Consider the following 113,806-nt stretch of genomic DNA (forward strand, 5'->3'; position numbering starts at 1 on the left):
AGCTGGACTCTGGCTGCTTGAAAGAGGTAAGAAAAGACTGGAGATTAATTTCTCCTCTGCTGCCTCCAAGACATGGGTTCTTGATCGACTCTCTCCCTACTTATAAGACCCTCTGTGTACCATCATGGGGGACAGGCAACATCCTGAGCAGTGAGAAGTCACTACAATCATTGAAGATGGGAGGCTGAATCTCTTGCAGCATCTGAAAAAAATCTCTCAACGCAATGGTTTATAAGACAGCATTTCTTTATTATCTGTACTGTTTGCACACTAAGAAAACATGCTTAAGGTTGTACATCAAAAGAACCTGGTAGTTCTTGCCATTGCAATATGACAGCACTGATCAAGGTACTACACAGACTGCTTGTATTTGTGTGTCAGCTGTAATTTCATGCCTTTGTCTTTGATGTGCTCTGTACAGAGTGTAGGAGGCGCAGGTTCAGAACATTAGCTACTGCTCTCTTCCTTCTGCAGCAGCTTCCCAAATCCTGCTGCTGCAGGTAAGTAACTGTTAGCATTATGGATGTGCCACGACCGAAGACACCAATTCTTGGCCAGCCACTCCATGTTAACTGGCACCTGGAGCTCCCCTAAGGCAGATGGTGGGTTCGACCTGTTCAACAGGTGATAATGCCTGTGCTCCTTCACGCCCACACTGGTTAGAAAGTCACATCTGTGTCCAGATTAGAGCTGTTTTCTGAAAACAGAGATGATTTCCCTTCCCACACATTGCTTCTTGCAAACACAAGGAGTCCCACTGGCAGCACTGCTGGTGTTACTCTAGGCTCCACACTAGCTACCCTGGTTCTGGACCTTTTCTAGCTTTCTGCTTCCTAGTTTCTGGAAGGCATTACTGCAGTTAAACACAATGTGAGCCACAGCCAGCCAACAGTAAGGACTGAGCAGGAGTTTATTACTTTTGGGTATTCGTTTTACTCAGATATCGTACTCTTGCACAGAAAAACTTCCTTTCCTATCTGGAGTAAAGGGCACCAGGAGGAACCATGGAAATTCTTTGTAACACTGGAGGCCTGTAAGTGACTCAGAGCACTTTTCCTGCATGGGATATTCCCAAAGAAATTTGTGTAATAAATAGACATTCAGAGTAACCACCTTATCCCAAGGGAAGAAAGACAGTGGACAAATACAGGCCTTCCCATGCTGCAAGGTGGGGGGACTGCTTCAAGGCTGCAGGAACACATCTTGTGCCTAAAATGTCAGTTGCATAAACAGGCTCAAAGATGAAAGGGAACAGGGCATTACCAAAAAGCTTACTTAGTCCTATAAGGCTTTAAGAGCAACTGAGCTACAAAGCAGAAAGCATCACACCCCAGAGCACACCAGGTGCTCTGTGCCCAGGCACAGCTGCAGCTCTGCCAACAGGCACATGGCTGGGGCCAGTTTCTACCTCAGCCCTCCCCTCCCCTCGCTCTGCTTTGCCCCACTCCTGAGCAACAAGAAGGCCCCTTCCCAATGGAAACAGGTTCAGTCCAGCTCTTTCTCAGGCCCTTCACCAGGAAAGTGAGGTTCTTGCACAAGGTCACTGCAAGAGAAAAAGGTGCATTTGACACAAGCAGCTGCCTCGTGCTTCCAGCCCAGGTACATTTGAAAGCACTGCGGGAAAGGCAGTTCCAAGTTGCCGGATATTCTTCAGGAAAAGATAGGAGAATGGGAGGAAACAGGCAGCGTTCAACCTTAAAACAGGCTATATATGGCTCCCCTAGTTTGTACAGCACAGCTCTGGCAATGGGTTATGAATCAGCAACACATGTCAGCGCCTGTGAGTGCCAGGGCAACTGCTCTGTGTTCAGTAAACAGTAGGAGAGGGACAGTGACAAGGTCCATTAGGGTACCAATGAGATGGAAGCCACTGGGGTGACTCATTCTATCAGTTCATACCATATTCACACATGGAATCAGTTGACTACAATATTGACAAGTCCACTTAATTTTGGAGTAAATACAGGGCCTTATCCAGATCTTACAGGAAGTGGTGGAAGCGTTCTCACCACAGCAGGATCTCGGCTGGGCCCTACTGTCACAGAGCCAAGAGGAGATGCTGTTCTCTGAGATGGACGGATCACTACTTAAAGAAACTTAAATTTGGGCTAGCTCTATCTCTTACACTAAAATTCTACTTAAGACAGCAACCATTGTGTCCTCCACTCTCTGCTGCTAGGCCAGTTCTTTACCAGAGAGAAAAGGAATAAGACCATCCCTTTACAGGGAAGCAAACTCTCCAGACAGAAGGCCCACTTTGTCCTATTAGCCAAGACCAGCCAAATTTCCCCAAAGAAGCAGAGGCCTCCAGAGACCAGGGCTGCATGTAGAGTTGGGAAATGGAACAGTGCAGATAATATGCACATTTTGGCCTGATTTAGTGCCTCAAAATTCACAGACGGGGAAAAGCTTCAGCTTCCCCAAATCTCTGCAGAGCTGATACCATCAGATTCAGCTTGCTTGAAAGGAACCCCCAGCTTCATGATACAGTGCTGGCACATGCCTCTTGCTGACACATTGATGTGCCTTATGTGCAGCACCCTTTCCTCCTGCCGATATCTTCCAGCTGCAGGGCATTCTCCCTCTGCCTGTCTTCTTGTGCTGTCAGCAACCTGGAAAGAGCAGCACAGACCAAAAACACAACCTGGTTACTGAGCTCTTCCTGCCAAGGCATTTGCCTCTGCCCTTTGCTCCCCACCAGCCATTTAGGATTGTAAGAAATGACTGGCCAAGAGACCGGACTTCTCTGGAAGTTGGGCTAGATAAACCACCACACACGGAAAATAAGCATGAATTTCCAGGGAACAGGGAAAGAAACTGGTCACATACAAGAGGGGACCGCATGGCTTAGTAGCCAGAGCACCAGGTGTGAGTGGTCTGTGCCTTATTCCCAAGCTCCCACACTGATGTCACTCTTGGGCTGTTTGTTTCACCTGTCTGGGCCATCTTGGGCAGCAGCATGGTAATAAAGCACGCTGAAGGCATGTGCTATGGGAGACACAATTTACCTAGCTGATAAGTAAATCATCCCAGTTAATGAACAATTAGATCCTGCTGTGGATTTAACAGAGATGATGTGCAGGAGGAAGTGAAGGGATAAAAGAAGACAAAAGGATAATTTCCTTGCAAGATTTCAAATACTTTTTTTCCAAAACTACCTTTTTTTAAAAAAAACTAAAAATCTTAGAGCAAACTTCTTTCAGCCTGACAAAGTGTCTTATCTCCCTTTAAAACTATTGCCACCAAAATAGCACCATCAGTACAATGCTTAATAAGATAGGGAAGAAAAAACCCTTAGAGCTGCATGCAGACTTCCAAAACACCGACTTAAAATCTATGATAGTATACAAGGTTTTTGTGGTGAAATATTCAAATTAAATTCCCAATCTTGCAACAGCCGGCTCTGCCAGATGAAATTTTGTGTGTGAAAGTGTCCAATCTACAACTGGTGCTCTCCAGGCACAGAAGACAATGACTTGGAGTCAGGAAGTCAGGTGGTTTTTGTGATATGGCAGAAAGTCAGTCTCTGACACGCCCCTCTTCTTGCCCATTCCCCAGGAGAGCCCACACCAGTCACCTATAGTGGGGAAAATATCCCAGGGTGACTTTCTGTTCACTGACCTGGCCATGTGCAGCATGGGCTCCATGATGTTATAGCCAGTCATCGCACTGCACTCATAGAAGACAGCCTTGTATTCCTGCCAGAGAGCACAGTAAGCACCCATGTTGGCTGCCACCTTTCCATCACCATTCATTCACATCCTTAGGAGCTAGTCCACCCCCACCACCAGGAACTCTTCCAAGATCATTTGGGGCCAGGAGAGTGGCTGTTATCACCCCCTCAGCAGCCCAGAAAAAGGAGATGCTTTTCCAGCATTGGGGGCCCAGACAGAGCATCCAAAAGGGAGCATTGGAGAAGTTGTTCGGGAAGAGAATATATCTGCTCAGGGTACTTTAATTCCCTTACCTTTGTGTTGCAGAGTTCAGAAGATAGGGAACACCTTTGAAACCACTTTCAGCCTCCCCCCACCCAGGGGCCAAAGTCCCGGCAAGCATGCAGACAAGGGATTGAGGGAAAAGGCAGGATGATGTTACAGTAAGGAGTCCTCAGATGGGAAAACAGCCATGCAAGTTTCCCTCAGAAAGACTATAAGGAGGCATTAAGCCTCAAGAGAAATAAATGAGCCTGCCTCAAGGGCCATTGTGTGCCACATAAGAGCCACCATCTCATCCTGCCTGGTACCAGAGGGACCTTGGTACGTGTTTACATTGGAGAAACATGGGGTGGGGGAGAGAGGCAAGGTACCATACTGGAAAATGGCTCCAAGAAGGGCTTTCTGCCAGCCAGGCTGCCCTGCTGACAGCTGGAGGGAGGCTGCAGAGCAGGTCAAGCAGCAGAGCAGAGAGTCACACCTTTGCCAGCCTTTCCCCCTCCACCTTGGGCACATTCCGTGTCTCTCTCTGCACAGCATCCATTTTATTTCCAAGCAGAAAGACCACAGCTCCATCCTCGATACCTTCCTGCAAAGGAAACAGAGTAAAGCACCCTGGAAATTCAGCTGAAGGAGGGGAGTAACTCAGAGCAAATCCTTCCAGCTCATGCAAACAAGACCTTCAGCAGCACGATTGGGCCCTTTAGCTCAATAAAGGGCCATTCCTTCAGTAGCCCCAGGGATTTATGGAAGAAAGCTTAAGCTACTGGAATGTATTCCAAATCTTTCTCATGTTCAGCTGGGATGCTGAGATAGGGGAGACAGGACATAAGTTCCTCTCAGGGAAATAACAAGCCTAAGGAAAAGCAGCTTGCCCCATAGGCTGCTGGGAATTTGAGATCAGGCAGAGCTTCTTAATAAGTTCAATAATTTTTGTGTGTATGTGTGGTACTATTCCTCTGATGTGCTGTCCTAAACTCTGATCCCTTACTAAAAATTCACTGGCCAAGCAAGCTAAGCAACTTTCAACTCTTGTACAGTCTCTGTAGGGACTGTTTATTCTTGGAACCCCTTACCTCTGGTAAAACTCCCTCAGGTTCCACTGGCTCACTAGAACATTGCCAGAGTAAGAATAGGGCTCAAAGTTATTTCCAAACTTGAGTGCCCTGGATGACATAATACAGTACCTGAACAGCTTCAAAACAAGATAAATACACAGATGGGCAAAGGAAAAGAAGAGAGAGATTAAAAGTTACATATTTTGCCTGCTTTGATTTTCTCTGTGCTCAGTTTAACCTTCCTGAAAGAAGCCTGATTTTCAGAGGCTGGTTTAGTTTTGAAAATCTTAACCTTTGATCTTTTAGAGTCCAAAGAAATAGCTGAGTGTTGTTTGTTTGTTTTTCCCAGCAGGCCTGTGGAAGTTAATAATATAAGAAACCTCCATCCTATGCTTATTCATTTCACAAGGATCTTGTTTTATTTTGAGACTTGGCATAATCACAACAAAACCACCCTTCACAATTCCCATTCAACATCTTGATCATCTACACCCAACTTATTTAAATCATATAGATGGGTATTTTTGTCTCCCCAAGGAGATACAAGCCACAGATGAACGCTTTTTTTGAGAGTTTGGAAATAAAAGGCAGGAGGGCAAGTTACAATATTAATACACAGTTACCAAATAAAGAAAAAAAAATAGAAAAGGAAAAAAATTAGCAATTGTTAAAGTTGGAGCAAATGAGGGAAACAAAAAAAAAGCTATTACTAATAATGCAGTCCCATTTAGAAATCTCCAAGCAGAGTCAGGATGTGACCATACAAAGTGTTGTGCTGCAGGTCTGAGCCTAAATGCATCAGGGCTGTCTCCCTTTCCTGCACATAGGCTGGACACCAGGAGATCTCCTTACCTGAGCACAGGTGTGATGTGACCATGTTTAGGAGATGTTGCCAATGCACATAGGCTGCTTACAAACACAGACTATTGTTTTGGCAGGTCCCACCACATTCTGCCACAGAAACAGCCCTCCTTCACTCAATGGCCTACACTGGCTTTGGTATCTTCAGCACAAAGCCCCTGGTCCCAGACTGACTCCCACAGGCAGTACCCACAGCATCTGCTTTGATAATTCAGCTCCACAAGGTCAGTAGGACCTCCTGGGGTGCTGGGGAATGTCGCTCCCAGACAGACTGTTGGAACTGGTCTGGAGCAAGGCAGTGGCAGCACCACGAGCACTGGATAGCCGCGGTCCCGCTCTCACCTGGATGCTGCTCATCCAGTTCCGCACGGCCATGAAGGAGCACTCGGCCGTCATGTCGTACATCACCAGAATCCCATCTGCCTTCCGGAAATACTGCTTGGTAATGCTCCGAAACCTGAGCCCAAACAAAACCAAAGGCACTCTCAGAACCACGGCCATGTAATGACAAGAAACAGAGTGGGATTATCTGTCTTTTAGTGCAGGTCCTTTGCAAGGCCTGGCGACAGGTTAGATCCTTGCACTCCTGAGGCAGGCCAGGCAGCCAAGGGCAAGCAGGAGTCTTTCCAAATGCATGGTGCTGAGAAAACAGGAAGGAAGACCTTTGTAGGCGAGGAAGAAAGAAACAAGAATCTGCTTAGGAGGGATAGGAAAAGGAAATTGCCTATGAAAAGGGAAATTGCTGGAAAAAACATGATCTTTCTCTGGAGTCTGTAAGAATCTGCAGACTAAGCTGTACCACAGTACAAACTAGGCATGCATAATGTCTGCCCCAGTGCTGCCAAAACAGCAATTAAGATCTCAGCATCAATAGAGTCTGTTTACAGTCTTGAATCTATAAATCAATGCCATCATAAATAAAAAATCAGGAGTTAGACATAATTTCCAGGAAAAACTCCCATCAGACATCTACTGTGTCCTCTCCATACCAATTAAAACCACAGGCTTGTATTTTTTGAATAAATAAAAAAAAAAAAAAACCAAACAAAAAAACCCCAAAAAACCCAACCTAAACCCCCCAAAACTAAAAGAAACAAACAAACCCAAAACAAAAAAGCCCACAAAACCAAAACCAAACCAAACAAACTGAAAAAAAAAAACCAACACAAAAAAACCACCAAAACCAACAACCAAACCAACCAACCAAAAAAAAAGCAAAAACCAAACTCAAACCTTAAAAATCTGTAAGCAGTTTGTGACATAGCCATGATATAACCACACTGATTGCAAACTGATGGAATGAAATGTAACACAAGTACTGAGATCCCACTGGAAAGCTGTGTATTTCAGCCCTGCACAGGATAGCAAACTCTACTATTATATTACGAGCCAAAAAAACCTACAGCAAGATGTGACCCTCCTGAACTCTTCAGATGATTGCCTGGAGCCTGTTCTTTCTCAGTGCAATAAGGGCATGACATTCTGGCAACTACCCAACTGAGAAAGCACAGACTGTGTCTTTGGTAGTCAAGGTACATCTTTGGAACTGCCAGACAGGCCAGATGCTCCAGAAAAAAACATCAAAAGGTAGCATGCACCTTTCTCCAGAAGCAGTAAAAGCTTTTGCTTTTTCCCATGTCTTCTAATCGGTATCAGCACTGAGCCAAGTTCTCTCTTTCAAGCACACATCTAAGATCTGCTAATGCTAAAGATCCTTCTGCAGACAATCTCTTGAATTTGATGCAATCTGCCCCCAGTAAAATGTCACATTTTATGTCATAACTCTCCTTACTGTTGAGTTTCAGCACTGAAATATCCACAGGAGTCCTTTCAGAAATCATTATTTCTTTAGCATGAAGCTTGATTTTGGAAGAGATAGTTGCTTTTCGATAAGATACTCCTACTTAGTACATTCCCACCAGGTCTGCATGGTCTAGCTGACTGAGCAGACAGCGTCATTGGCATAGTTTAGGATTATAATATTCCCATGATCTCAGCTGCCTCCTGAAGGCCTGCCTCCATAACATATTTAGCCCTAAATATCCAGTACTTATTTTTGTCTGGCCCTTGAGGTTCATGGTCCCCTTGAAATAGCTTAAAAGTGCATCCCAAGTAAATGTGATTTACGTGAAGGTAGTGATAGGCTTTCATCTCTAGTAGCAGATGAGGGTCAAGTGTGTCCTCTACTACTCTGATCCTCACCAACAGTGCTGATAACATCTAGAGATGGCCCATGCTTTTGAAATTAGAGGCCTTCAAATGGGAACCTGTGTTCACTGTCACAAAAAGCTGCACAGTCCCTCTACCAAGGATTATCGCTTCCACAAGTCTATCAGCAAAAAGGGACAGTGGGAGGGGCCAATAAACTCACTGACAGAGACCAGCAGGGTAGTTCAAATCACCTTCCCCACAGGTCAAACTAATGCAGCTGGCTTTGACAACTGAATCCGACCTGGAAAGGTTCACACAGTCCTTCCCACCCCCTGAATAGCTGGTGGTGGTGAGCAGCTGGGGACAGGAGTAGCACAGCCGAATCTGAGAACAGAATGTCTATCCAGAGCCTTAGTTTCTATCCTAATGCACAGCCCTGTCCTGCAGCTTTTCCCAGAAGTAGGCTGATGCAGGAGAGCTTTGAGGGTTGGAGGAGCTTTGAACCTCACACCATACAGTGATCTATGGACGGACTACCTGGAGCCACAAGCATGCACGTCAGACATATGGAAAACTACTTTTCTGTCAATCCTGAGAGAGATCTCCCCAGGCTCTGCTTCTAGAAATCTCTTGAAAGAGGCCTTTGCTGCAGGTTCAGCACTGGAATAGCTGCTGTGACCTCTCTGGTTCTTCTGAAGCTAACAGGTTTCCCAGGGGTAGAAACCAGCTGCATGCACTTTCCCTTTCGTACAATGAATCTGGCAGTAGGACACCCTCACAGAAATTACTTACCTTTCTTGTCCAGCTGTATCCCACAGCTGCAAGGCAACCTGGGTGTTGTCCACCATTAGACTCTTCACCTGGTAATCAATACCTGTCAGGAAGGTAACAATGATCATAAGGTAGGAGAGGGAGAAAGCAGCTTGCCATTACAATGGCCAGGGTTCAACTCTGTTTAGTTCAGGGAAATTGCAAGATTGATTCAATACTGAGAGAGGGACCATCTTGACCTTTAGTTGGGCTATAATACAGGCAAAAAAACATTTGTCCAGGCTGACTTTCCCACCCTTCTTATCCAGATGAGTCAGGGACCCTATTACTTACCGATGGTTGCATTGAGCTCAGCCAAGAACCTGTCATAGCAGAAGCGGTGGATGAAGGAACTCTTCCCAACACCAGAGTTCCCTACAAACACCACTTTAAAGATGCGATCTGGGGAACAGCTGGCTGGTTCCAGTGCCTGGAGCTACAATGGAAGAAAGGGACTCAGTTTTGAAAAGCCTAGCTGCAGGCTGTGCTTTGGTTTGTGCAGGCATTGGACCCCTGCACTATAAACCTATGGAGCTGGAGTTAGATGGGAAGAGAGTCAGAAACCCTCAAGTCCCTGGTAGCAGGTGTTTGAGGAAGAACCCCAAGTGACTACACTCACCCTGGTTTCAGTGCCAACAGGCTGTGCTCTAGGAGGCAGCGGAGCAGCATCTAAGCCATCTGCTTTTTTTCTGCAGTCAGTGTCACCCTTCAAAGTCATCTTAAACCACTCAGTATCTGCTGCCAAGGGCCATCTCTCCTTGTCTCTAGGACTGTCTCCAAAGTTTTTGCTTTCTCCTTCTCCTGTCTTCATCCATGTCTCGTTGCCTGGGAAGTATTTACAGTTCTTTCTGTTGGGTTCTTCCACTGCCACATCCGCTGGGAAGGTGAAGGGAAGGTCCGCAGAGGCCAGTTGTCTGTATTAAAGCTCACAAGCATCACAGGCAGGGTGGGAGGGTAGGGAGTGAGGAGACAGGGAAGAGGAGGAGGTTGCAAATTCCCAAAACAACCAGTACAATCCAATTAGTGCATATGCAGTGCTTGCAGGAACTCCATACATACACTCCCCACATTCCCCGTGACTAAGTCATCAGCGGCACCCCTAAGGAAAAAGAGACAGCTCACCTGAGCTATGCTGCACTCATATGTGCCAACAAATTTTTCATTGGTTTTAATAAAAATTGCTGGCTTCTGGATTTTTTTGAAGAATTCTTTGCCTCCCATTTCCCCCAGTACTGAAAAATGAGGCAAAACATACAAAGGTGGCAAAAAGAGAACCTTAAAAAAAAAAAAAGGTGGCAAAAAATACCTCACTGTTTCTTACGAAACACAATACAAAGAAGTAACAAAGGTTTTGAGGTTAGTGAAGGGGGTTTTGCCTGCAGGCAGCGGTGCAAGGACTGTCTGATATCCCAGGGAGGCTGCATGCAGTGTGCCCTCTGCTGCAGGCACACAGTCCTGCTCCAGGGAACCTGCCCAGCACTCCCGAACACTGCTGTCCCAGAATCTTACTGAGTTCAGGCAGCAGAAACCTGCCACAGGTGTGCAAATTGCAGTGAACATTCTCACACAGGTGAGAGTCACTTTGTATGGTGTTGGCTCTGCTCTGGCCTGTATCTATATCTGGCCAAGGTAAGGGAGCCAGGACCTGAAAGATGTTTATTTTTAAAGCTTCCAACCAGCCACACTGGCTCTAAATGGCAACAAATGTCCAGGAACCCTGTCCAAGCTGTGGTAGTTGGGAATAGGTGTTGCACAGACTGTGCCCACACAAGAGCAGGCTGATGCACTTTGCTCTGCAGGGGGTGGAACTGACATGGTAAGTGGAGGAACAAAAAGCCAAAGGGAGTGAGAACACTTAAAACTCAACCGAAGGGCTTTATCCACCACAGACGTCTCCATTGCCTTCACTGGCCAGTAGATTGCATTTGGAAGCAAATTAGAGCTTACTACAGTCAGTCTCTTCAGAGGCAGTACATTCCACCTCTTTTTGCAACATTTTTCTCTTACTACTAGTGCAGGAATCAAGACAACTCTCCTTTCTCACTCCTACAAGTACACCTTATCCGGGTTGAAAAATTCCCCTGCTGCCATGCCTACACTTCCATGAAAAGGAGCTCACATTCCTGGTTGTCCTCCCTACATCTGCCCTGAATGCCAGCCTAGAGCCAGGCCAGCTGGAACCTCTCCCCCTGAAAATCAACACATACTCCCAGACTCAGGCTCTGAGGAACAGCCCCCATCTCCCAAGGCTGGCACAAGTCACAGAATGAGGGGCTGAGATTCAAGAGCGTCTTTGTGTGGGGGGAGGTGGATAAGGAGAAGGGAGTAAGAGACAAACACAAAACTTTCTGAATAGTGACTCCAGATCTCACTGGTTTTATTCATGTTTCTCAAGCGACGTGGTGTGACACAGCACTGGGACAGACACAGGGCCAGCAACTACTTCTCAACTTCTCACATCACCCTTACTGCCAGACTTCTCCACCTGTTAAGCCTTTTCAGTGGGTTTATGCCAGCAGCAGCTAGAAGGATCTCTGCAAGAAATACTCAGGGAGGAAGACAGGGGAACTTGGTAGTCTGATTTGATGGATAGCATGTGTGCCAGTCACGCAGCCACAAAAGAGCTCTGCCTCAAACCTCTCCAAGCAATCTCCCTTCCTGGGCTCAAGAATCAGCCCTGCTCCACAATCCACCTGGTTTTCCACCAGTCCATGACCTAAGGAGCCTGGAGCTCAATTCTTAAATGCCACTACCAGAATTGCAGACTTTAAGTGTGGGTTGAAGCTGGAAGAAACTCTGAGCCCAAACCCATGTCTCTGGTTAGCACTAGGAGGAACTAGGGAGCAATGGAACCCTCTGCAGAGACCTGGTAAGAGACAGGGAAGTGTGCCGCCTTTAAAACTTGTTTGGGGCCAGCAGTTGCAGGTGAGATCCAGCTCCAAGCCAAGTCAGGGCTGGGCTGGCCTCCCCCGCCTCCCAGAGGAACCAGGCTTTTGGCCAATACCAGTGTGCTGGTCACACAACTAGTTCACAAAGGCTGATGCTAAACACCAGCATGGTTCAGGCAAACATACGTGGGCATTGAAGGAACTGCATAGTCTGCTTTGTATGGGGGGGGAAGAAAAGGCCTTGGCCACACAGACACGTTGCCTGCCCTGCCTGAAGGGAGGACTGGTGTGCCAGCTGAGCTTCTGCATAGGTGTACAGGGAGATGGGCAAGATGAACACACCTGGAACTGGGCCCTCACCTTGGGGCTTTCACCTGCCAGGAAGAATCCAAGCCTAGTGAAAGTCCTGCCCTCTCCCATGCCCCAGGGATATGGGCTCTGGCATGAGGCACCAGTGGACAGGATTTCTGCCTGAGGAGGAACTGGCACACTTGGAAATTGATCCAGTCATTTCAACAGAGCTGCCTGACTCGGTTAAAGGCAGCCTTTGTGACTCCCTTCCCATGAACAGTCCCAAACCTTCTGATGGCACTTAGGTTTGCTCCCCCATTGCTGCAGTTAAAAGCAGCAGGGTGGCTACCTCCCCGTGGAAATTAGCTAATGGTATCTCAGCTTCATGCTGAGCCAACACTATCTGATGCCAAGAGGCAGCTTGAGCCACAGAAAAGCTGCATCCCTCTGTGCTCCCAAAACCAGCCAGCACCAAGGTGGGAGAACTAGACACAGGGCACAGCTTGACTGACAGGCTACTCCAGCGGGCACAGACTGACACCATGAACACAACACAGACACCCATCTAACCGTTTGACTGGCTTGTCGTCCAGCAGGTAACTGCCTAGCACTGAGCCTTTCTTCAACAGAGGCTTTTTGTTCTGAGGCACCTGGAAGTTGAAAAGAGAAGGAATGAAGAATGTGGTTACAAGCCAGGAACCTAATCAGCCCCAGTTCAACCACTCACCACCTCTGCAGAGCACTTTGGGGAGGCAAGGCTGGAGCCCTTGCAGCCCCACACCGTGCAATGGTAGTGCCCCACTGGAAGGTTCAAACAGAGATGAGCACTGAGTGTGCTTTCTTTAGTTCAGATAATTTAATTTGTGCAAGAAGCCATCATTGTTGCTGCTTTCTCCTTCACAACATAATTCATCAAAAGTAGTAATGTTCCAAACTGAATTCTTTCTCTAGCCAGAGTTTTTATTTCTGCGGTTGTTCTCCACTTGGTCTCACAGTTGAATCTCTCTTCCCCCACCTCCCTCTTTATTATGGTGATGTTTTGTGGGACAGGCCAATTGCCCCCTCCTGAGAAGACACTTAATACCCCTCCTCCACCAGTGCTCACCCAAAGCTGCATATGAACCACAGGAAAGGAAGGGGACCACGCTGCAAAGGGCAATGCACATGCTTTGCCTTACATGAATATCCCTCTCCATGCTTTCCTCCAACTTACCTCAGACTGTACACTTCCTACAGCCAGTATTCACTAGCTCCCCAGAGAAGGAGAAAGCAGGACCACTTCTCTCACAACCCTCTTCCCCCCATACAGCAGCTTTGCATTCCCAGTAGAGTCAAAGATGAGGAGCTTGCTTGCAATCACACAGCAAAGCCTGTGGCAGAGAGGACTGACCCGCAAATCTTCCAAATGCCATGATAAAGCCTAGTCCCCCCCTCACCCCAAACAGACTAGCTCACTGCTCTGGCCACACACATAAAACACTGAAACAGCACAGCAAAGTGCCCATTGCATCGGCATTGGGAGAAAGGGAGATGTATCCAGTCTGCAAGTCTGGAGATTTCTAATGCGTCCTCACAAGTTATTTCTGGGAGTAAAGGTGTGGAAAGAAGGGTTTGCAGCCTGCCAGATCTGCCTCTCACAGCAGTTTTGAACTGACCAAACACCTGCAGGCAGCTCTGGACAGGCCTTCCTTTGTGCTGCCCACAGCCCGGGGGGAGGACTATGAAGATTATTTCTTCAGTAACCCTTACTGAAGGCTTATTTTAAAAGGCAAAAAAATTAAGAAGCTGTTCTATTGGCCAGAACTCACAGAACACCTTTACTGCAACGCAGTTGAACAAAAGCACTCTGGACTCCACAGAGGGCCTCACCCAAATAGGAACTTTAGGGGGAACGGAGGGGAACAAAACAATTTTTTCATGTAAAACTGGTGTTCAAGAAAAGCTCCAGCCACAGAAACGATCCAGCTATGAGAGGCTCACAACTGTGGAGCACAAATCTTCCAAGGCAAAGGACCCCCAAAAGCATAGCATCACTTCAGTCATCACAGCCAGACTGTGTTTCAGACAAACAGTTGTTCTCCAGCAGGGATGGAGGAGGAAGTTTGAGCAGGTTCCCTCAAGGGCACCCTCTAGCTACACAGAAAGGACGACACCGTGTTGCAGGCCGGTGGAGCAGCCGCAACCTTCAAGTCACCTATGGGGCAAAAGGACTCTCACACAATGTGCTATGACACAACCCTACCTGGAGAGGAAACAGCTTGCAAAGCACATACTTGGATAAGAAAGGAGAAACAATGGGGCATATTCTGCCATTGGTTCTGCCATGCTTTATTGGCCTACCAGGTTTGTGCAACATTTGGCTTTTCACCAGGATGGTAAAGGGACAAGACAACATCACAGCTGTATAACACACGATGGCAAGGATTTCACAACAGCACATGTACAAACATTTTGGATGGGAAAGATTCTGGTTTATCAGTGAAATACAAACACATGTCCAATGTAGTTTAAGTACCAAAACACTCATCATGATGAGCAGACATGAAATTTGCTCTGTCAACATGCAGCATGCAAGCATAACTCCACAGCCAGATGGGTCATGGGTGTGAAACTAAACCTGCAATCTCTGGGTCTTAAAAATATCCATCAGTGGTTTGCACATAGGCAGAAACAGCTAGACACTGGGTCACTGTTTGTGACCCAGACACTGGGACAAGAGAGCGCCCCACAGTGATGTGGGGCCAGGGCCTGCCCACCCTGGCAAGGCCAGAAACTCTTATGAAGAGCAAGGTATTAAGCTGGGCACTGAAAAGAGCAAAGGAGCAGTGACTGGGTTGCTATTACCCACAAATGGCCCGATCCCTCCTTCCAACCACTTCAAAATTTTTGCTATGAAAGAAACTCTGTTCATCACACCTTCACTTCATGGAGATAACACAACTCTTCCCAGCACTAACAGAAGGTATTAAGGCCTTGGGTTTCTTTTCAGCCTGTAAAAGCAATGATAGTCTCTGGCAGAGAGCGTGTTGCACAGAAGGGATCCCCATCAGAACTCTCCTTTTTGCTGCTGTAGGGCAGTATTGATATTTTCTCTCTCCCTTACAGTGTGACAGGCTGGACAGGAGATCTTCTACAGGTGTGTGATGACAGCAGCACCTCTGCAATTCCTTGGAGCCCTGCTTTCCTGCGGACTGAAACGAGAGTGGCCAGAGGAAGAAAACCTTACTCCAGTACAGGCTTCAACTGCCCAGCATGACATAGACTTGACAGATTAGCAATGGTGGTAGGAGGAGTTCACCCTGCTGCCTCATTCCCTACTGCCAGTGGCAGGAGAAGGGAGAGAGCAGCTCCTCTGTGCTATGACTCTCTCTGCTAGGCTCTCTCTTGGCTCTGCCTGCAACTGCCATGTTTCAGAGCAGCCCCCAGCAGGACCTAGCAGGGGAACGGGAGAAGAGAATAGAGGAGAAGCAGACAAGCTTTGTACACACAGAGGTACATACCTGAGCCGTGGTCTCCACAGGCCACCCATCCCACCCACAGGAACCCAGAAGCTGATGAGGCACAACACATGGAAAGAGGAGATGAAACCATTTTCTTTGCCTGCTTGCCCTGGACTCTGCTACAGAGTGACGGTGTTTATTGCTTCTCCAAGAGGGAGCAGGAAGCTCTGGTGCACATACACAAAGCTAGCAGCTTTAAAAATGGAGATTAAAAAAAAATCTTTCAGCTTTCAGAAACACACACACACACACAAAGGCATGTGCACACACATCTCGTCTCCATCCAAAAGAGTTACTGACGTTATTTTATACAGCTCTCCACCTGGAGAATTCGAGCCTCTCTCCCAGCAGGGCTTTCCACCCCCTATCTGAGCACAATCCCTATGCTTCTTTCCACATTCCCTTACACATCAGACAGAAAGGCTCTCGCAGCCTACCACTGCCTGTCCTCACTTCAAGGCATCTACGTCCAGATCTTCAAGTGGGGCATGGTGGCAGAGCAGGCAAAGACACATGGTGGCAGGGATGGGTTTAAGAGGACATAGCAGCCTTGCCAGGGACATTAGGGAACGCAAAGATGGTTTCATGAAAAAACAGTAAGAATTAAAAATAGACCCCATATTTGTGCTTATCGGGGAAAGGCCAGAGATTGACTGTTCCAGATGTCAGAGGCCCTACTTTATCCTAGCCTTCTGACACAAGGCTCACTGCTGCACCTCCACCCTGCAGAGTTCACAGGAATGGGGAGCTGCCCCAGAGGAACGTCTGAAAACATCTGCTACAAACTCAAGGGGTCAGGAAAACTCCAAAACCTTCCTGTGTGCCCCTCCACACCCAGTCAGCCAGCAGCACATCTGGGAATCCATCTTCCTCACCACCCAGCTCCAGGGACGCATCCAGCTTTTCTCCCCTCCTTGCCTGTCACAACACACAGACCCCATGTGTGCAGCAGGCAGCACCCACTGCAGCCCTGCACGGGGCTGTGTGACAGTCACAAACCAACATGCCTTGGGTTAAACCCGGGCACTTGGCAACAGCAACCAGCAGTGCTTGTCTCCAGCATGGACACAGAGGTGCTGTGAAGTCTGTATTAGGCAGCACACCAGGCCCTGTGAGCTCAGGTCATTGTCCCCCGTGGAAGTGACGGGCCCCCGAGTGATGACAGCAACAGCAGCAGATGAAAGGAGGGTGGTTGGGAATTGGGATTTTCTTTCTTAGACTAACCAGCTTCTTGGCTTCAAAAGCATCTCGCTCATCTCGAAGTTTCTTGTTCATCTCTCTGCTCCAAAGGAAGATACAGGAAAGACATAATGAGGCACTTGTCCAAAATAGGGTAAAGAGAACATTTGAAAGTGAGAACAGAAAGACAGCTTGAGACAAAGATGCTATTTAAGGCCAGACATGTTGGGATTTCTGTGTATCCCAGCTCAGGTAATGGGCTCCACATGTTTTTTTTAACCAGCGGGAAAGACTAAATTCCTCCAGAGGAGGGATTACCTCGTGAAATAACACAGTCTGTAATCTGCCAGAGCTGGCCAGATTGCACAACTCTGTCTGGACCTAGAAAAACAAGCAGAGTCTGAGCACTGCTTAAATACAATCCCGTAGCTTTCCATGGGAGAAATGAGCACAGTGCTGAAATCTCAGCCCCTTACATATTTAAGAGCTCAGCATTTCCCTCCAGCCTTGCTCTTACCTGAGGAGCTCCAGCTGGCGAAGGAGGCTTTGTTTCTCTTTCTGCATATTCTTGGAGACTCTAAACACATCCCTGGGTGAAAGGGATTTTAAAAGGGGAAATAAATTAATGAGAGAGAAAATACAAAGATCCCTTTCTCAGGGGCACTCATGGTATTCTTAAAGATAAAGGCCTGCCTTATGCTAGGAGGATTCAGAGGAAGCAGCACTGCTGTGGGAGCTGGGATGGCTGGGCTGAACCACAGCTCTCCTGCTCTCCTCTAGCCTGAGGGTAGGCAACCCATCTTCTCCATTTCCTCAGCTGCTAGAGATGGGGAGCATGGTCACTGCCATCTGGATTTGAAACATGCCAATGTTTTATCTACGTATTATTAGATTTAACCCAGAAATGGGAACAGAAGTGATTAGAAGAGGATCTTTAAAGAGAGCACTATAGAGGTGATGGTGAACTGGAAAATACATGGAGAAGAAGACTTCTTTAGGCTGAGGCTGTACTTTTGCACTGATTTTCTAGCCAAATATCAATGAATATATTCATTTCCTGCTAAAGGTAGGCATGAGATAGCAGTATCACTCCCCATTTAGGCCCATAAGACCATTGGGATGTTTCTTCTTTTCCTCAAGAAGAGACAGGCAATCCTCTAATAAGACCAAGGCTCCTAATTAGAGATCGTTATTCTTTAACTGCTTGCCCACCCTTCCTTCTCTGCCTGTGTCCTTGCCCTGACACCCCCTTTCCTGTCCTTTCCCACCTGTCCTTCTGCTCTTGCTCAAGCTGAGCCTCTTTCTGAAGCTTCTCTAATTGCCCCTTCACTGCCTCCAGCTCCCATTTGCTTTTCTCCAGCTCTTCCAGCAGGTTTTCATTCAGGTGCCGGAGTTTTTCATTCTGCACCCGGGTCTCCAGCTGCTCCGAGTTCAGTGACTGCAGCTGATGTTCCAGCTGCAATGTGAGAGGAGGAGGAGGGATTAAACACAGAGAAGGGTCTTGTGCTACAGTGATGCCTGTAAAAACAACCTGAAAAAGCAGATATAAACAAAGCAGAAGGGGGTAAACACAACTTAGGTCTGCAGGACCACTAGTGGCATCGAGAAGGTGAACAGGAAGGAATTCTTTTCTCATTATGCCAGCACAGGGGAGCAAGCAATACAATTAGGCACAGCTGAGGAAGTGCTTCAGACAGCGTGAGGAGCCTGCTGCTGTCAGGCACTGTAGAAATCAGAGTACAAATGAGGGTCAAAGGAGGACTGGAAAAATTTGGGCGGAAGCAGGAATGTGTCTGTCGGGACCTATTAAGCACAGTTGTTGAAATGCATCTTCTACTTTAGGGGCTTGCTGAGCCCATGGCAGCTGAAAGGGGGACATATTGAGGTGCAGGGGGCATCTCACACTACACCTGGAAAGTCAAGTGATCAGGTGGCCTTTACTACTGCTGGAGACAGACATACTGTTTAAATGCCACTGGGACATAGCTGCACTCGAGACAGCACAAGCCCCCAGCACAACTAACAAGCCTGATTTGGGAAGCTGAAAGCCTGCTGTCACATACTCAAGCATACTCAGTGACTCAATTCCTCACACATGGCTGGCATAGTCTGGGAAGGAGTCACAGACAGATGCAGCAGTCAAACCTGCCCATCTCAGATGACAAGTAGGGCACTGCAAGAAGGATCATATGGACACTTCAGTATCTGGCCAGCCAGACCAGATAACCAGGGCCCTCTGCTGAAGCTGATGCTACACAGAAACTGCAGCACCATCTGAGAGCTTACAGCCCAAAATAAAAGCATACAGTCCATGCTGACAGAGAGAAGCACCAGGAATCAGGTCTGATCAGGGTAGCAGGTGGCAGAATCAGCCTCCACATTTACACCTTCAGCTTGCCTTTTCTCTCAGCCTACTTTCTCCCCCTCTCAAAGGAAAAATAAAGCAGCACAGTGTGGCACAAGGTAAAGTGCTTTTTTCCTTGCTACCCTGCTCTCTGCCAGCACATGTGAACAACAGTCATGAGCGGGAATGAACAGAGCTGACCTTTCCTAGATTCCCTGAAACACAAACCCTACATCTCTTCCCACTGAAGCTACAAGGGCAAGTCACACCCAGCTTTGCCTGGAGACCTCTAGTCTTTTGGACACTGGGGAAAATTTCAGCATGACCATATATGCTGAGCAGTGGAGTTTAGACTAAGAAACCCCTGCTTACAGCCTTTGGAACTTTCAATAAGCCAGGGGACAAGCTTAAGTAAAGCACGACTGCCCCTCCCTAAGAAATTTCCATCACATAAAGCTCTCCTGTTTATGTTGCCTGTACCTGGAGGTGATATCGTAGAATAGCACAATCACACTACTGGTCTTACACCACAAGAGGGACCCGATTATCCACACAGCTCAGAGTTAAGGGCATCAGAAACGACAATTTGAGTAACAATGTCTATGCAGCCTAAGTATTATGCCTTGACCCATAGCAAAATGAGATGCTCCCTAGGAAGAGCATGCCCGGGCTCCTAACTATGGTCCATTCCCCTCATATGCCCCCAGCATCCACGGTCCCTGGACTAGGGATGTTAGAGGCCACATCTCTGACTATTCCTTCTTTTACCAAACATTTACAAGCCTATTGTACAATTGTTTGTCCAATTAATTTTTGAACTGCCAATACTCCCTGCCTCCTGTGGCCAAAAGTCCAGCACTAATCTCTGTGTAAGGAAGTATGGTCTTCTAAATCAAATTCATACTGGTCTCACTGAGTGTCCCTCCTCTCTTCTGTTGTAGGACTTGGGGAATAACAGTTTTATGTGGACCTTATCTGTCACTTTCCCGAGTTCATAAAGCTCACTTGTATCTTCCCTCAGTCCCCTTCTCTCCAAAATCAAGTCTAAGCTTTCCCAGTTTCCCTTCCTAAGGCAGATGCTCCATTTCCGTAGTAATGTTAGTTCTCTGTATCTTCATACCCAAGAAGGACACAGTGGAATTAGAGAAGACCAGAACTGCACTCACCAAATGAGGCGCTCAAAGATGTGGGCAGCAAGAAAAATACATGCACATTATCTTATTCTTGATATCCTTCCTGATGGCACCTCAGTTTTGCTGGCTTTTCCAGCTGCTGTACAGTGAGCTGATGTTTTCAGAGAAGTGCTGTTTCATCCACATCACAGATAGGTATCCAACTTGGATACCCCCAGTCACCAGCACCTTACAGGTGCCTGCCATGACTTGTTTCTGTGGGAGCCATGTAGCAGTTCTTCAGACACCAAGGAAGAAGGCATTCAGAATGGGCCATCACATACAAATGTCCATGCCACGGATGGCAGGCTAAAGGAAAGTCTGTGCTTAGGTCTTTTATGTGACTGATTAATCAGTAGATCAAGTGCCCAAATGCAAATCCACAATGTGTACCTCTTTAAAGTGTCACAGAACTGCCCACTACAGGTCATTTTGGAGCAGTCAGAAAACAAAAACTAGAGAAATCTGGCTCTTTTATGTCCATACCCATCTTCCTTATACACCACAAAAGACTCCAAACTCACAACTTTCAAAAATTTTTACCCTTTCTTGCCAGTATTGTACAACTGATAGGTAGATTGTGGCAAGAGAATACAAAGCAGATAAGAAAATGCATGAACAGTACATTCACAGAAAGGCATTACAGTTGAAGACAAACCAATTATTTGCAAACCATTTCAACACCTTTAGAAGCAGGAGAGAACTACACCAGCTAGTGCCAAATTGGCTAGTACTAACCCTGAGTAGATGAACACCATTTTTGGTCAGAAAAAGCCTTAGCAGAAACAGCAGAAGGTGACGTGCTTGTTTAAGAAGGGTTTGGGTCATGTTACCTTCTTCTGGCGGTAGAGGATTTTCTCCAGCTCCTGTTCTTTGTTGTGCAGTTCCCTTTGGAGCAGGTTACTCCTGTCATGTCTCAGTGCTTCCTGCAAAGATAAAGATACAAAGCTGTGCATACACCACCCAGCACAGTAAGAGCTGTTTGGTGGCCAGATGAGCCAGCACCTCTGCTTCAGACCAAAGGAGGTTTGCCTTTAGCCAAGAGATAGATGAGGTACCTGGCAGACCAGCCTCTCCCTTTCTGCTTTGATCTGTTGTTCCATTTCTTCATAAAGGCACCTGACTTCTCGGTCATGGTCTGACTCCTTCCTACAAAAGGCAGGTGCACACAGGTCAGGAGAGAAAAAGAACACAGAAAGGAAAGAGGAGGGTGGAAATGGATTCCTACTAACAGCTGTGTGGCCTTGAGTGGGATTTTAACCAGACCATGTGTTACGGGTGGGCACTGATGCCAAACAAACTCATGGGGATCAGATGAAGATAAAAAGTCATTTTATTATAACAAGAAAAATCTCTACATCCTGTAACCCAGTCTCTCCTTGCGTTTGAGGCAGGACCCAAGCATCAGCTGGTTCTTGACAGCAAATAGCCGTGATGTTCTCCTTACCGCTTCAGTGCCTGTTCCATGGACTCCTTCTCGTGATTCACCTCCCTTATGTACGATGAAACTCGCAGTAGAAATTCTTCAAAATTGGATAAGAGCTCCGGACGCTCCTTTCGTAGCCGAGCCCAGAGCTCCCGAATCTCATGTGGACTGGACCAACCATACAAGAGAGAAGGAAAGCAAATGAGTTTCTGTGTCATCTTATGGACTGTTATCCCAACTCCAACATGCACTCAGGACAAACTGCTGTTCTCCTATGATGACCTCCATTACACCATCAGAGCAAAGAGGGAAGTTGGACAGTGACAGAGCAGGCATGTGGAGTGGGATCTGCTGCGAGATTAAAATAAAGGGAGTCATCTAGAAAGTTCATCCTGGAGTTATTTTTCCCAAGTATTCAGCAATAAGACATTTCGTGTCTAAATCAAGAGATGAATATTCAGCAAATTTCCTGTGAGTTACAGTCAAGCAGCAAACTGTTATAGCTCAGGGATTTTAGCACACATCACAGGTGTTTTTCTTACACCAGGACTGTACTGGTCCTGCTACTGTCCTTATTTTTTTTAATGGGTTTGAAAACTGAGGCACAAAAAAGATGCAAATTTGCTCCGGTGCCCAATAAGAATAATAATGGAGAAAAACCCTAGAAGAAGTCTCCTTTTTCTAAACCTGCAGTAATGATTACACTGTTTTGACATTTAATTCATTGCAACTTCAACACAGCACTTATAAACTTACTCTTTCCCCAAGTCTTATAAGCCTGCAGACATCATTTCATGCTCCTTTTTAGGGAAGAGATGTTTTGTTTTTTTAAAATCTATGAAGTACTTTGGGGGAACTGCTTTGAAATATACAGAATAATTATACCTATAGACATTATCCAAATAGATATTTTTTTTAATATGTATTTGCCTCCCTTAATATCCTTTGTGAAAAAAGCAAACAAAATGAACAACCAAAAAGCTCTTGATTTCCTCTGCCACCATTGCATGTCAGCCTCCTTTTTCTTTTCCAAGCTGAAAAAGCTGTAGCACTTCATCGAGACTTCGTGTTTTAGATAAAAAAACCATACTGAGTCCTGTTAGTAAATAAAACCATTTCTTTCCTGAGAAAACAATGAAAATAATTCAGATTTCTGCTCTGACCCCCATTAGCTTCTGTTTTATATTACTTCTTTACAACAGCTGGCTTGCTACAAAGGCGTGACATGAAGTAGCTACTGAACTCATTGCATAAAATTGCAAGTAAGTAGTCAAAATAAAACACAGGATAATTCCACTTTAAGACCTGATGCTTCTCAAAGCAGAGTTATAAACAGTAGACTGTTTTTCCAGAACAGTTTTCCTTTCACAGTGTCATCCAATTATTTGAGGCATAACAGCTTTCCAGAACAGGAAAAGTTGTTTAGCATTAAAAACGTGCAGGTGCTTTGCATCACAATACAAATGAGACAAAAAAAGTGTTTTGTGACAGATGCAACTCTGAAAGCAGCAAATTCCTTCACTCTCAGCTTCAGTCTCCAAGCCTGTCCACCTCCTTCCCTAACCTGGGCTGCTCCCTGCAAACTGGCAACACTGTTGGACTACAATGCCTGAAAAAAATGACTGCCACAGATGCAATTGGCACCCCAGCCCCTGCAGCTGTGCATCAGTAAGAAACAGTTATGCACAGTACTTCTCTTTGGAAAGCCTAAACACAGGCTGGATGACACTGGGGCCAGGACACTCTACTGGGGCCACATGACCACAGCATTAATATCAAGTTTCAAGGCTCAGGTAAGCATCCCTTGCCCAGCTTAGCCTTTCACACTCTTCAAGATCAGCCCAGTCCCAAGCAACAACTTGAGCACAGATTTTTCATGGAGACTCTTAGAACTGATTGTCTGAAAATATATAAACAGTCACACATCATTTTGGAACAGACAGCACACTCATCCTCCTTATCTTGTCTAACCCTCGCATGCTTCTTTTCATTTGCTGAACTTCCATGCCACCAAGTGTTATATTTTACAGCTGTGGTATGAACTGGAGTTTGGGAAATGCTTTGTGAAAAGCACTGAGTTAAAAGTAATTGGTAACTGATGAGAAAACCCAGACCTCACTGCATTTGCTACCAAGCATATAAAAACCCAAGCAGTGCTTCAGAGAGCAAGCAGCTTGCTTCACCTCTTTGGTCTGTTCTGGTACTTTGAAGATTTGGTACTGCAAGATCAAAACAGGGCAACAGTAATGGCACGTGACTCCCCTACTTACTCTTCAAACAACTGGGCTGCTCCGAGCTGCTCCATCATGGAACAGAATCGTTTCTCTTCATCGTCATCTGCTGGGTCCAAGTCATCTGACCAGCCTGACTCAAAGGTCTCCTCGTGTCTGGAGTGATCCATTCTCCCAGCCCCTTGACACAATTCAATCCCTATTAACTTCCCTGGTGGAAGGAGAAGGAGAGAAGGAGAATTAAAGAAGTCAAAATTGGGTGTCATTTAATAAGCTGCTACTTACATGGCAGCCTGACAGAGCTCCAGGAGCAGCTGCCCGCACTCTGCTGGGGCAGAATACAGCGCCTGGTCAGTAAAGAGCCTCCGTTCTGACGTCCTGAGTGATGTCAGCATCCAGTCTGCAATGATGGGACTGAAGCTGGCTCCCAGCCCAACAACGGGCTGTCAGGGCTCTGCTCACATCTGTGCGAAGATGATCTATCGCCCACGGCCTTGGATTCTCAGCACGGAAAGCACGCGGCACGAGGTCACTTCACTCCCATGGAGCGGCGCTGTGAGTTCCAGTTGCCAGTGATCCCACATGTTCCCTCTGGACTGCACACCCGGCCCTGAGTAGTACCATGCCTCAGTTCCTCAGCTTAAAAATGAGAAGGAGCTCATTATCCCTCCCTTCTCATGTGCTACATCCTATTCTGATTCAAGTGCTACAGGACAAGGAGAGCCTCTGGCTAGGATTGTGTAGACTGTCTGAACAGAATGAACTTATCCCTCTGAGCACCTCCTCCCGCCCCATCCCACATATGGAGTGCTTCCAGCTCTCTGGATTCTGTTTCATGCTGTGACACTAATGCCACGAGAACCTCATGCTATGCAAGGCATGTGACAAACACTGGTGCTGGGAACAACTTCTTCTCAAGAAACAAATCAAGCAGTCCTATCCAAAACACAGGCCCCCATCTTGTATACAGAGGTCAGATCTCCATCAGCAGTTACTCTTCCTTTCCAAAATATATCTGCTTGGCTCAAAAGGCAGAAATGACATCCCAACTACAAGACCAGGAGTCCAGGATGTTCAGAGCACAGATGAGAACATGAAGCTGCTCTAAGGGGAAAAATATCCATCAGTATTGTACCTCAAGGGACTTAACTCTACCACTTCTTAGCTCCATGCATCCAGAATCGAGCTGCTTCTCTCCCACTCTTAAAATGTGATGTAAAAAAACTTGCAGTGTGGAGATACAGGCCCTACTCAGCTTAAAGCCTGATGCTGAGACAGTTAATTAAGCAGAAGGGGTTAGAGTAGGCACTTTTGATGTCTGCTTTAAAGAAAGAGTCATTATGTCGTTATCTCTCTTTTACAGATGGGGAAATTGAGGTAGAGAATGATCTGAAGATTGATTTGTCATCCTAGAAGGAGCAAGGAGCCCTCTCAAGAAGCAGACTTGACTGCAGCTTGAACAGCTTTCTTTGATTCCCCTCTGTACACTCTATAAGGAATACAGCAATATGCCAGGCCAAACTCTTGATTTAGGGGCAAAGTCTGAAAAGGATTTCAATTATTCCAGACACAAAGAATGATTGTAAAGAAAAGAAATGCAGAAATTAAGTGTTTTGCCTAGACTGCAGTAATTGCCATGGAGTCAGGCTGCCAACACAGGGTGGTACCTTACACAAAGGGAAAACTTGCCTACTTCTACTAGCAATGGCACTGAGGCAGGTGCCCTCATGATGCCAATCTGTGGCTGTGGCTGGGACAAATGCCTCAAACAACAAGATTTGGGAATACCCAAGTCATAACACAGAGGGCACTGTGGATGCCAAGGTGCCCAAATGTTGCCTGTTCACCTTCTACATAGTGCTAGACAACAAAGCCCACACTCTTGTGATTACACACACTTTTTTTGTGATTACAAACAAGATTACTCTTGTTTCTAGCAAAGGCAGTAGAACCAGCCAATAGGGGCACAGGCAGAAACAGGCACAGTCAGCAGCCACTCAGTGGTTTAAAACAGTCCCTGAACAGACTGTCCCAAAATATAGCTTTCTGGGTTTATTCAAAGGAAATGTTTGCAACTTCTCCGTTCACAGTGGCTGTTTCTGACCATTCAAATTCAAGCACCAAAAGCCCTCCCTCCCAAGTTGTGAGAAAGCCAGGAGCAGCCACAATCTGAGCAATCAGGACAGCAAAACCACTTCTGAAAACCCTAGACCATCTGTGTTGACTTGCTTTGACCTGGTACACTTAACACCTCTACATGTCCAAGGAAGGTGCTAACAGTACAGATTTTCTGAGGGCTTAAAACCAACTAAGGCAACTAAGCACCTGTGCTGCTGGGTGAGGAATCTGGTATAGGAGCAGCATTCTCCTAGTGTTTGGAAAAGACAATAGTAAGGAAAATATAAAAGCTCATTTGGCAGTGTTCTAGCCGACTAACAGGACTCCTACTCATGCTCTTGAACATCACTGCTACCAGCTGGAGACAGTTGCCAAGGGGCATATTTCTGTTCCTTTATTCAATGAGAGTCCTTATCCAGATGAATAACTGTGGATCAGATAGCCAGATACAGGCTGCAATATGTACCATTTCCAGCAGATATTCAGAAGGTGGCTCTACCAGGTAGGCATTAACAGTTGTGGAAGAAGGCAACACAAAGCCTCGGGAAGGGAGATAGCTGTATAGCACACTCACCTTCTCCAGTGATACTCACCTGAGAACGGGGCATTGTCCTGCACAGCTGGTGCAGCTTCAGCAGAACCACTGCACTTTGTTACCAACATAAAACATCATGTCACAGGTGGGCTTTTTCCTTCCTCTACCTCTGTGCAGTCCTTACCTAGTCCCATGCTGAACTCCACAGGTGTCAGGTATCCCTTATTGTTCTGTTCCAAGCTGTCAAAAACAGTCTCCAGCTGCTGAAGGGTTAGGGGCAGTTCACTCTGGAGCCGCTGCAAAGACATAAGAATGAACAAACTGTAGGCATGACTCAAGTCTTCCCTGTGACTGTCCCTGCCATCCTCAGCTTTGGCTCACAGCAATGTGCCCTTTCAGCACTGCATCCTGTCCAGGATGTGACAGTCTGCCAGTACAGCTGAGTGATAACACAAACACCTGTCTGGAGCCATTGATATGGCGACACTTTCCACTGCTGGATGATTCAACCAGAACCGCAGAGAGGGAATTTCAGGTTATTTTGTTTGGAGGGAGCTCAACCCTCCTCCTCCCCCACTTTAGAACCACTGCCTCTAGTTTGCTGTCTGCCTCCCTACACCCCTGCCCAGAGGTGGCTGCCTCCAGGGCACTGCCAGCCTCCCACAACCACTGCTGCTCCCAAGAGAGCTCTCTGTGGGCACATCAGGTACCAGCTCCTTTGGCCAGAGAGAGACGTCAGACTTATGGGTATCTGGATTCAGTTCCCAGGCCTTGCAGGAAATCTTGCAGATCATAAATTAAATGTTCAGTCCACAACAGCAAGTTAGTTTTCTTCTGTCATATTCTGTCTGCTGGGGCTGTAGTATGACTCTCACAACATGGGCAAGGAGCAGAGTAATTTCCCTTCATAATACATGTGCACCTAGTGTGGAGGAAGGGCACCCAAAGAAACTTCCAAATAACAGAGAGGTGTAGGCTAAAACCTCATAACTGTCTGTTAAATGTGCAGCTTTAGATAAAAGCTTAATAAAAATGTATTAATATAACTACAAAAAAGTAAGCTTCACACAACCCCAAACAAAGTGAGTCAATATTTCAAGCAGCATGAACCTGTCAGTGTTAATTACAGATGTAAGGAGAGATGGGACAAGAGAAAAACAATCCACATGTAACTTTCCTTATAAACTTTTACAAAAAACCTCACTAAGAACTACAGAGATTGTGTTAACAAATACTGCTTTTAACAAAAAGGAGCAAAACACATTATTCTAGAGCAAAATTATAGTTCAGGCCTAAAGTGAGTTTTTGAGATGAGGCTTTAGCCATGATTGAGACAAAAAAGTTATACAACTTTTTTTGTTAATAGGTTGGTGCATTGTTCATTGTGTGTTCTTCTGGGGAGTTGTTGTTTGGGTTTTTTTTAATTAAACCAAGATTCTTTTCCCCCATATTTTCCATCCACTGCATGCTTGATATTTGTAAGAACTGTCACAATTTTTTTTTATTTTTTGCATTCCTTAAAAATTTGGAACTGCAGTCCAACTTGTCTCAGGAAGTCCCTGGAGGTGCAAGGCCCTCTTGAGATTTTTGGTTCCTAGCAGCTGGCTGTGGCACAGTTTGGCTCCCGGATATCTGAATGAGACAGAGTCTCTGGGCACACCCACACTCACCAAAAGTAAAGACATGCCACATTCTCCCCACTTCTGCCACCCATGACTTTACAGATCCTCCCAGAACAGGGGAAGGATTTTTTTCCTCTCACCTGCATGTCCACCTTAGTGATAAAACCCTTCTCATCCTTGTCACACAGCTGGAAGAGCTCCCTTGCCTTCTCAAGCATCTCCACCTCCACATCTTGCAGTCTACTCGTTTGGCTGGAAGGAGAAACACAAGGAGCCACCTGATCCTCCTCATCCCCTTCCTCTTCTCCTTCCCAGCGGACATATCCCAAGAGCACTCCCCTCTGGTTCTCCATCTTCTCAAAGTCTTTTCCCCCAGGGCATGGGCAAACAGAAGAGCTGTGGGACACAAAACAGAGAAAACCCTGTCAAACATGACCCTCCAATTCCAACCCACACATGATCTAGTTACATCCTTTGTCAGTTAAAAGAGCAATATTGAGCATCCATATCTGGATTAGATAACCTTTAGAAGACCCTTCCAACCCAAAATATTTCATGCTCATATGAACTGAGCGGAGGGGGTGAAAGGGAGTTTGTGTCAGAGATACACACCACACGTAGGTACACACTGCACACAACATGGGTGTAACTAAGCCTTCCACACGCAGTAACCCTCCACCTGTGATGGGCTCCAGACCCTGCACCGAGCAGGGATACTCTTTTGCTATCTCTCCTCCTCTGGGTCAGACCTTCAGGGCAGTGTGAGCTCTTTGCTGATGAAAGCCAGCTGCCAAAGGAAGGTTTCAGCAGAGATGAAAGACTGGGAAGGTAAATCTGTGTGGGAACACAGTGATAGTCCCACATCAGCTGAGACAGGAGCTCTGCAAGCTGCTTTTGTCTGGTCTTAGTTCCTTTGCTAACAACATGTACTTTTGCTCCTCTTGTTACTTTTCTGCACCACCTTTGAACATCAAACCTGCACATCAAAACTGCAAGAACCCAGAGCAGGATAAGAGCAGACAGGAAGGAGTAAGATCTGTGCAAGTAACAGAGGAAAGAGAAGAAGGAATGTTTCTCCCAGCCCTCTCTCCCACCCAGGTCCTCTTTCTGGCCTTCCACCTCTGACATCTTGTTAACGCTTTCCAAATAATAACTCCAACTTTTTTTATGCTATTACAGCACAAAGAAAGGTCAGACAATTCCTACACTGGGAACTCCTGACCCATTGCCTTCAAGCCTCTGCTTTGGGAGCTCATAAGCTGCCAAACAGAATTTTAATCTGAAATGTTCACCTTTATAGGAAGGAAACCACACAACTATAGAGATATTTCAGAGGCCAAAGAAAATAATTCCCATTAGTTACAAGTACCCAAAGCAAAAAGGGGAGGAATGAGAGCACCCATTTAAGCACAGCACTGTGATTGTAAAGATTTATACAATGCATCCCTACCCCAACCCACCTTCCAGCTTACTGATGCCACCCTCCAGACAGCTTTTCTTCAGCAACACCACCACATTTTTAAAGCCTTTTTGCATGAATTGCTCTAGATTTCTCCTTCTGCAGATCTGTATTCTGCATTGCTGGGCAGAAGTGAGCTGTGCAAACAGGCTGAGAGCAGATTTAAACAGTGCTGGACAAAGAGGGCTTGCGGGTTGGCTTCGTTGTTTTTTTTTTTTTTTAATCTCGAAGAAATTAAAAGCCACATACAGATGCCATGATAACAAACAAATTCTGTTTGCACTTCTGGTACAATGGGAGGATAAAGAGCACGATGGCCAGGAAGAATGTCACATGGGAGAACGATATGAAGCTGACACAAAAGGAGAAGGCAATTATGTACCACGTTATTTGACTCTGTTTATTACTGCTGGTTCGTGAGCCAGCGGGTGGTTCTGCTTCAAAGAACAAGCAGAACGCTTCGCTCCCTCTTTCAAATCAGTGTTTTTCCAGGACACCTCTGTTTAGTGTCACTTGAGAAGATATTTATGAAACTCTGCAGAAGACTACCTATAAATGGGTACTATTGTATGTTTCTAATCAAGTAGACATTCCTGGCAAGCAATGGACACAGAGCTGGACTCACCCTTTGGGGAATACAGCAGAAGAAAGGAGGGAAGAAAGCAGGAGGAAAAGTAAGGAGGCAGATGGTGTCTTTCTCCCTTGCTCTTTTCCAAACCAACCCTCATACCAGGCATTTTTTGTGTTATGGAGCCAAAACAGCAAAATCTAGAGGTTAAAGTTTGATTCTGTCTATTAGCTGGACAGTTAGCTTGCTTCTGATGGCAAGTCTGTATGTGTAAGTAGTAAAGAAGTCAGAAAGAACACCAGCTTACTTTTCACATTCAAGTGAAAGATGCAAGGCTGGCTTTGAAAGAAAAAGGGGGGGAAAAAAGACCTAAGTATCTTATACTGCCTAGATTTTACAGGTAATTATGGTGAAGAATAACAGCCACATTGATAATTAATGGCTGCTACAGGCCACCTTCCTGAAGTTTATTGCCAGACCCATTCCTTTTGCAAAGATACAGCCTCAGCACAAGCAGCACCCTGTACCAGACGGGGAGCACAGGCGGCAGCAGACGAGGAAAGAAAAAGGGAGTTCAAAGCAAGAGCCATGGCAAGATTGCCGAAAACAGGCAGAATAAGAAAAGGCATGAGTAAAAAATATGTTTTCTGAAATATCCCTCTAGCTGCCTAAGAGACAGAGGCCCCAAGAAGTCAAGATGATCTTACTTTCCTATTATCAGCTTCATCATTTCTATTTCAAAAGCCAGAACAGCCCACACAGTTGATGTCTCCCCAGCTTTGCTACAGCAAACAAAAGGTGGTACAAGGAGGATGTTCTGTTCTCTCTCCAAGACATTTTTTTGAAGCTGAAATCCAACCCATTACATCCCTACCTCTAGCATTTCCTCACTTTATCAAAAGCCCAGCTGTACTGTAGCTCCCAAACACTGGCTGAGCTAAAAGCCCCTTAATTAGAAGAGCTGGGAGCCTGACATGGACAAAAGTCTGAAAGGACTTTACTCATGTAAAAGACCAAGCCCATTAATTCGTTGTTCAGAGCAGGCAGTCTCTTGTCCAAGCTGCTTCAAGTGGCTTCAAGCCAGATGTGGCTTTTTCAATTGTGAGACAGCACTTGTAGAGGAACAAAGCAACGACTAAGAGAGAGCCCCAGTAAGCAAAATACATCACAACTCTGATGGACTTCTTTCCCAGAAGCTTGTGACTGAGAAGCTCTTCCTCTCTATCCCTGTCTGTAAGGCACTGCATGATGTAAGTGCAGATGAGGCACAAAGCAGATCTCAGTCTAATAAGTGCTGTCATACCTTCTCCAGTTACAATCATCACTGCAAAGTACTGTGGAAGCAGCTTCATCAGCAAGATGCAGAGCATCACTGAAAGACCTCTTTGAAAGAGGCTGAGGTCACTAGAGTACCAAAACTGTGGACTGGTATCCAAAAGTGAGGCAAGCAGAGCTGGCTTGGGTGCAGAAGGATCAGCTTGGGAAGAGCCACGCTTGCCTGACACAAGTGGTGAAGGCAGAGAAGACAGGTACAGGCAGATAATGCTTTTGGTCAGGCAAACCTGCCAGGCTCTGCCAGCAAGATGATGTCAAACCACCTCCAGTGACAAAGCCAGCGGTTGTTACACAAACTTCCTGACAATTAATTTTCCCAGGTCCCTTCCAGCAGAAAAATGCAGTTATATTGAGTCGCCACCAGTTAAGAATTAATTTCCACACTAGCCTGGAGTCAGGACAACCTCTGCATCTTGGGCTGTTGATTTCCATCACAAAATGTCCACACTGGGTCATGGCAGAGTTTGTCTAGCCCAGCATCTTGCCCTCGACAGTGGCCATGAATGACTGGTGAGGGAAGAATAACAGCAGGGCAAGCAAAGAGAAGACTTTCCTGAAGACACCTGTCAGCTACTAGCCACTGTCAGCCTGGGGCAATTCCTCAGCCACATTGTTCCTTCCTTATCTTCCAAGACACTTGCCCAGCCTCCCTTAGAAACTGTATGGAAACATTCACTGTTCCCGTGAACATGCTGATAGAAACGCTGTGCCTGCCGCAGTCAGCGGGTGCTGACAAAGCTTCATGGGACTATTACAGTTTTCTGGGTACATGGTTTGACCAGCATCAACTCCACGAGATGGAGTCTCAGCGTCAGCTCAAACAAGACTTCTTTGCCACCTTCACATCTGGGAACTGTGTTAGAGACCAAAAAGTCCTCTCCCAGGGCCTGGAAGATGGAAGCCCCAGGGACACTGGGGGCACCAATGGGCTCCCATCACCCTGGTCAGCCCCACTGTGTAATGTTCTTCTGCAGCCCCATCTTCTCCCACCCCACAGGTTTGGCTGCCTGTGCTCAAGGTCAGCTCTGATATTGCACACTCCAGATTTGGGCAGTGTCCAACACCGGAACAACCTGATACACAGCTTGAGAGAAAGCCAGGCTTCAGGTCCCATGGATTACACTGGGTGTCTCCTACCATGGTGTGTGCTGGGGCTCAGCAAGCAAAAATTCACCTGCTCCTGCAACACAACTTTCCCACGGCCTAGAAAGCAAATATTGGTCCTCTCAGACACAGCACAGAATGGGAAATGGACTGCCATAAAGACAGCTAACACCAGATTTTCTATTTCTGCACTGAAGTAACCCAGACCAATCTTACATGAATATTCTTAACCACCTGAGGCATAAACAGAGGTTTGTCCTGTGCAAAACTGTTGCAGAAAGTCAACTGAATCCCATAGGCTTGGCATTCTTTGGGGAAATCATGAGACCTGAATTTTAATCCTGACTCAGCTGGCCATATGGCCCAGGGTAAGTCATGTCACCTGCCTATGTGTATAGACTGTTAGCCCCTCCAATTTGGTTCCTGATGCTTGTGACAGCTGGCACTTTATTTTAAGACTGAGTTCCTGGAGACTGATAATTACATGTGAAACTCAAGCACCAAAATAGTTTCAAAGACTTGAAACTGAAGAATGAAAAATCTGAACACAGAAACTGCAAATTTCAGCAAACAGAAGAACAGACCCAAGGTACTTTTCCTGGAACGGGGAAATACTTTTTTGAAGGCAGCACTACAGGGTCACAGTTTCCAATTTATTGTCTCAGAAAGCTTCTCATTGTAGCCATAAGTAGTTTTAAACAGGTAGAGGAAAGTCATGGCTAAAATACTATTGACAGCCAAGCCCTTATCTATGTGACCGTGACCACCATGAGCACATGACAACTTTGGGGTAGTTTTTTTTTTTCCACAGCCCAACGACAAGGAGAAAAGGAAAGTGGGGAGTGCAGCCAAATTTTCTACAGCTGGTCCTTAGATGACCCTATTCACCACAGGGCACTGTACATGCACTGAATTCCTAGCAGTCCTCCCCAGTGCAAGACAATGAATCAACAGTTAATAAGGAGGAAAAACCTAAGCATGACTGGCTTAAGTGGCTTACCCAGGATTACAGAACAAGTCCAGTGTTTGGGCCCTGGAGAACTATAAGGGAAAGCAGGTTTTTGCTTTCCTCTACCACTGAATTTTTGGTGACATAGTTGTAGAGGGGAATATTAAATAATAATCGTTACAGGTGTCCAAGGTGTCCCACAAACAAAAGTGCTCAGATACTTGCTGGGAAGTTTCCCAAAAGACATTCTCCTGTATCTCCGCCTAAGACAATATTATTAGAAACAACAAAACCACCCCCATACTAAAGCTAAATATTTAAGATTTTTATTTAAACAAATCAGGGGAACACACACCCTTTCCTTTCAGCTCCTGATGCAGAAAAATAGTCTTACAGCTTCGAAGGAAGGAATCCACCAAGTGTTTAAGTACACATTGATCACACTCCTGGCACGTACACTGGATGAGACAGGTTTGATCCCTTGTATGAGAAGATATTACACAAAGAAGAGAAGGGTTTGGTAGCAGATCCCTGCAGCAGGAGCCTGTTGCTTCAGCAAATTACAAATGCACAGCAAACACATGCCAATATGCAGTAGTACAAAGCATTTGTTACTTGTTCATGGAATTGGAGCATCACTCAAGAGCAGATGAGTAACAGGTAAGTTTTAAAAGAAAAGGGCAATAAAAGTTTCACAGGTTCTTATACCATTTGATATCAAACATGCCACTTGTTCTCTTTGTTCTACCTTCTTTTTGGTCCCAATGTTTTGAAAGCTTATAATAACTACAAAACCTGCATGCTGTAGGTCACAGTCACATCTACACATCCCATATTTTATAGTACTGTGAAATTCAGTGATCAAATATACATATTTACAATTATTATCCTAGTTGCATGCAAAAAGCACATATTCTAAATGCATTGACAAAATCACAGGTATGCAAAACTGAACAGATGAAGGCATAGCAGAGCTCTTGCCGGGGAAAGACACTGACCTGTGTGTCAAACTGACTGCCACACAGGCTTAATTTCCAAAAGATGCTTGAAGGAGTTGGGTACCCACTTGGTGGAAATTGTTTTAAAAGGCTCTGCCATGGTGCCTGAAAAGGCTGGGAGGAGAGCAAAAAGAAAATAGTTATATCTCCAGTGTACTTTGTTCAAAATTAATTTTGCTCTTTCCTTTCTCTAGGAAATTTGTTTCCATTGTTTGGAATTTGTTTGGGTGGTTGTTGGGTTCTCCCTTCCCAAAGGGAAAGGCAGGAAAAGAAATACACTAAAAAATGAGAAAAACATCAATTGTTTTGTGAGGGTTTTTTCTTTAGAAAAACCTAAGAAACCCATACACGCCCTGGGCAGAGAGCCTGAAATCAGGTGTTCACATCTAGAGCTACACTTTACTCTCTGTTTTAATTGCCTGCACTTGACTGTATCTCTTTAAGAAAACAGGAACAAATCCAGGAACCTTTGTGTTGTTTATTCAGCAGGGGATTAGCCCAGCTTGATAGCCCTGAGCTAACCCCTGCTGCAGGATCGATGGATGACTTCATCATGGGATATGCCAGTAGGATACAGAGGTATATCCCAGGAACAGGGACAGCTGCAAGGGGCTTCATCTTTCTGAAGAGCAACTTAAAGAGGAGCTCTGCTGCGATTCACCAAAGCTCCTCAAAGGGGAATTTACCATATCAACTTCTTGATTTAAAAATTTCCATGGGGAAACTGTTTGATGCAGACTCTCTCCTCCTATCTCCAAGCAACTTGAGAGTGGTAACACCTCTCTTTTTCCATTTTGAGAGGTGAACAAATAAACTTCTTAAAACTGCACTCAGTTATGCTTCCTGATTCAACACCACAACAGAAAAGTACCAATGTGTGCCCAGAACTACCAATGTGAGAAGTCTGCAACACAGATAGGTAATTACAACATACTAAAACAATGCTCTTCACCCAGAAATTGCCACAATTCCTCCATCACAGCCTCATGCCACTCCCCAGCTATGCCCATCTCAGTGGCACTTTGCAGCTCTCTCACACTGGCACAGAATGGGCACTGCAAACACTGAGGGCACGTGCTTGCACTGGAACCTCTCCTACTAAATGGGGTTTTGGCTTTGCTGGGTTGTTTTTCTTGGGGAATGTAGAGAGAAAGCATCAGTTTTTCCTCTAATAATATTTGGGCCAAGAGTTAATTCTCAGCAATTAAAAACAAAACCCAAACCACATTTTTTCCATAAACAGCTAAAGGTCTTGGATCTGTCAATATAACTAGCACATAGCTGATTTTTCAGAAAATAAAAACCATGCCTGCAATAAGGCATGACAAATTGCAACAGCTAGTTTAGAAACAACTTATTTTCACAAATTCCTTCACTTTATAAAGGCTTACAGGTTTCCTGAAACTTTTTTTTTAAAGAGACGGAACATTACATAATGTACAGTGCAACATAAGGATTTGTCTTCTATACCACAGCAGCAGAGTAATGGAAAGAACAGCAAGATTGGACCCTTTGGGTCCAAGAAGAATTAATTGTATTTTATAGGCTAGAGATCACGCTGCACATCACAGAGGACACGCTTAGCCAGCAGGAAGCGAACATCTTTCACTTAGTGAAGGAGAAAAGGCTCTGACCAGTATCATTTCCCACTGATGCCACCACTGTTCATGTTGTACCACAAATGTGCAGTTGTTAGAGGACAGGAACAACCAGTTCAAGAACATAATTGAGAAAGACAGGATACTTTAGCTTAGATTGTGAAGAGATAATACAGCTTTTATTAGCTAAACACCACTAACAGTGTAGTGAAGTTGGAGATAGATGCTGCTCTGAGTTCAGCAATCAGAAGGTAGATTATGCCTGTGTAACACCAAGTATGCTGATCACAGAATATGTGCTCTGCTCTGCTGGTGATAACTACCAGCCAGGCAGATAGGCAGGATGCAAAGAAACTTTCTTTGCCAGCCCAGATCCGGGAAAAGGAGGATAAAAGACTCAGGATTTGGTGTTTGACATCAAATATGCTGGATCATTTTTGATTGAAAGCAAAAACTGAGAACTCCCAGGCAAAGGAGATCCCTGCTGTCTTCTACTCCTCTTTTCCAAGAGCTGGTGAGGCAGTCAGGAACACCCCAGAAGGAAGACAACTCCAAACCTAAGCTGGCATTTAAAGCTCTTCAGGAAATTACATAAATCCAGGGCAGCTCCTCAGCTTGTTTAATTGACCATCACTGGTAATTCCCTCCTGCCTTACCTGCCTCTTTAGAGAAGGGAGCACTTGCATACAGAGCAGGTTGTACTAGAGGCAACAACCAGAAGTCAGCACACTTCTGCTGCTCATGCCACTAGTTACTGACCAGCTAAGACGTCATCAAGGAAAACAGGGCCTCAGCTTCTGCAGCTCAGCAAGGACACATCAGGAGAAATGCTGCTGGGGAGACTCCTTTCACACCCTGCAAGCAGCAAAGGCACCAGGTACACAAGGTTCTTCCCCAGCCCTCAGGAATGCAACCACACTTGGTATCCTACAGACAATTAAGTGTGGGACTTGCTGACAGAGGATGCTGAGGATGTCACGGGCTGCAAAGTGGCTGTTTCATTCTGCCCTGAGTTTGTCCATGAAGGACAATTACATAAAGTATCGATTTTGGTGAAAATTTTCTGATTCACAAACAGCCAAAAGAGTGTACTAGAAAAGTATCATTACACATTTATGCTGGGAAGATGAGGGATCTGCCATTAGCTGTTGTAGGAGATGCAGAGCTGGTTCAGCCTGGCTGCTTCTCAGCATGAATAGGGGCTGCTTTGTCATCTGCAGAAACCACCTTCAAAGTACACAGAGTCTTTGACCAAAAGGACCACAGCATTTGCTGCATTTTCACCACCAACAGTCCTATGAACTGGACTTGGTACTCCAACAGCTTCTGAATACATGAGACAGACACTGATTTCTTTTCCAGCTGAGCCAGTAAGTTCTCTGCAGTACCTGAAACCTCCTTATCCAGAGGGCTACAACTGCAGGGGGCATGCATGAAGTTCAAGCACCTTTTCCTCATTCCAGGAAATTCACCTCCAAGATCTTAAAAACAGCACACCGCTACCTTACCCCCACAATATCTTCTAGGCTACATGTTAGCAACGGGACCTGTGGGAAAAGCTTTTCCTCACTATTCGGAATTTGCAAGATGCACTTAAAGGGCAAGAACAGTCTGCAAATATTAACAAGTAGGAATGAGTATGGGGAGGATTTCTAGGCACTACAACTCACTGTAGAAGCCTCTCCATGGCTGGTGCTGTATTGGTTTTGCCCAGGAGGGATGTATGAGACCCATGGACAGTTTGACCTTTCTGCAAATGTTGTTAAAACAACAAACAGAGCCGAGGCAGATGGTGAAGCCAATTTCCAAGAAGACATTTAACCCATTCTCTGCCTCACAGAAATGAAACTTGCCATGTGCACAGGTGTGTGACACTTGGTTACCTCTCAGCTCATAATCTACCCTGCTAACAACGGGTATAAAAGTAAAAATTCACTCCTTCCTGTGAGCTAAGGAGGTGTTGCCCGTGCTATGCAAAACACTTTTCCTGAAATGTCAGTGTAACCTATGCACTAGAAAAGGATGAAATCTGTGCTCTCAGTAGAGAAACCTCCTGGCTGTCAGACCACTGAGGGGGACACAGGTAAAATCTTGAATCCAGGTACTCCCCCTCCCAAAAGAAGAAAGGATCAGTCTGAATGTACAAGATATCAGAAATACCCTCTCCCTTTCTCATTCGGGGGGACAATCGCTACAAAATATTAAAAGCTTCAGATTTCTACAAGACAGAAAACCAGAGAAAGTTTTGAGCATCCACAAGCCTTGAACTGCTCCTCCACAAAGTGGGATAAGTGTGCAACTGTTCCCTGCCTCCCAGGCACAGTTTAGTGCAAGAGGCAAACTTGGAAGCAGATGCTGTTTGAAAGGTGCTTTTGTTCAACACGTACCGTTGTTCTGAGAAAGGTAAAATTACTGTTAGGGAAGTTGTGCGGTGGAATATTCCACTCTTTGACAAAAGCTGTCACTGAATCAGAAGCCCACAACAGAAAGATTACAGAAAGGGGCAAAGGGGAATAGGGATGTTTATGAGAGATAGAGGAAAATTTCCTGCCAAATGTTTTTACAGAAAAATTTCTAGTGGTCTTCAAAACCATGCAGCAGGAAATCCTTAGTTTTTAATCTGACCAGCTCAAAGCATCCACTTCATAAGAAAACATCACAATCTCAAATATTCCAATATTCAGCTATTACTCTAAATCAGCAGTTTCCAAAATCAATGAGTCACTAGAATTAGTTAAGCATCTTGCACAAACACATCAGAACTGAGAGCAAGTTTCTTAAGTTCAACATTTCCAAAGACCTCAAGTGATCCAAACTGATGCATTAACGGTCTGTTAATTAAGCATTCCCAGCTCTTGAAAAACCAATCAATAAATTTTCCTTCCTCTGTCACAGGAATAACAACTAGTTTTTGCAGTGGTATACAATGCCACTGCACTCAGTGAGCTCTACTCTGCTGCTTTAAAGCAAAAGCAGGAAGTCAGAACAGAAAATTCCTAGGAAGAAACTCTGCTGAGACACAGCAACTCGCAAACTCCTTCAGACTTTCCTCTCCAATAACTCCTTGCCCAAACGAGAGAGACTTTCTTCCCTCCCCTCCACCCCATTTTCTCTCTCTGCGGGTGTCCCCAAATACCTTGAGTGGCAGGACAGTATTGCTCCCCTTCCCTGGAACCAGCAGTGTATTCCACAGCAAAAAGCTAGTGGGGAACAAACTCTGCCACCATAAATAGAGTATCAGAGCCGGTCCAAGCTGGGAGGTGTGGTTTGCAATGCTCCCTACGAATCTCATCCCCTTTCCAGCACAAGCTGGTAGCCAACAGTTCAGAAAGCAGCACAGGAAAACCTGCCCTTAAGCTTCCAAGGTAAATTCGTTGTAATCCTGCCTTGCACACAGCTGTGAAAGAGAAGGGCTTGTTTCTGATCTGCCTTAGGTGAGACGGGAAGAAGTGATAAGAAAGCAGATTAGCCTGGTCTCATGCTGAACTTACCTTCCCTGAGAAACTCTAGCTGTGCTTGTAGGTAGCTCTCTACCTACCTCTCATCCAATTTCAACAAGGGAAGAGCTGCAAACTACCCCTGTGAATCCTGCCTCAAGTTTAATTCCACTTCTACAAGGCTGGAAACCTCTTTCACAAAGAGAAGGACAGAGAGTGTAAGAAAAAAGAAAAGCAAAGCATAAGATGACAGGGCAAGGAGCATGTTTCCAAAGCACTGTAAAACACACCCCAGGGGTGGAGTACCCATCCCAAGACTATCTCACTAAAGCAGCCAGAGATGCCACCCTCTATCCTGCCACTGACCAAAGTGTCACTATCCCACAGCAACCCAGAAAGGAAGCAGAGCCACCCCTGCCTGCTGACAGCTGGAGATGCTGATGGGGATTTGTCACTCAGAAGCAGCTCCAAAACCCCCTGGCAGCATGAAGATGTCCTCAGCTGTGTCAGCTCCTACTAGTTAAGCCTGATGTCTTCTCAGGAAAGGTGACAAAAGAAAGAGAAAAAAGAGCATGTTGAGACCCTGGCAGGCTGGCTCTTCATCACCTGACATGATTTTGTCCTCTTTTTTCACTCTTACCCAAAATGTCTCTTTTGTCAGCCCTCAAGGATAATATTTGCTCAGAAAACAAGTTTTGCCATAATCATGAGCAAGCAACCCTAGCCTCTACAGAGAGTAAAAAACCCCTCTTCCACCAATTTCCACTGAGAAGACTCCAGCTGATAGCTGAACAGCAGAGACCTCATCAGCCTGCAAAGACAGGAGCTCCAAATAGCCCCATCCTACCTGCAACAAGCAGTAACAGGACCTGCAGAAAGCAAAGGTAAAGACCGGTGCTTCCCTATTAGTTTAAGATGGTTATTTCAAAACCCAGATTAAAAAATAGGCATGAAGACAACTACAAGCCATCACAGTTGTCTTTAATACAGGTTTAACAGGGCCAGAGAGCTCCCCTGAGCCATCTGAGAGGGTTCTGTGATGCCAGAGCGCAGCTCTGCTCCACTCTGACCTCCTCAGAGGCTCAGCTTTGCCTAAGACCCAGGACCCCACATGCTTTAGGGAAGGCTCTTGCCTTAGCAGTGTAGCTGTGGGAAAAAAACCCAAACCAAACAAATCCATACCAAGTGAGGTATCTGCCTCTGAGCAGGAGAGTTTACTCACCATTTTGTTCACAGTGGGTGCAGAAGCCATGCTTAACACTGACCCATGGGCTTGGCTGGGATTCTGCTAGAACAGTACAAAAAAGCAAGCAAACTGCTTTCCTGCACCTTGCAGCCTGTCCTGTATCTAATCTTCTCTTGGGGTTCTTTATAAAGGTTCTCTTAGTACTGACTAGAACAAAAAGGCTTATAAGACACAAAAAAATAAATACACACATTGGAGCCACATTAAAGAATCCTTAGCGTCTCATGGATAAAGGTCAGGAAACACAAAAAGTTATGGTTCCCATAGTAATGCTAATCCAACCATACTGCACATCATTGTGTATTTAGTGGTACACATTGAAAAGAAAAACCCTTCATCTATCAATGCTTAAAAGGTTTCTGATTTAGTAAAGGCACTTGAACACCACCCCCCACACGCAACATTTATTGTTCTGAGCAGTGGATTTTCAGATCAAATTGGATTAAGCCAATCTAAGCATCACCGTAGCTCCCCATATCTAGGGCAATAGCAAGAGCTCTCAAGCATGATTATGAACTGAACATTATTTGTCCAACCTGAATAGAGGAAAGGGATCCAGGCGTCAGAATGGGTTGAGTCACCAAATCACAGTCGGCGCAGATTCTGCACTTGGATGCAGCAGGGAGGTGGTAAGGAGAGAGGGGAGAGAATGACCGACCAAGCCCCAGACACCCATAACCAGTAAATGTTAATCCATTTCTATAAACACTCAATTACTTGATACTGACAGCCTGAAATATCCTCCTGCCTAGTATCCCACCTCAAAAGTCTGGAAACAGACTGTGAGTGAACTACAGCCATGCTGACCTTCCTCTGGCACAAATCTGTGTATTCTCTGTCTCCAGGCTATTGAAGTCTTACCTTCATGCTTTACATAAAGCCTGCACCACTCTTCCAAGAGGGAACAGCTACAAGTGGTCCATTTGCATTGAGCAGCTCTGACTGCAGATTTGCATCGGAAGCGAAGGACTCTTTGTGCCATAGCAAACACATTAAATCAAAAGGGTTTGAGCACCTGTACTGGAGCAGAGGATTACTTCTCTGGTTACATGTCTGGGAGAAAGGAAGGCAGAGCAAACATCCTGTACTCCTTTAAGAGGCAAAGAGGGTGAAGAAGAAGGAAGGTAGCTCTCAAGCACAGGAGCAAAGCATACAATGGAGGAAATGTCTATTTGTAGGGGCATTCACATGTGTCCTTTTCCACCTCCAATAAATCTGAATTATCTTCCTAGTTCCCATGATCTCAGACAGAAGGGCACAGTTCAGGACAACAGGCATCTTTGAACTTCAAAAACCAGAGAGGTGAAGAGGTTCTCAGTCCTGCTCACGGAGCAGCGTCAACACCAGAGTCCACAGCAGGGCACAGGAACACACAGCAGAAGTCCTTCTGCCCACAGGGTTACTGGATGCCGGTTCCTTTATTCACACCCATCAGCCCCTTGCTCTCACTATCCCCTGGGGTACACTCACCTTCCTTTTTGTGCTCCAGCATCAAGTCTCCATGTTTTAAGGCAGCTTTGCAACCCTCCCCACAGCTGCAAAGCCTGGCTACTCCTTTGAGCCGCACAAATTCCAATTGGCATCTAGCCACACCTGCCAAGGGTAACAAGGATTTGGTCATGCTTTATCTTATCTAAGTAATGATGACGCTTTCCTTGCCTCTTGGGCAAAGCTCAGTAGCTCTGCACCTGCCAAAGAGGGGAGCTGGGCAGAGCCCAGGAGCTTCAGCCTGCAGCAGTGCACCCCAGAGCAGGATGGCTCTGCTGGCCTGCCTGTCCCACCCACAAAAAACAGGCACTTAGTCCACAAACAAGAACTGTGGAGAAAATAAGGCTAAACAAAATTTACACTTCTCATCTCACCAGTACCTCAGGTGCTAGCACAGGCATACAGCTCACCTTCCCTAAAAACAGTACAGCCACACTAGTCCTTGCCAATAGACAAAGCAATATTTTACAGGGAGTCAGACCACTTGTCCAGAGAGAAGACTTCAATATCTGTCCTGCTGTCAACCTACAGGTTACCTACAGCTTCAATTCACAGCTGGAGATGAGCTTGGTTTCCTCCTTGTCATTTTATAGAGGGAGAAGAAAGGAAACTGAGGCAGATAAAAGCATTACTCTTACTCTTTGAATTCGATGGAGAGGGATTCAGCTACTCTAACAGTGAGGGCCACCAAGTTCCAGTATTATTCCATGTCCACCTCCCTGCACTTGCACCTCTCCCCAGCTCCCAGCATGCTCAACCAAGGCTTTACAGCTAGCCTGCAATCTCCTTCTAACCCTACTTTTCCAGAGGCTGGACTCACCTAGCTATATCCAAACATAGCTGGATTTTTCCCAGGTTTGCTTTCCATAGTCTAAATTACCTATTTATGCATTCCACAATGTCATTTTAAACAACACACAGCTACCGGTTCTATTCCTCCAAAGGTCTGCAGATATCTTGCTTGTTATTGATTGGAAGAACTTGAGATAGGAAGCAATAAACAGCTGGATGTTGTTACCTTGATTGCACAGCTACAACAACTAGACATGTCTTTTCAAGCCTTCGCTGCATTGCTTTAGCCTACATCCAGCACATGTGCTAAAGGTTAATTCTTTCAAAAAAGCTGTAGGATAGGTCTTAAGAGCCTTGTTCATAGTCCCATGTCCTCTTCAGAAATGCAGGTTGCCTCAGCCCATGACACATCACCTGCTGTGAGCAGTGACAACTTCACATCTGCCAGGATCTTACCAAGAGCACAAGTTCAAGCCAGCCTCAAGCCTACACTGTGCTGGACCACTAAAGCAGATCTCCAGAGGTTCACGGCTCCCAAACACATTTTCAGAGGTCTCCTACCATCCTCCGAACAACACGAGCCTTTCCCGCAGGACTTTCAGGTATGTGTAATCCTCAAACTTCCTTCTGAACCAGGCACACCCTTCCACATAGACAGGGCCAGTAACTAGGGCAGAAAAGTGATACGAAGTCTCCTACCAGCACAGAGATTAAAACTACAGAAGCAGAGGCAACAACTCCTCCTTCAGATGACATCTCTGCTAAATTAACCGCACTCACACACTTCACTAAATAGAAAGCAGGGATGTTACAAGCCTCCTTGCTCTCAGTCTTATTATGTGACATTTTCTTCCAGTTATGCCAGGCAGACGAGAACACTGTACCCTTCCAAAGCATTGTACCATACCCCATTTCCTCCCAAACAAACCTATGATTAAAGCCACAGTCTCTAAGAGCACGAGACAGTATTTGTTCCTGCTTTAGTGCTCTGTAACACATGGTTAAGAGAAAAACACTTGGTTAAAAAGTCCACAGGGCTTCCCAATCATGTTACCCCAACCTGAATGAAGCACACCATGGCTCCAGACTTCATTTGAAAGTCCACAGCCTACACAGAACCCAAAACAGGTATTTTTGGCATTGTTTTCTCTCAAAGCTCACAGTATTTGTTATTGTGCTTGAGGTACCCAGGTCCTGCAGTCCAGTGAAATACTGAGATTCAAGCATTTCTTGGAAGCTTATACAGACATGCAGAAATCTCTAAGACAATCAGAAATGAGCATGAGAAAGCAAATTAAGAATTAAAAAAAAAAAGTTACATCATTCCATGGCGGTTTTTTTATGCCTAGCTGATGGTTTTTAAAAGCTTAGGGCTGGCAAACCTTTTGAACATACGGCCTAAGGAGAGCACATGGTGCTCCTTGCCACAGCAGAAGCACATGGGAATACTTAGTAGATCCACCCTAGTGATCCTTGCCCAGCTGCAGAGGTCAGGTTTGCTTAGCAAAATGAGCAATTTGGGCAAAGCACAGGAAAATCCTTCTTGGCATCAGACTAGAAATTAAAGGTTCAGGATGGGGAAAAGAGAACACTGATAGAAAATATTAAGAGGGGTAATCAGAACATCCACAGCACCTCTCTTTGAAGCTGCTGGGCTATGGATACCTTGAAGGATGCATAGTGACAAAGGACAGAAAGCCTTACTAACTGTTACTATTCTGCTCTTCTGGTAGGACAACAAAATGAATCATTCCAGATTCAGACAAACAAAGTAAATCAATTATTTCCACCTCAGATTTTATATGGACAGCAAGTCAAGGCATCTGGCAGGAACAAGATGGCTGCTCCAACCAGTGGATGAGGACACATTTGCTGCAGCTGAAGTTTCTTGTCACCATCTTTAAATCAAAGATGAGCTTCTACAAACAGGGAAGGAGAAGAGGGAGAATTAAGTCACCAGAGCAGCCTTATGAAATCAAACAGATTTAGACAGTGAGTAGCTATATTATGGAAACCAAGCCTAGTTTATTGTACATAAGGATCGATATCCTCAAAGCTCTCTGACCATGAAGAACATTGTGCATGGAACTGTGTCCATGTGATTGCTGTTACTATCAATTGTCCTCATCCCATTAGTTTATTCTCTGAGGCTGCCTGGCAAAGTCACAAGGAACAGCTATTTCCATCGCCTTCAGGAGATGTATAAATATTTATATATATATATTCATCTGCATAAACCTGCTTATATGATCCTCCAAAATAAATACAGCTCTAGAACATAAGAAGTAAGATGCAATTGCCCCTGATGTTGCATAAAGCAAAGCTAGAAATTAAGATTTTCTGAGAGCCCCTTGATGCACAACAGCCATCGTCTCCATCAGAATAACCAAGAACTCAGCAGGTCACAACTAAACAAGCAAGCTGTGTTTGTATTATCCTGCCTCCTCAGGATATTCCTGAGCACCGCCATCTCCCTGTGTCAGAGGCTGGAGATCCCTGGCCTCTTTTCCCCTTGGCTGTTTTCAGGAAGTCCTACAGGAAGGACTTGAGGTTCAACACACAAGTTCACTGAAGTGCATCCCATGCACACAGGACGTTAAAAAGACGCTGCAGTCTTAGGAGAGGGAAAGCTCTGGTATTTTTTCCTTCCAAAGAGAAGGAGAAGCAGCACCGACAGAGCTGCCATAGGGACCTGCAGCATCTTTACTGTGCAGTGTCATCTGCACCTGAATCGTGGCAAGAGAGAACAGTCCCTGAACAGCGGATGCTGTAAAAAAAAAAAAAGAGAGAGTAAAAGGTCTGCATTCAGGTCCAACACGCAAGACCAAAGTCCCGTGACCTTATATCAAAGAAACCTGGAAACTTCACAGCAAGAGGAGGAGAGAGGGCGAAAGGGGCGGCAGCTCCCCAGCCCGGACCCGACCCGGGCAGCGCTCCCCATCCCATGACACGGCCGCGGCTACGCCTCAGGAGCGGCGTGTGGTGGGAAAGGCAGCTGTGCACAGGAACGTGGATGCTCCATACCTGTCCCTCACCGGCAAGGCACCTCCGACAACCGGGAGCGAGGCAGGTGTGTGGCTCTGGACAGGCGAGAACCCCGCAGCTCACAGAGCCCCCCAGCCCTCCGCTGCCTCTCCCCACAGCCGCAGGGCGGTACGCGGGAGGCCGGACAGGCGAAGGTGCCGCCGGGGCTCTTCCCAGGGGCGGCCGGTCCCGGCCGGGCAGAGCCGGAGCTGCCCCGCGGAGGGGACCCGTCCGAGGGGTACCGCGCCCTCAGCTCCCCCCGCTGCTGCCGGTGCCGCTGCCGGCCCTGCCCGCCCCGGGAGTCCCTCACGGCGCTTACCTGGCCCGGCGAGGGGAGCGGGGCAGCACCTGCAGCCGCCCGGGCGGGGGGAGCGGAGCCGCCGCTGTCGCCGGGGGCGGCCCCGAGCCGGAAATGAGCGGGGCCGCGGGCGGGCGGGAGCGGGAGCCCGGGGCCGGTCCCGCTCCTGCCCCGCGGGATAAGCGGCAACAACCCCCACCCACCGCCCCGACCCCAAACACCCCCGAGAGACGCGAAAGCCGCGCACCCAGCCCCGCTCACAGCTGCTCCTCCGGCGGAGCCGCGGACATCGCCCAGGCGGCTTTAGGAAGGAAGGCAGGATCAATTTCACCGAGTTGGGGTATTTGTTATTTTGGTGGCACTAGAAGTTAAAAAAAAAAAAAAAAAGCTGTTCGCTTTACCAGCTGCATGCTGTAATGTTAATTACAGTTCTCGTTCCCGTCACGTGGCAGCACTTAACGAAGTCTCTTCCTAAAGTCTACTGCTGTCAAAAGCCTGGACCAAGACGAGCCCGAGCCCCGCAGTGGCCCGCGGACACCCCGCAGCGGCAACCCGGGGCCTGTGTGGGGCTATTTGCCCTGTTCCCGGGGATCCCAGCTGTGCAGCCTGGCCGCAGCTCCCTGGGCTGGCACCAGGGAAAGCCCCGACTTTCCCCACAACCCAAGAGCCGGTGGTTTCCACGTGCTCCAGCTGGAGATTAACCGTGGCAGACCTTGGTATCTGACCAAAAGAGGCAGACACACAACAGGCAGTACCATCTATTTCACCCACTTGTAAATAGAGCCATAAGAGAAAGGTTCGGTTTCCTCAAGAGAGGCCCCTGTAGTGGAGAACTTTCAAATTTGTGAATAACTTTTTACCGACCCTTTCACAGGTGCCAAGCACCTGCTATTCCCAGAAGATGGTGCTTAAGTCCTCCCGGAAACCAGGGTTTACCCAGAAGCTCCAATAAACAGAGAGTAATAGCATGTAGGTCATTTCAGCTTGAGGAAGTCAGAACTGGAGCAAAATGCACCCTTTTTTCACCTCCAGGTCAATGCCCCATTTATCACATGCTGATACATGTTTACCCTGAGACGAATTTGAAGGGTGGGGGCCCTAGCAAAACAAACCCACAGCATACAGTGCATTCAAAAAGTATTTAATAAACCTTTAAATAGCAAGACAATCTACCACAGCCAGGTAAATATATTGAGAAAGTTTTTATTAGAAGATATATTTCTGCCAAAATAAATAGTTACATTTTCTTCAGCAAAACATTAGAAAATAGAAACAGGAGAGAAAAAAAAAAGCATCAACAATTTAATACTGAACTTTTAAAGTGACTGTGAACACTACTTATTGACATTGCCATGTAAATATGTGACTTGTGTATGCAATTGCTGGTCTGGTTGCTGCTCTGACATCAGTAATTTCCACAGGATCTCCACGTGTATTGTGTGCTTAAGGGTCTTCTGAAACTCAGTGGCAGCAGTGGAGTCCCAGGACACATATAGCTCAAACAGCTGTTTTAGATGCTGTTTTCAAGAGCAAGAGAAAATCCCAGAAGAAAGAAGAATTTATCTCAAGGTTACATTTCCAAGTCTTCTATTTGGAACTAGAGGTCTCCTCCCCACTCTGTGCAGGAGGGCTGACGTGGATCCACAGAGCGAGACGGATGCAGTTGGAGGCTGTCCTAGTAGAGCTGCCTGCAGCATGGAAATGGAGCAACGTCCCACCAGCAGGCAAGGGGAAGGAGGCAGAGCAGAGGGGAGCAAGTACTGCTGCACTCAGAAAGGCAGACACTGCAGGGGCACAGAGGGCAGGCAGGCCAGAGCCCACTGTAAAGGCACAGGGTGTGTTTGGCACAAACAAGCTGGCTGACATGGCAGCCAAGTGAGATGGTCCATTCTCTCATTGATTTAAGGGAAAGACAGAAACTAAGCTTGAGAAAACTGTTGGGAAGGCCCTCTGACTTTGGCAACGCACAGCCCTGCCACCCACCACATCTAGCACGTTTAGCAGAAATGGACCCTTACGGGAAAAAACACATACAGTTTCAGGTATTTCTCCCAAACCACTCTGGCAAAAGTGAGAGCTCTTCTCTCAAAGAAAGTATTTAATTACTAGATTAATTTTTAAAAATGAACAAAACCACTGGGAAATATATAAGTACTAGGAACACCCCAGTGCTGTCAGACAGCAGATTCTCTTTTATTCTCTGGTCTGAGTGTTGCAGGTACACAGCCCTCCAAGAAACCACGAGAAAACAATTCTAGGTGCTATACATGGTGGTCAGTACTTTCTCCTATCCCTTGAAAAATCAGCTTGTTAACAGTATCAGCAGTAGGGCAGGCAGCAAACCAAACCCAACATCCTACACACTAATTTTGGGTTACAGAGCATGTTACAGGTATGGACTGTTGTACACAAAACAACTCTACAGTGTTGTGCAGGTTAGGGGCTAGTTAGATGCACAAGTTGTTCACCATTAGCCTTGTTAAAAGCAGCAAGTAATAAACACAGGAAGGAGAAAAAAAAAAAGTGGATTCCTGAATGCACAGCCCCTTTATGTGAAACAGTGGAAACAGCAAGGGTTGGGACTCCTGCAGGAGTCCAGTGAATGCTATAAGGATAATTGGACATGGACTGCATGAACTTTTGGTCCAGGAACCTGACCTCTCTCCCACCATATACTGGAGAGCAGATAGGCCCTGGCAACCCCCTGATTGGCTGCCCAGCCACACGTTTTGCTGAAGAAGGGACTGCTACAGATGACCTTGTTCCTGTGAATTTGGTGAGTGTAGGTTAATAAGCAGTGTCTGCCCAGAAGACAACTTTGCATGCCATGAGGTACACACAGAACAAAGTTCTGAAGAATTTCAGTTATCATTATCACAATAAACACCTCCATATCTAATCCAGACTCTACCACAAGGTTTCCAGAGATTTCAAAAAGAGTGAGGTCTCATCTAGATAAGGCAGTACTGCATAACAAAAAGCTATTTCTTCAAAAGCTGCTACAACTCTTTTTCTGTATCAGTGGACAAGGTGATCTTCCCTACTTCGTTCATCCTTTATTATCTGTGATGAACAAGCAGCAAGAATTTCAAGCAAATGGGTGAAACTTCTCAAAAGAAAGATGAGGGTAGTTTGAGGTATTTTTTTACAGGCCTGCAGTTCTTTATCAGAGCCAACAAGCTATCGCACGACAGCCATTTTATCACTTGGGCAACAAAAACAGGCAAAGAAAGGGTTAATACAGAGTGGTGCTTTCCCAGTATCTGCTCACACCCTGCAAATTAGCATAGGAAAAACAGGAATTTCCTTGTGAAAGTTAGACCTTTATATTTAAAGTCAGGCTTTGGTTTGTGGTTACAGTTTGAAGTGTAGAAGAATTTATCTTTCAGAAGTTACTATCATAAACTAAACTTCAGATGAGGTGAAATACAAAACAAAACTCAGGCCTTTTTAGTTTCTTGAAATACATGAACCAGAACCTGCAAGCCTTCTGGGTCAAAGCACTGGAAGAAGTGGCATCAGCCCAGTCGGCACCAGACCAGTCAGTTCTGATGCAAAAGGCAAACAGAGGAAATCCAAGGGACAAGGGTGCCAAGCTGCAACTTCTCAGCACACTCTGTTGGCAAGAATATTTTGTTTCATAGTTTAGTGGTTTACATAATCACTCAGTGGTTTTACCAGTCCAGGAAGAAGGGATAAAAAAAATAGTTGCATCATTTTCTCCACCCATATATTAACACAAAAAAGGCAGAGTCAAAAGGGCAGCAGCTTATAAACACAGCATTTTCCTTATGCAGCTTTGTCCCTCTCAGATGTTTTGCTTCAGATAAAATGCCTTAATTTCTTGCCACTAAGTATCCATATGTTCTTGCCAGTTGCTCTGTATGCATTAGGGACAAGAGATATGCCTTTGGCAAACTAAGCCGCTGTGCAGCCATTCCCCCAAAGGTAGTCCAAAACAGTGGAAGAACAGGAATCTGACCACAAAATGAACACCTTTTCTCAATTCCAATTTTCATCAAATTCATCTGCTCCCACTAAGTGACAGTAGCTTGTTGCTGGTTCACTTCCATTAGTTACATAGATCTAACAGTCAGTTTTTTCTGCAGGCTTTGGACAATCACAAGATTTACTTGTTTTGTAATCCAATATTCCTATTCTGATTTCAGAATCCTCCAATTTTTTCCTCTTCCTGTAGCAACTTCCCTGTTCCCTAACTGACTTAACTATGCAAAGCTTAAGACTAAATCTGACTGCGTAAATGCAGGCCCACTTTATAGGCTATGCAGGCCCTTGTGTTACATAGGTTATATCCAGAAAGGGCAGTGGGGTAATAATCTAAGTCACAAGTTCATACTTGCACTGGCATCTCCTGGGCAGCACCACAGCTGCTCACTCCATTGCCTCCCAGCTTGGAACAGCCACTACTGAAAAGTCCCGATGCTTGTCAGAATCTCCACACAAACACCAAACCCATGCCCAGTGCACAATTGTGCTGATAGGAAACAGCACCCACCACCTCACCCACACTGTTCATGCAGACATGATGGAGCAGATTTGCTACTTTCTCCAGCTGTTAGTAGAGCTTCTGGTGTTATTTTGCCTTTCTAAATCTAAGGTGCAAAACAGAGTCTATAAATTATAAATCACTATTCCAGGTATAGGCTATGTAATCAGCTTCAGATACCCTCTCCTGCTCCCCAGCAAAGACAGCATATGTTTGCTTTGGCCAGTTGCACACTTGTTTCTGCTGGGAGAGGTAGAAGACGCCTCGTGTAGCTGGACAAGCTGCAGAAAGAGACACCAGGAGCTGGGTTTGTGTCACAGTGTGAAGACTTAAGCTTAAATACATGCAATCCCTGCAGGAAGCCATGTCTCACCCTGTGAAGAACAGGAAGTTCATACTTCTACACAGCAAGTCACGACCAGACCACCGCTGAGAAGGCAGTGCCTTACAAGGCACAGTCCTGCCCTGCTACAGACCCACTAGCACTGGTCTTTTAAGGGGCAAGACAAGGAGTAGCCAGTTCCAAGTGGGCTGCATGTGCATCAACAGTCCCATCACTTCACTTCTGTGCTCCTGCTATTGCCAGCTGCAGAGCTGTACCTGTGAGCCACAACACAAGATGAGCAAGCTGTGAGGCTGGTGTAGCTACAAGCCTAAATCCTTCTCACTTCAAAGCCTCAACAACCAAACTTCTTGAGCAAAAAACAGATAGAAGCCTCAGTTTGGCAGGAGATCCATTCTGTATCACCCACTTGGAATTTCCCTCAGTTGTACAGTCCCTTAAGGAGCAAAGCCCAACCAACCCCTATCAGAGGCAGCCACTTCCCAGCACTTGCTGTGATACTCCACCACAAGCCTCTCAAAAATAACATGCACTGCACAGTCTCACCTTCCTACAAGCACTTCACATTGCTTCAGCTGCTAAGCTAATCCTGAGACAGTCAGGCTAAGGTTTTCCAGGGCAAACCCACACTAATTCCATTCACACTGACAGGAATGGAGCCTCAAATTAAACATGTTTCCCTGGGAAGAAAAAAATAAATCTGTTCAATTACTTCTTTAAATAAGCTCAATGACTTACTTAACACTCAGAGTTCAAGTTGCAGCAGTTCCTTGAGTACAAAAGTCAAAAAGGGAGAGATCATTACAACATAAATCATGGAAAATGCATAACTTTTCTACACTTTTCCAGTTCCAGTGCAGTCTGCAGCAGGGCCAGCTCTGGCTTCCAGTGTGGATGCAGTTAGGAGAGAGAGGAAAGGACATGGTTTCAGCAAAGAAGAAACTCAAGAGGAGATTTGGAAGCCACGAGAACAATTGGTTTGGCAAGAGGCTACTTCATCTTTCAGTAGCACAAAGAGCTAAGGGATGCCACATGATTTAAGGAAAAGAACCGAGACACATGCTCTGAAAAACAAAGGAAGCTAAAAGCTGTATGAACTTGAGAGCGTCATCTACATCCTGATTATTTTGCGGTAAAAAGCCAACGGCAATTCAAAGTGCACTATTTGGGAGAGCCCAGCTGAGTCAGCATCAGCCTGGCCACAGGCAATGGCCAGGCCTCAATGCAAGTCTAGAACAAGGTATCAGCCTGTGTGTGCCTTTGAACACAGAGATCCCTTGCCTGGCCCAGCGGGCAACAAATGGCTACAGTCAATTCCACCAGTCTCTATCCTGGGGAAGTCCCCTTTGCAGCATATTCAGAAGCACAGGGCAGCCTGCTGCTGAGGGATGAGACTGGTCCTACCCGGTGTCCGCTCCCCTTCCCACCCACCCTCATCCCCTCATGGCAGCAGGATCAGAAGAGTGGCAGGCACTCCTTCGCACAGTCTAGAGGTGGAAGCTTGATCTGCAACCCTTCCCGAGGGAAGAGGGAGGCCTGCATGTCCACATTGATGCAGAGTAAGCCCAGCATGAGCTGGCGCTGGTACTCCTCCCACTTCATCATGACATCAGACACGGAACGAGTGCTTCTCATCCACACGGGCAGTGCTTCACCACAAGGTGGCGAGGAAGGAATTGGCATGCTCTGGGGCCCTCCAAGCTCGAGGTGATAGTAAAGCCTGAAAGACAAATACATGCAAAGGATCAGTACATGGGAAGGCTTGAGCAGGTACCAGACCAGAGCTCCAGAACCACAGCCCTATTTTGTACCACCAGTGACTGCATGACTGTAGTCAGAAGTCCGTGTGTGTGTGTGCCTGTTTTCCTCCTCACAGCCCAGCTCTTGTGGATAAGAATCACACCCTTGTACTAGGATCCAAACCACAGCCAGGATCCTCTGCCTACAACTCTGATTTCTTCCTACCTTCATTCACACAACAGTCTTGCCACAGCCTCAAGCCGTGGGCTGTTGCAGGGCATTCAGTTCATAAGCACAGAAACACACACAAACCCAAAGCACTGTCTCATTTGGAAACTGTTGTTTCTTGGCCACCACATTGCCTCCCCACCCTAAACCAGGCCAAGATCTTGAGGCAGAAGAGGTCATTTGAACACAAGTACTTCTTGGAAGGGACTTTTGGGGGACCCTGGGCCAGAAAATGCCACAAAGACAAGCACCTCTGTCTTCTATAGAGAGCATACAATAAACTAGAATGCTATTTTAATCAGACTTACATCTTCTGCCCTATTGCTAACGTGACAGCTTCATTACAGGGTCTGCCCTATAATGGGAAGAAGGAAGGAGACCTTGTGCTGAGTCTATCAGAAGCCAAGAGACCATGGACCAGATTTACATTTCAGGTTGGGCGGTAAATCCTTCTGGTCAACTTGTGCCTTACTTGCTCTGCTCCAAATGATTTGAATCTCTAGAATTCAAAGGTGAAAGGGGAAAGGAGGGCTTGTCCAGAACAGTGCTGTGAAGGAAAGCAGCCATACCGGGCTGAAAGATGGCTGCCCAGTTTCTTCTTGGCTTTCTTCACAAAGTAGTTGCAGATTTCAATCATCTGCTCTCTCATCCATCTAATATCCTCAGGAATATCTGGGAGCCATTCCAGCAGCCTGTAAAGAGACCAGAGACAACCATTAGCTGCACCACATAAAGGAACAGGATGAAAAGAATGCCAGTTTTGCCTCTTCTCAATTATTTTTAGCGACAAATGTGTTGAGGCGTTTACACTACCATTCACAGAATTAAGGGGGAGAAGCTGTGAAGGTTGAGAACAGCCCAGAAGATTGTTCTTTACATTTTCTGTCTGCACTTTCTATATTTTTCATCCAATTTCAGATTTGGAAAGTGTTTTTCTCTAGCCTTTCTATCTGTAAGGAGACAGTTTGTGCAACTTTTCATAGGATACTTCATACCAAGAACAAGCCTGACAAATCTGTCTTCCCAGCTGTGTATGAACAGAGCTGGAAATGGCTGGGACTACTCTACCCCTCACTCCAAAGGGAAACAACCTCTTGTGTGGTTCCTAAAATTTCATTCCTGCACTTCCAGATCAGAAGTTTCTCTCAAGGTTCAAAAATTTACCACCATTTTCTAGGGCAAGTTCCAGCACACAGCCATCTTCCTTCACACTGGAAGTATTGGCTGTAACTAAATGATGCAGGAAGATAGGGAAAGTTGTGTGTTCTTGGTTTTTCTGTGTGGTTTGTTTTTTTGGGGGGTTGGGGGTTTTTTTCCCCTATGTCTGGTAATTGTTGGGAACTCCTTCCCCAGGAACTCTGGCACTCCAGAATTAGAGAGGATACTACTCTTTGTCCATTCATGCTCCACCAGCTACATCAAACACTTTTCTGCACTGGTAAGAGCCCTGCTGAGGGACCAGCTGAAGGTTTACCTGACAGTGAAGGAAACTGCAGACTCCAGAGGCAGCATATAGGGCACCATCATCGCCGTGGCCACGCGTACAGGCAGCATGTTGGTGAGGCCAGTCAAGAAACTTCTTCTTTCAGCACAAGCCTCCAGAAGAGCTGAAGGCAGAAGAAAATATGGCTGAATCCCCCTAGTAGGTCTATCTCTTTCTTTGTCATACCCCAGAAGTTACTCAGCCTGAGGTCTCCCCTCGCCACCTTCCCTATCTTAAGGAGGTATTGCTCAGGTTAGTGATTCCCTGAGCACAGCTGAGAACAACAGCTTTTAGCTCTATCAGACTCCAGAGCAGCAAGCAACAAGATTCTCTCCTCTCCTTACCATGCAGACCACTGTCAAAGTCAACCTCTCCCAATCCAGCCCCGAGAGGGCAAGCTACAACTTCATCTAAGAGACCCCCAAGTCTATCTAACCATCAACAGGTGCTGGTCCGGTCCCTGGGTATGGCCAAGTCCAGCCATAAGCAATAACCACACATTCCAGTGAGCCTCTGAATCCTTTGAATTATACCTTGGTTCAGTCTGGGAGGCAAGTGTTCAAAGATGTGCTCTTCAACAACAGCAAGGGCAGTATTTTCCTCTAGTTGGTCCTCAGCTTCTGTTTCTTCCTCTTTCTTCTCTCCTGGGGGAGCTTCTATGGCAAGGAGAGGACCGGCAGGACTTGGACGATGAAGGAGACCTGAAAAGAAAAGTCATGCCTTAAGAAGGATTCAAACTGGCTGTCCTGCCTTGCTTGGCCTTTAGAGTATTAGTCCTTCACCCTAATTCCCCTGAGGCTGAGGCCTTACCCAGCCTCTTTAGCTTCTGTCTGCTGCAATGCTTACCATAGTGAGCTAGAAACCTTGCTGTTATAAGATAATTCTCTCTTTCCCCACCAGAAATTCTCACATATCCCCTTTACGTTCTGCAGAGTGCTGTTTGGCAGAGTTTTGTTGCTCAAATCTGCCAGTCACCAATCTTGCAGGCAAGAATTCCCTCCTGCAGCACAATCCACACACACAGCTGTATGACCGTTGTTATCCCAGTTATTCCGGTTCAAATCTGGGAGCAGAAAGTGCCTGATCGACTGTCTATGGACACGAGGTGGCAGCAAGCTGCCACTACAGCAGCTGGAGGCAAGAGCCCAGGGCTGGCACATGACAGCAGTGACACAGCAGCACTTCGTCCGGGCTGCTGAGGGCAGCATTACACACAGCCTAGCTGCATGTGCAAGGAGCAGGGTATCTGCAGGAGGTCCAAATGGGACTGGTTGGTGCCCAACAACTGTGCTGGCAAATGCAAAGGTGACCACTCCACCTCTGCTTCCTGAAGAGCTAAAATAGTCTTATCAATGAAAATTCCATATCCCAGTATCTGAGGCACAGTTCAGTTCTGCACTTCTACCTTTCATGTGCACAATCGACTACCCTCCAAAGCCAAGGCACCAAGCCTGGCACAGAACAGGCAAGTCAGCCCACCCTACAGCACCAGTGCCTTACCATTCTTCTTCAGGAAGTGCAGTGCATCCCGATAGCCCTGCTTGCACATATCCCGCAGCACCTGTGGGCAGAGGAAGGGAAGAGTAAGTCATTTGGAAATTGGCTGAGCAGAGAAAACACCCAGCTCAATGCTGGCTTTAGAGGAATTCTCCTGACTCCTGAGCTATCCCAAGAACAAGTCTCATTCTTGCCAGTTCTTCCCAGGCTTTGAGCAGGACTGGGAGGTATAACATGAAAACACTGGATATGGGAATCACACAATAATTTAGATTGGAAGGGACACCTGGAATCCTACCTAAGTATGAGCTTAAGAGTTGCAGCCACCTCATTTCCCCACTTAGAGCTGATGCAGCTGTGGGCAGCCTTCAGCCAGTCACTCTGACAAGAAGCCCAGAATACCTGCAGATGCCAGGAAGGGCCACTGTGTTTGCAGTTAAGGCCATCTAAAACTAGAGAGGGAGTGGGAACAAACTTGCTCAAGTAATTCAGCACATGAATCCATGCTTATTATGCCCAAATGTCAGGGCTCTCTGGCATTAACATTTCCTCAGAAGCACACAAAACTGTTTGCAGTGCCACCTGCTCCACTTGCACTTTTTAGGAGACAGGCACTGGCTTCAGGCTGGCAGCTCCACCCTGACCTTAAAACATCCTCAAGTGCACATTGGTTCTGATGGCTGATACATCTTTGTTTAAAGCGAGCCTGATTTCTTGCCAGCTCTACTCTAAAGAGAGCAACATGGGTATACTTCCCAAGCAACTGCTACCCCCTAAATTCCAGATGTTCTAGTAGCAAAAGCAAATCAATCCATCTATATGACCTTGTGCAGGTACTCAAGGTTTGCCAAGTCACTGGGTTGATAATGTCAAAATTAAAAACCAGACGAACAGAAGATACAAAACTAACAGTGTCTGGAATGTTCTTCTGCTAAAGTGCAAGCAGAGACAGTGCCTATGTACTGTTCCCCAACTTCTGGTGTATCCAGGAAACTCACCTGTGGCTCTGGAGGAAACAAGGCCTTTGAGAGGCGGTAGAGGTTGCGAAGGTTGAACTGGATGCTTGTATTGGTGACTCTCAGCTCGTGCATGTTTGTGGAACTGTCCCGTGGACAGATATCACTCTCTCCCGAGAATGGAGACACTGTGATTGTGTTCTTCAGCTCATATTGTGGCAAATTGTCAGAAATCCCTCCATCAACGTATCTCTGAAATCAAGACAAATGCAGCAATCTTCATTCTCCTAACTGATCAAGCAGCTTTTTTACTGTGTCCCTCTTCCTATTTGTGCCAACAACATGGGAAGAGTAGGGAGTACATGCACCAGCACTGGAGGAGTCAAAATGAGTGACAGCATAGCTGTGTTGCCTATAATCTCCTTTTGCTATGTGCTTTTCTTCCTATGGTTGAATGTGTTGGTTGTAAGTATTCAATAAGAAAAGCACATTCACTTGTGTGACTGCTGACTTACATCTCCTATGGGGTTTGACTACTGTCCAATTAAATAATAATACACACCAACAACCACCTGCAGTGCAAATTAGCACTGATCTAAGCTGTCACACTGTGACATTGTGCCATTTTTCACTTGTGTTTAAAGTGCATAAGCTCAGACACAAGTCCCCACTGGCAGAAGGCTTGTTACCTAAGAGTGAAAACAACTGATTTGTTGCTAGCAGGCTTATCAAGCAGCAATCCCAACACATGCATACACATGGGGAATCAACTTGCTGTGGTATGATAACAGAGCACATGGGACTTGGGTTTTAACAGGAACCCTCTTATCAGAGAATGTTCTGTACTCATATACCATAAGCACATTTGTGTTACCCTTGCAGGAAGGGCAACCCCAGCAGCATGTTCTCAAAATATTCGTTGGAACCTATAATTGCACAAGGAGCTGAGCAAGTCAATCCCTATCACAGGACTTTGGCAGAGTAAGCAACATGCAAAACCTAAAAGCAAAGGGATGTTGGTCAAGCCAAAAGAGCAGGAAGTTTGAAACCTTTGCACAGCAACAACTCCAGCTCTTGCAAACCTCAATTACAGAAGAGTCCTGTCAGTTTTGTATCAGAGTTGATCCTGCCATTTACTGCCTGGATTCCTTCCCTTTGGACAGGTTCAAACACAAATCATTACAAAGGGGCTACACAGTCCCATAGGTAGGAGCTGTAACATCTTTCAGCTCTCTGATGGGTGATGAGCTGAGCTGGTATGTCTAAACCCAGGCAGAGCATGGAAATGCTGACTGAGAGAGGAGGTGCTCCATTCTGCATCCTGCTTCCTGTTGTCTCAGGCAGACTGACCACCAACAGCCTTCTGCTGCACAGTGCCTAAGAAAATACCAGATGTGTTGCCTGGAGGGTGCTTTGCAATTTGTTCTCTCTTGCTCTGGATGGCAGACAAGACAGAGAACTCTCCAAGCAGCTCATCTGAGCCTGGGGAGCAGTTTTCAGGCTCTTAGTCTGAGAGCAGTCAAATTCAGCTATAGGAATCCACCTGGATTTGGACAGTGAAGAATGTGGAAGGAGAGGCTAGAATTAACTGAAGGATGAGTACACCCTCTCAGAAACTGTAACACTTAGCTTGCTTAGAGGATGCTTTCCAGACAGAGGTGCCAACAATCAGCTGAACCCTCTCCTCCTTCTAAAGTGGCCAGCAGAGTTCCCTAAGCCAAAAGCAACCACAGCCAACTGTCACTGTCATCCTTTCCCCAAAGCTACTCCACTGAAAGTCAGACTAGACACAGCTAGAGTTGGAGACATCTGGCTGACTCCCTCTGCAAGGATGAGATCATGACAGGCTGAGTGGGAAAAGGACAGAGCAAAGCAGGCAGCATTCCACTTTATTTAAAGAAAAAGGAGGTTAAGTGTTTTGGCCACTTGGACAACACTAGTTTTGCACTAAGGATGCAGAAAGACATGTTTCCCTGAGGGTGGCAGCATGAGTGCACAGATGCCATTAGAAAAATGGCTCAATTACAACAAGGCTGACAGGCAAAGTCTTCTCACTCCACAGAAATTCAGGAGTACACATGCACACCCTACTCCTTGGTCCACCACTTCCCAAGCAATGCTGATTACCATTCCTTAGTAAAGCTCAGCTACCCCTTCTCTGGATTTGCCTGAACCTCCAGCAACCCAAGCCTAACCACTCTCCAGTCTCCCACAAAACCCCAAACAGCTCAGAGCCACAGGCTGGAACCACCGATTGCTTGCAGGCATGAGCAGCAGCTTTAGGGGATGGTTTGTGGACTGGGGTGCCCACTTCCATTCCCTTACTGTGTCCTCCCATGCACAGGGCCCCCTCACTCACACGATCTGACAATCAGCTTTGTGACCCTTGGTAGTGGTTCTCACCCACGTGCTGCAGACAGTTCACAGCTACAGCATGTGTTGGCAGGTCAGTTACTGACCCTTCCACTCCTCGGTATTTAAGAATTTTTTTTTCCTCCCCCACCCATCTCCATCATCCACTCCATGGGGCTACCAGACCTCAGAGAAGTGAACACTAGAAAAAAATTAGGAGGAAGGCAGAATATAGATTTTTTGTACCTTGCACACAATCCTGTCACCTTGAAAACTGGTCCTTATGCCAGACCTGTCAGCTTATCTTGTGGCAAATACAGTCACCACAGGCAAGCTAGGAACCATGCAGTCCTGTTTCAAAACTATTTCCCAAGCTCATACCCAACCCAGTTTAACCTTTTCCCTTGTCAGCAACCCCCTTCAGAGCCATGCTTTTCTGGGGAAGAGGTAGGAAATAATTTCTTCATCTCATATTCCCTCCCCACCTTTCCCCATGAGAAGTCATCCCTCCGTGTGCCAGGGCAGCTGCACATTCCAGAAATCCCAATGCTGTACAGAGTTTTGGAATGTTGAGATTTTTGCCTGATCCACACTGACCTCAATTAGCCTCAAAGAGGTGTAAGGCAAGAGCCACTGCTATGCTCCCACCAGATATGGAGGAAAAGCCCTGCCTGCAGCTGCTGAGCTGATTCTGTCACCTCTGAAGGGCTGGACATTGGACATCTCTTCCAGGTCATTTCCCTGCCCAGCATGTTTACACAAGACAAAAACAGCCAAGTTGTGTATTATGCAGGAGCAAAGCACACCTCGCTCTTAGGACACAGGTAGCAGTGGAAGCAGATTTGATGCTGTTCTCTGACAGAGGCATTTTGGTCAGGCCACTTTTGAGAAACCAGGGCACACATACTTTAACAGCAGTTCTCCCTCTCCTTTTGACTACTTGGTTTGCAAAAACCCTGCCTTTTAACCTGTGCATTAAACTGTGTAGCACAGGGGAATGCAAGCTCAGCTGAGGCCCTTAAAGTCCTTTCTGCAATATTCAGAAATGCTCCAGGCTCTGCACAGCTTTCAAATGCCTTCATTTCTAACATGCAAACACAGCAGGAGAAGTTGCTCTTGGACAGCGTTGGACAGGACTTAAAGAAAGCTCTGGCAGGCAGCAGAGCATTATTGTCAGAGAAAGGACAGGAAGAACTCCATGGAAAAGAGGGCTGGTATCCATACCACTAGTTAAAATCCCACAGAAAGTGTCAGGCATATGTTAGAGGGACTACACTCATGACTTCTGTCCGAGATTCAAGTTCTTTCCACATGCAGATGGTTGGAGCCTCAGTGATGGAGAGCACTGTACCATGCAGCCATGAGAACCATCTGCTAAGCCAGCCAGCCCTCACCCACACTGCTATATATTACTATCATGTTAAATCCAGTTATAGCCAACTGTGGGCAGCAGTAGAAAGAAACTTCCACCGTTGTAAACTGTTTATTTGGGAAGTTCTCATGTCTCTTCAGGCTAAATGCTGCCAGCACACAAGCAATAAGATTGCCAAAACTGAGTATCAGCATTTCTGCCTTCTTATTCATTATTATGTGATTTAATGAAGGACCACCCTAAGTCCTACTTACCACTCCACGCAAAGTTGGAGGTATCAGCCCACAGTAGACGGGGATAAAGGTGCTGCAGACACAGGCCTGAGGGAGAAAGAGATCCAGAATTTAAGAATCACAAAGCCTACTGAGACTATTACTCTTCCCAGAACATCACACTGTCATATGCTGACAATTATACTCCAGTACTAAGGACATTTGAAGATCAAGGCATTTCTGCCTAGCCCTCTGCAGTAAGTTTTCATTCACCTGGATCAGTTCCTCCTTGGAATTGAAGTCTGAAAGTATCACATTTTCTCCATCGGAGACCCGTGTCAGGGAAATACCCAAACGTCCTGCTGCAACCTCATGCCCATTCTCTGGCACAGTCTTGGACAGACAGATCCGAATGGTCTTCACCAAGTTGAAAGAGGGATGGAGTGGGCCCAAGAACCTCTTCCGGGCTTCTTTTGACACCCGAATAATGCTGGCACCAGCCTCACCTGCAACAAGAGGAAGACAAATGCACCATGAAATCCTAGCAAAACCAGTCTTTCTCCTTTAGAAAACTAAGCACGGAAAAGCCTCATTCCCAGCTTTACTCAGAGGTTTCTCCCCCCTGGCTGATATACAACTCAAACCAAAAGGCTTTACAGGTGGTGTTACAGAAGTCATGGAAGTTTGCTGTCTTGGCCCTTACGCTCCCCCATCACAAAGAGCTACCCTTCTCTCATGTATGTTTTACAAAGTCAGGGAAGATGACATGCATCTGGTGAAGGCCTCACACCTTTTCTTAGATCCTGTTTCACTGGCCAGTGCAGGGCTGGTGAAAACAGACTAAGAAAGAAAACAAGGCAAATACTTTAATAGCTTTGAGCTTATGGCTAAATCCACTAAAACCTTTCTAGAAACCATCTTTCTCTTGATGGGGAGGAAAAAAGTCAAAGCTAAGCAAAAGCACCAGCAAACGGGAACGTTGGTGCTTTCCAGCTAAGTGATCCCAATTCTGCTGTGAAATACCACATCTCAGGTGAGATGGACTAAAGCTCCATTAAGGATTTTAGGGACTTGGTGACTTACTGTGTCCAATTCCACAGCACTAAAATAGGCCCCAATGGGAAGCAGGACTCCTGAAGGCCCTCTTGCTTTACCCTTTCACACAGTGACAAAAACAGCACAAAAGGGAAGGCAGCTGCTAAGCCCATTATCTCACGGTCACTAGGAGCCTGATCTGGCAAGTGCAGAGCTCTCCAGTGGGAAAGAAGGGATGGGAAGAAACAAAAATATCAACCTAAGCCAAACCCTCAACGTCCAGCATGTTGCCCTTTGCACACACTAACTGCTACTTCCAAACACATCTCCTAGTCATGGTGAGATACAACAGTTCCTCTAAGTATCAGCTACTTGCTGCACTCCCAGCAGTGTCAGGAATATACATGTGAGAATAATTTAAAAAAAAACAAAACAGGAGAAATGAGAGATGCTTTCACAAATGAAGATTTCTCTCCAATCAAACTGAAGGTCAGTTCCTGGAGAAGGATGAAAGACTATCAGTTCAAGCCAACTGGAAGTCCCTCCATTTTGCTCTCCCATCCAGTCTTTCAATTGCAGAAGGGAGGCAGCAGAATAAAAGAACTCAAGTTAGACCCAGGTTAATAAATACAACAAGATAAGAGCAACACCCTCAATGCTATGTTGACACATCCCACTCTTTTGCAATACACGTGTGCCAGCAGCATGTTTTCCATCAATGCAGCCTGGGAACGTGATTCTGTGCTTAGGAAACCCATCAACACCAGTAGCTAAAGCACGCAGAGAACTGGACCTTTGACCATGACCAGAGACTCTGAGGTCAGGATTTTTAGGCGCTGTGAGGTAGCAACTTAGCAGAAAAGCCAAAGTTCCCCCCTCTGAAGCAATATTTAGCACTATAATCCCAGTCTTCAGTCCTAGAGCAATGTTTAGCAGTCTAATTCTGTTCTTACTTACTCAATTAGCAGTAAGCCATTGAGCCCAGCCTGTTCCAGTTAGTAGCCACATGGTTCAACATCCTTCCCAACATGAAGGAAGTCAGCCTCATGGAAATTACATTTTATAAGCACATTACATTACCACTCATAATGCTCCCTTTAGGCACCTTTCACATCAGACAAGGGGAGGAAAGACACACAAAGAAACTGCAGAAGAGCCAAAAACTGAACAAATCCCAGCCCAACACCTTGGCCACATGACCCCAGGAAACTCCTCTGCACTGAGTGAATTCCAGGGAATTGCTGGCTTAGCTGAAAAACTCAGTGTGAGGGTGGGTGTTGAGCATGCAGCTGAGGGGAGACACCTTATGTGCAGAGGCCGTGCTGGGGGAAGAGTAAGGGGGGGGGTGTCACCCAAGGGATAGCGCTTAGAGAAGGATCCTTTCAGGCTTGGCATCTCAATGTGCAGAAAGACTTGAAAGCAATACTGAAAACAACTGCAATTAAATTGACCTTATGACTATTTGAGCAAAAATGTGAGATGGAAGTTTTTATTTAAGAAAAACAAAAGAGGAAAGTCCCAACTATGCCAGGAAACAGACTGTCTCAGCATTTGAGGGCAGGCTTCAGTTGCAGCTGCCTACTCTATCATCATTTCACACCCAAGAGAACAAAGTAAGAATTACTGCTAATTAGCAATTTCATTCTTTGAATACTTTCTGGGTGTTTGTTGTTTTGGGTTCCTTTATACACATGTGCATACATGCATACCCACAGGAGCTTTGAGGTACTTCTGTTTAAGGACATGTGTCATTCTGTTGGACTTGCTGGCTCACTTGAACCCAAGCTGAGTGTGGAATGGTTCTGTGGGAAGAGATTGGTACAGGGTAACCTGTGGCACCACTGGCTTTCCTGGAAATAAGGATAGCTGAGGGTTCAGCCAAAGAAGACAAGTTTACATAGCCAAGAACCATGACAGATGACAAGCCCTCTTGGAAATACATTTGGGAGGAGAGAGAAGAGGTGACAGTGTTTTGATCCTGTTACTACCAGAAGTACTATTTCAGGAAAACCAGCTCAAATTCTGCTCGCAGCCTCCTGGAGGGAACAGCTGAATGAGAGGTGGTCAAGAGAAACAATTCCTACAGGGGTCAGCTACAAGCTGTCAATTATTACTAGGACTAGTTCAGTGCCAATCCAGTCCACAGAAAAGTTTCCCATGGTTTTTGATGGATCTGGTGATTCAAGACACAAGGAAAAAACTAAATTTATATTTCCTTATTGAGGTACCTACCGAGGGGCAGACGCACTCCCTAATAGTTGGCAGTGCTTGCTGAGAAAATATTTCATTCTTTTCGCACCAACCAATTAATTCAACACTTCTCCCTATACAGATTTACTACGGCAATATTCCTCAAAAATTTAGATATGTGTAATAATTTATTTTCATTAGAAAAAAACCATATCCCTCTTTGTCCTTGCCCCCATCATTGCCCCAGGGGGTGTCTTTATATGTGAACTTAAGTACTGCAGGGCTATTGTCCTTATCTGAATTTCAGTTGTGATGACGCAAAGGAACATCACACAGTTGTGTCCTGAAACACCCCAACGTGTCCCTTGCCAGTAAAGGGAAGCCAGTAGCTCCCTCTCTGCTGGTGATCTGCAGTGGCTACAAGGGGCAAGATACTGTCACCCGTGGGAAAAGTCTGAAGGCAGCTGCTCGTTCACATTTCATTTTTAAGCTACGTCAAGCCAGCTTCACATTAGCTTGTTGACAAAGAACTGTTACTTTGCCTCTAGAACAGAAGATCTGAAGATCAATCACCTAAAATTGATGCTTGCCAGGCAGTGGGAAAGACCCTTAACTGCACCTAAAAGCTCTGGGATAAAACAGAAAGGCTCCTTCAGCCTGTGCAGTGTGCAAGGATGAGGACCATTGCAAAGCTTAAACACCACATGGCAGGAGAAGGGACAAGTGGGGAAGAAGGGCCTCTTCAGAGCCACATCTTCAGCACCAGGGGTTTTGCACTAAGGGCATCATGATGGTCTGCTGTTGACATTAGATCACATTGACATCCACTTGCCAGCCAGCAAAATGACAAATGACTCACAAAGTATTTCAAGTGGAAAAAAAAGCCTAAGACATCGACAAAAATAGGAGCAGAAAAAAAAACAGGCTGAAGAGGGAGAGGGGCACTCTGGATATTCTACCCAGCAGCTCAACCATGACACTGCAATTCCCTCTGGGAGAGCTCCATCTCAGCACAAAGATCACCCTCTGCACCAGGGACATTCCTGCTCCCTGGCTACTGCAGCAGCAAACAAGATGCAAACTTAAAGGAAAGGCTCTCCAACAGGGACGGAGAGCAGAGGATGGCACACAGTTGATAGATGCAGGGACAGCATCTCCCATCCCTGCTGGCAGGAGGCTTGGACAGAGAGGTCGCACCCCAGACTGCAGATGCAATAACTTGTCTGGACTACCGGGGCAGGCAGGAAACTGTGCAGATCCTCACTAAACCTGCTTCTCATTCAACACCAACAAGAACTCAAATGGACTCCTTCTGACACATCAGGAACATGGGACACACCCTCCTCAGTCCCATTACCCAGGTAAGGCTCCAGACTGGCCAGACACACCAAGAGTTTTGAAAGGAATCCAACCAGCAGAAGGAAGCACACGTGTTTTTGGTATTCCCCCAGCACCCTGACAGCCCCATGCCTTGTTAGTTTGGGATCGCATGACCTATGGATCTATGAGCTATTTTTACTGTAAGATTTTCAGGACAGGAGTCAGCTCCTGTGTACTGTAACCAGGAACCTCATTCCAGAGCTGTTTAAGGTCTGCTCAGCTGTCTGTTCCAGTGATGTTTGTGTGATACTCAGCACAGATGCTCCCTGCAAGAGTCCTCAGCTACAACCTTCACACAGCTTTCAAGTCAGAGGGTTGCTGAGCATCATTGGAGTTCTTGTATTTCCCATTGGTAGATCCCAGTCCAGACCTGAATTTAGAACTAGGATGAGTCAGTAGGAATTTATTATCATGATCTTCCCCAAGGTTAATGCATCTTGGTTGCATGTCCCTTGCTACTTCAGCTGTTCCTGTACCTCATCCCTGAAAAAGCTAAAACTCAGTCTCTAATGGCGAGCACAGGTTTCAGGAGAACTGTCCCACATTATTCCTGGGCACAAATCCTCAAGCTGCTCCAACTCAGCATGCACAGCTCCTGCATTTGCCTCTTCTCTGCATACCAAAAGTAAGCAATACACCTCTTTCCTGCCTGGCCTCTCCCAAGAGATGATACAGTCCTAATGATAACACAGGCCTGTCACCAGCCCAAAAAATGCAAAGCTGTAAACAAGAGGCACCAAAAAAAAGTTTGCAAGCTGACATCTGGAAAATGATTAACAGACAACTTTACTGGATGTTTCCTCACAGGTAGCTCAGATAATCAGAAAGGGCCTGTTGTTCACCCCAAGGAGCAGTGCACAGCAATGTGCCAGTGACCCAAGGACAACCCCAATTCTTGTGGGCAGTGACCTCAGTTTGTGAAAGATCCCATGCCTGGGTCGACTTCTGTTCCTCTTCCCATATGCACACTGAAGCAACCCTGTTTCTACTCATTGTCCCAAGAGAGCAAGAACCAGACAGCATTTCAGCTGAGCTGAACAAAGGCCAACTTGTCCTGAATGGGAACCTAACCCAAGAGGTTCTGCGAGGGCCTATCAAAGGAGTGTCCAAAGACAAATCCATACCAGAAGGAAGTAAAGAGCAATGCCTTACAATTTGCCCTTATAAGACATACTCAGGTGACAGGTATACCCCACCACTGCAGACAGCTCTTTAATTTCAGTCTGAAACCTTGGACAAATGCCTAAAAGCATTGGGAGTGGAACTCGCCAGAAGTTGTAAAACTGCCACTAATTAACACAAAGACAAGACTCATTTTTAAACATTTGAGGCTGGGGGTGGCAGTTGGCAGTGAAGCCCTTAAGGGAACCAATTGTTTTCACATCTGCATTCGTCTTCCTGTAAGGCAGTAATATTGAGACACACCATGTACCAGAACAAGCTGTTCTTCTGGGACTTCCCTAATTTTTGTTGTTCTGAGGTATATTAATTTAATTTGTATTTATTTAAAGGTTTTCACTTAATCCTTCTCTCCAACTATTTTGCCATCAGATAAGAAACAGTTCAGTCCACTTGGCTCCAGACAAGAGATATAGGAAGGAAGCTTTTATTTTTACTTTTGGTGATACGTAGGAGGCAAACACAACTCCCCCCACAGCCCCACCCACTCAGTCTTCAGGCAGCCCTACTGTTTGACCAGCTGTTCCCTGTGGCAGGTAACCCTTCTCATCAGGGGTTATGTACAGGGATTTGACTTCAGAGTTCAAACAAATGATTTTTGCAAAGGAGATTTCTTAGAAAGCCTGGCCACCAGCTGTACATAATGGTCTTTCTCCCCTTTGCTCAGGAGTGAGGGGCACTGACACATACCCTATTGGAGTAACTCCTAGGGATCCCTATCAGACTATGGTAAGCAATGCCTATTCCGACCTTAGGGGTGGGGCTGGTGCAAACACCGAGAGGAAGAGACAGCTTTTCAAGTAGGGCCAGCTCTTGCAGCCAGAGGCAGATGCTGAAGGAAGGGCTCAGCCCACAACACTTTCTGGCTCAGATTCTTACTGCTCAGCATTGCAAAGTCTAAACACAAACTGTGTTTAATCCAAGACACAGACTGCAGCAAGAGGGCTAAGTAAACCCAGATCACCCGCAACTAATTCAGAACCAGCAGCCTCCCTCTTACTGATGTGTTTGTTCCCAACATATTTTTCTATTTCAACTAAAATTTGGGAAAAAAGAAAAAAGGTGTCAGTCACTTCATCTGTTAAATAAAGCCAAACCAAAAGGAGACACTTTTCCCCTTTGAGTCAAAAGAGATTGTTATTTTGTGTGCTCTAGATACCACTTACCAGATGAATCAGAACTATTGCCACATGCTGGATATGGGGTGCATAAGGAGAAGATCTGCTTTTAAGTTGCCAGGGTTTTTACCTCTTGCACTGAGCAGCTCGCCAGGCAGCCCACAGTGACTGTCCCCTGCCTGTCCGTCCACCAGTACCTACAGGGTAGGACCCCCATGCAAGCCAAAGTGCAGCTGCACCATTCACACCTCACTTCTGCTTTGTGCAGAAGCAAACAGGCTTTGGGAGAGCAGGCTCAAGAGCTGCCAGGCTTGATTATGTCTCCAGTTAAACCTTTGCACTGAACTTGTTGTTGTGTTGGCACACCAAAGCATCACCAGGCGACTGCTGTTCTGCAAGCTGAGACTTGTTTTGTTTCTGTGGTCAGGACGGGAGCACTTATTTTTGCAACACAAATCAGAAAAGAGAGCAGCTGCTACTGAGAAACAAACAATAGGAAGGCCAAGAGGCAACTCAGTTCAGGCAGACAGCCAGGATCATCTGTCACAACCACAACAGCAATCCCCCACTAGCCTAATCTTCCTCTACTGTAATTCCCTAATACGAGGCTTAACACTGCATTTCTGTTCATACCATTACAGAGAAATTAAATGGCATAACAGTGCATGAAAAGGAAAAGTTGCTCAGGACCCCAGGCAAACTGTACTGAAAGCTGTGTTCCACCCTCATCCATCCATCAATCCCATCAATGCTATAGTGCAACTCGAATTGCTTGGCATGACAAGAAAAGGGGATTCACAGAGTAAGAGGAAGTGCAGCTCAGATCCTTGCTGCTCACTTTGAACCATGGCAATGCTGAGTTTGAGGTAATTTTTTTAAAAACAAGTACTCATCCAGAGAAAGTTAGCGGAGGGAAGAAACAGACCAAAAAACATGTTGTAATGATGAGAAACTACATTTCTCCTCTGGCTTGCACAGAGACAAAAGTGGAACCACATCCAACTCTCAACTTTATTCACCTGAGTGAAAACGACTAACACAAATGCTCTAGTCACTGTTATTCTGAACAGGAACCAGTGCAGAAAGATCAAGCCTCACCCACGTGCACAATGTTACACACACATTCCATATTCGCTTCTCAGGGTCAGTTTGCAGGATGGTACCACATACACACACACCCCCCCTAGAGAAAATTGCACTTTTTCCACTTCACTAGAGGAAAGATGTTTTGGAAAGAGATCAGGGCCTAAGAGTACCTTTGCCATGCACCACAGATCCACAAAGAAAAGAGGTAAAGTAAGCAGTCATCATTTCTATTTCTGCTTTAAAGAGAGAGCTGCCACTCCCCAGCAGCCCTTCAGCTTTATCACACACACCAGCCATTGCCCTCAGCTGGCTCACCAACACGAAAGCAAGGCCCACACACAGCTTTTGGTGGCTTTCAGCCTAATCCCCACTGAATGCTTTCCTGTGTGCTTCCAGGTGGCAATTGTTTCACGTCCAGAGATACCAGACATGGTTACCTCTGCCACACAGAGAACAGCCTGTCTTTCTCCCTGTCCTTTCCCTCCGTACACTTGCCTGGCTGCTAAAACCCTGATGCAGAGTGAAAAGAACAGCCCCTAAGTCCTCCACTGGCTCTCAGCCTGCATCATGCCCAGCTCTCATGCTTGCACAGCCAGCCAACTGCTCCAATCCATGCCAAGCACCTCCCTGTGCACCTGCAAGCACACTGCCTGCTGTGCCCTCTCTGCCCTACCATCACACACAGGTATGGTCAGTGTCACCTTACACCCCAAACTCTTCCCCACTAGCCCTACCATGAGCAGGGCAGGCTCCAGCAAGGAAGTGAGAACAGGAAGCTTTGTCCCAAAGCAGAGGGGCACGCACACTTTGCTCTAGAAGTAATCTCATTTTGTTGGGGCAGCTTTGGGCAGACCCCAAGGTAAGCTGCATACCTTAGGAGCCACGAAACTCTTGCTACCTTTCTTCCACAGATATCAGCAGTGGTCCCCAAGCCACAACTCCCAGGCAACAAGATGACTTGGGTTCTGAAAACAACTGTGTGAGCAGGACAGGAGCTACTCAGAGGGTTGCACAGACCCCTGCAAGGGAAGAGCCTCTGCTTGACCCTTCCTATGAGGCTGAGCAGCACCCAGACATTTACAGCAAGACAGATGCAGCCATGTCCACCTGAAGTTCACACACAAAGAATGAACTCTGTGTGCAGAAGAATGGCTAATAGTTAAATGCTTAGTTTGTTCCCTTATTTTACCATCACCGCTATGTAGGAACACTGGGCTGGAGAAATCAGTTTAACTCCCTCTGATTTGACAGCTCACTCTCAAACAGGGCTCCAACTTTATAACTATGGCAGCCTGAATCCACACCCTGCCTCCATGATACACTTTTTTTTTGCCAGGCCCAGCACTGAATCAGCAGCATTCAGTAAAGCCAGCAAGAGCAGCTCTTGTAATTAACATATGTAAAGGGCTACCTAATTCATTTACACCCTCAGATGCCACCTCCTCTATTTCAGGATGCTAAACTAGATAATCCACAGGAGTGGCAGCTCAGAGACACTACAAGAACCTCCAAAGGATTGGTATTCAATCCTTTAAATCCTAAGCCTAAAAAAGGCCTCCAAACCCAGAATCCATCCAAACAAACTGCAGTGTATGAAGAGGAAGAGAATGAACCATTCTCAGAAGAAATCTGTCAGGTCAGCATGCCCAAAAGCCTGGGAAACAGCTACAGAAGGCACTTTGTGAAGTTTGCAGATTCCAGACATCTTGTCAGGGAGAAGTCACCAATGTGGATTCGGTCTCTACCTGTACCAGAAAGCACAATAGTTTCAGTTCTGGGCAAGTGCCAGAGGGCAGCACAAAGCCCTGTGTTCTACTACAACTACCAGCTTCCACACCTGACATATCCCAAGCACCAAGAACAAAGAGCATGCCATCCACTCAGACTTGTCACCACTGGGATCACATGGAGCTTGGCTTGTTCCGAGCCTTTTAGCTGGGGTACAGTGTCTCCAGAAACAGAGAGGGCAGCTCTCCCAGACACACTGTACTGCAGATCAGCATAACTCCAGGGGCAGGATCAGGACTGTCACAAGCAGCTATTGAATCACAAGTGCCAAACTCTCTCCTCCCTTCCTCTGGCCTTTGTAGCTACAACAAGCTCCAGCATCTTTTCTACACTCCCAGGCTCACCAATCCCTTCCTTCCTATGTGCACCTTGGAAGGGATTTTCTACTGCCCCAGACCTTATCACTTCAAGGACACATTCTGCCTTTCCCAAGGACACAGACTTATTTAGGGCCTTCCACATGAAATTATTTCTTCTACCCCTCGTTTTCACCAGCTCTTAATCTACTTGCTTGACAAGGAACACAACCCAAGGCAAACACAGGCTCTGCTGACTCTTACATACTTGAAGGCACATCCTGACTTGAGGTGAAAGTCCCAGGAACACTTGGCAGAAAGGAAGAGGACAAGTGTTAGACCTGGGCAACGGAAATGTAGAAGTGCAGAGAATTCAACAGAAAAGTGGTAACCAGTTTGGAATCCAGCCACCAGCAGGGTTTGTATTGTGGAGAGCAAGGTAGACAGGAGTCACCCACTCACACTGCTCTTTTGAGTAGGAGATTTCTAAGGCTTTGGAAAGGCCCTGGAATTAGAAGACTTGTTCATTCCCATCTTCAGAAAGAAGGAATGCTGACCAAATTGCCATTTCTCCAGTCCTTGCATGGTCCCCTTCAAGTACAGTACAACGGAAGCACAGCAGAGGAGAAAATCCTCTCCAGCCAAGCCCATGAACGTTTCATCCGTGCTTCAGGGAGGGCACAGAGCGGAACAAGGAGAAACCCAGAGTGAGCAGAGGCCTGACATCAGAGTACAATCATCCCAAACTCAGTGTGCTGGAGGGTAGCACGGCCCTCACAGACAGGAAACAAACACCATCAGCTACTGGACATGTAGGCAGAGCTCCTGTAACCACCACAGCAGCAAGGGTTTGGAACTGGATGACACAGCAAGGAAGGTTTCTTGATTTATCGGGACTAAACTTCAGAACATAGGGTGGACATAGGATCCTGAAGAACATACAACAGCTTCTTCTATTTTCTAAGGAGGCCTTGCAGTTGCCTTGAAGAGTTTGGGGAGATAAGAGGCAGAAAGAAGTGGAACAGCCTGGACATGCTACAAGTTCAAGACACGTTCTGAACCAGTGGGTGAGAAGAATGACCATGCAAAGACCTCTTGTGCTGTTGCCACTGACACTGCACAGCTGCTTTTGTGCCTGACAGAGCAAGGCTGGGCACCAAGCTGCTCTGCACACCTGCTGTCTCAGTGGGGTGCCCTAAGAATAAACACATGCATTGCTATGACCACAATTCTCCCTAAAAGTGGCTGTTTGGCTTCCCTTGCACACATCCAATGAGATGCCCATAAGAGCACCTTTCCTCACAAGAACTTCCTTATTAGAGCAGGCAGACAGCAGGAACAAGCTCCTTCCCTCCCAACAGAGGGTATTGCAGAGTGCTCTAGCTGCCAGCTTACTCCTCTGGACACCTGATCCTGCAGCCCTGTGACCGCTGAGGGCACTGATCCAGGTTCGGCAGCTCCTCCACCAAGGCAGGGAACTTTTCCAACTATGTCCGCACAAAACATCTCCCCACCCACCTCTATTTTCCACAACAAAAAGCAACTTTACCACTTCCAGGGAGCATCAGAAGGTTCCCCATGAATTACATTCACATCTCCATGTGTATACATAAGGGTATTCCTCCTTCCATTGACTGGGCTGTAGCTACTGAGCTCCACAACTTTTTCCCCAGGTAGGGCCTCTGCAGGAGGTACAAGTGACCATCTCCTTTCAAGGGAGGGACTGGAGTTTTGAGATACCCCAGATGCTACGAAGCTGTGCTTTGTGTCCCTGGGGAGATCCATACTCTCTTCACACAGTCACACAAGACAGCATCACATATACTTCCCCTAGGATAAGCATCATGATTCATGCTTTGACCAGCATAAACTGGCATTGCTCTGAGGACTCCATAGACTCTTAAGCTGGTTTATTTCCCTCTCTCAATCTGGGATTTGGTATTAAGACTGCACAAACACACACAAAAAATCTCCATGACCAGTCCTTAAGCCTTTGCATGCACATAATCAAACTGCAGAAGCACAACATTTAAGATGCTGCTGTTGCTAATTATCTCAGTTTCAACAGGTGAAAGGCTTTGGTTGGGTTTTTGTTGTTGTTGTTGTTTTTGGTTGGCTGGTTTTTTTCCTCCTTCTACCCAAAGGAAAAAGTCTCTACAGTTCATCAGGGTATTTCCTGGTGGTCACATGGTGACAGCTGACAAGCAAGTCTTAATGTCAAATAACTTACTTCATCTCAGGTCAAGCCTGAGATAGAGCCCTGACCCTAAGATACCAGTTAAAAATAATTAAATAACTAAACCCTGTAAACAACCCAGGAAGAGCTCTCCACAGAACTCTCAAACAACATTACTCAGTCTAGCAGATCTATGGCCCTTCTGTATTCTTAATACTGGAAGCATCCCTTCATCTTGCTTTATCATTTTCTGCCAACTTTGTCACACTTTAGGAGAACAGCTAACTTCCACATGGGGGTTTGAAAGCCAGTTTTCCCTTTGACAGCAGAACCCACCTCTTCCCCCCAAAAATAGAAGCAATTCAGCAGTTCCAACTTATCCACAGAAAGCTGTGTAGGACAATGTTCACATGCCACACAGACAATTGAGATGCTGTTGGTTAACTATGAGTCAGAAGCACAGGCTGGGACCTTAATGTCAGCTCAAAGACAGCTTTTCAGTGACTACAGCTTCATATCCCATCATTCATCCAGGTTGCTATGCTCCCAAAGCAGGCACACAAATTCCATACAGCTCACCAGTATGAGATGATTCAAGACTCTTAACAAAAATATATTCTCTACTCAGTATTAAAGCTTTAAGAATCCAACAGTGGTTGCATTTTAGCATTCCTTGTGACTGAAGAACAGTCTTGTCATGTCACATAAGCCAGTTTTCCTCATCCAGGCCAGTGACTTAAGGATTTATACAGACAGGTAACCATCCTCAGAGCTCCAGGCCTAGAGTTTGTGAAAAGCTGCAGGATTTGAGGCATGCATAAGAAGGAGACTGCAAAGCCAGCACAAAACAACTTTTCACTTGCTGGCACATACAGGTGCATTTCCTGGTGTGATAGACTCCAACAGCCCCAAGAGAAGACACAGGTGTGACAGGAGGCCATTTTCCAGAAAACCCTTGAGGCAAGAAGTGATTCAGTGGAGTATGAAGCTACAACACTGCAGTATGCACAGTCAAGTAACACGTAAACACATGAGACTTTGCTCAATAAACCCTGATAGCCACACAGATTATTCTAGTGGAAAAATAGCAATGCTTTTTCACATCAGTAAACAGAAGAATCTCAAAGCTGGAGAGAGCACTTCAGATGGAGGACAATACCACTGCTGTAGCCCCAGACAACAAATCCAAGATCTCTACAACTTAATGGTAAAGTGCTTATCAAGAGCTAGGCGAGGTCATATCAGACCATAAATACCTCTTATATAAATATAAAGTCCCTGCCTAGCTAATATGCCAAATAAAGAACATTGGGCATGCATTCTCAAATGCGCCTTTGAAGCTCACAGTGTGCTCCCAAGGCTGCAGATCATTTAGTCAGGGCTTTCAGTTCAACATTAGCCCATAGCAAAGCCTTCCTGCCCTACACAAATGATGACAGTGTGATCTTAATTCAGGGAGAAGGCAGAATGAGTTCAGAGGTAAGCTGAACAGATGCAAAGGCCAGAAGGAAAAAGCTCGAAAAGAAACCAGTAAGTGGGATCTTACACACTGAAGTCAAGGAAAATTTCTTTTCTCTCTGATCAGGTTCTCAAAAAGACTGGAACCAAAGAAAAACCCAAAGGAACAAGCTTTTTCACTCCTCCTCAGGAAGTATTTGTCTTTGCACAGTGGAGTCTCATTTTGTTCACAGCCAAGTACACAGGCACGAAGGCACTAACCTTACCTACACACAGTCAAATAAGCAAAGCTTCTGCAAAATTCCCTTCTGCTTATCATCCATCAAGAGACACTATTTAGCATTCCAGTTTGATGGACAGGGTAACAGACAGTGCAGGGTAGCAGTTTCCGTAAGATTCAAAGGCCATGGGCTATAACATCAGCTCTCAAGCAGAAAACAGCTGCATACCTACAAGAGCCTGTACTAGATTGTAGATTGAACTGCTCTCCTAGTACAGGCTCAGCTGTACCTTCTGCCCTGTCCCCTTTTCCCCCCTGTGATTTCATTCTAACCTCTGGACCTCTGCCTGGAAGCTGCACTGTCAAGAGGGTTTATGACACGGACAAAGTGCAGGAATACCATGTGCCAGCCACGCACCCCATCTGCTTTTACTTTCAGAAGTCCACTCTGTGGCCTTAGAGCTGCTCTCCACCCAAGGTATATGCCAGTCACATAGTTGAGTCAGAAGAAAACTATTTTAGAGACATCAGACTGAAGATTGAACTTGAACACCCAAGATCCAAGCCCTGGCTAGCTTTAAACATCACAGTTTGCCCTCCTTCAGAAGGTAGGTGAGTGCTGCCTCCTAGAAGGTGGTCCCTAACTGAGGGGCCACCCATAGTACCTCATAGGGAGTGGGAAAACCTATTCCAATTCACAGAAAGCTCTCTACCAGGCTGGGTGCCTCCCTGAGATACCTGAGGGCAATCCCTGGCACTCTGTGGATGTTCTGGACATATAAATAGCAAGGGCAAGGTAGACATGATAACAGGCTTACTCAGCACTTGAGCAAGGCAAAGGATTTGGGCACTACCATCAGCCTGTCTAGCACTTGTGCCACACCTTCGAGTGGCACGGGGACCACCCCCTCAGGGAACTAATTGGGCAGTCACCTCTTCAATAGAAGCAACAGTAATTAAAGCAACCAAACCCCTGGCAGCTATCTGTAAATGCATCCCTACACAAGAAGGGATTAGGGGAGGCCTTTTCCCTTGTCCACAATAAAAGCTGGCACCATGGCATTATTACAGCTTTTGAGCCCTTAGATGGTGATCTGAACCCATCTAAGGTCTGTTAAAAGCTTCCCTTCAGGCTCCAGAAGTTACAGTTGCGCTTCATTGGGCACGTCTGTAAACAAAGTAGTCAGGAAGGAAAATTCTAAACATAACTCCACAGAAAAAGCTAACTTGTGCTGCACAAAGGCTATATCTCAAAACTGTACCTGTCTCCAAAGAAAAGGAAGTGCTGTGGAAAAACACCTGCCATCAAAGTGAGAGGACTTCAAGCAGTAGACAGCTCTGGCTTCCCTCAGCTCTAGGAGAGGCTCAGAATTCTGAGACTATATAGATATACCTGATTCTCTGACACCACATTTCCCTTTCAAGCTTAAGATACTTTTCTGCATTTGTATTCTAAACATAAAAGCTTCCAAGTACAGACTCTATCACGGGTTTGTTGACTTCCCCCCTTATGCAAAACAACAAAAAGCCAGGAGGCACCACAGGCCATTTTCTTCAGCTGTTCCCCAGACACACGGACACTCTACACTGCGTGTCTGCTTCAGAGATAACTTTTTAAGGTTTATTCTGTAACTTGAAAACAGAGATAACATCTATCTGAACTGGAGATCTAGCTCTTGCAGAGGGCAAGAGAATTCCTCAGTGCCCAATACCCTAAGGAATAACCCTCTTCCAGAAATAAACATGCGGATTAAAAGATGCCCTACTCAGAGATGCTGTCCGACTCTCACCTGTACTCAGGTGCTCGGTGTCTCTACGTCCAGATGCTTTGCCTCCCGTTTGCGGCCACCAAGAACTGGTGCCCACATGGCAAGAGGCTCCTCTTCTCACCAAGAACCCCGCCAGACCTACACCCAAGCAAGCCAAACCCACGAAGCGAGCCCAACAAGCCCACATTACATGAGGGGTGGGGTGTGTTTGTGTGTGTGTGTCAGAACCGGGACCCCTGCGCCGACTTCCTGCTGTCGGGGCCTCCTTGACCTCAGCCACCCGTCAGGGACCGGGGGAAGAGTGCGGGGGGGTGTGCTGGGGGTAAAAGGTCTGAAAAACAAAGCGCCGCTCGCATTTCGGGAGCGGGAGGGCGCAGAGCTATTTCCACGCACACACCCCCCCTCGCTACTCAGTACTTAAGAAATTAGCAGTAGCGAAAGAAGAGGCGAAGGAGCGCCGGGCTCGCCCCGCGCTTACCGAGGCAGGCGCCGCTGACGAGGGCGGTGGCGGTGAGCGCCCCGGCCGAGGCGCCGTACACCTTCTTGGCGTTGGCGACGAGGAAGGGGGCATGTTCCTGCAGGCAGCTGGCCACCCCGATGTGGTACACCCCTAGGAAGCCGCAGCCGGCGAAGGAGATATTCCAGGTGGAGTCCGGCGGGAACATGGCCTCCGCGCCCCGCGGGAGGCGGGGGGGCCGTGCGGGGAGCAGCCGCGGCGGGAGGGGAAGTCGCGGGTCTCTTCTCGCACCGCCTTGGGACAGGCAGGAGATGCGGGAGGCGCTGCTGCCGGGCTAGAAAGGCTGGAACACGGCAAGATTTGCCGCTGGCTTTACCAGCGGCGGAGGCCGAACTTATATGCGGCGGCCCGGCCGTCGGGCCCGCCCCCGGCACGGCCACCGCCCCTCCGCAGCCCCGGCTGGGGCGGGATCGCCCGGCCCCTCCTCCCAACCCTTCCTCCGGTGAACCCCGTTCCCGGCCCGTGGGCACTGGGGACAGTCACCGCCTATCGAGCTACTAAAGCCGTGCTAGCGCCGCTCCGAAGCGGCTGGGGCTGAGCCAGCTGCTTCTCGCAGCATCTCAAGCTTCGCCCTGTACCGGAGCAGCAGGCTGCTCTCCTCCCACTAAACAAGCTAATTATTGGAGGCTTCTGCTCCAAGTTCTTGGGGTTTCCTTGGTTTTTCGGGGGATGGGTAAGAAACGTGAGAGGAAGGGAAAAGCTTTCCCCTTCCACAAAAAGCTGAGGAGCCAGAAGTAGGCAAGACTTGGCACAGCTACGTCGTAAGAACTGGCAGCCCCCCCTTAACAGCTTTCTCTGCCTCAAAACTCTTAGAATCACAGAATATCCTGAGTTGGAAGGGACCCCCAAGGATCACTGAGTCCAATTCGGCCCTTCACAGGACACTCCAAGAATCACACCACGTGCCTGACAGTGTTGTCCAAATGCTTCTTGAATGTTTGGTGTTGTGACCACTTCCATGGGGACCATGTTTCAGAGCCCAACCACCCTCCAGGTGAGTAACCTTTTTCTAGTACCAATGTAAACCTCCCCTGACACAACTTCAGGCCATTCCCTCAGGTTCTTCCACTGGTCACCAAAGAGATCAGTGTCTCCCCACTCACTTCCCCTCATGAGGAAGTTATATACTGTTATATACTACTCACCAAAACACACACAGTTGCTTGCCTTTGCTAACCTTCTCTCAACCTTTTTTCTCCATATGCGTCTAAGCTCACCAAAGCACTTACCTTTGGTCAGGGCAACTGCAATTTTCAGTAGTGCTTCTACACAAGCAAGCCCATAGTGTATCAGCTCACCACAGAGCACCATTGGGTGAAAGGCCAGTGCTAGCAGATCAAAATAGCTTTCAGAAGCTGCAAAGATCCCCTTGTCATAAACAATACAGATTACAGTCATTCAAACAATTAGATAATTATGAAAGTTTACAGGGATATCAAAAGCATCAGCATAACAAGAAGCAGACTGCTCAACTCAGAGCAACAAGGCAAGATCAGCAGGAGGGAGGTTTGGGGGGATACAAAACAAAAAGCATAGATAGTTTTTTAATGGAAACAACATAGGGCAAAAGCACTTCCTACAAAAGTTTAAAAAACTACTTAATTCATCATGGCATAAAGCTCTTTGGATTAGTTTTCTTATATCCAGTCAAAAGTTTCTCATTTGGGATACTGTTATACCTGTCCTGAACAGCCCCCAGACTAAACAAAGCCAGGCTTTCCTCCCCACAGGAATTTCACCAATTATGTTAGTGGAGGTCATCCAAGTAGCCCCTCTCCTGTTCCTTCCACTCCAAATATCCTTTCAAATGATACAACATAGGCTGATACCCTCCTCACAGAGAGGCCATCCAGGTTGCAGGAATAGCTGTTCAATGCCTCAGTCTATTGCCTCACAGTCAGGTGACTGAAGTAACCAAATCAGCAGGTAACCCTTGTATAAATCTAATATTTGAGGTGAAGTTAGGCATCACACTCCAGCCTCTACAGACAGAGTGTTTTTTCATTAAATGTTTGTGCTTTCCTTTCATCAGACAGGCAGGAGTACAGCTTTATCTTCCTTACAGGTCCTGCCTTGGAGCCCACCACCTCACCTAGCTGCCAGGAACTACCTTTAATACATATTAGCTGACTCTGGAGCACCTAAAGAATTAACCTTCCTGATCTCAAGTCCTCTGCTCATACCCACCCTTCTCTCTCTTCCTCTTATAACTGTACAATTTCCTTCCTCCTTTGCGTTTGATGTGGTTACGTAAGCCCTGTCAGCCCTCATCTCCTCCACCTGGAGAAGTGAGCACTGGCACACCTGCGCTGTGACTCTCTTAAAGGCCCTTAACACCAAGATGATCATGGTGCTTTCACCCCCTGCTCCTGATGACACAGAGAGGTATTTTCATGTAGTCGAACCCAAAGAAAACATCGTGTCTTGCCTTTTCCAGAACAGGGATTGTTCTGCAGAAGAACCAGTCAATGGGCTGTGATTTTAGTGGAATTCTGTGGCAAAACTGAGCAGTGAACCTTGTTTGCAGATACCTCCCTAATGCTTGTAACTACAAGAACATCTTCATTCTCAAGCCAACTCTGCTCCCTTTTTTTGGCCTTTCACAAACCTTAATGTTCCTAGCATATCTGGAAAACAGAAACAACAGTGCTGTGACAACGCTGGGGTTAGTTTCACTGGATTTCTCAACAGCAATCTCATCCTGAGTTGTTTACATCACTGCCTTGGCCCTCAAGGTTACTTATTTGAGTAGGTTAATGCTGCCCTGCTGAAACAGGTTGATGAAACGAACCATGTGAACACTAATCTCTTGTGAAGTGCTGCCTGGGCACTGGCACGAGTAGGCTGGCAAACAACTGTGTTTTTCTCAAAAATAAATTAACTCCCTAAACTAATCTTTTTCCCCCTTGATAAGAAAGTACCATAGTTCTGCTATTGTTCACAATGAGGCAATAAGCAAGATCAGCGAGATTTACAAGGCAGCTTTTCATGTGTATCAAACTCCTGTTGGAACATTGCAAGTTCACTCATGCCCTTACATGTTGAGATGCCACTGAGGCAGCTTTGTGTGCAATCTCTTGTTGTTGGTTTATTTTCTAGCCTAAGGAATGGTGAGCAGTTAGTACATATGAGATAAGAATGTACGAGCAAACAATCTCTATTTGTTTTTTCAGGTAGGACCCTGGTTGATACCGGCCATTGGGAATTCAAGGGAAGATGACAGGCAGTCTGCTACAGACTTCTGAATGTTACTTTAATACTGTTGCCCATAGTCAGCAAGACTAGTGTAGTGGTCACAAAGCCCATATTGAGTTGGACTTTGCACCACTGGAAAGCCTGACTCTGATGTCTTTTTCTCACCTGTGATGTTTGTGTGTATCAGGCCATTCCATGACAAACACTTGGCACTTGCTTCATAGGAGCATCTCTTGAGGCAAAGGATTGGTCCCCTTGTCCTACTCTCTTGGGACTGAATTTTCCTTCTTGGAAAGCTACAACAGATATCTCTCCCCTGCGTAAGTCGGACATACCAAGTTCAGCAGCCTGTGTGCATGTAGCAGCTTGCAAAATTGGGCCTTAGTAGTAAGAGTGAAACGTTTTGAGAAGTGAAACAATTTGAGTGGCCCCAGGGAGCCGTTGCTTATTGCTTTACAGTAGTGTCCAGGACGTTCTCCCTGCCTTCCAAGTAGTGAAGATGTCACGTTACTCTCCCTGGCCCATGGTGTTTGTTAGCAATGATTTTCAGGCAGAGCTGATTTGAGATGCAGCATTTGTGTCCTAGTGAGGAAAGCTCACACAATTCAACATCAAGCCTATGACTAAATCACTCTCTCCTGCTGTCATTTTTGGTAATGATAAGTTACCAGTGTAATCTCCAGGCACAAAACTATCTTTCCCTTTCTCTTCTCTTCAATGCCCTTGAACCTTTCTTTATGAAGAATTCAGGACAAATTAGTTCTAACTAAAATTGATTCTTCAAGGGGATGGACTAGGCCACAAATCCAAGTGTTTGCAGGCACTAGTTTTCTCTGACAGCATCGTGGAATAAACACATCCACCCCATCAGTACCCTTGCCTTTGGAAATCATTGCTAAGTCTGAAAAGGCACAAGTGACACTTGAAAATTCAGAACAGTGACTACAGAGCAGGAGTAGGAATCTCAGCTCCTTCATATCTGAAGCTCATTGAAACCAGCAGAATGGAGAGGTTAACTCCATCCAGCGTACCAAACAAATCTGCAATAGACTTTCAGGCACATCACTGCTCATATACAAAGCCATCAGGTGACAACTGTTTCACAAAGAGGTAAGGGGAAAGAAGGCTTAATAGGTTTTGATTTTGCTTTCGCAAGAAACATCTACCATGCAGAGGTTTTAGCCAATTTTGTAAAACGTATGAAATCTTGGAGCAGAGCTGTGCCCTGACCTTCTCGAGGTACACCTAGGAGGTGGTTATGTTACAAACGCTGGTTCCCTGAGATAATGTAGCAAGTGCTGTATTTTCAGTGCTTTTTCTGAGAGCTGCTCCCCAAAATTTCTTCTCTAAGCAGTTTACCAAATAAGCTGTCCTTTCATAGCAGATTGAGCTACAGTAGTTTTCATTAAAATTATGCACTTTCAGGAAGGAATTTAAAAGTGTTACAAGGACACCCAGCACAGAATCAGGTCCATAACTCAAGGTTTAACAGGTCACACAGAGCAGACAGACAAAAATAGGGTGAAGAAAGAGGTTATCTAGCTGTAGTTGTACTCCTCCCCTTAATCTCAATAGCCAGCAGCTGGCACCACAGATTTCAGTGTCATCCCACAGGCCTGGGCACAGCAAACTCATCGAATAGCTCAGTGCCATTGAAACAAATTCCTTTGTATGTGGAAAAACCCTGCTGACTGGTGTGACAGGGCCATCCCTTCCTGAGAAAACATCAACTTCGCTATTGCAGCAGCCAAGCAAGGCAATATGGGGCAAGGGGATACCTCTCAGTAAAGTCACATCAAAGAACCATTCTTTTCCAGTAACCTGAAATGGAGAAACCACCACAGAAAGAAACACAGGTATACCTGCACCCCTCACCGGGCTGAACCATTGCCATTATTACAAGTCTGACAGAGAACTACAGTGAACATGAGTGTTTTTCATTACTACCAGATCACCATGATAGGACTTAAGAGCCAAAGTAGATGAAAGGTATTGGCACTGTTATCTCCTGTAGTTTTTTCTTGAAGCAGGCACAGAAGGGCAGCAAGGGTTAGTTGCTTAAATCATGGCCATTTTGAGGCTCTTTCAACTGCTCTCTTCCTTGGCTGCTGTGAAGTACTGGGCGTTTCCTCTCAGTGCACCACAGGGAGATAAAATAGTTTTTTCCTACTTGGATTTCACCCATCTCTCCTCTCAGAAGTACTTGCCATGCTTAGTCTAATGAGTCATAAAAAACACAGCTGTATCAGCTAGTGCCTTTTTTTTCCTCCCAAAACAACATTAGAAGAGCTCCACAGTACACATTGCTCCAGGATACCTTTGTGACACCACCTGTGCAAACCTGGCATGGGAAGATCATCACTGGTGCAGTTTGTACTCTAACACTGACAGATGACTTCCACAAGAACTCTGGGTAAGTTGCCTGCCAAAACCATCTTCTAGCAGAAGACACTTAATAAAGCAAAATTTACTGTCCTCCCAACCTGATGAATTCTTCTGGGCACACCAGAGATCAGCTTCAGTTCTCCAAAACCACCACTGACATGTTAAGTTTCTCTTTGTTTAGATCAAGGTGATTCATGTCCTGAATAGCTCAGCTACCTGAGAACAGCCATTCAGCAGGAAGGGCACCTTTACACTCATCTCAGTGCAGTATGGGGTTTTTTCTTAGAGATTGTGTTAAGCATATGGATATAACATGAAACCCAAGCAGTCAAGCACTTTATTGGTACTGTCCCTATATCTTAGAAATCTAGCACAGTGATGAAATAGGTCTTAAAATGAGCTCTGAAATTATGATGTTTCTGACTAATCCAGACCTGATGTCCATTCAGTTTCATGTTTTGGAATTGAAAAAACAGATCCTCAAAAATAAAGTCCTATTATTGATGAATACATGGGACTCTTTACTGGGAGAAGGTTAACATCAGGTAGATTCCACTTCCACATACTGTTTAAGAAACACCAGTGTCAAAACAAGCATCCAGGTTCACACAAGCTTTGCCATTTCCTCAGTACTTTAATAGCTGAGTCCAATGGCTTGGCAGAAAATTCACACACCTGTTGCAGACAGAGATAAAAATCAAAGCCTGTCAGAGCTATTTTAAGAACAGCTGTTTGAATCCAACAGCACTTGTATGGTAATAATAATAAACTCAAAAACATTTTAAACAAAGCATTTTAATAATTTCTCTATAACAAATAATTAATCAAATAGGCCGAATCCCATGTCATCATCAGATTCTTCAGATTCTTCTTTCTTCTCTTCCTTTTTCTCCTCAGCTGAAGGAAAAAAAGACCAAGCAAATGGTCAGTATAAACACTTTTTGCACCACAGATTTTCACGATACAAGTTTTGGTGATCTCAGCTCCCGTATTATTGACACTTCAGTCTCCATGGTTCATCCCAATCCCTTTCAACAGCCAAATACAAACACCAAGGGGACACTGACACTATTGCAGGGATGTGCTTTACGCCACCAAGTCTGTCTGATTCTCAGTTCTAAGCCAGACCACTCTTAAGGTGGACAAAGAGCAAATGCTTCTGATTGCCCGAAGGAAAAGTAACTGTTCAGTTTACGTGTCCATCACATACTGAACTGCCAAAGTGAACGAGCCTTGAAATTTGAACTAAAGGAGCTGCCCGTGCCTCTCCACTCATACTCACCAGCAGCAGGGGCAGCAGCTGCAGCAGGGGCAGCAGAGCCCCCTCCAGCAGAGACTGCCACTGCTCCCCCAGCCGGCATGCTGGCAAGTTTTCCATTACCTGAGAGGGACAGAAGACAAAGTATTTACATGCTCATCCCAAGCACAGAGGTCGGGGGAAATGGAAGGGAAATGACAATGCAGAAAAAACAGATCCTGTCTCATGGACTGAACCTGTCACTATTTGCTGAAAGTACAAGAGACTGCATCCTGATAAATATAAACTATTCTCTGAGAAACACTCAACAGTTTTAAGCTTCACAAAGGCTTATGCCAAGAACACAGGCAACACATTACTGGTAAGTTTTCTTCTGTACACAAAGTGCCTTATTTTAATTCCAGAACCTGTCAGATAAAAATAGTAGCAAACATCCAATTTTGCACACCCATGAAGACTGTTCTCTGAATACAGCACAGTAGCTCAGAAATTGATAATATACCCCTGAAGTACCGTATTGGCAGCACTGGCTTTCCCCCCTCACCTTTTTTTTTTTAAGGGTATAGAGAACCCTGAAGGCATGACCGGATCACACAGGAGAGAAGGGGAAAGACGTATTTATGGCAAAGAGGACAGTATTTTAAACAAATTCCCCAGCATGCTATGAACACTGTTGCATCTCCTTTGAGACTCCTGATTTATGCTCTTATTTGGAAAGCCTACTAGTTCTCTGGCATCTGTCTTTCACATACCAAGGCTCCCTTGGCATTCAGAGGTCATGTACACACCGTGTTTGCCTGTATTCCAATTTCTGGGAATCAGTTTCTAAATAATTCCATGTTACTTCAAGCTCTAATAAAATAGCAAAGTAAACAAACATGTTTCATATGCATGTCAGTATGTTCTGAGAAACAATTTACTTAAAGTATTATAGGAGGGGATAGCATAAGTGTGTTGTAAGGTCATGCATAATAGCTCTCTTAGGTCTTCAGATCACGTGGACAGCAGTGTCCACGTGACCTCACAGCAAAGCCAGGCAAAGTCCTGGCAACCTTTAAGCAAAAAATATGCCTAAAAGTTCCCTTGTGCCTACACACTTGCAAAAAAATAAAAATTCATTAATCGGAAACCTTTGCACTACCTCAGCTCTGCTTTACTTCAGCCCTATGACCCAGTCAATTCATGCTAAAAGTTCCATCTTTAACCAATTCATGTTAAAAGTTCCAGCTCTGGTAAGAGCACAAGTTTCTATGGAAATCAGCACTCAGAGTCCTATCTCAGGAAAAAGGAAATGCCAGACTCGAGGAGCTCTAGAAGAAGTGCACTGGAGAGATTTGTGCTCCTCGCAGAGGGTGTAACTGTGCCCCCCATACCAACTCACACTGTGTTCTTTACCTTTTACATCATTAGTGCACACAAGTGGGCAAACACAAAAAATCCAGAGACCCTGAAGGAAAGCTGACTCTTCCTCCAGTCAACATGTCCAGAAAACTACATCATGAGCAGACCACCAGTAAGCTCATACATGCTTAAGTTCTCCAGTTTAATGTGGTCCACAAGCGAAACCCAGCAGGTACTGGCACTGACCTGCAGGGAATTAGAATGGACCTGGATTTCAGCCAATTCAGCTGCAATCCAGCATGGAAGTCCTCAACTGCAAAGCTAAATGGACGAACAATCAGGGAGCTGGCAGCAGTTCCACATTCTCAGATCTAAGTTATCAAAGTAGCAGAGACAATTACCTGTAACACTCAGAGACTCTACTTACCCTGAGCAATTACATCTTCGATGTTTTTTCCATTCAGCTCACTAATAACCTGTGTAAATAAAGTTTAGAATGTTAATACTTTCAAACCAGCACGAGAATAAACTACATTTAATTAAGTTCTGATTAATCATCACGTACAATGGCTACATCCTGATGCTTACACAGCCCCAAAGTTCTTTATTTCTCAGTGGAAGAAGCAGGACATTGAAATGAAAACTTCCACTAAGTCTTTTATACTTTTCTTTGAAAGCTTTTTCAAGAAATCTGTTACGGTAAATTCATAACGAATCTAAGGATCTTGCAGAAAGGAGGATACACAGATGTTGTAGAGCCAAGTAGCAAACCCCACTAATGGTGTGTAAGTCACTGAGGGACTGTTAACATCTCTTGCTTAATGCCCCCTGGGAGGCTCTGGAGCACTGGGTCCTGTACCAAAAACCACAGGATCTCCTTCCCAGCCTTACCAAATGTTAACAAGCTGGCTATTGTATAAAACACAAACCCAAACATTGCTAAAGCAAGCAAGTACTTAAAAATAATGCCCCAGACCTTATTGGTGAGTCCTGGCTATCGAGAGTCAGTGCTGAACACTGCTGAGTAGCCAAAGCCAAAGGACTTCAACCAAGAGTTTTCCAACAGGCACCTTCTGCTCACAGGGAGCCTGGGACATGTGAAACTGTGCCTGCATTCTTGCTCCATCCAGGAGAAAGGTGCTTTGAAGACTTCACTTCATTTACACTGGCTTAAGATACAGCCAATGCAAATAGAAAAGGATTAATTATGATCAAAACAAATTCCAGATATTGGAGGATCAGAGAAAGCAATTAATTCATGAAGGTATTAAACCTAAACAAGACAAAGACATAAGACCTGGCACTTAAACAGGAGCATCACGAGTTCAAACCAACATCCCAAACCAAGAAAAGGATGCTGTCAGCTCAGCCAACCCATTGTCTGGTTGAGCCTCTGGTAAAACACTGTTTCCAACTGGGAAAATAACTTCTTTTTACCTCTACCTCTCTGGAAACACTCCACATACAAGTATGGGGTAGGTGACAAGATCATTTTATTGGTTTTTTTTTTTTCTTTTTCCCATGGCCACTAATTTTTTAAGTCCACAATGCTAAAAATCTGGTTTATTACATGAAACATTCTAGTTAAAATACTCTCTTCTTCAAAAGTCTGTCTTTCAACACAATCATTTCAGCATTTATTTTCAAAATCTTCCTACATCTTAGCATCAAAGTCCACGTTAGGATTTGCCTATGTTTCTTGGTGAAGAAACAAATGGTGCTTTACAGCACACTAAGAATGTATGACCGAAAACCAGGCCTTTAGAAGTGTTAGTTCTGAATCAATACTGACCAGAAACTAAAATCAAACAGGAAGTGCAGACTACACATGATGTCAGAACAGAACTTATTTTCAATGTGTACTCATTTGTAGCCACCATCTCACTGAGAAGGATTAGACTGAACAACCAAAAGTCATCAACAACTGACAAGAGGCCTTTGTAGAGGACATGTGTTGAATAAGAAAACCAGACTTCTAACTAAAGTTGTAAAAACAGCTGTGATTGGCTCAGCAGCGTTTCAGAAATCACACACGTAAGGGCCACCGAACATGGGCACAAAGTAAGGGCAGATCAACAGCGAGGCAACCAGAACACTGAACCCAAAGGAACAGTTCCAATGTCTGGCGCTGGCTGGGACACGACCACCTGGAATTAAGAGGCAACGCCACCTTGTTCATGCGTTCATCGTCCGTCTCAATGCCGACGCTGTCGAGGATCTTCTTCAAGTCCTTGGACGTAGGGGACTCGTTGCCCCCGAGCACAGCGAGGAGATAAGCAGCGACGTAACGCATCCTGCAACACAGGAGAGCGGCGTCCTCAGAGCCCAGGGCGGGCCCAGGGGAGCCCATGCCCGCACCCTGCCCGCTACAGCGCTCTGGCTTCACTTGCACAGGAGCACCCGCGCACCCTGCACTCTGCCCGCCCTCTGCCAACACGGGGCCCGCACACGGCAGTCCGGCAAACGCTCCCGCTCTCTGCCGAGGGACTGCAGCGTTCGGCTCAGCCCGTCCCGTCCCTCCGTCAGCCCCGGCCCAGCCGCAGGCCCGAGAGCACATGGCCGCCATTCCCCCCCCGCCCGCAGTGCTCCTTCCCGAGCCCCGCCGGCGGCCGCGGGTTGAGGCGGGTGGGCCGGGCGCGACCATTCCCGCGGGTGGGGGGCGGGGGGAGAGCCCCGCGCACTCACTTTGTCTGCGGCGGCGGGACACGGGCCTGGGGCGTGCGCTCGCGAGGGCCGCGCGGCAAGGAAAGGGAAGGGGCGGGGCCTCGGCAACGCCTTCTTCCCGACACCCCTCAACAACGAGCGCTGCCATTGGGCCGCGCCCGCGGCGCGCGGGCGGACCAATGGGGAGCCGCGAGCGCGGCCGCGGCCAGAGCGGCCGATGGCGCATGCGCAAAGCGCGGCCGCCTGTCCCGTCACGGGGTTGCTGGGGAAAGTCGTGGCTCGTATTGGGATGGGTGTGATTCCCAAAACGCACAGTCACAGGATCTGCTAGGCGGGAAAAGACCTCCAAGATCACGGAGCCCAACCTATGACCTAACCCTGCCACGTCAACTAGACCATGGCCTTAAGTGCCATGTCCAGTCTCTCCTTGAACACCTCCAGAGGCAGTGACTCCACCTCCCCGGGCAGCACATTTCAATGCCCAATCATCCTTTCTCTGAAGAAATTCCTCTAATGGCCAACCTAAACCTCCCCTGGCACAGGTTAAGACTGTGTCCTCCAATTGCAGCACCCTGCCCTGCCCTGGGGTCGGCACAAGCCCAGCTGATCCACACACTGTGTCCCGGTATTTGTTAATTTTGTATCTGCACAGAGAGGGGCACTGGGTGGTGAATCCACAAAGCCAGAGTGCATCTCTGTACAGACATGAAACAAATGTTTCTTCATGGAAAGGGTGGTCAGGCATTGGAGTGGGCTGCCCAGGGAGGTGGTGGGGTCTCAGTTTCCAGAGGTCTTGAAGGAACAACTGGATGTGGCACTTAGTGCTGTGGTTTAATTGTCATGGTGGTGTTTGGTCAATGGTTGGACTCGATGATCTTGGAGCAGCCAGTAGGACAAGGGAAGTAATTGTTCCCCTGTACTCAGCACTGGTGAGGCCACTCCTCAAGTGCTGTGCCCAGTTCTGGGCCTCTCACTTCCATAAGGGCACTGAGGTGCTGGAGCGAGTCCAGAGAAGGGCAATGGAGCTGGTGAAGGGCCTGGAGCACAAGTCCTATGAGGAGCAGCTGAGGGAGCTACAGTTGTTTAACCTGGAGAAAAGGAGGGTCAGGGAGACCTTATCACTCTCTACAACTGCCTGGTGGGGGTCAGCCTCTTCTCCCAGGCAACTAGTTGACAGGACAAATCAATTAGGTTGGAAAAGACCTCTGAGATCATCAAGTCCAACCTATGAGCAAACACAACCTTGTCAACTAGACCATGGCACTAAGTGCCAAGTTCACTCTCTCCTTAAACACTTCCAGAGACGGTGACTCCACCACCTCCCTGGGCAGCCCATTCCAATGCTTAACCACCCTTTCAAGTGAAGAAATTCTTCCTAATGTCCAGCCTAAACCTCCCCTGGCACAGATGGAGACCATGTCCTCTTGTCCTGTCACTGGTTGCCTGGGAGAAGAGGCTGTCCTCCCCCCCCTCCCCCGGCTACAACCTCCTTTCAGGGCGCTGTAGGGAGAGCTTTGAGCAAGGGGTGCTTCTCGCAGGGCAGCAGCACCGGGGCACCAGCCGGGACTCGCCGTGGCCTCGCCCCTCGGGGCGACACGGGGAGCAGCACACACGCCGAGGGGCCTCGACAGACCGAACGCAGCGACAAAGCGGCTTCAGGCAGGTGCCCTCCGGGTGGGATGAGGGCTGGCTCGGCAGCCCCCAGCCCTGCGCCCTCCTGGGCTCGCAGCCCCCGCTCCGTTTCTCTCCCTGGTGCAGCGAGTGAGCACAACACCCGGAGCTGCCCGTGCCTCCCGCTCCCTTGGAGCCCAGGGGAGCCGCACCGGGACCGGCCGCGGTGCCGTGGCCGTGTCAGGAAAATCTCCTTTCGTGATATTGCCGTGGCGGCCGAACGCCTGGCCCTGAGGATGCCCAGGGCCACCAGCCCTCCGTCCCGCCGGCTTTGGCACCTCCCCGCCCCGTCCCACCCCGGCAGCGCGGCTCCCGAGAACTTTGCAGGAAGTGCCGGGCAGAGCCCAGCCCAGCCGAGCCCTGCCCAGCCGAGCTGTGCCCAGACGCGCTTGTTGAGGGCCAGGGGCCGGAGGAGTGAGACAAGTGGGGCCGTGCTCGGCAGGACACGGTGCGCGGGGGGGCCGGCTGGAGCTGCTGCCGCGGGTCGGGACGGCGGGATGTGGGGTGGCGTGGGGCCAGGGGCAGGGCATGTGTGGACAGTCCGAGACCCGTGTGTGTGTGTGTCCGTGTGCGGGGGTGTGTCCATGTGCAGGTTTGTGTGTCCGTGTGCGGGTCTGTGTGTCGGTGTGTCTGTGCCTGCCTGTGCACAGGATATACAGACCAGCGTAAGGGGGAACAGCCTGAGCTGCCTCTGTGGCCTCCAAGCCTTTCCAGCCTGGGCAGTGCGGAGCTCCCCTTCGGTTCCTTCACCATCAACAGATTTACAAAGCTATAGCAGATGATCTTTTTTCTTACGGTTGTGTTGTATACAGCCTTTTTTGTAAGAAATGCTCACCTTTATACTAAAGCAGCAGTTTCACTTTTATCCCACTGACACTTGGTTTCACGACGGGGTTCTATGAGGACCTGTTGCAGTTTTTGAGCTGCCTCTGGGCTCTGCTTCCTGTTCTTGTCATTACATTCCTGCCCTTTCAGGGAGATGGGTGTGACGGGTGTGACATCGCCACCAACCTGTGCCTTGGGAACATCAGTCCTGCCATGTCCCACAGGTTAACAGTAAAAACACTGCTCCTCAGGGTGTTGCTGGGGCATTAACTTGTTTCTGCTGGCCTTGAAAGTAAGAGCCAAGTTTGTTCTAGTTCTGCATCACTCACTCAAACTTTTATTCACCTATTTGATCCATGATAGAGTTTACAAAGAGCTCTTGATATTCACATCATAAGCTAGTTTAATTGCCAAGCTCAGGAGGAGTTGAAAAAGATAAAGGAAGTGGAAAGAGCAGGAAACAAGGTCCTTGGAAGTATGTGACTACTGGTGTAAAAGCAAGTGTAGTGCCTCTGCTCATCTTTTAACTACCTGTGTGCTATGGTGATAGTGTCTTCTTTTAGAAGTCCTAGATGGATGAAGGGTTCTTCACACTAAGAAAGCAGAGGAGTAATTAATTTGTTCAAATTTTGTACCTCTGCTCCTCCAGGTTCGAATCCTTCTCAGCATGCACTATGTGATATCTACTTTTTCCCTTTCCCTTTGTCTGTGGAGGATGCTGAGGGGAAGAAACAGGGACTAGCTGGTAACTAGCTGGCCACAGCTCTGTGCCTGGTTTGCACTTCTACAAGAGCCCAGTCTGACTGCACAGTCCAGTGCTCCTGTGTCATGGATGTGCCTTTTCTAACCCCGTCCCTGGCCCTGACATGTTTGCTCTGCTGCCCTTTGCCCTCTCACTTCTATCCCATTGGCACTCAGTTTCACAACTGGGTTCAATGAGGACCCATCACGGTCTGTGAGCTGTCCCTGGGCTTTGCTTCTGGCTCAGCTCTCCCTGTCCCAGTTTTCTTCTCCACTTGTAAAGCTTCCCACTAAGGCACTTCGAAATCTGCATAAGGAATAGGCATTTACATTTATATCTTTTAAAGTTAATATTACTATTTATTCTGATGGTGGGTAATTGCTCCATTCCTTGCTGAGATGTTGGCTGGAAACATCTGAGGTTTTCCCTAGGAGGAGAAGCCTCTGTGGCATCTGTCACCCTGAATTTCTGTGCTCTCTGCCCGCAAAGCTTTCAGTAACATGCATGTAATCCTTCTTGCCCTTTTGCTGTGATTATAAACTGTTTCCAGCCACTCTGGGCTGGGGCAGGAGGCATTCACGGTGCACTTGTGTTCTCTTTCAGCGCCATCTTTCCTCCTCCTCCTTGTCCCCGCTGCCTTGTGGTGCCGCTGGTTCCTGCCTGCCTGGCAAGTCAGAGCATGTCCAGACCCCATGGAGGAGATGCAGAAGACGGTAGAGCTGCTGAGCCTCTGGGACAAGTGTGTGGAGGGGGCTTCGGGGGCTCCTGCGCTTGCTGGCCCCTGCCTTGCAGGCAACAGACTGAACCTGGATGTTTATCCTGATGGCTGCTGCCATTTCCTCCAGCTGTTGAAGGAGCAACGGGAAGAGGTGGTCCAGGTCGAGTTCCTTCGTCTCAGCAGCAACGATTGCCTCATTGGCACCACGCTGGACAGCCTTCCTCATCTGCAGCACCTGAAATCCCTGGTGCTGAAAGGTAAATTGGCCTGTCACCATCCAACTTTTCTAGGCTCAGATTTTCTGTTAATTCTTCTCTCTATATCTGCAGGACGAACTGCCCTTGAAAGTGTTTTGTTCCAGTGTCCCTTACCTCAGCTTTGGCTCTTAGCCTTACTCAGAGCTGCATGCAGATTTCAACAAGATACAGCTTCTAGACTCTTATTTCCTTACTTTGTTTCTACAGCTACCTGGGGATCAGTTTTTTGAGTCTGGTTGAGTTGATACTGCAGAATTTTCTCTAATCACTCTCTTTAAGAGCATTTTTTGCAGTTATTCAAGAAGAGGGGGATTGAAAGGTGCTGGATTTTTTGGTCAATGTTCAGCCCCTCTTTAATTTTTGGACGTATAATAAACTGTCTTTTCTGCATTTCCATCTGAATCAATCCATTCTTAAATCTTTGCTTACTGCCAATAACTGTACGTTTAGCAGAGTTCAAGACAGACCAGAAGAGGTTGATCAACATTTTATCTAAAGTATGACTCAGGGCATGCATGTAATTTGGCAAAGTGTAATAACTGTTAGAGCTATAAGTATTAGATCATTATTTGAACTTTCTCATCTCTTTATTGTGGGAGGATCTCAATACGAGTGGTATAATTTCTTTATCAGACTGAATCATTTGCTCTTTGGGAGGTGGAATTTTAAAAATAAATGAGAGAAAAAAGAGGGAGTTTGTGGCCAGAATTCAGGGTTCTAGCTGAAAACTGAAAAGATTGAGGTTCGTTTCTATATCTGCCACAGATTTCTCATGTGAATAATTTGAAATTCTTTTCCATCTTTAGTAAGGTGATGATATTAGTCCTGTTTAGTGAGATGTACGCACATCCTGAGCATCCTGAAGTGCAATAAAATAATTCAGTAAGAGTTTCATATGTACAAAGTGAAATGTGTCTGATAGTTTGGTTGTTTAATTTTGCACCATTATGCAGCATAAAAAGTGTTTGGTGCCCTCTGCTGTATGTGGATACAAATAGTGAACAGGAGAGGGGGAGTAGGAAACAATGAACAAACAGAGAAGTTTCCTTTTGTTTGCTCAACTTATTTTCCATGGGTGCAGCCCTTCTCCAATTTGAGTGTCACAAGCTGGGGTGGAGAACTTGTATCCTTCTTTCTCTGTGCTGTCTGGCCTACACAAAACTGAATCACCTACTTTCCCCTCCTCCATTTTCACTGCTTTTGCCATGTCTGCCCTCCACTCTTGCAAGGGCAGATTTCGATCCTCAGGGCTGTTTGTTTCTTGGCAGCATGGACAAAGCCTTGAGGGGAAGGACTATGTCCTAATCCATAAAGTGTTGTGTGTTGGCTGCTGATGCTGGTGAAGAAGAGGTGGGGAAGGAGAGTAGGAGGCTTGGAGGTATACGGGTCACCTTGCTGAAGGGCAGTAGATGTGTGGGGTGTCCTGGCTAGTTCTGAGCTTTGACTCCAGATGTGTTTAGCAGAGCTGTACTGGTTCACTGTGGCTTCTAGATTTCATAACAGATTTTTACCATTGCACTTTTCACTGATCAGAAAACTGAGGCATGAAGCAGAAGACTCACTTCTCTGAGTACTGTGTAATCAGTGTTGCTCACTGTGATCAGTAATTCCCCATCTCATGAGTCTCTGCGCTAAGGAGTCTCATGTGAGGCTGGTGTGGTGTCCCTGTAGCATACTGACCTCTTCTTCTACTTCCCTCCACACCCAGGAGGCCATGCTAGAGATAAGTTTGGTTCCTGTCAGCATGGCTCCCTGACGAGCTTGCCACAAGACTTTGGGAAGCTGAAGTGTCTCACCCACCTGGATCTCAGCTTCAACAGACTCTCCACCTTGCCGAGCTCCATTCTCCACCTCCCCAGCCTCCGTGTGCTCCTGGTGAGCCACAACAGCCTGGTGGCACTTCCCGAGGACTTTGGCTGTCTTAGCAAGCTGACTTTCTTCTCTGCTATGAAAAATCAGCTGGCGGACTTACCTCAGAGCATTGGGGAGCTGTCAATGCTGCAGACCCTGGATCTTTCAGAAAATGTTTTGCAATTGCTCCCTGAAGAAATTGGGAATCTGCACAACTGCAAAGAGCTGGTTCTCTCTGGGAATTGTTTATCGAGCATCCCAGACTCCTTAGGTATGTATTTTATAGGGGAAAAGAAGACATGGGCTTGCCAAGCTTTTGGTACAGCCTAGGACCTTCTGAGGTCCTCGGTCTCTGTCCCCAGAGCTGTTAGCCTGCTGGAGCCAAATGAAAGGGATATCTGGAAGAAACATGCTTGGTTCAGTCAGTCCCTTTGAGCATTAATGACTCTCTGGACCACACTTTCTGTTCCTGTGGATCAGCAACATGGCTAAGATCTCAATACAATTTACAGTCTGGCCTGGCTGGTTTTGGGTAGCACCCAGGACTGGAAACAGAAGAGCTGGGGTTTGATGGGATACAAATCTGGGCTTGAAATCACAGTGTACGGTGCGGACAAGTCCATGGAACTGGGCTCTGACTTCTGCTGCTCTTGGATCCTCTATTACTTTGTGCCCAAGGTTGTTATTGATGCTGTCACAGAAGTATCTTACATCCACACTCATAGCTGGATGCTGAAAAGCAGAGGACAGAGGAGGTTGTGTTGCCTCTCAGCTAATTCCCTGCATCCCTTTATTATGTGAGCTATAGAGATGCTGGGCTTTTGTACTTTTCCCTCATTATATGTGTGTTTACATGGGATGAGGAAGGGGGGGTTAGAACTGATGTGTGACACAATTAACAACTTCTTGTTCTTGTTCTAACCTGCAGCCAATTTGAAGTCTCTGCGTGAGCTGCATCTCCACAGCAATTTCCTGGTGACGGTCCCTGCCTCGCTTGCCAGCCTGCCCAACTTGTCCAGACTTGATCTGCAGAACAACTGCCTCCGTGCCATCCCTGCTGAGATCCAGGCCTTGCCATTTGTGGACCTCCATGGCAATCCCTTAGGAGAAACTGAACCATCTCTGCAGGCTGGTAATCGCAAGGCTTCTGCTGCTATGTGTTCAGCCCAGCTGTTCCCTCACTCAGCCCAGCATGGTGTAGATGGGTTTGGATTAGAGAAGGCAAGCGGGGGGGAATCAGATCAGCCTTTATTTGTCTGGAATAATTATTAGGTTGTAAGGATACAGACAGTACTAGTTATGTTTTTATGAGCCCAAGCCTGGTCTGAAGGGCTCAGTTGTCCCTGGAATTTGGCTTTCTCAATAAGGTTTAATTGTGGAAGTGAAAATGGGATTCACAGGAAATGAATCAGGAGAGGTCCCTAAAGAGGTCCAGCCTTTTTAGCAGAGGTGAGCACCCGTTCTTGGGCTTGCTGCACGGCCCTAAGGCTGTGGTGGCTTATGCTGGAAGCTCAAAGAGCAGTAAGAGGTCATTCTGCTATGCAGTTACCTTCTGCTTTCCTGGGATTCACAGGCTGCAGGGGAGCAGCTCTTTGTTCAAGATGAAGGTGATGAATAAGCAGGAATCTGAGCAGGGTTTCCCAATGGTGCTCATGTTCACAAGAGCAGTCACTGATTCCCAGAGGTGGCCCGAGGCAAACATGGCCCTGAGAGCTGCAGGGCTGGTAGATTGAAATATTTTATGATTCCCTCTGCTTCTGAGTTTCCTGGGGGGAGAGTCAGCATTTCCTTGTCTTGGGACCTCTAGACCTCTTGCCATCCTCTTACTGCTGCTTGATCTGGAGCCCGCTGCAGTGTGAGCAGGGTTCCATTAGTGGCTTCTGTCAGATTAGGATTAAGCCAAAACTGTTCAGCCTTTTTTGTCTACCCTGGTTCAAGTAACCTGTCTTCTCCTCCTACCCAAACCTTCTTATTGCCTCAGGTGAATCCAGTGCTAGAGGGCTAAGAAAACTCTTCTGTAGATTAAGACAGCACAGGTAAGCCTCTGTTATGAAGAACTTATATTACTGTGGTATTACAAGGTCCCAGACAAGATTGGTGCAAGGTGGGGATTGCACTACAGGAATGTATAGGCTTATAGCCTCAGCAGGCCAAACATAAGTATGAGATTCTTCTGTTGATTTTTGGAGGACTGAAGTCATTGCACAGTGTCATACATTCATGCATTTCTTCCAAAAGCTTTCCTGTCACCTCCGAAGGCTGCAAAGTGGTCCTGCCCTGTGACATCCGTTTCTGCTTTCCAGTGGGGGCTGTCTCTGATCCTCTCCGGATCCACTTCCGAGTCCTCAAACCGGACCCTCAGTGGGTAAAGCTTAGACACCATGATGTCTTGCTGAGTTGGGTCCTGGAGCTGCAGCCTCATGGGGTCAAATTCCAGCAGGTGAGGACACATTTAGGTCACCTCCTGATAAGTCTGCCTTTGCAGTAGCTCATCAGAGTCTTCCGAGAGAGCCTTTTGGGACTTTTGAGACAGCTACCCCCATAACTGCTGCTTTTAAATATCTGCAGGACTGCCTTTCAAAGAAGTCCCACCGCAAAGACTCAGAAAGGACACAGCCAGCTTCTCTGGAGCTGTGCTGGCCTGGTGCCTTTGCCTTCCCCACTGCTTTTAATTCAGCTGAGCTGTAACCTTTCTCACTCACAACCCTCCTGCTGTGCCAGAGGATAAGTGCTGTTCCAGCATCTGGCCTTAGCTTGCAAAGAGAATGGTTTGCATCCTTCTATAAAAGTCTGATTGTGTGGTTTTCATTCAAGTTGGCAGGTAGTTACACCCCTAGCCCCATCATGGCTAACAAGCAGCTCACTGGAGAAGTTGCTTTGCCCTTTCTGCCCAGCAGCTGCTGAACTTTTCCTGCTGTCCCACTCCATAGCGAATCCAACATCTGTCACCTCCCCAGAGACTGCAGGGTAGAGCAGATTCCTTCCTGCACTCCCTGCATACAGGTTGTGTGTCACCTTCCCCCTTCTTGTTTGCACAGGAAGCAGAGCTGGGCTTGGTTTTATCCTTTCTATTGGTGTCTCACAGCAATGCTTTTTTGCCAGGAGGTGCAGATCTGGATGCCATTTGTCTATCCTCGAATGCTTCACAAGCATGAGGTGGTAGTTCGGACCTTCAGTGGGCAGAGCTGGAGTGATCTGAGAACAAGAGTGGAGCAGAAGAGAGGATTAACGGTGAGCAGATTGAAATGACCAGTGACACACATTGTTGCTCTTTGGTTTTGCCCAGCCAAGAGTGAGCCCATTTGAAACATCTCATGAGCTGCATTTTGACCAGCTGCTATAAATTGGAGTAGATTTCAGCTCCAGGTTTCCTCTCTCATGGAGGTGTATCTGCTGAAGGTGGTGAGTTGCAGCCTGCCATGCTTCATCCCTGTTCTAGTGCTTTCATCTGCTCGGCTGATACTGGTCCTTATTTTCCTGCCTTTATTGTATTAAATTATATGCCTATATATTTTCTTCCCTGCCTTCTGTTACAGATGGCTCACTGTAGGGTCCTTCACTTCTCTTGGTTCCTTGTTGTGGGTCGACCTGTGCAAGATGAATGCGAAGTGCCAGCAGAGGGGACATTGCTCTTTTCCAGTGTGGATCCAGCCATCAAAGTGATCTTTCCTCCTGGAGTCACCGAAGAGCCTCGCAGGGTCAAGATGCAGGTATGCATGCTTTGAAAAACAGCCTTTGGTAAGCTGTGGTGCAGCTGTTGTCCCATGCCAAGTACAGGAACTGAACTCGAGATGTCTGCCCTAGGGTAGTTCCTATCTGACATGGGTGCTTCGTGGGCTGACCCATCTCAGATCACCTTCTTTCTTAACTTCTCTGCCTGCAAAATGGGCCATACTGCAAGCTGCCCTGTGGGGTCTCCAGCAGACCAGCAGGTAGCTGCTATAAAGGGAACACAAGGAGATTTTGCCTCTTTTTCCCTTGCAAAACTGAGCTTGGCAAAACAGCTCAGTGAGACTTGGGTGGGGGGAAATCTAATGTGGATCTAATTCTGAAGCCACCCCGCTAAAATTAATTGTTCTCTATAGTTACCAGATAGTGCTAAATGCTATTGTAATATCTTGGTCTGTCCCAGCTTGCAGGTTGCCAGACTTCAGCCAAAGTTCACTGTGCTTCTACTTCTCACTGGGTCCTGAGGCAAGAGCTGCATTTGCCTGCTGGGTGCTGGGGGAGCAATGTGGGAATTTGGTGTCTGACTGCTCTGCTCACTGTGCTGTCTGCCGTGTCCAGGTGCTGGAGGTCCCTGCAGAAGTGATAGACGAAATCACAGCCAATGCAGGGTGCAGAGCCAGTCCCCTGCTCTGCCTCTCCCAGGACTCCCTGGTGGATTTTCTCAATCCAGTGACAATTCAGCTGCCCCTCCCACCCGGAGTCACAGGTTAGTTCATTCCTAAAACTGGCAAAGAGAAATGCCATATGTGGAAAACCACAAATGGCAAGCTGAGAATTTTGTTTGCCTCTCCTGTTGATAATAAAGCTTGCTTTTCCTGCAGGAACAGCAAAATCTCTCTGCTGAGTGAGTGGTCATATAGGGTGGTGGGAGCTGAAGGTAGTTCAGATCCATCAGATCAGTGCTGGGCTTCACAGACGAGACAAGGTGGGAGAATGGCCTTGGCAAATGGATTTCTCTGTCAAAACGCATGTGTATTTAGACTGCTGGTTTCAGTATGGTGGATTAGAGAGTCACTCCTGCCAACCGAGGAGATGCTTGGTGAAAGGGCTTTGAATCATGATTGGGAATAGCTTGAAACAGGAAATGAAGATGCTGCCTCCAGGGGTCTGCCTTCTCTTTTCCTTGCTCATGACTCAGGTGCTGAGCCACTGCAGTTAAAGCTGTATGATGATATGCTAAGCCATATCCCACTCTCAATACTGCTAAAAAAGTAAAAAAGCCTCAGTTGTGCCAGGAATTCTTCTGTTTGCTGAGTACCACGTGTCTCCTAATTCCTACTTTCTTTGATCTTTCCTGGCTTTCTTGTGAAGAAGTAAAATTTTTTTGGGTGTGATACGGTCTTTGTTATAACACTACTTGGTATTTGTATGTCTGAAGTGCATCAGGATTGGAAAGTCTGTGGGATGTACATTAGAAAGAGATGGAACTTAATTAGATTTTGGTGTTGAGAATTGTCAAATGAATCTGTTGGTGGAAATTGGCACACTATTGTTTTAAGTCTGCCTATTTTGCCAGAATATCCTTGAAGCATTGGGTTAGCATAGTCCTTTTATTGCTGCTTTTCTTTGAGCAAAGTTAAGTCCTGAATGTTGAAGGCCATGAGCCTTAATTTGATGCTTTTAAAAAGTAAATCACCCAAACCCGTGTCTGGATTTGTAAAGCAATGAATAAAGGCTTCTACTGCCTATAGTATCTCTTGATTGTTGTTGTCTTTAGGGCTAAATTTGGATCAGTTAAGGCTGCGTCTTCTCCATGGTGACCTGGAGGCCCAAACCTGGGATGACATTACCAGTCAGGTGGTGCTGAAATTCACTCATATTTATGTGATGTTTGAAGTCACTCACTTCTCCTGGTAAGTGCAGGATTAGTCCTGAGGAAAAGATGGGATGTTCATCTGCCTTGCTTTTCCCACACTCTGACCAGAAGTCATGCCATTAACCCTATCTGTTCCCTTTTCTCTTCGCAAGTCAGGCCCAGTTTAGCACTTTGTCTCTACCCATCATATTTTAAAATCTTGTGGGTATGACACTGGTGTTTCTATCTGGATGGGATCCCTCCTGTTTCTTAATTCCTTGTCTGCCAGGTACTGGCTGTGGTACACCACCAAGACCTGCATTGAAGGCATTGCCAAGAAGGTCTATGAGCGGCTGCGTCTGTACCAGGTGAACTTCATTGCGCTGCAGAGGAAGAGGGACCCCGAGCAAGTCCTGCTACAATGTGTCCCCAAGCACAAGGTCTGATCGGTGTTCCATTGCCTTGTTCCTGAGCTTCCTGGGCCTCCATTTATAGGATATAAGGGCAGCAGTGCACCAAATGGTCCTGTTTACTGTCCCAGAGTCATGGCTGGAGTGTGCTGTCACCACACAGTTGGTGTGATACTGACTCACAGGGAGCTGGGGGAAGAAGGAAACCTCATTCTATGCAGTGGCACATGCCATGCATTGATTTCCTACCCTGAGGACTGGGCTGCTAAAATCCACCAAGCCAAAGTTACTGGCCATGTATATGCTGTTAGCATCCAGCAAACATGAGGCAAAACATGTTGGCTTAAACTTAAGTCAAAGTTAAAGCTTACACGTTACTTGTCTGGGCTAGTGGTGTGGGCAGCAGCAGTGCTTTGATGTCATCTGGAGTGGTTAGAAATGGTACTCCTCCCATTGTTCCTTGATGTTTACAGTTCAAGCAGTGGACAGAACATACGACCCCTCCTTAACCTACTTCAGTGCAACATCAGGTTAGTTTATGCTATGAGTTTGAGCTAATCAGGCTGACTTTGTAGGGAAGGAGATGGGAAGCACTCATGCATTCTCTTCTGCTGCCTCTGCTCTAGGGGTATCAGCCCTGAGCAGTGTTGCTTCAGATGTTAGCAAAGAGTGTTTGTGGAGCGTGTACCTTGACAGGCACTGCCGTTTGGTGAGGTGGGGGTTGTGTTATCAGGCTGCCAGTACTGGGCTGCATATCCAGCTCTGCATAATCCTCTGATCTGATTGCTTCTTCTCTTAATTTGTTTTATATTGAAATGACCCATGGACACAAGCATCTGCAAGGATTCTTTATATCTTGGGTTCTGGGCTAAAATTATCTCCACAGGAGGCAGCAATGACACTGAGTGAGATCCTGGTTTGGGTGTGTCTGTATTCCTGCTAGGGGTGGTCATGGGGTGAGAGAGGTTTACTTTTAAAAATAGAAGGAAGACTAGACACTTTGGGCCCAAGCTAACTCTTGCACTGCCTCTGACACCCCAAATCTGCCACTGTGATCACAGACTGCAAAGCCAAAATGAGCTCTGGTGTATTGTATGAGCTGTTGTAACACGTGTCTTTTTGCAGAGAAAATGTCTTTTAATGGTATACTGTGAGGGGGACATGGTAGCAAGTAAATCCCTCCCTGTCTTTGAAGGTTACTGACCTGTTAAAAAAGATACATTGCTGAAAATGCTTATTTTAAAGGCATCTTTGGAATTGCCTATCTTTGTTAGTCCACATAGACTTGTCTGGTTTTTATTTGAGAGGAGGCACAAAAGGCACAAAACTCAGAGCACCACTTCTTTGTCTGTAGTGAATGTACCAGGGATAGCAGGGGGAGGGTGTTTGTTCATTTGTTTACATCCTTCTCATGTGAAATGGTCTTTTCTGGTTAAAGGTGAGTGAGAGGAATATCAAGAGTGTAGGGACATGGGCCAGGGAACAGACGTGCTTCAGACCAAACACGGTGTCCTGTGTTGTCATCCTTGTCAGGTTGACCCAGTGCTGGAGAGGCTGCAGAACCGCTATCACGGACCGGAGCCATCTGACATGGTGGAGATGTTTGAGGGAGAGCAATTTTTTGCAGCTTTTGAGCGAGGCATCAGCATTGATATGGGTATGGCAGTACTGGGCTCATTCTGCTGCTCCCTACCTCTTGTGCTTCTCTGGCCCCAGGCATGTTTCTGCTGGGGGCTGTACTCATCCATGACATTCCTCTCTGTCTCCAGTTGGACCACTACTCACAGCAGCCAACCCATGATTTTGTCGTATTCTCTGGTCACCCATCTTTTGTGTCTACTTTTCCCTATGAAAATACTGTTTGCAGACTTTCATTTCCTCTTATGCTCTTGTAAACCTGCAGAGGGCAATAGCTAAATGTGTTTATTTTATGACTGATCTGCTTCTGCAGCCAGCTATGCCCTTTTCCTGGCATCTTAGACACCACACTGGGATGCCCATGGTGATCTAATTAATGTTGCCCATTTCTGAGAACACATATAAAGTTGGGGTTTTTTTGAGAAGATATTTCTGAAATAATCCAGAACAGATAATTCCTGCTGTTGGAGCCACTAGAAGAGAAGGAAAGAGGGAGCAGGACAAAAACTCAAGATGATGTTTTATGTCCCAATGTGGCTGGACCTGTTCCAGCTGCAAAATGAGCCATTTTCTGCAAAACTCGAACATGGAGCTCAGTTTCATTGGTGTAAAGTAAACACAACTTAAAAGTGCACTGGACTTTCAGTGGAGTTCATGAGGCCAGAGTCTGTCCCTCTATCTTGATTTAGGCTGGACTCTTAATTTCCAGCTAATTACATATATGAATGTTGTACCTGATTATATTTTTTTCCTTTAGCTCTACTCTGCACCCCTGTATAAATGGTGATGAGATGGGTGACCTTTTTTTGTGCATTAAAAGGTGCTATTGCAGCTGATTCTGCCCTCCAAGGGATAGTATGGACCGAGATGGGAAGGAAGCACCAAGGATGGACTTAACTCCATGTGTCATCCTGCCTTGCCTTCCGTTCTTGAACTTTATCTCTGCCTTGTGTCCATTCTCCTTTTTCACTTGTAGGGCCTGCTTTCTCTACAGTCAGTGTTTTCTGCTTTCCTGTGTCACTCAGTGAGGAAGGGAAGGTTGCAATTCTTTCAGCCATGAGCAGAAGGAGTAGTTAGTAGCATGGAGGCTGCTAGTGGATGATGGGCTGTTGGCCAGGCTTGAAAAGCTGCACACTTTTCTCCACAAGTTGACTGTTTGCTGCTTCTCTGCACAGATCGCCCTGACTGTGTGGACGGACGTCTGTCATTTATTTTTTATTCCCACTTGAAGAACATGAAGGAAGTATATGTGACCTCCCCTGTGGACAGGAAAGGCCAAGCTGTAAAAGGCCAGGTGAGCAATGAGTTACACGGACTTTTTGTTTCCTCTTCCATCAGCATTGCTTTTACAATACTCCTCATAGTAATCTGAGTGCTGTGCATGACTCTTTTCCTCCCCTTTTTCTCTGGTTTTGGATTTCACTGACTAAACCCTGAATAATCAAGAAGTGTAGTCTGGAAGGATCACTCATCACTTAGGATTTACATTCCTGCTGTTAATTCTTGGGGTGTTGGCAGTAAGTCCAGCCTTTACAGCAGAACCTCAGTGCTCCTCCCAGTTGCACGTAATTTGTGGGCTAGGGATAGGTGAGAATGTTGAATTCAGACAGAAAAGACATGGTGCCAACAGGCTTGGCCACTGTGCTTGAATCAGAGCCTCGCTGCATACTTTCTGTTTGCAAAGGTCTCCTTCTACCGAGGGGCAGTTCCAGAGAACATCCCTGAAGATGCCAGCAGGAGGAGGAAAGGAGCAGACTCCCTCTGGCTTGCTACTTTGCCCATCAAACTACCTGTAAGTTGTCTTCTACAGAAAAATCAATCTAGGTGGGATAGGAACATGGCCTTCCTGCTCAGCTAATTTTGTTTTCCTCTGTGAGAAGGGATGCAATGAGTGACTACAAGAAATAGCTGCCCAAATAGGTCGTAGTGATTTTCCCACTCCTTGTGAGTGAGCTCTTCTGAAATGAGAAACATGAATAGCTAGGAGTGGTCTCCATCTCTCCTGTCATCTTGCCTGCCAAGCACAGGCTTGTTGGATGGGTGGTCAGAGAGGGCGGATCCTTTGAATGAATGAGGGATGTAGTACACAAGGAAGCTCACCGTAATTAAGGGATGTGTCTGTTTTGTTTGTAAATTTCTTAGTCACACAGCTCATGCAGCAGGAAAAAAGAAAGGATTAGGATGAGGTAATTATGCTGGATTTGAATACAGACATGAAGTGTAAGTATTCTGGTGTGAGCTTTAAAGTCTAGGCTGTGCGTTATTGTGAGAAAGGCAACTTTTGCTTATGGAATTTAATTGATTTTTGAGAAGCTTAAAACAATATATACTTTGGTAGGCTGAATGCTTCCCTTCACATCACGTGCCATGATCTCACATCCGTTTCTGTCACATGCAACCTCAACTACAAATCTAGACTAAGTGCTCCCTTACTGCTGAGGCAAACACACTTTTGAAACGTGGTTCAATCTAAACTGCTCTGTAAAGACAGGAAAGGAAATTTCCAGTGTGAGCTATGTGAAAACTATGATTTGATATTTTTCTGAGGCAGTGAGCATAGCTGGTCATTGCCAGTGTGAGTGCTCCTTACTTCTTACAGCCTGACTCTTCAGCCCCGAGAATTTCCTTTCTCCCCAGTAGGAGGAAGGAAGTTTCTGTATGGAGACTGAGTGGCCAGACACTGTCCTCTATGAAAACAATTTGTAGAAGAAAGTATGTTCTTTCTCTCTCTTCTCTGTGACACAGCAATTGAAACCCCGCTGCGATGAGAATCCTGGTCCCCTGTGTGGCTTCTCCTTCCCTCCCTTGAACCTGGGCAATGCTGAGACTGGTTACCTGACACAGGCAAACCTGCTGAGCATTGCCAGGCGTGTGGGATCTGACTGGCAGACCATTGGCCTCAACCTGGGCTTGACCTATCAGCAGATTGAGCGCATAGGGCACAATAACAGGTAAGATAGGACAACAGTGATCAACAGTGATGCATTCTATCTATCTATGTATCTGTCTATCTCTCTGCAGTGTAATAGTATAAATTAATGCTTGGCTGGTTGAAAGGTTTCACACTGTAATTGTTTCACTGAATAAAAAACGAGTTGACTAATGGTTCTTCTCAAAATAATGCCTTATATAATGGAGAACTGATTATTTTCTCTTGCCATTATAAAACAAAGCTTTTTGTTTGAAAAACAAAATTGGGAAATAACAAACCTGATGAGCTCTGTAGTTCAGCTGAGTTGCATTCCTGTTTTGTTCTGTGATCTGGATTCCTGGCCAGACTCCATCTCTTACAATGAGCAATGATCTATGGCTTTAATTGTGAATATCATCTGTATGCAAAAAGAGCTTGTGGTACCTCATGGGGCATGCAGTCTGACCAAAAAGCCAGAGCAATAGGAGAGAATTAGATTTGTTCTACTATTCCTGTGGGGAAATTACATTCAAAAGCAGAATGCCTTAATTTGTTATTTTCGTTAGGAAAACATTTTTTAGAGAAATGCTGTTGTAGGAGCTGCAACTCTGTAAGATGGGTGGGGAAGAGGCAGGCCCACTGAGCGTTTTGTTTGTCTGGATGGCTTCTTTGGGGCTCTAGTCATGGACTGGGACTTAGGTCAGGTCTCTTTGGGTTGCCAATCAGGAGAGTGTGTTGGTTACTTCTGTGTTTCCTCTTTTCTTCAGAGACGACCTTGATAAGCAGATCCTGGGCATGCTTTTCTCATGGGCTCAGCAAAACTCAGAGGATCCTGACTGTGTGAGCAAGCTGATTACAGCCATGAAAGAGAGCGGCCGCCAGGACATCGCTGATGAGATTGAAACCATCATTGATCTGGGACGACAGAAATACAGCGAGTCCATCCGCCGCGTGGGCTTGGAGCAGGAGAGAGCACGGAGGACTCAGCAATAGCTCTGATGTAGCACCTAGCAGAAAAAAATGAGTTTCGTACGGGGTCCCTCTGCAAACCCAGAGTGACAATGTTTGGGGATGCTCCCACCTCAAGGGCCAGTGTCTTCCTCGGGAGCTGGGCATTGATTTACTCGTGAGCAGACTGCTGAGCTCTCTTGGGTCTGTACTCACATGCCACTTCTGCCAATCCCAGGAAGTTTTGAGTGCATTTATGAGTGTTTTCTCTGCTTCCACTGCTTGACCTTGAGCTTTAGCTTTCAGAAACGTGGAGAAATTTAGAGACTAAAGTGTCTGTCGGTTGAGTACTGGTTAGTGTAGTATTTAATTAATTAATACTCATGTGACATGTATTTATTTGTAACTTATTCCTGTAACTGTGTTCTGCTGGAAACACTGGATATGAGCATTTGGGTCCGTTTGTGCTCCAGTGCTTGTTGGGAGAGTGGAGGTCCAGTCATGAAGGCCTGTGATGTGGTGGGGACTGTTCAGCTATTTCTGTTAATGGTGTGTTTTGCTCACATGAAAATGTGAATTGTATTCTCAATGAAAATGTTTCCTGTTTTCTGTCAAATCTCTTCTAGTTCCCTTAAGTCCAAACCAAAACCTAAGTGGAAAGGGAAAAAACAATTTGATAAAAATTTTTAGGAAAATTGCTCTCGTTTTTTAGTTTTGCTCTAAAAGCTATTTTGAAACAAATAGGCTGCTGCACCTCCCAGGCTTTTTAGATGAGACCTACATGGTGCTGATCTTTGACAAAATTCCAGTTTCATTTTACCAAAAAAAGGTAAAAATCCATAACCTGTTCTGGGAGAGACTCTAATATAAGTGAAAGTAAAATTTCCCTTGCAGTTTCAAAGGGATAGTCCTCACATCCTCCCAGTGAAATATGACTGTGTAGTAGTGAAGATGTGACCCCTCCTGAAGTTTGGTGAAAAGCATGACTTAAATTTGCATTGTAAAAACTGGTCTGACCAGCTGTGAAATAGGCACTGTTGTGAGATTGACATGAATTGTGCTGAGCTAACTTCCCAGTTTTTCAGTCTGAGTATCTTGTATAAGGCTGGAAGGATTTACTGCTTTTTAACTGCTCAGTTGTTGACCACTGAGGTGCCCTTCTCTTCCTGTTCCCTGTCTCATGATGGCCCTCAGTTAGTGACCCAGTAATGACAGTGGAAAATTTCATGCAAGTTTTTCGAAAGACGACTGTCATCTAAGTAAATTCAACTCTTTCAAGACAGATTTGAATTCAGCATAACTCTCTAAGCATTACTTAAAGGGCTGTTCGCAGTCTGAAAAAAGAAATGTGTATAAAAATGCCAGGTTGCAACACCCAAAGTCAACCTGCAGTTGCAGGTTGGAGAAATCCTGGTGTTTTCTTCCCCTCGTGAAGTATCATCGGTGGCTTCCCTGACGCTGTTTCAGACCTGCCGTCACTATTATTTAAAGAGAGGCATAAAATCATTCTACTTTTTTTTTTCATTTAAGGCCATTCTAACATCTCAGTCCACAGGGTGCTTAGTGTCCAGTCCAGAGCACTGGACAGCGACTTACAGACTTGATTTGCCACCTTGGGCCTAGGGACTTCATCAGATTTGATTTCTTAGGTGCTGTCCTCAAGTCTTATGCTGGGTTTAAGTCTTCAGTTCTCTTTTGAATGTACCTTTTCTCTTGTATTCTGTGTCATATGTTCTTGTCTGTAATTTTAGTGTATAACAATGAGTTATTTGTTCTTTCCTCCAGTTTTGGAGAGATGCATTTGGGTGTATTGCTCTCACTGGGAATAAAATAAGCACTCAACTGTTCCACATCACAGTCTACTAATCCATAAATGCCTCAGGAAGTTAGACAGAGACAGGTCCCTTTAATCCTGCTGGTAGAAAGATACTGGTGAGCTTGGCTGTACTGTGCAGAAATGGGAGAAGAGCCCCTGTTTGGATACTGCTGGCTGCAAAGTGCAGGACAGACTGCAGCCAAGTTAATGGTGTCCCTGGAGCTTGGCTTTGCTGCAGTGGGGCTAAGCTGGGAAACACAATGTTCAGGACATGAGCTGAGCATATGTCTGGGGCTCAGGTGGAGCCCAGCCTGTGGTGAAAGTGCAGAAGGCTTTTGTCTAGGCAAAACTAGGCTAAGGAAGTCTACAGGTGGCATAAGGCAGCATCCACAGCTACAACGGGATGAAGCTAGGCTACACTTAGCTTTCCATTTGTGATGGCCAGGCCACAGCTGAGTTAGGCAATGCTGGAATAAAGGATAGGGTAGGCTGGACTCTCATGAAGGGCTCATCCAGGCATCAGCAGAGCTACAGCTCTTCCAGGTAACAGATAGATTGGTTCCAGGAGAGAGGGAGATTACTGCCAGGTGTTTAGGTTGCACTTGGTACGGGCTGCAACCAGGCCAGGCAACAGGAGATATCAAACAGTATCATCAGTAAAATGGCTCTTTGGGATTTGAAAAGCTGATAACTTAAGGAAAGTTAAGGAACTACCCCAGACAAGTACTGCTATTTCCAGTCTTTCACTGCTGAGTGGCAGCTGCTGGGTCAGGCCACCTTGCTGGCATCTGGTTTTCTCCTTGAAGTGACACCAAGCGCCCAGCTGAGGATCTGGAGGTGCTGGCAGGAAATCAGAGCAATTGTCCAACTGCTCTTTCCTTTAGCTGACCTGGAAGCAAATATTTGAGCTGGATGAGAGTCGATGGAAAGCATGTTATTTTGAGGTGTGTTATCTTTGTCAGTAATCTCTTTGAGGCACAGTAACTCCTTCATAAGCCTGTAGCTGCTATGGCCAGGAAATGCTGATAACAGTTACAATAGATAGTTGAAGTAGCAAAAAAACCCCAAAACTAACCTGGCACTTATCTTTTAAATCAAAAGATAGTGTTCCTTTCTGGCTTCTTTCATGAATTCATCACACACTGGAGTAGTCATTTGTAAGTAGGCTTTTCCTGGTACCTGTTATGTGCCTTATAGTGTCCTACAGATGATCTGTCAGATTTTGTGCATCCAAAATTCTCGCAAATAAATTTCTACCAGGAAAAGCCTACTTACAAAAAACTTAAAAATAAAGCAAAAAAATTGCTTGGGGAGAGGAACATCTAAGATAGGATCCTTCTTTTTGGCTGTAACTTCTATAGCTCTTCAACTCTCATAATTAAGCCCTTTTCTACTTCATAAACTTGCAGATCTCCAGCAGATTGACCAAGTGGCCCTGGGAGGTGAACAGTGTGTTTCCAGTGTACCACCCTCCACTTCCAGGTTCTGCTATTTAGTACACACTCGTGTCCATACTTGACAATGTCATACTGCTGTTGCTTTGCAAAAGGGAAAGGAAATCTGATGGTCCTTAAATTCACTGTTTTCCTTCCAGAGGAGGATCCCTGCATGTTTTCAGCCTTTAAAGCAAGAGTAGTTTTCACTGAGAAAGCAATGGGGCTGATTTTTAGACACTGGTGCATCAGAGCCCCAGCCCAGGGCTGCCTCAAAGTGAGCCCACCGTGGTTATCAGTTGGTATTGTTAAAATGAAGAAAACAGCATTTGCTGCAATTAAGTGTGCGTCCATTTCCTGAACCCCACAGAAATAAACTGTATGTTTACTGTATGTTACATTGGCCAAGAAGGCCAATGGCATCCTGGCCTGTATGAGGAACAGTGTGGCCAGCAGGACCAGGGAATTGATTCTTCCCCTGTACTCAGCGCTGGTGAGGCCACACTTGGAGTACTGTGTCCAGTTCTGGGCCCCTCAGTTCAGGAAGGATATTGAGGTGCTGGAGCAGGTCCAGAGAAGAGCAACAAGGCTGGTGAAGGGACTTGAGCACAAGTCCTATGAGGAGGGGCTGAGGGAGCTGGAGTTGTTTAGCCTGGAGAAGAGGAGGCTCAGGGGAGACCTCATCACTCTCTACAACTACCTGACAGGAGGCTGTAGCCAGGTGGGCATTGGTCTCTTCTCCCAGGCAACCAGCAGCAGGACAAGAGGGCATGGTCTTAAACTCTGGCAGGGGAGGTTTAGGTTGAATATTAGGAAAAAATTTTTTACAGAGAGAATAATGAGACATTGGAATGGGCTGCCCAGGGAGGTGGTGGATTCTCCATCCCTGGAGGTTGTTAAGCTGCGACTGGATGTGGCACTTAGTGCCATGGTCTAGTAACCATGGCGGTAGTGGATCAAGGGTTGGACTTGATGATCTCGGAAGTCTTTTCCAACCCCGTTGATTGTATGATTCTATGATTCTTAAAGTACTGTTTTTCTGTAAATCTGTGTGTCTTGCAAATCCACAAGGAGAATTTGACTCTTGTTCCAGTTTTCAGCTACACTGAAGGAACTTGGTGACTGGGAAATACAGAAACCAGGTAGGCACCGTGGCCATGGAAAATTTAAGCTCTACTCTTCCTACCTCACTGTAGGTCTATCCATGCAGAAGTTTGCTTGGGGAGATGGGGCTAAGATCCTTCTGTTTGGTTTGCTCATCGAACATCAGTGCAGTCCTTGTCTCTTCCAAACAGGAGATAGTGGAAGTGGAAAATGTGCAAGTGGCAGGTAGGATGCTCAGAGATGAGTACTACAGAGTATTTTTTATATTTTCTACAGCAAAACTATTACACCTCATGGGAAATGACGAAGACTGTGAAAAGATGATTGCCATCCACTGTTTCTCAACTAGGTGGCACCAAATGAAATAATCCAATATCATCTGCAAATAAGTCAAAGTGGGTACTTTTTTTCCCCACTGTGCATAGTTCAAATGCTAACTCTTTGCTGTGAGATGTTTGAGGCCAAAACATAAATGTTGTGTTCAGAAACCGATTGATTAAATTGGTGGGAAAAAGATCCTCTAAAAAGCAAATGAATACGGAAAGCTGAATGTATTCCCACATGGAAGGAGCAAGAGATCTGGGGATGCTTTCCTCAGGCCAAAGTTGAATAACAACTGAATAACAGCAGCAACAGAGCATGTGGAGAAACAAGGAAAGGCAGAGGAGGCAGATCAGACATATCTACTTGCTTTCCCTAGGAAACCAAGATGGCTGCAAATTTTGCTTCTGCCAAAACCCTGTGGATAAGAGAAGACCACACTTGCAAGGGTTGCAGGAAGTAGCTGTTGCTTGAACCTTTCCTCAGAGCCCTGTGGCTGAGCTTCACTCCTGGACTGAGAATTTCAGCGGTGACCCATAACAAACCAGGCAGCACTGTTCAAAGGGAGAGACAGGATTTCTGCCTTGTACAAGTTAAGCTTGAAAACATCTGTTCTGCCTTGCTTTCACTGCATCTCAGCAGAGAGCTGCAGCTGTGGGACAGTTCCAAGGCAGCAGCAAGAGCTCAAAACTTTGGGTATGAACAGGATCACATCTGAGTAACCACAGATGTGTCCCAGCCACGCTGTCTCTGCCAGGCTTCTGCCAGAGCAGATCTGGCCAGACCTGGTCTTCTGGAGGTGTTTAGCATCACTAGGTTTAGAAACAGCAAATCTCAGGAGAGAGTGAGGCTTATGCAGGCAGTGGCTGCAGCCCCTGTGGAGACACCCATCTCTCCCCACTGTGGGAAGAAGGCTGATGGGACTGAGTGGTTAGGCTTCTAACTATGATTTGTTGAGATAATGGACAGAAGCTTTAGATTACAGTGAGGAGTAGGAAAGCTGGATGAGGGAGGTAGTAACAGGTTAGCTGGGTGAGGACATAAGCATAACTATAAATCTTCACCTTGCTGCTTCTTCAGCCAAGTCCTTGGAAGACTTCATTCCTTCTGGAAGCAGCAGTTGTTTGGGAAAAATGTTTTTGGTTTTCTTACCTCCAGGTTGGAGAAAAATGGAAATCCTTACAATTCTTTAGCATCTTCCCAAGGCCAGAGCTGAGAACAAGCATGGGTTGTGACACTGGTTGTAGCTGCTCCCTCTCAACTCTGCAAGTTTCTGTCCCCTGGGGTCTGGCACATCCTTCATATGTTGCAGGAGCATCAGGCTGAGTGACAATTCTGGCAAGGCTTTCAAGCTGATGCATTGAGAGGAGAAGAAAACAGTGTCTCCCTCTCAAAAATCCCTTACAACAGATGACTGGGTCACAGTCTGGGCAGGGAAAAGAAAATCCTGCTGCATAAACAGACTATTTTGTGTCAACTGCTGTGCATCAATGATGGCTGGAGGGCAGAGGCAGTCACAGATGGATCCATCAGCTTTTTGGGGTCTCAAAATAACATGGCTCTGAAGGAGGTGGCAGCAGCTCTTTGTGAGGTGGCAAGCCTGGAAAACTTTGACTCTCCCTGAGGTCAAGCTGTTTCACTCATGGCAGGATAGCAATGTCCTTAGTGTCCACTTCCCCCTCCATCCTGGCAGGATGGACCCATCCCACCTTTCTGCCACCAAGAAACAGCAAAGCAGGGTAACGTGGCTCCTGGTTTCCCATAGTTATCTGCTGAAAGGGCAGAAGAATGAATGAGATGTGGAGGGTGAGGAACCCTGAAAGGTCCTGGAGCAAACTGCAGTGTTTGGCAGTACGTGACCACACACCACAGGGGGAAAGAGTGATGCTCCCTATCCTGCAGTGGCCCATAAATCCAATGCCACCTCTGCACAGGGAGAGATGCATATTGTGGGATGCTGTGGGCCATTTTCTCCCTGGGAAGAAGGGGAAAGCCCTGCTGAAAGGCTCCTGGGGCAATAAGTGGCTGCAGCTGTGGGCTCCCTGCCAGCAGCCGTGCTCAGAGTGAGAGCTGGAGGCCGATCTCACAGCCAAGACAGTGCCATTCATCGGCACTCAATAAACAAAAGTGCCTCGCTGTTTTCTGCAGGAGATAAGCGTGCAGGGCATAACATTGCTTTCCCTTGTGCTCTCTGTGCTGAGTGTGGGAGCCTGTGTTGGCTGCCAAAGGAGCCGAGGCACTGCTGCTGTGGGACATGCTGCGGACAGGCGGGCGGAACGGGGGCTGCTGGGTGTCAGGCAGCCCTGAGGCTGGAGCTTCATGGTGAGATGCTGGTGCTTACTGGAGGTTGCCAGTCCTGCAGGATGTGTTGCAGGAGCTGGGCCATTTTGTAAGCCAGTTCATGACATGTTACCCATTAGCACTCCAGGGTCAACCCTGCAGCTCTAAAAGTCCCTTACAAAGGGAGGAAAATTCTAGTTGTTTTTTTTTTTTTTTTTTACACACACCTTTGTGCCTTGAGCATCAAGGACTTTCCTCCTACTATTTGTTAAGGCATTTGAATCAAATAGCTACTAAGAAGAACAGGCTGTTTCCAAGGAGCAATAGCCAGAGGGTACAGACAGACTATGTACGTTGGTTCACCTGCGTAGTATTGCAGCTCTGAACTTTCAGGGACAACAGAGCTCAGGATGGGGTTAAAGCTGTCCTTTTCTCACATCCCATTCAGTCCCCAGCTGCATCTACATCCCCTCTAACTTCTGTAGTATCAAGTATCTGCACAGAAAATGAAACCAGACCTGCTGGGTCAGTGGTTTCTGGGTGATTCCCAGCATCCAAACCAAGCCGTTAATCTGTTCATTTTATTCGTACTGTTTGGCTGTACTCTCAGCAGTCCGATGCTGAATGTCTCCCCTAGTGCCTCTGTGCCGCTACCTTTGGCAACACATCCTGTGGTCCCAATGGAGAACGAGATCAGGTTCAGTTGAGATTGATTTTTCCAGAAAACAACGTTGACCAGTGCTAATTATGTTACTGCCTCTTCAATATTTATCAGCTAAATTGTCTACCAATCTTCTGATACTCATGTCTAGTATGGCCAGCAGGCCAAGGGAGCAGTGCTCAAGGTTGCCTAATCTGGCTTTTTTAAGCACTGGTTTAATAACCACACCCATCAGATGCTTGGGGATTTCACCGGCATTCCATGATTTATTGAAACAGAAAACAATGCAAATGGGGAAGGAAGCTGAAAAACGCAACCTCATGAAAGCCTCTTTCTTTGCAGCAGACTGAACTTGACCCATGTCCTTGCAGGGCTGAACCAACCCACGGCCACCCTGGCAGCCAGGCTGAAAGGAGCACAGGATTTTGAGACTCACACAGAGTGAGCTTTGTGATGAGCCAAACACAAACTTGGTATAATGCCCTCATGTATGCCATGATGACAACAAAATTGCCTTGTACAGGTCCTGAGCTCTGC

The 113,806-nt window shown here is 46.4% G+C and overlaps 4 protein-coding genes and 1 non-coding gene across 13 annotated transcripts; 1 reads left to right on the top strand and 4 right to left on the bottom strand.

Moving 5' to 3' along the window:
- Positions 1 to 232: 232 nt before the first annotated feature.
- On the bottom strand, positions 233 to 46,679 carry CRACR2B (calcium release activated channel regulator 2B). 8 transcript variants are annotated; one of them, XM_032691006.1, is made up of 18 exons: positions 39,266 to 39,358; positions 28,259 to 28,514; positions 26,681 to 26,792; positions 23,883 to 24,054; positions 21,634 to 21,780; positions 21,245 to 21,335; positions 21,020 to 21,112; positions 17,939 to 18,126; positions 17,188 to 17,259; positions 16,716 to 16,773; positions 12,562 to 12,641; positions 9,432 to 9,726; positions 9,107 to 9,248; positions 8,795 to 8,876; positions 6,194 to 6,308; positions 4,414 to 4,521; positions 3,622 to 3,698; positions 2,408 to 2,612 (listed from the first exon to the last, which is right to left on the bottom strand). In XM_032691006.1, the coding sequence occupies exons 2-18, from the start codon at positions 28,469 to 28,471 to the stop codon at positions 2,528 to 2,530; spliced, it is 2,130 nt and encodes a 709-aa protein (XP_032546897.1). In that variant the 5' UTR covers positions 28,472 to 28,514; positions 39,266 to 39,358; the 3' UTR covers positions 2,408 to 2,527. The 8 variants fall into 8 exon arrangements, with proteins under 8 accessions (XP_032546895.1, XP_032546893.1, XP_032546891.1 ...); XM_032691004.1 differs by lacking the exons at positions 3,622 to 3,698; positions 39,266 to 39,358 and adding an exon at positions 46,662 to 46,679 and having other exon boundaries at positions 233 to 2,612; XM_032691002.1 differs by lacking the exons at positions 3,622 to 3,698; positions 39,266 to 39,358 and adding an exon at positions 46,436 to 46,502 and having other exon boundaries at positions 233 to 2,612.
- An 855-nt stretch (positions 46,680 to 47,534) lies between these two features.
- Positions 47,535 to 77,635, bottom strand: PNPLA2 (patatin like phospholipase domain containing 2). The gene is made up of 9 exons (XM_032690259.1): positions 77,278 to 77,635; positions 61,378 to 61,610; positions 61,147 to 61,212; positions 57,211 to 57,420; positions 56,216 to 56,276; positions 55,249 to 55,416; positions 54,707 to 54,839; positions 53,802 to 53,924; positions 47,535 to 52,984 (listed from the first exon to the last, which is right to left on the bottom strand). Exons 1-9 carry the CDS (start codon positions 77,462 to 77,464, stop codon positions 52,720 to 52,722), a joined length of 1,446 nt encoding a protein of 481 aa, XP_032546150.1. The 5' UTR covers positions 77,465 to 77,635; the 3' UTR covers positions 47,535 to 52,719.
- A 6,036-nt stretch (positions 77,636 to 83,671) lies between these two features.
- RPLP2 (ribosomal protein lateral stalk subunit P2) lies at positions 83,672 to 88,294 on the bottom strand. 2 transcript variants are annotated; one of them, XM_032691531.1, is made up of 5 exons: positions 88,181 to 88,294; positions 87,666 to 87,789; positions 85,923 to 85,971; positions 84,179 to 84,277; positions 83,672 to 83,793 (listed from the first exon to the last, which is right to left on the bottom strand). In XM_032691531.1, the coding sequence occupies exons 2-5, from the start codon at positions 87,786 to 87,788 to the stop codon at positions 83,717 to 83,719; spliced, it is 348 nt and encodes a 115-aa protein (XP_032547422.1). In that variant the 5' UTR covers position 87,789; positions 88,181 to 88,294; the 3' UTR covers positions 83,672 to 83,716. The 2 variants fall into 2 exon arrangements, with proteins under 2 accessions (XP_032547422.1, XP_032547421.1); XM_032691530.1 differs by lacking the exon at positions 88,181 to 88,294 and adding an exon at positions 87,904 to 88,150.
- On the bottom strand, positions 85,632 to 85,764 carry LOC116789113. Its single transcript, XR_004357896.1, has one exon. It is a non-coding gene; the product is annotated as a small nucleolar RNA SNORA52 (small nucleolar RNA).
- A 1,757-nt stretch (positions 88,295 to 90,051) lies between the features above and the next one.
- On the top strand, positions 90,052 to 107,506 carry PIDD1 (p53-induced death domain protein 1). The gene is given in 17 exon segments (XM_032691523.1): positions 90,052 to 90,244; positions 92,001 to 92,372; positions 94,081 to 94,494; positions 95,152 to 95,355; positions 96,205 to 96,259; positions 96,462 to 96,663; positions 97,326 to 97,454; positions 97,760 to 97,933; positions 98,511 to 98,658; positions 99,670 to 99,805; positions 100,037 to 100,187; positions 101,691 to 101,814; positions 102,971 to 103,089; positions 103,480 to 103,587; positions 104,541 to 104,746; positions 105,474 to 105,673; positions 105,676 to 107,506. Coding segments are annotated over 17 exon segments (2,955 nt in total). The 5' UTR covers positions 90,052 to 90,066; the 3' UTR covers positions 105,711 to 107,506.
- Positions 107,507 to 113,806: the final 6,300 nt, after the last annotated feature.

This window comes from Chiroxiphia lanceolata, chromosome 6, assembly GCF_009829145.1.
Source record: "Chiroxiphia lanceolata isolate bChiLan1 chromosome 6, bChiLan1.pri, whole genome shotgun sequence".
Lineage (NCBI taxonomy): Eukaryota > Metazoa > Chordata > Aves > Passeriformes > Pipridae > Chiroxiphia > Chiroxiphia lanceolata.

Excerpts from the sequence above, each read along its gene's own strand:
- CRACR2B (XM_032691004.1), bottom strand. The coding sequence starts at position 28,471 with ATGGAGAACCAGAGGGGAGTGCTCTTGGGATATGTCCGCTGGGAAGGA. Across the intron at positions 21,336-21,633 it reads ATGGAACAGGCACTGAAGCG|GAAGGAGTCAGACCATGACC; the intron begins GTAAGGAGAACA and ends TGCCTTTTGTAG. Across the intron at positions 2,613-4,413 it reads AGGGGGAAAGGCTGGCAAAG|GTTGCTGACAGCACAAGAAG; the intron begins GTGTGACTCTCT and ends TGCTCTTTCCAG.
- PNPLA2 (XM_032690259.1), bottom strand. The coding sequence starts at position 77,464 with ATGTTCCCGCCGGACTCCACCTGGAATATCTCCTTCGCCGGCTGCGGC. Across the intron at positions 57,421-61,146 it reads CTCCAACTTTGCGTGGAGTG|AGATACGTTGATGGAGGGAT; the intron begins GTAAGTAGGACT and ends TCTTGATTTCAG. Across the intron at positions 55,417-56,215 it reads GCACTTCCTGAAGAAGAATG|GTCTCCTTCATCGTCCAAGT; the intron begins GTAAGGCACTGG and ends TTTTCTTTTCAG.
- RPLP2 (XM_032691530.1), bottom strand. The coding sequence starts at position 88,139 with ATGGTCGCGCCCGGCCCACCCGCCTCAACCCGCGGCCGCCGGCGGGGC. Across the intron at positions 87,790-87,903 it reads GAGGGCGGGCAGAGTGCAGG|GATGCGTTACGTCGCTGCTT; the intron begins GTGCGCGGGTGC and ends CCTGTGTTGCAG. Across the intron at positions 85,972-87,665 it reads ACGATGAACGCATGAACAAG|GTTATTAGTGAGCTGAATGG; the intron begins GTGGCGTTGCCT and ends TTATTTACACAG.